Here is a 122881-nt window from a genome sequence, read left to right on the forward strand (position 1 = left end):
TCCTTCACATTCCATTCAACTCCACTCCATTCCACAACACTCCACTCCATTCAATCCCATTCCACCCCATTCGATTCCACTCCACTCCACTCCACTCCACTTCACCACATTCCATTCCATTCCTTTCCACTCCTTTCCATTCCTTTTGAATCCATTCGATTCCATTCCATTGCATTCCATTGCACTCCACTCCACTCCACTCCATTCCACTGCACTCCATTCCACTCCACTCTACTCCATTCCACTCCATTCCACTACACTCCACTACACTCCACTCCTCTCCATTCCATTCCACTCCTTACCACTCCACCCCACTCCATTCCACTCCACTCCACTCCATTCCATTCCACTCCATTCCATTCCACTCCAGTCCATTCCATTCCACTCCAGTCAATTCCACTCCACTCCAGTCCATTCCACTCCACTCCATTCCATTCCACTCCAGTCCATTCCATTCCACTCCAGTCAATTCCACTCCACTCCAGTCCATTCCACTCCACTCCATTCCATTCCACTCCTGTCCATTCCATTCCACTCCCCTTCACTCCACTCCAATCCACTCCACTCCACTCCATTCCACTCCACTCATCTCCATTCCACTCCATTCCATTCCACTCCACTCAACTCCACTCCACTCCACCTCATTCCATTCCATTCCATTCCACACCTTTCAACTCCACTCCACTCCTCTCTACTCCATTCCATTCCATTCCACACCTTTCAACTCCACTCCACTCCTCTCTACTCCATTCCATTCCATTCCATCCCATACCATTCCACTCCATTCCACTCCACTCCACCCCACCCCACTCCACTCCACTCCTTTCCATTCCATTCCATAACTATCAATACCACTCCATTCCACTCCACTCCACTCCACTCCATTCCATTACATTCCATTCTAAATCCATTGTATTCCATTCCTTTCTTTCGACGGAATCTCACTCTGTCACCCAGGCTGGAGTGCAGTGCACAATCTCAGCTCAAATTTCATTTCACCATTCCATTCCGTTTCATTCCATTCTACTTCACTCCACTCCACTCCGTTCAATTCTATTACTTCCCATTCCATTCCACTCCACTCCATTCCTCTCCACTCCACTCCATTCAATTCCATTCCACTCCATTCCATTCCACTCCATTCCACTCCACTCCACTCCACTTCACCACATTCCATTCCATTCCATTCAATTCCATTCCATTCCACTCCATTCCATTCCACTCCAATCCACTCCACTCCATTCCACTCCACTCCACACCACTCCACTGCATTCCATTGCACCCCATTCCACTCCAATCCTGTCCACTCCACTCCACTCTACTCCACTCCATTCCACTACACTCCACTCCACTCCTCTCCACTCCACTCCACTCCATTTCATTCCACTCCAAAGCACTCCGCTCCACTCCATTCCACTCCACTCCACTCCATTCCATTCCACTCCACTCTTTTCCATTCCATTCCACTCCACTCCATTCCATTCCACTCCAGTCAATTCCACTCCACTCCAGTCCATTCCACTCCACTCCATTCCATTCCACTCCACTTCACTCCACTCCACTCCATTCCACTCTACTCCACTCCATTCCACTCCATTCCATTCCACTCCACTCAACTGCAATCCACTCCACTCCATTCCTCTCACTAATTATTGAATAACTTCTCCAGATATTAGCCAACTGGTACATTGTAGAGTATGGCACTCACCTTCCTTGTGCATGACTTTATTTATATGTGTGTGTCAACTCAGCCCAAGGTTAAGATTGTATATGTTTTAGGGGCAGCCATTTCACACTTTAATTTATGTCAAGCTTTTTTTTTTGAAGTGGAGCCTTGCTGTGTTATCCAGGCTGGAGTGCAGTGGCACAGTCTTAGCTCACTGCAACCTGTGCCTCCTGGGTTCAAGTGATTCTCCTGCCTCAGCCTCCCAAGTTGCTGGGATGTCAGGCGAGTGCCCCGACGCCCAGCTAATTTTTGTATTTTTAGTAGAGGTGGGGTTTCACCATGTTGGCTAGGCTAGTCTCAAACTCCTGAGCTCAAGTGATCCACACACTTCTGCCTCCCAAAGTGTTGGGATTACAGGCATGAGCCAACATGCCTGGCCTATGTCAAGTTTTATTTGAAAAAACTCTTTAGTTCTTTTTTTAAAAATGTAATTTAAAAAATATTTTAATAGAGACAGGATTTCTCTATATCGCCTAGCTGTTCTCAAACTCCTGGGCTTAAGCAATTCTCCTGCTTTGGCTTCCCAAGGTGCTGGGATAGTTGCCTTTTTGTGTGTGTGTTTTGAGATGGAGTCTCACTTTGTCACCCAGGCTAGAGTGCAGTGGGATGATCTCGGCTCACTGCAACTAACTTCCACCTCCCGGGTTCAAGTGATTCTCCTGTCTCAGCCTCCCAAGTAGCTGGGATTACAGGCCCCTGCCTCCATGCCCAGGTAATTTTTGTATTTTTAGTAGAGATGGGGTTTCTCCATGTCAGCCAGGCTGGTCTCGAACTCCTGACCTCAGGTGATGTGCCCACCTCGTCCTCCCTCAATGCTGGGATTACAGGCATGAGCCCCCGTGCCTGGCCTGGTTGCTTTTTTATGTATACAACAGTTTTCACAATTTATATTTAGCATTCTTTTTTTAACCCAAATATAATTCTTTAAATTTTCTCTATTAAATTTTATTTGTTAAAGTTAATGTTCTGTTAAAATTGTTTTAGACCTAACTCTGCTCTTCTTTTTTTCATTATTCTTTCCAGACTCTGGTCATCCCTAGATTTTGATAAGGATGTTGGAAAAACTTTTATCCGGATCATTGGTAACACTATTGCCCAAGCCCAGTGAATATTGCAGAACTTATGAGCATTCTGAGTTTTGTTATTTACTTGGTTATGTATACGTGTTACTCAGTCTGTCTCTCTTTTCCTCTCAGAAAGAATTGGAGAGTGGAGCTTGTTAAATACCTTTCAAAGCATCACATAGATTTGTCTTATAGCTTTGCCAACAAAAGAAATAAAGTTACTTGGCAAGACTTGTTCTTCCTGAACCTACACTGATTCTCAGTGATTGCCCATCTTTGTCTATTCAGAAACTGTTTTATAATCATCTAGGATTTTCTTCAGGCTGAATGATAAACACAGAGTTAACCTTTTGCCCTGTTCATTTTCTTTTGTTATGTTTGTGTTTTTTCCTCACTCTGTCTCCTGTCTTAACCACTTTGGTCTTCCTAACTTGTTAAAGAGTTATTGTAGCACTCAGCAAAATTCTCATGCAGGCTCACAGTAGACAACTGGTCAAGTCAGATTTGCAGTGTGTCAGGGGCAGGTCTTTTATGGCCACTTCACTTGTCATGGGCATCAGTTCTTTCATCCTAACATGCACTTTTTGCTGTTATTCTCCTAGACTGAGAAGAGAGGCAGGGATTGAGTGATGGACACTGGACTGGAAGTTCTCTTTTATAAAATAGGCATCATACCTACTTCTCCAGGTAGAAATATGTAAAAGGTCTTTGTAAATTGTGAGGGGGTATTCAAGTGTAGAATTTGTAAAAAGCAAAATAGAAGTGAAGGGTTTCTTTCTCTTTTTTTTCTGACATGTATTAACTACACCATTTACCTTAACCAACATACTCAGCCTTTTGTGTATACCAGGCTGTTTGTAAACTTTCTCTTCCAGACATACATTCAAAAGTCCCTTTTGTAGACCTTAATGATTTTCTTAAGTTCAGCTAATTGTGGACATTTTACTTCCTGATACCATCCTGTGTTTCTTTTATAGACATCCATGTTATGTGTCCCTCCTTTCTTTTTCTGTGTCTTTGAAAATCTGAGTTCATTGAAGAGCTCTTTGTGCAGCCAGTCTTTTCAGAATTTTCCCATTTTCTGTCATTAATATGCTTTGCAGTTTATAGCCAGAACTCTGTTTCTTATACCAAGTTTTAATCTTTGTGTTGTGACTAGAAGAAAGAGGATAGGAGCAATACTGGTTTTATGTCAGTCTGTCCATCACTTGTTTGGTTATACAAGTCCCCCACTACCACCACCACCACTATGTTTTTCAGACATTTTCTTTCTTTGTCTCTTTTTTTCATCTTTCTTTTCTGGATTCTTCTTGTGATATAACTAGGAATTATTCTAAAGTTCACAAGTTTCAGTCTGGTACTTTATCAGATCATGTATAGATATGGAACATTTCCCTTGTTATTCTTTTAAATTCATTTTCAATTATAATTTACTTCCAATGAAAAAAATGACACTGTCTTCAGGTCAATAATCATGTTTGCCTTCCTTTGTATTTTTCTCATAACACCTAGCAAAAGGTAGGTATTTAATACAAGAGAGCATTTAGTGAAAGGGAGCCTAATAAGTGTGAATTCTTATGAGCGTAATTCAGGAGTAATCAAAAGTCCTTACTGTCTTTGCATGGTTTTACATGTTCTTGCCTGTCACCCCTCTGAACTCTTTCTTACCACTCCCCCTCACTCTCTCTGTGCCATACTGAACTCCTTGCTGTTTCTTACTGCATACCTCTGCTTCAGGGCCTTTGCACTTACCATACATGCTGTGTGGTACCCTCCTCCCTTCAGATATCTAAATCATTCTTTTTCATCTCATTCAAACCTCCTTCTCAATGAAACCTCTTCTGATGACCTTATTTAAAATTGTAATGCCTCTCCCAGCCCCTATAATTTCTTTCCATCCCCTTGCCCCACTAGAATATAAGATCCATAAGGGCTGGTATTTTGTGTCATTTGTATTTTTATAAGGTGCCAGGAACGGTATCTGGCACATAGTGGATGCTCAGTAAATATTTGTTGAATTAATTAATAAAGGCTAGTTTAACTAGACTTCTGTTCTTGAGAACTTCCTAAAACAGATGACTTATCTTTCTCTTTTGAGTCTCAGGCAGGATTTACTTTTCTTTTCTCTGAACACTTTGTAATTTTTGTTCCCTAATTGTGTCCCATGTTTCCGTTCCCAGCTATTATAACAAACTTGAAAATTCCAGGGTAAATTGCTCTCAGGTTTCCCAGTACTTCCATTTATAATCGAATTTCTTCCCAGTGGTCACATTCACATCCACAATATTTCTTTTCCTATTTGAGAGGTGGAAGGCTTAGCAAGGCATTTATCAGAGACATTGATTTTAGCTGTGGGAGAATTCTAGCAGCTATCCCAAAAGTTGAAGTCCCCATCACAGCTTATTTGTGTCAGTCTCAGTCTGTAGAATACCAGCAATTCTTTATGCTTCTACTTTCCTTGCTTTTGCCCTATTCTAGTGCAGAGTCCCATTTCATCAAATCTCAGTGATGCTTAATAGTATCATATTAACTTATTTGTAAATTGTCAGTTTTCTTTCTTTGTTTAATACCCATATTCTGGGCATGGGTTTCCACAGACCTGAGACCACTTTGTTGCTAACACCTTTCCCATTTGTTTTTCTGCAACAAATAATTGACCCAAGCATTCCCATTATTTTCAGTTTTCTTCTTCAGAGCATGCCCAGCCAGCTTCTTTTATTGTTACAGTAATATCTGAACTTTTTCTATCTCTTCTTCCATTTTCAGCTTAAGGTCTACTTGATAAGTTAACCAAAATTACATAGTGATTAGAAAAAGCTCAAGATCCATCACCATTTTGACTGTGTGACCTAAAACAAATTTCTTAAGTTCTTCTCTAAATTTGTTTTCGTATCTGTAAAATGGGGAGTGGGGAGCAGTAATGCCGGCTTTTAATCCTTGCTTTCAGAATTGAGTGATATGAAGATGATGATGATAAACTTTTATGTAGGGTTTACTATTTGCCAGATGTTGTTTTAAAAGCCTTACATATTATTAACTAATACAGTATATGTGGTATACAGTTCTGTTTATTAACATATGCGTGGCACGTGGAAGCAATCAGTAAATGTTAGTTTTTATTAGCGCAGTAGCAGCAGATCTCTGAGTAAACATTCTTTTCTTAGTTTTTGCAAGGTATACTTCCTCACCAGTGAAAAGTCTGTGACAGATTATTGTATGCTATGGTATGAATCAGACATTTGTGTACCATTTGTACCATTTTTGACACTATAAGAAACCACAGAAATCTCACGATAGTCCCTTCTCATAAAAAATTATATTTTAGGATTAGAGCCCAGACAATAATAATGCCATTATTGAGAAGCCAGCCATTACACACTGAAACTAAATACAAATTATGTCTTTAAATTTAAAGTAAAATTTCAACTTTTAAAAATAGAAATTTTCTTGAAAATTAGTTTTTATAATTTACATTTAGTAAATTCCATTTATTTTCACTGATTCAGTACAAAATGTTTAAATCAAAATACCTACTGAGAAAGCACTATAGAAACTTTGCTAGGTATTAAGGTTAAAAATCCTAAAGCATTACATTTTCCATGGCAGAAAACTGATAAAATCATTGAGTAGTCAATTTCTGAAATGTTTCTTAATTTTAGAATAATATGGGTAAACAGCAATGTGCAGTGGCTCATGCCTGTAATCCCAGTGACTCAGGAGGCTGAGGTGGGAGGATAATTCGAGGCCAGGAGTTTAAGGCTGCAGTGAGTTATGATGGCACCACTGCACTCCAGCCTGGGTGATGGAGTGGGACTGTATCTCTAATTTTAAAAAAAAAAGGAATAATATGGGTAAGTGTATTTAAAGTACGCTAAGAATAAAGCAAAATATTTGTTATATGTAGACTCCGAGATTTTTTTTTTTTTTTTGAGATAGAGTCTTACTCTGCTGCCCAGGCTGGAATGCAGTGGTGGGATCCCAGCTCACTGCAGTCTCAGCCTCCCAGGTTCAAGTGATTCTCCCATCTCGGCCTCCCGAGTAGCTGACATTACAGGCATGCACCACCATGCCTGGCTAATATTTGTATTTTTAGTAGAGATGGGGTTTCTCCACTTTGGCCAGGCTGGTCTCGAACTCTTGACCTCAGGTGACCCACCCGCCTTGGCCTCCCAAAGTGCTGGCGTGAGTCACTGTGCCCGGCCAAGACTCTGTTTTGATAGAACACTTGTGTCTCTCTCACCTTGTATTTAGAAAAGTTAGAAAGTATAGGATAATATATACAGAAAGCTTTTTGAACACTCTTAAGAAGTTCATAAATATGGGGCACTACGACTATGCATATGAAAATATTTCCTATCAGTTGGCAGTTACCATCTCTTATAGTGGCATGGAACCTCTTGAGTTAAACCAAGGCTCAGTGAGATTTGGTGATTTAGATAGTGTCATTTTATGAACAAGGAGGACCCTACTCAGGTCTTTTATTTTATTATACTTCTCTTTGACATTCACTCCAGTTAAAGAACTCTTTCAAAAGACCTCATGCCTGGTCTCACAGAGATTCAAAGGTGTTTGAGTCCTTCCTTATTATCCCCTTTGAAGATGCTTTGAGTACCCCAGTGATGAATCCCAAGAACTCTGTCTCCATTATCCCTGGTATAGGGCACCTCATCACTCTGGTGTTATCCCTGAAGGGCCTTCATAATAATGTGCTTAAAGAGTCCCCTATTATGCCCTTCAGGATGGAGCTTGACTTGCCCAAATTGCTATGTACATGTTAAAGAGAGGCTGGAACTGAAGTTGGTCATTTATCACTGGATCAGTCAACAAGATTTGAGTACTTTCTGTGTGCCCTGCATCATTCTGAGTACTCTGGGGACAGAATAAGGTGTGGCTCCTGCCTTCAAGGAGTATGGAATTTAATGTTGAAGATGACAACATACATGACTGTAAATCTATGTACATGAGAGTGCCTAATTGTGAGCTTCCTAATAAACGGCAAGATATGTTCTGAAAATGTGAAACATAAATGAGGTTGAAGAAATTGTGAAAAGTTTAGCAGAGGAGGAATAATTTGTCAGGTTCTTTAAATACAAGTAAATGGGAAAAGAAGGACCATTTTTAAGTTTAGATATTCCAAGTGTTAGTGGTGACGTTGATTATGCTATGTCTTCTCGTTGATGAGGGAGGAGACTGGCGAATAGTGGAAAATAAAGTTAAATAGCTAGGGTGGGGCCAAATTATGGGTTTTAATAAAAGCCAGGCATAGAAATTTAGATTGGGGTGGTAGAAAAAGGAAGGCTTTAAAAGTTTTTGAGCCAATGAATGACATCATACAAGTTCTATATAAAGAGCAGTGATTTCAGAATGGGAGAGAATGGCATCAGGAAGACCCACTTGAATGCTGGTAAATAATGTTACTAATAGTGCCATTAGTAACATTAATGTTACTAATAGTGCCATTAGTAACATTAATGTTACTAATAGTGCCATTAGTAACATTAATGTTACTAATAGTGCCATTAGTAACATTAATGTTACTAATAGTGCCATTAGTAACATTAATGTTACTAATAGTGCCATTAGTAACATTAATGTTACTAATAGTACTAGGGCCTGGACTGATATGCTGATGGAAGTGAGAATGAAGAATAAGGTGGGATGAAAGAGATTTTGACAAGAGTTTTTTAATGAACCTGAAACAGGAAAGGGCAAGATTAACTAAGCCTGCTTGCCATGGACAGCAATGGGGTTGCTAGAAGATTAGCTGTGGGGAAAAAGTTATGCATTTACCTTTGGGCATAATGAAATGCAATTGACTCTCCATATTCATGGGTTCTGCATCCACTGATTCAAACAACTGTGGAACAAAATTGTCAGAAAAAACAATACAACAATAAAAAATGATACAAAGAAAAAAACATGGTATACCAACTATTTACATAGCATTTACATCGTATTAAGTATTATTAAGTAATCTAGAGATGATTTAAAGTATATAGGAGGATGTGTGTAGGTTATATGCAAATACTACACTATTTTATACCAGTCACTTGAGCATCCATGGATTTTGGTATACAAGGGGGATCCTGAAACCGATTCCCCATGCATATCAAAGGATGACTGTATGAGTTATCTGTAAAATGGTTTGGTTGAAATGTTTAGAAAACAGCTAGAAATACAAGACTGGCTGTTGGATACAAAAAACATAGGACTAGGAAATTCAGGTATGCTAGTCTTTTTGAGTATTGCTTAAAGCCATGGGAAAAGAGCTCTCTGTGAGTTCCAAGACAGATGCAAGGACTGGCATTCATGCACAGCTTCTAACAGATAAATCTGAAGAGTTCTTAGTATGCATGTTGACTTAAATTACTTTAGAAGCAATTTTTCTCCTGGTGATAAAAGGCATGTAAGGCTATTTTAGGAAATTGAAAAATGCAAAAAGGTATAAAGAAAAAGAAAAGATAATCATTAATAATATGTTAGTAAACAAGATTTGACTAAAGATATGACTTTCCTCTCGCTTGTTTTCTTATGTATATAAAGGGATAGGAAATATGTATGTATGTATGTATGTATGTATGTGTGTGTATGTATAGGATCATGCACTATATATAGCTTGCTTCTTTTTCCATCATGATAATTTTCCCATGTCATGAATTACAGCTTGCAAGTGCTATTCTTAAAGGGCTGCATTATTTTTCATTATTTGGATTTATTGTTATTTAATTGGAGCTCTATTATTGAACATTTAGAGTGCTTCCAAAATTTTTTGCTCTTATTAATATAGTGTCATAAACTTCTGTGAAACACATGCTCTTCACCTGCTACTTACATATGACTTCTGTAAGCAGAGACCTCTGTATCCCCAGGACCTAGAAGGTTACCTGGACATAGTAGTTGTTTAATTAAAAAAAATTATTGATTGAATGAGAGAAAACTATTAAATATTCAGTTCTTCTTTTTTTATTCCGATTCCCTGTGTATCCAGGGGCCTCTTATTTGGCTGCATGTATGAGTTTGGCTTTAATGAAAGTATTGGCCGTATATGACCATAAACAGTCATTCCTATTTCTGTCACAGTTATGTTTGTCATTCTGTATTAATACATATATATCCTGATTTCTATTGAAGCATGGTTAATTTTGTCTGCTTCTAAGCAATGTAGCTACCCTACTGATGCTGATAAAAATAAATTTCTGAACCTACAAGACTGAGGATTGGGCCTAGGTTGTGGTAAATTGGCAAGATAATGGATGCTACCCTGTCAAGAGCCCTCTGAAGAGAAAAGTCTGCCACATTTCACCAAGTAGAAACTCCTGGCAGTGCCACATTTTCCAATTTGATGCCCTGTGATACCTTCAAAAGACAGATGTTTGACTCTTTTCAAATAATATTTTAACATATTTCAAGATGCAAAGACAGTGTCAGACTTTTTTCTTAAGAATATATTTCATTACCACTCAGAAGTTAGCTTCCAAAAGAAATAAGTGTGTGCAAAGGTTTATGATAGTGGTGTAGAGAAGTTTTTAAAATAAATGTGCATCTTTTATGGTAATAAAAGCACATTATGAAGAATTTTTTAGGTCCAATTCACAGATTCCTTGTGCCTGGGGAAATCTTTATTAGAAAATTAGGTAATTTCTAATTTGATTAGGGGAAATCTAATGGAAAAACTTTTTAACGGAGCGGTCCAATTAGAAACATGAATATCTGTGCTGGAAGCTTCTATTGAACTTTACTTAAGTCACATCTAAGACCCTCTGCCTGTCAGTCCACCATTACTCTAACAGTGGTAGAAATTCTTTATATGACACCTAGATCTTTTTTTGTTGCACTTTTAAGCTGTGTAGGAAACACATTGCCCACATGTTCATACAACACAGAGTGATTATCCACTTAGTTCCTAAAAAGATGTATTTGGTTATGGGGTTTGATCCCACTTGTCCAGGGTTTAGGTCAGCTACTGAAGATTAGGATATCTGGGTACCTCTTACTGGAGAATCCATTCCTGTTTTCATTTCATTCCTGGGGGCAATATTCAATCTGGTGCAGCCCTCTGTATTATAAAATGTTTCCCGGATTGTGTTTATCTGACAAATCCAAGAAGAACCATGGTGTTAATCGCCGTGTAAAAAAGATTCCAGAGTCAAGAGCTTGAGAAGTTCTATTCCTCCCTTCATAGGTTCAGTTGTTTAACCCAGCATTTTTCAAACATATTTTACTCCTAGAACCTGTTTTTCCTCAGACATATTTAAGAAAAAAGCATTTTGTAGAACACATTTGGACAAATGATACTTTACATCATTGCTTTGTTTTTTAAATTTTAGTTTGACTCAATTTTACAGTTTCAGGATTTTGTTTCTGTTGCAGGTTTTAAGCTTTTCTTTTATAAATAGTTATTTTCCTAGTCTGAAATCTATACATTGTTTCAGTAATGAATTTACTATGTAAATTTGCCCATCATTCATCTAAAGGGAATAAACGTTAAATTGTTTTTTTTAAATTTTGACTTGTGTCACATATGAGAATATAAAGTATATCTGTACAATAAAGCAAAATGAAACATCAAAGTATCTACCTCAGGTTAAGAAGCAGAACTTGGCCGGGCATGGTGGCTCACACCTGTAATCCCAGCACTTTGGGAGGCAGAAGTTGGAAGATCACTTGAAGCCAGGAGTTGGAGACCAGCTCATTCAATAAAAGAAGACCTCATCTCTAACAACAACCACAACAACAAAAAATTAGCCAGGCATGGTGGCACATGCTTATAGTCCCAGCTACTGGTGCAGCCTCGAACTCCTGGTCTCAAGCCATCTTCCCACCTCAGCCTCATGTTCTAGTGAACTTTGTTATGCAGTATCTCCTATTCTACATGTGCAGGAGTATTTTTACAGTATGTACCTGGAGTGGAATTGCTTGGTCATTGGGCATGTGTGTGTTCAGCTCTATTGAGTGGCATCAAACTGTTCTCCAAAGCAATTGCACCAATCTATACCCTCACCAGCAGTGAATAGCCTTCCCATTGTTCTTCCTCAATGAAACTAGATATTCACAGCCTTTTAGGTTTTTGCTAGAGTATGAAGTTGTATCTCTTTGGGGTTTTAATGTTTATTTCCCTGATTAGAATTGTAGTTGAGCATCTTTTATTATGTTTATGGGCCATTTATGTTTTCTCTTCTGTGAAATTCCTATTCAGGTTTTTTGCTCATTTTAAATGTTGTTGTTTGTGTTTTTCTTATATAGGAATTCTTCATGCATTCAAGATGCACGTATATTGTTCAGAATAGTACCTGAGACATAGAAACAACTTTGTAAGAATAGCTATCATTATATTACCGTTATATTTAATCCTTTGTTTTTATGTGTTACAATTATCTTCTGCTAGTTTGTGGCTTATTTTTCATTCTGTGATGCTAATTTTTTAACCTAGTATTCTATTATTTCAAAAATACACAATCTTGAGTAGTCTACATGTTCATAACCACGACATATTCACATTGCATACGTTCTGTGTCATAACCCAGAACTTTCTTTTTTTTTTTTTTTTTTTGAGATAGAGTTTTTCTTTTGTCACCCAGGCTGCAGTGCAATGGCGTGATCTTGGCTTACTGCAACCTCTGCCTCCTGGGTTCAAGTGATTCTCCTGCCTCAGCCTCCTGAGTAGCTGGGATTACAGGCACCTGCCACCATGCCCAGCTAATTTTTGTATTTTTAGTAGTGATGTTGTTTCGCCATGTTGGCCAGGCAGGTCTTGAAATCCTGACCTCAAGTTATCCGCCCACCTTGGCCTCCCAAAGTGTTGAGATTACAGGCATGAGCAGCTGCACCCGGCCAACCTTCAGTCTTAAGTACCATTTTTTGCTGCTGTTTCTTTTTTTGAACCCCAGGAAAAAATTAACTCATTTAATCCCCTACTCAAACCGCTACAATTTTATTTTCAGTGTTGTCACCTGGTTGTAGATGCATTTGTCTCTCCAAATGCACTGTGATTATTTAGAAGACAAAATATTTTTGGCATGTGATTTCATAAGTTTAATCTTAAGACTTTAGGAGCTACCTGAAATCTGCAACAATTGCCTATAAGAGATCCAAGTGAATCTTTTTTTTGTTTTTTTTAGTTTGGAGACACTGTCTCCATCACCCAGGCTGGAGGGCAGTTGTGTGATCACGGCTCGCTGTAACGTCTACCTCCCAGGCCCAGGCGATCCTCCCACCTCAGCCTGCCGAGTAGCTGGGTCTACCAGTGTGCCACCACACCCAGCTGATTGATTCTTATTTATTTATTTATTTATTTATTTATTGAGTCTCTCTGTGTCATCCAGGCTGGAGTGCAGTGGCGTGATCTCAACTCACTGCAACCTCCACCTCCTGGGTTTAAGGAATTATCTTGCCTCAGCCTCCCAAGTAGCAGGGATTAAAGGTGTATGCCACCACACCCAGCTAATTTTTGTATTTTTAGTAGAGATGGGGTTTCACCATGTTAGCCGGGCTGGTCTCGAACTCCTGACCTCAAGTAATCCACCTGCCTTGGGCTCCCAAAGTGCTGGGATTACAGACGTCAGCCACTGCACACAGCACTTTTAAATTTTTTTTTATAGAGACAAGGTCTCACTTTGTTGCCCAGGCTGGTCTTGAACTCCTGGGCTCAAGGGATCCTCCCACCTCCACCTCCCAAATTACTGGGATTACAGGTGTGACCCACCATGCCTGACTTGAATCTTAAACTATGATTTTAGTTGAATCTTTATGATGTTATTTGTAATATGTAACTTGCTGACCAAACTATGAATTACTTCCTTTAGCTTAGTAGAGCGATCCTAATTATCTTTTGGTAGATTTTTCCACATACTGGAGGATGACAAAAGGGACATGTTTACAATGTAATTGTAAAGGTACAGTGATGATAGCAGTGATAATGATCATTATAATTTCTTCAAATTGACCCTTATCATGAATCAGTTACTTCCCTAAGTGCATTACATATATTAACTCACAACAATCATTTTGATGTATGAGAAAACCAAGGCGAAGGCAGATTTAGTAACTTGTCTAAGATCACACAGCCAGCAGGAATGGAATTACGGATTCAAAGTCAGTCAGTCAGTCAGTCAGTCTAGTTGCAGAGTTTTAGAGGTAGATTCACAGGTATTATCAACTTGGTATCTGAATAAATACTAATTCATTTTTAGTTTTAAAAGAAGAATTCACCTAAGACTGTTTTTTAAATGTGATGATGAGAGAATGGGAAAATACATTTTCAGTGTGGTGGTGGGATCCAGTACTCTTAAGGAAGGAGCAAAACTTGGAGCTGGAGTTGCCTAATAGAAGTGTATAGTGGATCAGGCTTTCATTATGAATAGTTTTGGCTCCCCATGAGTGGATGCTGGCCTCTGAAGGATTTCAGAAAATTCATAGCTTGTAATTCAATTTCCCATATGCCATATGCAGATGTTTGGAGGGTGGTTAGTAGAAAATGGTTTTAAATATTACACAGAGGACTCCAATTGGTTTTTGAGCTTGGATAGTTACTGTGCAGTTGAGAGAGAGCCATTCTAAAAGACTACAGCTATTTGGGAGATAGCTAACCATATTTGAAATGTGTCTACTCATTAGCTTTATTTTTGTATTTTTTATTTTCAGATGGAGTTTTACTACAGCTATTTGGGAGATAGCTAACCATATTTGAAATGTGTCTACTCATTAGCTTTATTTTTGTATTTTTTATTTTCAGATGGAGTTTTGCTCTGTCACCCAGGCTGGAGTGCAGTGGCATGATCTCAGCTCACTGCATCTTCTGCCTCCTAAGTTCAAGAGATCCTCCTGCCTCAGCCTCCCAAGTAGCTGGGACTACAGGCACACACCACCATGCCTGGCTAATTTTTGTATTTTTAGTAGAGACAGGGTTTCACCATGTTGGCCAGATTGGTCTTGAACTCCTGACATCAAGTGATCCACCTGCCTTGGCCTCCCAAAGTGCTGGGATTATAGGCATGAGCTGCCATACTCATTAGCTTTAGGTTAAAAGTATTTTCCTCCTCTGAATCTTCATTTTGGATTTTAAACACTCTCATTGGTTCAAAAAGCAACTTTCATTAGGTTGCTTTTACTGCTTCGGCTCTTGGTTATTTTTAGATGGAGTTTTCACTCAGCTGTGGTTTGTTTTCTTAGCTGTAAGTAAATATAAATAATAAAATGAATTAAGGTCAATTCATTTACTCTAAAAATTATAGGGTTAAATGGCTAAGCAAAAAGAATGAGACATTATAGCTTCTTATCCATTCCGTTTTGAGTAGAATTAGCACATTGTTGGAATGACCATGTATAGGAAAGATAGTACTGAGGTGATCCACTGTAGGGTATTATGCTGATGAATTAGCTAGGGTGTGTATATTAGTGGAAAAGTTTAAGAACTTTGCCATGGGATTTAAATATTATGCTTTTTTTTTTCCTTTTGATTTCCCCTCAAGGAAGGACTGGGAAAATAGCTCTTTTCCCTCCTTTATATGGTCATAATAAAGGATTGCAAATTAATTAGCTGCATGCAAGGCATCACACAGATTGAATTCCATATTTGTCTTGGAGGGAAGTCCAGACTTCTGCCTGGGGTGACTGAATCTGCTTTGTGAGACTGGGTGCAACTTCTGTGTATTCAAGGGTGGGATCTTCTTGTCAACAGCCAAATGTCTTACAAGATGTAAGTCACTTAGAAGAAATTATCTCCCCAAATGTGGTTTGTTTTCAATGTTTCTTTCAAAACCTCTCTCCCCCAACACACACAGTACAGCAGAAAAAAGTTGCACCTGCCTGCTACTTGGCAATAGATTCTGTAATGATTGATTGTAGGCATTGTTTTCTATGTGGGTTGGGAACAGAAAAATGCTCTTTAACCTTTTGCCAGGTCTCTGATAAGTACTGAAAACTTTGGCAGTTAAATGTGGACTGTAAAAGAAACACATGAAGAAATACTGGAAAAACAAACATCGACTCATAGATTAAAAAGCTGAAGTGCATTATTTTCTAAACTAGTTCCTTTGGGGCCTTGATTGTGTCAAAAATACTTATTGATTTTTTTTCTTTTTTTTTTTAAGATCCTCATGACCTTTATGCTATGTTGACAAAGCCAGTTTGTGTTTGATATTTCTTCTTCCTTATTTTGTATGTTTATCTTTTTTATTTTAAACAAAGGTGGAGATTTGCTACTTTGTTGATCCTTGTAAGTGGCTATGATTTATTTTATGGAGAAGAATGGGAGTATTGGAGGCAGAATGGGAGGGGTCCTGGACTGGGAGCCGAATGGTGGCTCTATTTCTATATGTGTGACCCTAGACAAGGCTTGCCAACTTCCTGAGCCTCAGCTTTTTAATCTTTAACACCTGCCCACCTATACATGGCTTGGGAGAGCAGTACTGCCTAGTGTGAAGAGCCCTGGGCTAGTGAGTGTGACAGGCTTGTTTTGGTTTTATAACATTTATAACATACACATCTCTGAGCCCATTTTTTCTGTTGCAAAATGGCAGTAACATTATATATCACTGGTTAGGGCTCATGTGAGGATCAAAACCAAATGAGATAATGTATATAAAGTATTAAGCATGCTACCTACCATATAATTAATGTATAGTTAATTATGAATTACTTATTTTTATTATTTTCAGTAACATAGAGTGTTAGCATTTAATAAAGTTCTGGGTATGGAATAGAATGATCAGATTTCTAGGTTTTTATGTTTGGTACTATAGCCTCACTGCTGAGAAAATCTGGGAAGTATAAGGAGGTAGTGGTTAAAAGATAGTCTGAATTTTCTAATTTCCGAATAATAGTCATTAACAGCAGGACATTGTCTAGATAATCTACCTTTCTGTGCCTTACTTTTTATCTTTATTCAAATAAAGATAATGTGTTTTGAGGAAATAATATTGCTGTTGTTTTGTAAAAATTGAAACACAATTACGTGTGGTTTGTGGCACTGAGGACTGACTGATCACTTCTCTCTGACACTTCTTTTAGAAATGCCCTTTGTGGGCCGGGCATGGTGGCTCACGCCCATAATCCCAGCACTTTGGGAGGCTGAGGTGGGTGGATCACGAGGTCAAGAGATTGAGATCATCCTGTCCAACATGGTGAAACCCCATCTCTACTAAAAATATAAAAATTAGCTGGGCGTGGTGGTGCATACCTGTAATCCCAGTTACTCTGGAAGCTGAGGCAGGAGAATCGGTTAACCCAGGAGGCCAAGAGCGCGCCACTGCACTCCAGCCTGGCAACAGAGCAAGACTCTGTCCAAAAAAAAAAAAAAATGTCCTTTTTGGAGCTCCGATAAAAGATGCTATGTAATTTGTAAGAAAAAAAGGTGTCCTGTTGGAGTCTACATGTCAGGAGTAGTCTAAATCTTAATTAAGCAACCAGAGCTTAAGTATCCTATCCATTATTTTGAGAAATGATGGTGAGGATCATTGCTGATACGGTTTTCAGATCTGGGGGGAAAGATTACAGAATGGTGTAAAGATCACCTGAAAAAGAATTCTTTTTGTCTGTGCATTTTATCAAGTCACTATTAATCTGGCCAGCAGGGAGTTACCATCTGTACTATGTGGCAGTGACCAGAGAAAACAGGTCCAGTCCATTTGATGTGTTTAATAATCTATCACGTTCACATATAACCCACATTTATTCAGTACCTATAGGTGCTGTGCTTGAAGCACATAAGCCATTCATGATGAATACATACTATTGTTCAGTGCTGCAGTTTTTATGTTATCTTGAAAGACAGAGGGAGAAATATTAGAGTACCTACAACTTACATTTCCAAACTGGTCTCTTTTATACTTTGAAGAAGGAACTTGTTAGCTTTATTGTACATTAATGATTACATACATAACTCACTATGTTTTCTTTTCTCTACTTCCAGACCCAAGAAGGCATTCTAACAGTATCTCAGTAATCTCCACTAACCCTGCCCCAGTTCAGTCATATCCTGCTAGACCATTTTAGTTATCTTATAATTACAGTAAACCTCCCTTCCATTCCTCCCCTCTTCCTTCATTCCTCAAACATTGCCAGCAACCACCAAATCCACCTTCCTGCCCCAAAAATCTAAAATGTAAATTGGACCACATCATTCTCAGACTTAAAATCTTTTAAATGGCTTCCTTACCACTTTTCAAGGTACCATCCAAATTCCATGGCATCACATTCATGGTCCTTCTCAATCTGGTTCCTACTTTCCTGTCCTCCCTCATCTCCTGCCACTTTTTCTCTTGCCCCTTCATACAAAATTATTTACAATTCCTTGCTGTCTCACACTACTAAGGCCTTTTGGTATTTTCAGCTCCATCACCCCATTATCATACTTACTTTGTGTTGTTGTTCATTTGTTCATATGTCTGTCTTCCATGATTAGACTGCATCTTTTTTTTTTTTTTGAGATAGAGTTTCATTCTTGTTGCCTAGGCTGGAGTGCAATGGTGTGGTCTCATCTCACTGCAACCTCTGCTTCCCGGGTTCAAGTGATTCTCTTGCCTCGGCCTCCCAAGTAGCTGGGATTACAGGCACCTGCCACCACGCCTGACTAATTTTTTAGTATTTTAAGTAGAGATGGGGTTTCACCATGTTGGCCAAGCTGGTCCTGAACCCCTGACCTCAGGTGATCCGCTCACCTCGGCCTCCCAAACTGTTGGGATTACAGGCGTGAGCCACCACGCCCAGCCTGATTAGAGTGCATCTTGAAGGCAGAGATTCTGTGTCACTTAACTTTGGATTCTACCCACATGTCACACTGCCTGGCACATAGTATGCATTCCCTAAATGTTTCTCAAATAAATAAATAAATAAATGAGGGATGAAAGATACTCCCACGTACCTTCATAATGTCAGTGTACCATTATAACATTTGCAGTTCTTACTGTATTATATAATATCTGTAAGCCAGTTTTATAAATCCAATAATCATGATATGGCTAAAAGGGAGCATAGATATCTTAACCATAAACTCAAAATCAAAGAGACTGAGTAACTTAGACAAGAGCACCCAGCTGACTAGCAGTGCCTCAGGACTAACCTGGCCTGGCTCCCTGATCCCCTTGCCTAACAAATTGAAATGTGTACAAGACTTAATAGAATGATATTTAAATCATTTATTTTAGCTTTGAGATTTTTTTTAAAAACTTCGTTATGGAAAAATTTAAGTATACACAAAAGTAAATGAAAGAGTAAACTGTACCCCCCTGTATGCACATCACCAGCTTAAACAGTTCTCAAACCATGATTCATCTATACCCACACCTACTCCCTTTCGCATTATTTTGCAGTAAATCCTTGATGTTGTATGATTTAATCTGGAAATATTTTAGTATGTATAGGATAGGTTTTTAAACTTCTAAATATGAGTTTCTCTGGTATTCTGGGAAGTCATGATAATTGAAACAAAATAACGAAGCCCATTGAAGACACAACTGCAGAAATCTGGCAGCCTGTCCCTGTGCTTTCTCCTTCTCTATGAAGCTGTTCCCAGGACCACAACTTCCACGGAGCCCATCTCCTAGAAATTCCTTTGTTAACATGCCCTGGAGAGAGCTGTGCTTTGTTATTTAAATTGTGCAAGGCAGAAGTGCAAGGAAGAAAAGCAATGGTGATTATATGAATGAGAGTAGATACTAGTTGGTAAAAAGCAAGATACTGTATTTATGTATAAGGTTAAATAGTTTTAAAAAATTATCCATAAGAAACCTTTAAAATTCCTTGGAATCTTTGTCATTTCTATTTTATCAAAATTACAGTATAAACTAGTAACTGAAGTTTATATTATGAATTATTGCAAACATACACAAAGTTATGGAGAAAAATACAAAGAACATTCATGTGTCTACTGCATATCTTTACCAAGTCTCCCCCTATTACCTCAGATTTTCTTTAAGTAACAACATTGCAGGTAGAGCGAAGATGCCTTGGTAATCCTTCCCTTTCCTCTCTCCCAGAAATAACCATTATCCTGGATTTAGATTTATTTATTTTTTTTAATTTATGTATTTATTTATTATTATTATACTTTAGGTTTTAGGGTACATGTGCGCAATGTGCAGGTTAGTTACATATGTATACATGTGCCATGCTGGTGCGCTGCACCCACTAACTCGTCATCTAGCATTAGGTATATCTCCCAGTGCTATCCCTCCCCCCTCCCCTCACCCCACAACAGTCCCCACAGTGTGATGTTCCCCTTCCTGTGTCCATGTGTTCTCTATTCCATGGTGTATATGTGCCACATTTTCTTAATCCAGTCTATCATTGTTGGACATTTGGGTTGGTTCCAAATCTTTGCTATTGTGAATAATGCCGCAATAAACATACGTGTGCGTGTGTCTTTATAGCAGCATGATTTATAGTCCTTTGGGTATATACCCAGTAATGGGATGGCTGGGTCAAATGGAATTTCTAGTTCTAGATCCCTGAGGAATCGCCACACTGACTTCCACAGGGGTTGAACTAGTTTACAGTCCCACTAACAGTGTAAAAGTGTTCCTATTTCTCCACATCCTCTCCAGCACCTGTTATTTCCTGACATTTTAATGATTGCCATTCTAACTGGTGTGAGATGGTAATGGTATCTCATTGTGGTTTTGATTTGCATTTCTCACATATCTACAACTATCTGACCTTTGACAAACCTGAGAAAACCAAGCAATGGGGAAAGGATTCCCTATTTAATAAATGGTGCTGGGAAAACTGGCTCGCCATATGTAGAAAGCTGAAACTGGATCCCTTCCTTACACCTTATACAAAAATCAATTCAAGATGGATTAAAGACTTAAACGTTAGACCTAAAACCATAAAAACCCTAGAAGAAAACCTAGGCATTACCATTCAGGACATAGGCATGGGCAAGGACTTCATGTCTAAAACACCAAAAGCAATGGCAACAAAAGCCAAAATTGACAAATGGGATGTAATTAAACTCAAGAGCTTCTGCACAGCAAAAGAAACTACCATCAGAGTGAACAGGCAACCTATAAAATGGGAGAAAATTTTCGCAACCTACTCATCTGACAAAGGGCTAATATCCAGAATCTACAATGAACTCAAACAAATTTACAAGAAAAAAACAACCCCATCAAACAGTGGGCAAAGGACATGAACAGACACTTCTCAAAAGAAGACATTTATGCAGCCAAAAAACACATGAAAAAATGCTCACCATCACTGGCCATCAGAGATTTATTGTTTTAAAGCATGTATAACCTTACAATGAATAGTGTCTTGCCTTTTATAAAGCATTTTACCTCTTTCGTTTGATCTTCACCACTCTTAAAGTATTTACTTCACTTCTAAATATGTACAACCCACCAAATTATCCCAATTTCACTTAATACAAAGCTATAAAGTATGAAGTGAATTAGTGTTTCATGATTTACAGTATATCATCTCATTAGAAATAGAGTCCTGAGGCATATGTGTGAAAACTTCACACCCTGCTTTGTTCCTCTATTTAATTTAAAGTACCAGTAATTACCTTTAAAAAGTGTAAAGCACTTTGGGAAGCTGAGGTGGTAGCATCTCTTGAGCCCAGGGCTTTGAGACCAGCCTGAGCAATAGAGCAACACCTCCATCTCAAAACACACACACACGCACACACACACACACACACACAGCAGTAGGAGGACTGGAAGGAACCTCAGAGGGTTAAATAGTCTTTAACTCCCTGATTTTAGTGAAACTGCCTTAAAACCAACTCAAAGGTAAGTTTTCTGTTCATTTCAAAGGACATAATTGAGTAAGGAAGAGCTGTCTACCCTCTCTGAGTAATGTTTTCTGGAATGACAGATGAGTGAAGAAATCATGGCAATGGCTTATCTCATAATCTTTAAAAATTAAATAACCATGGAGTTTGCATATAATTTTAAAAATTTAAAGCAAATTTCCACTCCCGTTCCTCCTGACCAATTTTTCCAGCTATTTGAGCAGTATTTTTTGCTCCTTGGAAGGAGATACAGTGCTCATCCTGTTTATTCAAGTAAAATTTTTTAAAAAAGATAAAACATTCCCCCCTTAAAAAAAGTCTAGAGCTGGTAAAAATTTCTAACTCAGTAATTTTGGAAAGAATTGCCTCTTTCCACAAATAGATGAGCTTATATACTAGGTCTTCCAGGTGGACTAGTAAATTTCCATGATGTCAGGAAACTGGGTGGAGTTTTTATGGATGCAAGTCCAGTGGAGGAGGGACTTTTCAGGTCATGTATAAGGAGAGTAGGATCAGAGTCTGGTATTGAGTAACCTATAAGCCACAAAGCATGGGGATTTCCCATTGGGTTAATCTAGTGCTGGCCACAGTTTAGGCATATGATCTACAGTAGCTGCTGCAATTAAGAGATGCTTGGTTATAGGATCTTTGCCCTTTTATTGGAAGGCTGTAAGTGTAGCCCAGCCTTGATTTATAAATGAACTTGACATTATCACTATTTCTTTTCACATAGACTTCTGAATAGCTGTCACTAAATTTTGATTACCACCAGGCATTTAGTTAAGCTAGAGCTGAACAATTTGATCTATTAGTTTTTATTGGGCACTGCAGCCCACACTGATCTTCCCCTGTTCTAAAGCCCTGCTTATATCAGAAAGGTCCACCCAGGCTAATTGTTTATGGGCTAATTGTTTTTGTGGGTTAGTCTTAACTCTTTTTTCGTCAATTTTATAGGATCTTAGCATGCTCATATCATGTTTCTTACTATTTGGGTCTCTTCCTACTATCATATTGCTTGGTACATTGATAGGTGCTAGTACCTAAAGCCTTACCTAAAGCCGATGAAACTATTAGCTTAGTTGGCTTCTTCCAGGTTTGTCTTTATTTGGCCACCCTGAAAGCCTAAGTGTCTTGCAAACACTATCTACTGGGTTTGTTGAATATCTCGTTTTGTTTCCTGTAATCAATAACAGACAATGTAAGCTTGGATGCAATTTTTTAAAAGGACTTTAAAAACCTTAAATCTCAGTTTGGATACTTGTCCCCTAGCTGGCAGGAATACCTTGGCAAAGTAGCTAAAGTCAGCCCTGAAGCTGAAATGAGCTGAGGCTGGATAGTTTAAATCATGCTTTTCCTGTTCCCAAAAGATGATACCAAACCAAAATCTCAACAGTAATTTAAATTGAACTTTCCAAGCAGATTTCTAGAATTCATATAAAAAAGTATAATAATTTGGAGGATAAAAAAGGAAAAAGAGGAGGGGCCTGCCCAAATATATGTCAAAATACAGACAGTCCCTGACTTATGAATTTTCAACTTTAGGTTGGGTTTATTGGGATATAACACCATCGAGGAGGTCCTTATGATTTCTACTGAATGTGCCTCATTTTCGGACCATCATAAAGTTGAAAAATTGTTAAGTTGCGGAATGTCTGCTCTGCTGCCACTATTAAATGCACTTTCGACTTAGTGATGTTTTCAAATTAGGATTGGTTTATTGGGATGTAGCCCCATTGAAAGTCAAGGAGCATCTTTTTATTATAGAGCTGTGAAAATAAAATAGTTGGTTTAGCTGTGATAATAAATGTATAAATAGATTAAAGGAACAGAGTCTCAAAATGGACTGTTTCTGGTGCAAAAGCTCTATGCTTATATGCATGCTTCTAAGTCTTAGTACACATTTTTTCCCTTAGTTTTAAAAAAATGTTTGCTGGCTGGGCTTGGTGGCTCATGCCTGTAATCCCAGCACTTTGGGAGGCCAAGGCGGGTGGATCACCTGAGGTCAGGCATTTAAGACCACCCTGGGCAACATGGTGAAACCCTGTCTCTACAAAAAAATACAAAAATTAGCCGGGCATGGTGGTGGGCACCTGTAATCCCAACTACTCGGGAGGCTGAGGCAGGGAGAATTACTTGAACCCGGGAGGAAGAAGTTTCAGTGAGCTAAAATTTTTTTTTTTTTTTTTTTTTTTTTTTGCTACATTCTTAAGTGTGACTCTTTAGCTTTGTGAAACCTTGAGGTGGTTGTTTTTCCACATGGTTTATGATGAAAGAGATGAGAAAAATACAATTTATTATGAAGAGCTTGATGCTTTCTAGAACAACATACTCTAAAAAGGAAAGCTTACACGTTTAAAAAATAAAAGTCTGATAAGAGGCCATATAGCTGAGGGTTCTGATCTTAGGGAGACAGGTTCCAATTACTGGCTGTAGGTCTTTGGGATGATGACTTAACTAAGCCTACTTCCTTATTTGTAAATGTGGGAAGCACCTACTTTATAGAACTGTACAGATGAAAGAACATCATGCATGCCAAACTTTTAGTACTGTACCTAACAGAGAAGTGTTTGATAAAAGTTACCCATGGTTATTATTTTTACTAAAAAGACCTTTAAAAGTACTATGAAGGGTTTCTGTTTCTGAATTCTAAGATATATAGTAGTCACAAACATTTCAGAAAGGCAATGTTATTTTCAAATCAGTTTCACCATTTTCTTGAGGGGGATAAGCAGTTCTTCTCTTAGCAAAATAAGAACTTTTGATTATGCAATGAAAAAGAATCAAAGTCAGTACTGATTCCAGCTAACTTTTCTTTATTTTCTGTGAGAAATTGAACAAGTTACCTGCTACAGTGATGTTTTTCATTTTTATAGAGAATAAAAAATAAATGAATTAGGTTTGAATTTCAGTGGGAAATAAGTAGGTTAGATGTAAGAACACTCTGATTGTAAGGCTGCCAAGCAGATGAGAGGGACTCCTTTGTCACCATTAGGAGACTGTGCCAGAGGAGCTTTTTATTTTGGGCCTCTTGAGGCTACTTCAGGCGTCCTGGGAACCCATCTAGATGCACCTTAAACCTGGACTTCAACCCTGACTCCTGTGATGACATCTTCGCCAGGATGACATGGTAAGGTGGTGGTAAGAACGGAGATAAAACTGGCTGCCATTCAACGTTGGTTACTCTTCCTGTTCATGTAGAAAGCATTCTGATACTTTTTTCCTATTTAGATAAGTAAATGAACTTATCTAAACTGTTTGAACTGACTACACAGAATTTCGGATGAAGAAGTGGGGTTCTGATGTTACAATTATTTCAACACTGTGAAAGTACCTTGGACTTGGGTTATGTGTAAAAGGCTGGATAGTTTTGACATGCATAAAAAAATTTATATATTAAGGGTTATTCTGATAGACTAAAATGAGTAGAGTGCTACTGGAAACTGGATAAATGGTGATCTTTGTTATAAAGTGACAAAAAAACTTGTCTAGACTATGTTGTGATATTTAGTAAAAGAGAACTTTGAGCAGCGAATTTGAATATTTAGCTGAGAACTCTTCTAAGTAAAATGTTGAAAGTTTAGTTTGGTTTCTCCTGGGCATTTTTAATAAGAAAGAGATGAATTGAAAATGAAATTATAAGGGAGAAAGTATCCAAAACTTAAAGGCTTGGAAAATTCTCAATCTATCTGTGTTGCAAAAATCAGAAAGTGTGTTCTGAAGAGAACAGTGAGTGTGAGGCTGTGATATCACTTGATAAATAATTTATGGTATTAAAAGAGAATAAATGCAGGTTTAAAGAACAAGAATGGAGATGGGACAAAATGGATGAATACTGTCAGATTCTTCAGATTTAACAGGATGGAGCTACTTGGTTGCAAATGTGCACTATTCTTCCAGAAGAAAGAAAAATAAACCTTGAATTTATTTAGAAGTAATCATGACCACTACCTTGGTTTCAACAGACCAGACCGTCCATGCTTAAAACCTTGAGGAAAAGACTCCTACCACTGCCTGGAACTTAGGAACTCCTGGCGAGCCTTGTGTGTAGGGCTGCATGGGGTCTTTGGCATGGGACCTTAACTCAGCAGTTACCTATTGGTGCCTCTACCTAAAGCATTGGAATTAATTCTGCTGCTGCAATGAGCTGGGAAAGAAGAAGAAGCTTGGCCCAGAGAAGATTCCACTTGAGCCTTAAGGCCTATGGTAATTTGTTTTGTTATGCGTTGTAGTTGCTGGGGACACATCACCCCTCTTTTCTTTCCTATTTTTCTCTTTGGGGGAGAAAATGTCTATTTTATGCCTAACTCACCACTGTGTTTTGAAATCAAATAACTTGTCCAGTGCTATGGACTGAATGTGTATGCAACTCCAAAATTAATATTGTGGAATCCTAATCCCCAATGTGGTGTAATTGGGGTGTGGGCCATTTAAGGGGTGATTAGGTGAAAAGGGTGAAGCCATCATAAATGAGATTAGCGCTCTAATAAAAAGTCATGGGAGAGCTTTTCTCTCTTGCTTCCCCGTCATGAGATGATACAATAAAATTATGGCCATCTGCAAATCAGGAAGGAAACATTTACATACACGTGATTGGCTGTCTTGGGCTTCCCAGCATTTGGCACTGCACGGAATAAATATGTCTTGTTAAAGTCATGCACTTTATGACACTTTGTTAAAGCAGCCCCAATAAAATAAGATATCTGGTTTTACTGGTTCAGAGTTAGAGAGAAATTTGTTTCAGAAATAATTGTACCTCAAATTGTACCTGTGTATGGTTTAGTTAATATTTAAATTATGTTTTAAACTTTAGAGTTTAGAGTTGATGATGAAATGAGTTAAGAGTTTGGGGACTGTTATGATCAAATGAATGAACTGCAGATGTGTAAATGCCATGCATTTGGGGGATGGTCTTTTCTATTCTGGGTCTTTCATGCCTATGTGTGAATTGTAGGATTGCTTTTCTTATTTCTGTGAAGAAGGCCATTATTATTTTAATAGACAATTTATCTAATCTGTAAATAACTTTGGGTAGTATGAAAATTTTAATCCTATTAATTCTTCCAATCCATAAATGTGGAGTATCTGGGGTATATGTCCTATTTATGTACGTCCATTTCATTTTCTATTACCAATAATTTATAGTTTTCTTCCAGAAATCTTTCTCTTATTTGGTAACATTTATTCCTAGGTATATTTTGCAGCTATTGTAAAAGGAAATGTTTCATGGATTTCATTCTCAGATGTTTTGCTGTCACCATATAGAAATGCCACCAATTATTGTATGTAGATGGTGAATCTTACAACTTTACTTAATTTGCTTATGAATTCTAATAGTTTTTGAGAAGGCTTTAGTTTTCTTTTTTTAATATAAGATCTTTTTGTCTGCACACAGGAAATCTGACTTCCACAATTCCAAATTTGAGGTCATTTCCTTTTACTGTTAACTAAATACTCTGGCTAGCATTTCAGTACTATTCTGAATAAAAGTGATAAAAATGGGCATTTTTGTCTTCTTCCACTTCTTAGAGGAAAATTTCCCAGTTTTTCCATTCTTCGTGTGATGAAAGCTGTGTTTTTCTCATATATGCACTTTATTTTTTGAGATATCCTTCTTGTATACCTAATTTTTGATCATTTCTATCAGGAATGAATGTTGAATTTTATTCTATGATTTTCTAAAATATCTTGACTACACAATAACACAGTAATATGCAGGTCAATACATCTCCACTGAATTTCACTTAATATCATCCCAACTTCTAATATTCATTTTTTAGTATTAGAACATGCCTATTTCCGTATTATATTTGCTCACAGGTATCGGTACACATTTTAGCTAATTTGTCATTATTTTACTCTAAGAAATAACTCAAAAAATCATTTTTATTATGAATTGATAGTAACATTGGCAAAATTTAGCCCAACCTTAATCTTTCCCAGACTTCGAAACATTATTGAAGACAATGAAAGGAGAAAGTCAGCTTTAGTTGAGCTTCTAAGAGGTAAGTGAGGTAAAAACCCAGGGCTTATTGGCTACGACTTTGAATGTTACTGTCTTCTTTTCCATGAGCCACATCCAGGCCATTTTCTAAATCTAAGAAAACTAATTTTATCTCACTGCCTCTTAGTCTTGTTTCCTGCAGCTGACAACCAAAACTCTCAGCAATAGAGCCCAGTGTAAATCACCAGGCTTTAATTATTGCAGAACTATGATTTTACAACAACATTGTGAGTTACATAATGATCCTACTTTATGGCTGCAGTGCAAATGCTTAACTTCCACTAAATCACAGAGCTCAGAATGGCTAGCATGGAGGTGTGTATGTATATGTGCATTGTTCTAGAAATTTCCAATTACTGTACATTATTGTTTGCAGTAATTAGGTCAATCTGAACTGACAAAAATCTCCATGGCCTTATGAGCACAGAGACCACCTCCAGGGCAGGTGGAAATCAAGGCTGGGAACAGTCTGCCAGCTGCTCCCCTGGGATTCCTCCAATTACCCGGTTTAAAGCCTCTGCTCACTCATGCGCTGGAAGAGGGATGCCAGAGATGCAGTCTACTCTTCCTAAAGGGCTGACAGGGCATAAAGACAAGATTGATTATCCATGGAACATTCCTATAGGAATGCACCTATGTGCAGACACACTAACAAGCAGTGTGTCTTGCAGTGTGTAAATGGCTGAGATGCCATTTACACTTCTTTACACAATACATTTTTAAATGTTTTGTTGACGTATTCTCTATCATTTAAAAAAATCATCACTTTCCCCCTAAACAAAGAGGATTTTTATCAGAAACTTATGAGAAGCCCCTTGCTCTACCAGATTCCCACCCTCACTTCTCCTGAAGGAAGAAAGAAAACTATCTCTATTGATTTCTACTCTCCTCCTCTAGGACTAAAACCAGAAGGCTGCATGCTCCCTGGGTGAGCCTTAAAGAAGACTCTGTCTGTAGGAGCAGGAATCTCAGAGCCTTGGCTGAGAGGCATGGTCCTGAAATGAGATGGAGTCCTCCATGGAGAGCACACGTGGATGCCCACACCTTAGGGCTCACTGCTCCTCACCACAGATGCACTCCCCTACTGAGTCCTGAGACCTGAGTGCACCCCATAGAGTAGGACTCAGATGAGGGGATGCAAATCTCCACCAGCTCCACCCTCCTCTGGGTTCAAAAGCCGAGAATGGGGCTTCGCTCAGTGACTCCTGTGCCCCAGTATGGACACGCTTTGCTCCACACTCCTGCTGCTGACCAACCCTTCCTGTGAGTATTGTGGTCAGGGAAACATCAGTTCTCTCCTTTGTGGGCTTCATCTTCTTATGTCTTCTCCACAGGGGTCTTGTCCCAGGTCACCTTGAAGGAGTCTGGTCCTGCGCTGGTGAAACCCACAGAGACCCTCATGCTGACCTGCACTGTCTCTGGGCTCTCACTCAGCACTTCTGGAATGGGTATGAGCTGGATCCGTCAGCCCCCAGGGAAGGCCCTGGAGTGGCCTGCACACATTTTTTTGAATGACAAAAAATCCTACAGCACGTCTCTGAAGAACAGGCTCACCATCTCCAAGGACACCTCCAAAAGCCAGGTGGTCCTTACCATGACCAACATGGATCCTGTGGACACAGCCACGTATTACTGCGCATGGAGAGCACAGAGACACAGCCCAGGATGCCTCCTGTACAAGAACCCAGGCTGCGTCTCAGTGGTGCTCCCTCCCTACCTCTGCAGAACAGGCAAGTGTGGCTGAGATGCCATTTCCTGCCAGGGCTTGTGTTTCCTATACCAACCAGACTCAGAGCCCTGTCTGTTTTCCTATTCTGTACTATTAAATGGCATGTTCCCTGTTAGTGATTCATGTAAGCAGAGGCTGTATCCTGTTTGACAAAGATTGAGCATCTAAGATTCCCGTTACCTCGGCCACATGCATCACTGATATGTGGCCACTTATTTCTTGAGCTCATATCTTTCCAAGGGGCTGAATACAAATATCTATAACATATGACATTCTTAAACTGCAGGAAATAGTGTTGGAGAAGAATGTGGAGATAAAAGAGCAGGATGATTAATTAGAATCCAGATACCACCTTTTTTGCAGAGAAAAATTTACACTAATAAAGTAATTTTATGAAACAACAAGAAAGATGGAATGTGTCCTCATCATGGAGTGTCTTGCTTGCAGTGTACAAATAAATTTCTAAAAATTTTATAGGGAAGGTGTGATAGATGAGGCTGATTTCCACACAGGGAGTGATTTAATACCCAGGTAAGTATAAAATCCAACACTTGGAAAGGAAAATGCCTCAGCTTGACATCAGAAACCCATCTCAGTAAGTCTGAGGAGCAATGTGGAAAAGAAATGAAAAATTCGACAACACTTTTCTTATGAAATCCCTAGCTGATGTTTGAACAGGACTATAAATCATGCTGCTATAAAGACACATGCACACGTATGTTTATTGCGGCACTATTCACGATAGCAAAGACTTGGAACCAACCCAAATGTCCAACAATGATAGACTGGATTAAGAAAATGTGGCACATATACACCATGGAATACTATGCAGCCATAAAAAAATGATGAGTTCATGTCCTTTGTAGAGACATGGATGAAACTGGAAACCATCATTCTCAGTAAACTATCGCAAAGACAAAAAACAGAACACCGCATGTTCTCACTCATAGGTGGGAATTGAACAATGAGAACACATGGACACAGGAAGGGGATCACACTCTGGGGACTGTTGTGGGGTGGGGGAGGTGGAAGGGACAGCATTAGGAGATATACCTAATGCTAAATGATGAGTTAATGGGTGCAGCACCCCAACATGGCACATGGATACATATGTAACAAACCTGCACATTGTGCACATGTACCCTAAAACTTAAAGTATAATAATAATAATAATAAAAGAAAACAGAATTGTCCACAATTTTAGGAAAGCCATCACATGACAACAAACCACTACAATGATAGGAGCATCACTGAGTCAACAGAGTTCAAGCAGTGAGCAGATCAGTACTGAGGCCCCAGGAGAATCAAGGCTCTTGGGTACATTTTACAGAACCCAGAATTGAGCCACATAATCTATGGCCAAGTGATCTTTGACAAAGTTAACAAAAATTAATCAACCTATACACCAGGGAAAGGACACCCCATTCAATAAAGGGTGCTGGGGAAATTGGATAGCAATATGCACATGAATGAAACTGGACCCCCACCCTCAACATGTAAATAATTAACACAAAATAGATTAAACGTTTAAATATAAGACCTCAAACTGTAAATGTATTCAAATAAAACACCAGGACAACTCTTCTGGACATTGGCCTAGGTAAATAATTTACGACTAGGAACTCAAAAGCACAAGCTAAAAACGAAAAGACAAAAAGCAAACAATAGACAAATGGGACTTAATGAATCTAACAAGTTTCTTCACAGCAATAGAGTGAACAAAGTGCAGAATGATAGAAAATATTTGCACACTGTGCATCTGACAGAGTACTAATATGCAGAATTAACAAGAAACTCGACAACAACAAAAGAAAACAAGAACCAAATAACTCCATTAAAATGAGCAAAGAACATGAGTAGACATTTTTGCAAATAACACATAAAAATGGACAATAGATATAGAAAAAAATGCTCAGCATCACTAATCATCAGGGAAATGCAAATTGAAACTGTAGTGAGATATCATACCATTCACAATGGCTATTATTAAAAAGTCAAAAATAACAGATGTTGGAGAGGATGAAATGTAAAGTGAACTCTTAGACACTGTTGATAAGAATGTGGACGAGTACGACCTCTATAGAAAACAGTATGGATTCAGTATGATATTGACTGTGCGTTTGTCATAAACAGCTCTTATTATTTTGAGATACATTCCATCAATACCTAGTTTAATGAGAGTTTTTAGTATGAAGGGGTGTTGAATTTTATTTAAGACCTTTTCTGCATCTATTGAGATAATCATGTGTTTTTTTTCCATTGGTTCTGTTTATGTGATGGATTATGTTTATTGATTTGCATATGTTGAACCAGCCTTGCATCCCAGGTATGAAGCCAACTTGATCATGGTGGATTTGAAAACCAGCACAAGACAAGGATGCCCTGTTTCACCACTCCCATTCAACATAGTATTGGAAGTTCTGGCCAGGAAAATCAGGCAAGAGAAATAAATAAAGGGTATTCAAATAGAAAAAGAGGAAGTCAAACTGTCTCTGTTTGCAGATGACATGATTGTATATTTAGAAAACCCTATCATCTCAGCCCCAAATCTCCTTAAGCTGATAAGCAACTTCAGCAAAGTCTAAGGATACAAAATCAATGTGGAAAAATCACAAACATTCCTATACACCAATAATAGAAAAACAGAGAGCCAAATCATGAGTGAACTCTCATTTACAACTGCTACAAAGAGAATAAAATACCTAGGAATACAACTTACAAAGGATGTGAAGGACCTCTTCAAGAGAACTACAAACCACTGCCCAAGGAAATAAAAGAGGGCACAAACAAATGGAAAAACATTCCATGTTCATAGATAGGAAGAATCAATATCGTGAAAATGGCCATATTGCCCGAAGTAATTTATAGATTCAATGCTATCCCCATCAAGCTACCACTGACTTTCTTCACAGAATTAGAAAAAAAAACTACCTTAAATTTCATATGGAACCAAAAAAGAGCCCATATAGCCTAGACAATCCTAAGGAAAAAGAACAAAGCTGGAGGCATCATGCTACCTGACTTCAAACTATACTACAAGGCTACAGTAACCAAAACAGCATGGTACTGGTACCAAAACAGATATATAGACCAATGGAACAGAACAGAGGTCCCAGAAATAATGCCACACATCTACACCCATCTGACCTTTGAAAAACCTGACAGAAGCAATGGGGAAAATGATCCCCTATTTAATAAATGGTGTTGGGAAAACTAGCTAGCCATATTCAGAAAACTGAAACTAGATCCCTTCCTTACACCTTATACAAAAATTAACACATAATGGGTTAAAGACTTAAATGTGAGACCTGAAACCATAAAAACCCTAGAAGAAAACCTAGGCAATACCATTCAGTACATAGACATGTGCAAAGACTTCATGACTAAAACACCAAAAGCAATGGCAACAAAAGTCAAACTTGACAAATGAGATCTAAGTAAACTAAAGAGCTCCTGCACAGTAAAAGAAACTATCATCAGAGTGAATGGGCAGCCTACAGAATGGGAGCAATTGTTTGCAATCTATCCATCTGACAAAGGGCCAATATCTAGAATCTACAAGGAACTTAAACAAACTTACAATAAAAAAACAACCCCATCAAAAATTGGGGGAAAGTTATGAACAGACACTTCTCAAAAGAAGACATTTATTCAGCCAACAAACATATAAAATAAAGTTCATCATCATTGGTCATTCGAGAAATGCAAATCAAAACCACAAAGAGATGCCATTTCACGCCAGTTAGAATGGCGATGATTAAAAAGTCAGGAAACAAAAGCTGCTGGAGAAGATGTGGAGAAATAGGAACGTTTTTACACTGTGGTTAGTAGTGTAAATTACTTCAACCATTGTGGAAGACAGTGTGGTGATTATTCAAGGATCTAGATAGAACTAGAAATACCATTTGTCCCAGCAATCTCATTATTTGGTATATACCCAAGGGATTATAAATCATTCTGCTATAAAGACACATGCACACATATTTTTATTGCAGCACTGTTGACAATAGCAAAGACTTGGAACCAACCCAAATGCCCATCAATGATAGACTGGATAAAGAAAATGTGGCACATATACACCATGGAATACTATGCAGCCATAAAAAGGATGAGTTCATGTGCTTTGCATGGACATGGATGAAGCTGGAAACCATCATTCTCAGCAAACTATCACAAGAACATAAAACCAAACACCACATGTTCTCACTCACAAGTGGGAGTTGAACAATGAGAACACAAGGACACAGGGAGGGGAACAAACATCACACACCGGAAACTGTTGGGGAGTGGGCGACTGGAGGGGATAGCATTAGGAGAAATACCTATTGTAGATGATGGATGCAGCAAACCACTATGGCCTATGTATACCTATACGACAAACCTGCACATTCTGCACATGTATCCCAGAACTTAAAGTATAGTTAAAAAAAAAAAGAGAGAGAGAGAGAGAGGAAACAGTATGGAGACTTTCCAAAAAATGAGAAACAGTACTGGCCTTTATTCTACCAATCCCACTACTGGGTAACTACCCAAAGACAAAGAAATCATTATTTCAAAAAGATACCCACACTTCTATGTTTACCACAAATCTATTCTCCATAGCACATATGACAACCTGAGTGTCCACCAACAGATGATTTTATAAAAGAGTATAGCATATATGCACAATTTAATACTAGTCAGCCACAATAAGGAATGAAATTGTGTCTTTTGTAGCAAGATGCCTAGAACTGGGGGACATTATAAATAGTGAACTAACTCACAAACAGAAAGGCACATATCACACATTATTACTTATAAGTGGGAGGAAAACAGTGTGTACACAAGGATATGGAGAGAGGGATTATGGACATTGGAGACTTAGCAGAATGGGAGGGTAGGAGTTGGGAGCATGATGAAAAATCACCTAATGGGTACAATGTACGTTACTTGGGTGTTGGGTACACTAAAGCCAATACCACTGTGTAATATTTCCATGTAACAAAGTTGCACCCATAGCCCTTAAATTTATACAAATAAAGATAAAAGCAATTACAATTGAAAATATAAAATTATTAATGGTTGACCAAAGATCTTGAAAATTAAAGTTTAAATCATGATCAATAAATGAAATTAATATCAGTTGAACTTCATTTAACTTAAAATCCTTTTGTACTCAACTGATTTTAAGAAAATGAATGTCAAGTTTTAGATGAGAAGATTTGCAAATCATATCACCACCTATGTAATTATAGTAAGAACCCTCAAAACTCAACAGTGAATAAAAGAAGAGGCAACCCATGGATAAAATAGGCAAAGGTTTGTGCAGGCATTTCATTAAAGAAGATGTACAGATTACACATAGGCATATAAACAGGATCTCAACAGGATTTTTCATCCGAGAAATTCAAATCAAGACCACAATAAGATACCAAAACACCCTTTTTAGAATGGCTGAAATTAAGAAGAAAGGTGGATCATACCAATGCTGGTGAGCATACCAGGTTTCTAGAGTCTAAAACATTGCTAATGGGAATGCAAAAAGAAACAGCTACACAGGAAAATAATTTTTAGTTTCTTGTAAAATTATATATGCCCTTAACACATTACCTAAAAATCCCCCTCCCGAATACTTGCTTCAGAGAAATACAATTTTATATTCAAACAAAACCTCTATGCAAATATTCAACATAGTGCGTGTGTGTGTGTGTGTGTGTGCGCGCGCGTGCGCATGTTAGAAACTAAAAATAACATGAATGTATGAAAATTCAAATGGGCAAAGAAGGTAGGCACCATCTATACATTGAATACCATCAGCACAAAAACTAACAAATGACCGATACACAAACTATTACAAGTGAACTCCAGACATTACGCTAATTGAGAGAAGCCAGTGTCAAAGACCAAAGGGACACAGTTGTAAGAAACACTGCCATTCTCAGATATCAGTTGTATGGGCTGAGCTTTCTCTGTCTCTTTCCTGACCAGGCCCAGATGTCGAATTCCACCACTTGCAGATTGAAAATTCTCTTCTTTTCAACAATGCACTAAGGTTTGAATTGCATCACAGACTAATACAGACAAAATTGGGCTCATTTGAAGAGTGTCTGATATTTGTTCTAACCCCAGAAGAACTCCTCCAGGTCTCTCTCTCCTTGGTTTTCTCCAGCCAGCCAGCCAGCAGGCCTGCAGTTTAGCCATCGTCTCCCATGCATCCACCCATTTCTTTCCAAGGGCCTTTCTTTCACCACAGCCTCCAATATTTTGGAGAGCACACTCAAGCTTTGAACTTTTCCACACTCTATTGTAAATGAATGTAGGTAGTTTAGGACCAGATTCAAGATTCTATATTGTGGCTAAATTCCAGCAGCCTCTCTTTCCTGGGACAGAGCTCCTAAGTAAGTTTCTGCAGGTGGAGACAGATGAGCTTTTTCCTCCCTCAGCATAGGCGCTGAGTGCTCAGTGGAGGGTTGAGGAGAAGCTTCCCACTTTATCAGCATGCAGCTCTTGCTGGGGTGGACTCTCTGCCACAGGAGTAGGGCTGGGAGCCAGGGACCCAATGTCCTCCGTGGTGCTGCACCCAGGGAAGAGCCTCCAGCCATGAGTGGGGCTGTGTGGAGGAAGTGAGTCTCTTATCAGTAGCTCTTGTCCAGAACTGAGCCTCAGCAGCTAGTTCTGTTGGCAGGGTCAGAGGGCCAATGTCCTGGTTCCTAGGGAGCAGCATCCTAAAATGGGAGCTGGCACATTTGAGAATAACAAAACCTACAAATTCAGAAGCCCTTTGGTTTTCTTTCCAGAAAATATAATTTCATTTTTTTGTGTGTGTATGAGAACACCCTAGCAAACCGTATACACACCCACATTGATGTGTACAGGTCTATGACACTTTTATCTCTGTAAGTAAAAATTATTGGTCACTGTGGTCTTTTCTGCAACTTTGCCATTTCCTTGAAGGCGAGGACAGTTCCTTCTGCATGGGTTCAAACAAAAGGCCCAGAGACCACCTGGTAAGTGAGGAGCTCACCTGGTTCTGGATGTTTGGTCTGTCTCTTCCCCTCTGTTGCCCCACAGAAGGTCAGCCCACTCTTTCCAGGTACTAAGAAGAGAGCCCAGGTTTGTCCTGATTATATGGCTCACCCAGCTTCTGATGACTCTCCTGTTACCAACATCCATGGATGCATATTTATTATGTAATTCACTAAACTAATATCAAATACCGAAGTTGCAATGCCCCACACCAGAAGGTATGTTCATGCAATTCAGTGGAGGAGAGGGCCTTTCAGAGACAGAAGGATCAAGCTAGATTGGTCAATAGATGAATGAGGACAATGGACTTGAGTCTTGTTGTCCTCAAGTACCCGTGTCACAGGTGTGATCTGTCAGGGCAGGACCAGAGTTCTTTGTGTACTCAGATGGGAGGGCTCACGGAGGTTCTCCCTGGTTCCCAGGAAAGTAAGTGAAGTAATCTTGGTGATGAGACTGTTCTCCAGTTATGACCTATTATAGAGTTTACATATGAAATTGTCACTGCAGTCCCCCATCTACATCTTTTAACATGAAAGTGTACAGAAGTCAGGCCACATCCTCAGGATCACACGTTGAGGAGAATGCAGATAGGCCCCACTGCTTTCTCCGAAGATCTTCAATAGATCCCAGGATTCAAAACTGCTCAGAACGGCAGCTCTCAGGTGCTTCAGTTAAAATCACCCACTTCCTGGGACTGGAAGTTTCCCTCTAACCAGGATGGATAAAAATAAATCACACTCTTGATCTTGTCCACACATTCAAAAATTCCTAAAGGCAGAGCTGATTGATGTCCTCACAGATGGACTACTGCCTTTCAGAGGTGACCTTGGTATTCAAGTTCTAGAAATTCTGAGAATTCAAGGACACCTCCATCTCCCCAGTGCTTTGCACCTCACATAAAAACAGCTTTCTCATTGGAGTGTCTTGTGTTTCCTGATATAAATATGTCACAATATTATTTTAAATAGAATGAGAAATAAAACCCAAACTTACTCAAAACACCAATTCCTTGGAAATTATTTTGAGAGCTGGGAGTTCATGAAGAACTCCTAATTGTTATTCCAACACCTCATTGCCATTGTCAGTCTATGAGAAAATCAGCACCAATCACACATCACAGGCCAAATCAGTAAACCAAGAGTCTTCTATTGAAGATCTTAGGATCTCAGGCAGATGCTGAAGACACTGTCTCAGTAGCACCTAGCAGATCTCAGAGCTTGTCCATGGGGCCTGCTGGACACTCACATGGGACATCCAGCAGTCACTTCATCAGAGCCACCAGTGGGCTGTGCTAGTGCCTGATGAAACCGGGATGAGGCAAAGGCATCTGCTCAGTGTCATAGACAGTAATGGTCCCAGAAATGATCCCGATTGTCTCCATGCTAATCAAATGTGGGTTCACTGTGAGGAGCATGTCCTGTGGGTGCTTGTTCTTCAGTGAAAGAACCTCTGTCCACAAAGTGTTTGGAAGTGGAGCAGGGCATGCATTTCCTCAAGTGAGATTAGGACTCGGACCATTAGCATCTCACTCTTGGATGGCTGATGTGTCATTTATCCTCCCTTTCTTGTCCGGGATCAGGTCTTGAGTTATGAAATTCTATGTCTCATGAATATGCAAATAATTTGAGGTCCACTGAGGTGAATATGGATATGACGGTACCCTGAGAGCATCACCTGACAACTACATCCCTCCTCTAGAGAAGCTGCTGAGAACACAGCTCCTCACCATGGACTGGACCTGGAGGATGCTTTTTTGGGGGCAGCAACTACAGATAAAGACCACCTAGTCCCAGGAATGAGGAGGGGACTCTTTTCAGTCAAAAAGAATTTCATCCACTCCTGTGTCCTCTCCACAGGTACCCACTCCCAGGTCCAGCTGGTGCAGTCTGGGGCTGACGTGAAGAAACCTTCGGCCTCGGTGAAGGTTTCCTGCAAGGCTTCTGGATACACCTTCATCAGCTGCAATATTCATTGGGTGACAGGCCCCTGGACAAGGGCTTGAGTGGATGGGCGGGATCTACCCTGGCAATGGTAACACAGGCTATGCACAGCGGTTCAAGGGCAGAGTCACCATGACCAGGGACACGTCCATGAGCACAGCCTACGTGTTGCTGAGCAGCCTAAGATCTGAGGACATGGCCGTGTATTACTGTGAAAGAGGCATAGTGTGAAAACCCACATCTTGAAACTCTGAGGGAGAAGGCAGCTATGCTGTGGCTGAGGAGATTACAGGAATTATTTGATTAAAGACTTTTTTAGAAAGTGAGGTTAAGTCAGCCGGGCATGGTGGTTCATACCTGTAATCCCAGCACTTTGGGAGGCCGAGGTCGGCGGATCACGAAGTCAGGAATTTGAGACCAGTCTGGCCAACATGGTTAAACTCCATCTCTACTAAAAGTACAAAAAATTAGCCGGATGTGGTGGTGTACACCTGTAATCCCAGCTACTCTGGGGGCTGAGGTAGGAGAATCTCATGAACCGGGGAGGCTGAGGTTACAGTGAGCCGAAATCGACCCACTGTACCCCAGCTTGGGTGACAGCGCAAGACTCCATCTCAAAAAAAACAACAACAAAAAAAAAAAAAGAAAGCAAGGTTAAGTCATTGAAAAAAAGGAAAATATAAATGTGTGTGCACTCTAATTATTTGGGAAATTTTCCACAACTTGTATTCTGTAAACAAAATTCAGGGAGTAGAAAACAAATCAAATTAATAAAACTGATATAAGAATTTCTCTGAAGGTATTAGTGTGAGCACTAACACACATTTTTGAATGGGTGTTGTAAATATTTTGGAACACAGCTGTTAGATCACATTTTAATTCTACATTTATGTAAATTATATAAAATATCAAAATTTTTTAATGTCTCCATTTTTTGCAGTTGTAATTTTGGTTTCATGCCAGCAATGCATGATAGATTCCGTTCTTCCACATCCTCGTTGCCATTTGGCACTATACGTATTGTGTATTTTAACCATTCTAATATATTGGTAGTGATAGCGCATTGTCGTTTAAATGCACATGTCTCTAAAATTTTATATTTAATTATTTTATATAATTGTGATGAAGTGTCTGTTATGGTATTTGGCTCATTTTTGATAGCATTGTTTATTTTTGATCAGTTGTAAGTTTCTTTACATACCCATTATATAAGTCACTTAAAAAAGTACTTAGCTGGTCATGAACCCCCGGATGAAATGCAGACTGTATAGAAATCTCTAGCAATGTTACTCAGTGTGGGCAGGGATGGCATGAGATACGGGGAATAAAGAATAAAGTAACTTTGAAAGATGTGTCCATTTACTAGAGAGCTTTCTTTCAGCAGTTTCCCGTGTGAGCCAGTTTCCTTCCTGACAAGGAAATCACCCAGAGGATTCTCATCATCTCTTAATTGAGAAAAGTTTTCCTCAAACTCCAGTTGAGTCTAGCTCACACTGTCTCTAAATGGGCAATTACTTTCAGACACGTACACACATCTGTCCCAACGTGGACTCCCCCCGCAGACAAGCACACACATTGCAATGTGGACTCTTCCCTCAGAAAACCACACATGCCCCACAATGACTCTTACTTCACATAAGCATATATGCCTGATGCTGAACTGCTGTGTGGCAAAATTAGCTCAGAATACAAGCGCTTATGGACTCTAGCCATAACAATGTGTAGATCTGCATTTTATTTTAAATTCTAAATGAACATTTTGACTTCTTGTTAAGAACAGTGGTTTACAGCTCTACATGTAGAGACTACAGGCAGATATATGTTTCCTCTGGGAAAAGTTTATTTTCATGTATTTACTGGGTTATTTTGTTGATAAACATTCATCTATAAAGACACTTGAAAAGCGCCCTCATTAGAGAAAAACAAAGTGTAGTTTGCAGATTAACTCTGAGCATCCAATCCCAGGAACCCTTTGATCTGCCCTCCCTGAAATCCACAGGCAGAGGGGGGATGATCGCTGCTGTGTAGCAAACACATGTCCACAGGGAGGGAGACATGGAAATGTGGTCACTCCCACACTCAGAGGAGCAGCTAATCCCCTGTCCCTAGTGGTCCTGGTGAGGAGCCCCCCCTTACCTGTGCCTTCCTCAGTATCCACACCATGGGGTCTGTGCTGATTTGGGCTTCCCTTCCCATCACTCTCAATATTAGTGTCCTTGTGGATCAGGCTCAGCTGTGGCTGCTCCAGATGAGGCTGTTCTCAGTCTGTTCCCTCTGTGTTTGCAGAAGTCCTGTGTGAAGTTCACTGGGGGAGACAGAGGAAATAATGGTACAGCTGGGGGCTATCTGAGTCTCTCCTGCAAAGACTCTGGATTCACCTTCACTGACTGCAGCATAAGCTTGGTCCAGCAGGCTCCAGGACCAGGGTTGATGTGGGCAGCAACGGGGAGAAATTGAAGAGGAAGTTCTCAGTGGTACCCTCCATGAATACAAAGAATCTTCACAGTCCCCACGACACCCTTAAGTGCATGGTCTCACCGACATCTTTACTTCCTTTATCACTTTTGTTCTGTAAATCACAATGAATAGTGCATTCTTCATCTACTATACATTTGTTAAGTCTTTTTTGGTGTCTTTAAAAAAAACTAATAACTTTATAGTATGTAATATCCTTGTTAAGTTCTAAAAGTGTTTTTCGATGTCTACCTTGTCTTAAATTTATACAGCTACTATAACTTTTCTTGGTTCATGTTTTTATAATCCATGTTTTCTCATATTTATCTTTTCTATTTGTGAATATGTAGAGTAACTTTCTTGTACATAGCTAATAGTCATGTATTGCTTTTTTTGGCAGTCCTTAAATATTCGAATTTTTTTTATTATACTTTTAAGTTTTAGGGTACATGTGCACAACGTGCAGGTTTAAACAAACAACCCCATCAAAAAGTGGGTGAAGGATATGAACAGACACTTCTCAAAAGAAGATATTTATGCAGCCAAAAAACACATGAAAAAATGCTCATCATCACTGGCCATCAGAGAAATGCAAATCAAAACCACAATGAGATACCATCTCACACCAGTTAGAATGGTGATCATTCAAAAGTCAGGAAACAGCAGGTGCTGGAGAGGATGTGGAGAAATAGGAACGCTTTTACACTGTTGGTGGGACTGTAAACTAGTTCAACCCCTGTGGAAGTCAGTGTGGCGATTCCTCAGGGATCTAGAACTAGAAATACCATTTGACCCAGCCATCCCATTACTGGGTATATACCCAAAGGATTATAAATCATGCTGCTATAAAGACACATGCACACGTATGTTTATAGCAGCACTATTCACAATAGCAAAGACATGGAACCAACCTAAATGTTCAACAACGATAGACTGGATTAAGAAAATGTGGCACATATACACCATGGAATACTATGAGTTCATGTCCTTTGTAGGGACATGGATGAAACTGTGTATTTCTTTTTTAAATCAACTATAATAAATTCTATTTTTTTTTTTGAGAAGGAGTCTCACTCTGTCGCCCAGGCTGGAGTGTAGTGGTGCCATCAGGGCTCACTGCAAGCTCTGCCTCCCGGGTTTATGCCATTCTCCTGCCTCAGCCTCCCGAGTAGCCGCTACCACACCCGGCTAATTTTTTGTATTTTTAATAGAGACGGGGTTTCACCGTGTTAGCCAGGATGCTCTCAATCTCCTGACCTTGTGATCCACCTGCCTCAGCTTCCCAAAGTGCTGGGATTACAGGCACGAGCAATAATTCTATTTTTAAACCAACACTATTTTTTCCATTAATTTTTGTTTAAATTAACATTTTATAATGATGTTTATTTCTCTATTAACATGGTATTTAATTCCCTTTTTATAAATATTGTATAGTTACCATAAGATTTACAATAAAAATTGTATGTAATTAGATTCTAATGTAAATCCTGTGATGGCCTTGATATGAAGAACAGTGTAACTGTGCTTTGAATTCCTCCTTCTTGCCACTTTTTCTTGTTTATTCTGTTTGCACTTACATATGCTGTAAAATACAATATGTAATTTTTTATTGCTTTATACAGTTATATCTTATAGCAATTACAAATGTTAAAAACTACAATTCATCTTGATTTTTCCATTTTTACAACCTTTATTTCTTTGTAGAGATTTCTATTTTGAGTGTATATCACATGGCTACTTGCAGAGAATCTTTGTAAAATGTGCCCTGAAACATGAGTGTGCTGACAACACATTTTCTCCAGATCTTTTTTCCTGACAGAATTTTATTTGCCATTCACCTTTAATGAAATTGTAATGCATGTAGAATTTCAGTTTGCATTTCACCTGTAATTTATTTTCTTGTAATTATTATTATTTTTTCCTGGAGATGATAACACATTACATTCTGCTGAGCCTTTATTAACCACGTTTCTGCGAACCTAGTCAGGCTTGGGTTTCAAGTGTATGGTTGCCATGGCTATCAGAGTTGAAATCAGCTTCTCCTGTTCACAAAAAACTTCAGGTTCCTCCAGTGATACCTGTGTTTGTGTCCCTGTTTGGCTTTGGGTCTTCACATTTCATTCTCCCCAGAGAAAGGCTGTCTCTTTCAGCTGCGGCAGGTGCATCCTGCTGACACATTTACTTGGTGATTGTTTGTGGGGTGAAGGGGCTCGGACACAGGGGCACATTTTCCAACCTTCTGACTGAGCCTCCTTCTTAGCTATGGGTGGTGACACTGGCTCTGATGCATGATCTTCCAAGCGTTCCTGTTCCTTCCCTTCTCCAGTGTCACAGTGTCTCTTCCTAGTCATGCTGTTTTTTCATCAGTGTCCTCAGCTTCTGACCCACTGTCCTTACCCCACAGATTCCGGATTTCATTCCTCAGGAAACAGACGGGAGGTGATTCTGGGTAGAGTTTCCTTGATGTCCTCTGATTCGTTGTATTGCAGTTGATTCTACCAGTGCCCACAGGACACAAGATTTAATAAATGTCTCCCACATATAATGAAGGGGGATGCAGCATTGAACGGAGCTACTGTTTTTCTCCCCAGTCAACACCACAGGCCAGCAGGTGGGTGAGTTGTCTGGGGATTTCCCCAATTCTGTAGGAAAAGCCTGCAAGTGCCAGGAGTTTCACACTCTCACACCATTAGCACATACATCCTCAAGCAACGCATTAAACATTTCCAGGTTAGCTTTTTCCTATCTTCAATACCATGCCATGAGCGGCACCTGCCCCAGGTACTCTAATAAATGGGCCCTAGTTCTCTCTGCAGGACCCTATTTTCTCAGATTTCAGATATTTTTTTTCTCTGTGACATCAACTCAGATATGGTGAGGGGTTTTTTTTTTGTAGTTCTTCATGTTTTTTGTTAACGAGGTCAGAATAATATCATTTTCTCAATTTTTACATTCTAACACTTAGTATCTGATTTCTAAATAAAATTCAGAAACTAAGACAACAAATGAAGTATCCATTATTTGGTGCATTGTTAAACAATTTGAGAAATATTCATGTACTGAAATACAATGAACCACTGAAATCAAGGCATGCCTCATTCACATAAGAACATGAGGACATTATCAAATAATTTTGCTGAGTGGAGGAAGCTAAAGAATTCACCGTCAATTTCATGTGATTTCATTTGTATAAATTGTAGAATATGCAATATTCTAAATTAACATAGAGAAGATCTGAATTTCTCTGAAAATAGGGTGGGGAGAGTAACAATGTGGTGAAATAAAATTACAGACAAGTGAGATAAAAAAATTAGAGGCTAACTTAATTGCTAAAACATGATTGAAGTGCTGATTCAATGACTGCACACATATATCAACATTTTCCAAATGCTGCACTATTAATTTGATTTCATTATTGACTTTTTTTAATAAGGCAGTAACAGAAATGAATATATTGGCTGAGAAAGAGCAAGAAATGGATAAATATTGACACTTGAATAATCAAGGACTCCTGAAAATACACACATGTGAACACTGATTGTAGACTTCAGGTAAACACTAGAAAAGGCAAAATTACATAAAGTTGTTATGACAGGAGGCACATCCTGAAAACCTCACTAAACATGTCCCACACCACCCTGGAGTTGTCTCAGAGGAGCAGTCTCCTCCAGTGTTTACAGGCACAGGCACAGATAATAGGGCTAAGTCTGGCCAGATGTGTGATATTGGACACATTGCACAACTGCTCTGTTCTGTATGTAATTTATCTTCTCTACAAATGTAACATTGATGGTTGCATTAAATATATTCTGCAAATATGTAAAAGTTAAATAAGCTGATGTCTGCTAAATGATTACCAAGGCACAATCACATAATCTGAAGTGATATTTTCCAGAGTGATAGGATTACCTCCAGTGTTTTCCAGGACACTCTCATCTGCTCCGGGCACTGCCTTCTCCTCAGCCGTCCCACCCCTGAGCTTGCTGTATAGTAGGAGACATGGAAATAAGGCCCACCCTTTGCTGATAAAAACCAGCCCAGCCCTGACCCTGCAGCTCTGGGAGTGGAGCCCAGCCCCCGAATTCCCAGGTGTTTTCACTCGGTGATCAGCACCGAACACAGAGGACTCACCATGGAGTTTGTGCTGAGCTGGGTTTTCCTTGTTGCTATTTTAAAAGGTGATCTATAGAGAACTAGAGATATTGAGTGTGAGTGGACATGAGTGAGAGAAACAGTGGATATGTGTGGCAGTTTCTGACCCGGGTGTCTCTGTGTTTGCAGGTATCCAGTGTGAGATGCAGCTGGTGGAGTCTGGGGGAGGTTTGGCAAACCCTGCGCGGTCCCTGAGACTCTCCTGTGCAGCCTCTCGATTCACCTTCAGTAGCTACTACATGAACTGTGTCCGCCAGGCTCCAGGGAATAGGCTGGAGTTGGTTGGACAAGTTAATCCTAGTGGGGGAAGCACATACCTCATAGACTCCGGGAAGGGCCGATTCACTACCTCCAGAGATAACGCCAAGAACACACTTTGTCTGCAAATGAACAGCCTGAAAACCGAGGACACGGCCCTGTATTAGTGTACCAGAGACAGTGAGGGGAGGTCAGTGTGAGCCCAGACACAAACCTCCCTGCAGGGCCATGCGGGTGGTTTCCTTTCTCAGCTGCAGGAGGCGGGCTCATTGTTGCAGGACTCTGGAGACTTATTAGGTTGTGATATTTTACTATGGTTATTTATCATGAACTTTTTTATTGGGAATTGTGTTTTATTAATTCTTATTTTATATGTAAGGTTATTTTTTTAAAATACATACCTTCAAGAAATAATTCTTCCTAATAATTTGCACTTGTTCTTTTTAGAGTTTTGTTAACATCTGTTGATATCAGCTACTACATAGCTATAGGGACATTAATTTACATCTATAGACATATGTGTAAATACACAAACTTATACATATATGTGGTCTTGTATATTTAATAATAAAATTATAATATATAACAATTATAAAATATATCCTAAAGAATGAAACAAATAAATTATAGTAATCCATAATTCCTTTCAATCATTGCCTATAGTTTACATAAATTGATGTCTATTTGTAACCTTAAACATAGTGTACTGGTCATTTTCAAACAGCCAAGAACAAATTTCGAATGTCGTTGTCACACACACAAAAATAAAAATTTGAGGATTTGAGGTGATATACATGTCAATCAGCTTGATTCAATTATTCCATATTGCATTCATAAATCATAACATAGCTTTATTCACTATAAATACATACAACCAAAATTTCTCAATTTTCAATGAAATTTTAATTATACATATTTTATCTGTCCTAGATCATGAATGTTTTTCTGTCAGGATGTGATTAGATTGTCCTGAGAAACAAATTCAGCCTCCTGCCTCCTGAAGACTTCAGGAAGCAGCTCCTAGATGGGGAGAAGCAGGCAACCCGTGTGTGTCCACAGGACCCGGAGCCTCTCTGTCCTTGGATTAGGCCCCCTCCTCAGGATTACAGGGCTCTTCAGTTTTCTCAACATGCTGTTATACCAGAGAAGCACAAAACACTTAATTTCATTATACTTTGCTTCAATTTTTCAAAACAACACAAAGGTAATAATTTTAACAATAAACATATTACAACCTACTATACATGAGACCCTTCCTGTGCTTCAAGGTTTCTTCCCAGGACTTTGTATGTATTACATATTTTCAGTTTTTTTCTGTGATGGAATGTTGACGTCTCCTTATTACAGATTATTCTTTTAATTTGTCTCTTAGAATGATTTTTTCCAGAGCCCCCACCCGCCCGCGCCTGGCGGAATGGAGCAGCGCCAGGGATGAGCCAGGCGCGCAGGGGCCGCTGCATGTGACGTGCGAGGAGCGAAGCCCAGCAGGTCGAGAGCCAGCGCGAGAGGCCGGGTCGGAAGCAGCCGCCAGAGCAGCATCAGAGATGGGAGAACAGCCCATCTTCACCACCCGAGCGCGGGTCTTCCAGATTGACCCCAACACCAAGAACTGGATGCCTGCAAGCAACAAGCGGTCACCATTTCCTGCTTCTATGACGTTGCAAGTAACAGCTATGGGATCATCAGTGTGGACAGAGCCAAGGTGACTATAAACAGCACAGTCACACTGAATATGACCTTCACCAACACGTCACAGCCGTCTGGGCAGTGGGCCGACAGCGAGCCAACACGGTGTTTGGTTTGGGGTTTTCCTCTGAGCAGCTGCTGACAATGTTTGCAGAGAAATTCCAGGAGGTGGAAGAAGCGGCCAATACAGCCAAAGACAAGACCCAGGAGAACATGGAGCCCTCGAGTAATCATCCTGAGAATCAGGGCGTGGAGCCCCATCTTCTACTCCGGCATCCAGTGTCAACGGGACAGACGATGAAAGGCTTCTCAGGCCACTGCAGCCGACACGCACCTGCAGTCTGGGAACCACAAGCTGAAGGCAGCCTCAACGCAGAGTGCTGCCGACGGGAAGAAGTGGGAGATGGAGCTGCAGACCCGGCGGGAGAGCGACGCCCGGCTGACCACGGCGCTGCTGGGGTCAGAGGCCAGTGTGGAGCAGAGGAAGAGGCCGTGAGACCCACAGAGAGAAGGACAAGAATACGCAGCTGAGGAGGAGGATCGAGGAGCTGGAGGTCAAGCTCCGAGAAAAGGAGGCAGAGCTGGAAGATCTCCGAAAACAAAGTGAAACCACACCTCAGCTCAGGTCAGAGGGCGACTGTCTCTGAGAAGATGGAGGCGGCAGAGAGAGGATCAAAACCTCGAAGACAAAGTGCGTTCCATAAAGACAGACACTGAGAAGAGCAAATCCCGACAGCGCCACCTGGAGGTGGAGGTGAAGAGCTTCCTGGAGGCGCTGGACGGGAAGATCCACTACCTGCAGGACTTCTGCCCAGGCCTCCCAAGCTGGGCACCAACAACTAGGGTTGGCCGAGGCCTGGGACCCCCACCGTGAGTCCCAAGCGTGTGTGGGAGACTAGATGGCGCTAGAACGTTCCCTGTGTGCGTTGCTTCTGTAAATGCAGGCGCAGTGTGTCGTGTTTTCAAACCAGTTGTGCCATCCACTCACTCCTTTCCAGAATAGAAATCTCCTCTCGCTTCTCTGGCCTTGTGAGGGTGTGGACAACTGGAAGATTCTGACTCAGGAATCCAGAACTAGGTCTACCTTCAACATTTACATAGTCAGGGCAGGGATGTTTGTATCTTTCATAAGGGTTGTTGGAACCATATGAACTGAAAAAAAGCATTTTCTCATTCAAATATTGATATTCTTTACACCAGACCATCGGGCTCCTTTTATCCAATAGCATTCAGAGTATTTGAAGGTCCTCCAGGCGCCAGCTTTGGGGCGCACAGAGAGAACAACATTCCCCTCCGACAACATTGGGAAGCTTTAAAATAACTGTCTAGTGGAGACTTACCCAGAGATGGAAAACAGGTTTCTGGTGAGTACATTTTCTGGCTTGGGAATCACCTGTATCCCTGATCCTGCCCCCTGCCCCCCAGTTTGTATGGTTGCGACAGTGTTCCATTTCTTGGTTTTAATTTCTGAGCAGATGATTGTGGTGTGAGAACAGCACACAGTGAGGGTGCCTAGCACAACGCCTGGCACAAAGTAGGTGCTTATTAAATATTTGTTCAATTAAAAAAAAGAGGGAGGCTGAGGCAGGAGAATCGCTTGAACCTGGGAGGCGGAGGTTGTGGTGAGCCGAGATGGCGCCACTTCACTCCAGCCTGGCGACAGAGCAAGACTCCGTTTCGAAAAAATACAATAAATAAATAAATAAATAAAATACAAAAACATTTTTTCCAAGCCCCATTCAAAATCATGGTATTGCTAGAGGTGTAATAGTTGGACCAACATTGAAAATACATTCCATTTAGTTCATGTGCGTGCAAATATCCTTTTTTCTTTAAGAATTGTTCTCAGTTGTAATATTACAAAAAATATTGGTAATTTATACTATTCTACATGTTTTATTTATATAAGAAAAAAATTACACATAAGAAAAAATGCATAGACCTGAAATGTATCACCAGAGAGTTTCTGTCAAATGTGAATGCCCTTGTTCCCAACACCTAAGGTAGCCTGAAGAGCAAGTCCTTCCCCTCTCAACCTGCATCTTTTTCTGTGCTTGCAGTCAACTCCTGCATGGGGAAATGTTTTGATTTCTGACACTATAGATCCATTTTTTTTCTGTTTTGAACTTTATATAAATGCAATCAAACATTGTAGACCTTAATTTGGTAAGGGGCTACATTGCTATATTTGAGGTTATTTCATGCTATTTAATGTATTAAATTAGATCAAGATATTATCATTTATTCAAGTAATGGGCTGACTCTGATATGAAACCTCAAAGTTTTCACATATATATGGAGAGAGAGAGAGAGAGAGAGAGAGATGAGGGAGAGAGGTTTTATATCTGAGTCAGTCTGTTAAATAAGTAAGTGACAATATTTTGATTTATTTTCCTGTAAATCAACTTTAAATTTGTTTCCAGTTTATGAATGTCATAAACAAAGCTGTTACAAATGTTTTAGTGTAAGTTTTCCTATGTTGTCTTCTTTTTATTGAGAAAATATGAAGTATGCATTTCTTTATTATAAGTTTAATTTTTTTCAGTTTTATTGAGGTATAATTGAAATATTTTAATAATGTATAGGTTTAAGGTGCCCCACTTGATGTTTTGATGTTGTATTAGTCCATCTCACACTGCTATAAAAAATGCCTGAGACTGAGGGATTTGAGAAAAAAGTATGTTTAATTGGCTCACAGTTCTGCAGGCTGTACAGGAAGTGTAGTGGCTTCTCCTTCTGGGGAGACTCAGGGAAGTTAGGATCATGGCAGAAGACAAAGGGGAGCAGGCACATCACATGGCCAGAGCAGGAGCCACAGGAAGCGGGGAAGGTCTACACACTGTTAGGCAACTAGATCTTATGAGAACTCACACACTGTCATGAGAACAGCACCAGGAGTTTGTTCTAAACCATTCATGAAGGACCCACCCCATGTCCCAGTCATCTCCCACCAGGTCCCACCTTCACAATTGAGGATTATAATACAACATAAGATTTGGGCCAGGACACAGATCTAAACCACATCAGATACAGATTGTGAAATGCTCATCATGGCCAAGGTAATTTGTATATCCATTTTCTCATGGAGCTCCCATTTTATTCTTTTGAAATGTACTACGTGTGTGTGTATGTGTGTGTGTCTCATGAGAACACCTAAGATCTACCCGTTTAGCAAAAATCACTTTTACAGTACAGTATTAAATACAAAAACATTGCTGTACATTAGATCTGCAGAACTCATTCACCCTGCACAACTGAAACTCTGTACCCTTTGACCAACATCGCCCTATTTCCCTCTCCTCACAGGCCTGTGACCCACTATCCTACTCTCTGCTTTCAAGAGCTTGAATATTTTAGATCCCACACGTAAATGAGATCATTAAGTCTGTCTGCATCTGGCTTATTCCACTTAGCATCATGTCCTTTAGCCCCATACGTGTTGTTGCAAATGTCAGAATTTCCTTCTTTTCAAACCCTAATAAAATTCAGTTTTATGTATACACATTATCTTTATACATTCATGAATCTATGGTCATTAAATTATTTTACAAATCTACACTATTATAAATAATCTTGTAGTGAACATATGTTTGACATAATAATTTTATTTCTTTTGAATATATAACAAGAAGTGGGATCACCAGAGCATATGATAGCTTTATTTTTCAATATAATGAATAACCTAACCTACCACACCATGCTTTTGAAATCTTAGTCATATTTTATTTGCCTAGGCCAGTGTCCCAAAAAATTTCTCCTACATTTTCTTCAGTTTGTACCTTTAAATATTGAATCTATATTCAATTAATTTTTGTCTATGGTGAAAAACTAGAAATCTAGTTTTATTCTTCTACGTGTGGCTGTCCAATTTTTTCAGCACCACTTACTGAGTAGAGGGTTGTTTCTCCATTGTATATTTTTGTCAGTTTTGTCAAAGAACACATGGTTGTAGATACATGTCTTTGTTTCTTGGCTGTCTATTCTGTTACATTATTATTATTATTATTTTTAGTAGCAGTACCATGCTGTCTTTCTTACTATATCTGTGTAGTATAATTTGAAACGAGGGAATGTGGTGCTTTCAGCTTTGGTCTTTTTCCTTAGGATTGCTGTTGCTATTCAGGCTGTTTTTTGATTCCATATATATTTAAGGATTTTTTTAAAACATGTAATCAATTATATTGGTTACTTGATAAAAATTGCATTGAATACGTATCTTGCTTTGGATAGTGTATTAGTCTACTTTGCATTACTATAAATTAATGCCCAAGGCCAAGGGATTTACAAAGAAAAGAGGCTTATTTGACTTCCAATTTTGCAGGCTGTGTGAGAAGCATGGCACCAGCATCTGCTTCTTGTGAGGGCCTCAGGAAGCTTACAGTCACGGTGGAAGGCAAAGGGGAAGCAGACGGTGTCCTATGGTGAGAGGGGGCACAGGAGAGGGAAGGAGGGTCGCTAGACTGTTTTTAACAATCAGATTTCAAATTAGCTAATAAAGAAATAATTCACTAATTACCATGGGGTTGATACCAAGCCGTACCTGAAGGATCTTTCCCCATGATCCAAAAACTCCTGGTAGGACCCACCTCAAATATTTTGGATCATATTTCACCATGAGATTTGGAAGGGACAATCATCTAAAGTATATCATTTCACTCTGGTGTCCCCTGGTCTCAAATAGTTCTAAGATTGCAAAATCATCTGTTTTTTAAATAGTTGCCAAAAGTGTTAATTTGATCAACCTCCAACTGAAAATTACAAAGCCTTGTCGGGGTCTTAAGGCAATTTCCCTCCAGCTGCATGCTGGCAAAATGTTTTAAAGAGTTATGTACTTCCAAGGTGCAATATTGCTACAGGCATTGGGTAAATATTGTCAATACAAAAGGAATAAATTGGCCAAAGGCTCCCCACACACCTAAAGCCTAGTAGGACAGATATTAAATCTTAAAGCTACAAAATAATCTATCTTGACTTTATGTTCTTAGTCAGGGTATACCAGGACAAAGTGGGTCCCAAAATCCTCAGGCATCTCATCCTGATGGCTGGGCACATCCCATGGGGCTAATATCACAGGCCAGAGTCAAGTGCCAGAAGTATTTCCAAGTTGGGAGTTCAAGCTGCTTTTGGATCTGCCATTCTGGGATCTCGAGGGTTGTGGCTGCATTTCCATAGCTCCACTATGAAGTGCCCTAGTGGGGACTCTGAACGGGGCTCCAACCCCATCTTTCCCTATCTTGGGCACTGCCTTAGTAGAGGTTGTTTGTGGTAGGTCCATCCCTGTAGCAGGCTTTCTCCTGGGCACATAGGGTTCTCTGCACATCTTCTGAAATCTAGGTAGAAACTGCCCAGCCTCCTTCACTCTTGTATTCTGCATATCTGCCAGAACCCAGTTATCTCAGCACCATTTACTGAACACAGTGTTTTTTTCCACATTGTTTGTTTTTGTCAGCCTTATCAAGTATCAGATGGTTTAGGTGTGCAGCTTTATTTCTGTTTTCTATTTTGTTCCATTTCTTCTGCATATCTGCTCTGTACCAGTACCAAGCAGTTTTTGTTACCATGTCATTATGGTGTAGCTTAAAGTTGGGTATCATGATGCCTGGCGTTGTTCTTTTTGCTTAGCATTGCTTTGGCTATTCAGGGTCTTTTTTGGTTCCATATAAATTTTAGAATAGATTATTTTTTCTAATTCTGTGACGAATGATGCTGATGGTTTTATGTAAATAGTATTGAATCTGTAAATTGCTTTAGACAGTATGATAATTTTTACAATATTCGTTCTTCTAATCCATGAACATGAAATGTTTTCCCATTTATTTGTGTTGTGTATGATTTATTTCTGCTGTGTTTTGTATTCTCCTTGTAGAGATCTTTCACCTTGTTTGTTACCTGTATTTCCAGGCATTTCATTTGTGTGTGTGTGACTATTGTAAGTGGGTTAGGATTGTGTTCTTGATTTCACTCTCAGCTTGGATATAGTTGGGTATAGAAATGTTAGTGATTTTTGAACATTAAGTTTGTATCCTGAGACTTTACCAAAGTTGTTTATCTATTTTAGAATTATTTTGGCAGCGTCTTTAGAATTTTCTAGGTATAGAATTATATCATCAGTTTGGACAGACACATCCACTTCTTTTCCCATTTGGATGTTGTATTAGTCTATTCACACACTATAAAGAAACACCCAAGACTGAGTAATTTATAAAGATTTTTAATTGTCTCATGGTTCTGCAGGCTGTACAGGAAGTATGGCTGGGGAGGCCTCAGGAACCCAACAATCATGACAGAAAGGGAAGCATCATGTCTTACCTGGCTGGAGCAGGAAGAGAGAGGAGGGAGTTGACACATACTTTGAAACCAGATATCCTGAGGGCTTTATCAAGGGAACAGCACAAAAGAGGGCGAAGCATCCCCATGATCTAATCATCTCTCACCAGTCCCCATCTCCAACACTGGGAATAACAATTTGACATGAAATTTGGGTGGGGATGCAAATACAAACCATATCAGCTCCGTTTTATTTTTTCTATTGCCTGGTTGCTCTGACTAGGATTTCCAGTGGTATGCTCAGTAGGAGTGGTGAGAGAGGGGATCCTTGTCTTATTTCGGTTCTCAAGGGGTTTGAGCTTTTGCTCACTCAGTATAATGTTGACTGTAGTTTTGTCATAGATGGCTGTTATTATTTTGAGGTATTTTTTGATGCCTAGTCTTTTGAGAGTTTTTATTATGAGTGAGTGTTGAATCCTATCAAAAGCTTTCTCAGCATCTATTGAGATAATCATATTTTTTTTGGCTTTTATTCTGCTTATATGGTGAATCACAGTTACTGAATTGTGGATGTTGAATGAACCTTGCCTTCCAGGGGTAAAGCCTACTTGATCATGATGTATCACATTTTAAAGTGCTTCTGGATTCTATTTGTTAGTATCTTGTTGAGAACCTTTAGGTCTGTGTTCATCAGGAATATTCATCTGATGTTTTCTTTTTAAATTAAATGTCTTCCTGATTTTGTATCCCAAGAACACACAGTGAAGGATGGACAGTCTCCTCAACAAATGATGTAAAAACTGGACATCCATATGCAAAATAAATAAAATTAGACCTTCTCTAACACCATATGCAAAAATCAACAAAAAATAAACATAATACGAAACCAGAAACTCATAGAGAACATGGAAAAATAATTCATGTCATTGATTCAGAAATGATTTATTTGAAGTTAATCCCAAAAGCAAGCCCAGGAAAAAACTATGTGCAGTTATATATCTGACAAGAAGTTCTATTGAAATGTATAAATAATCCATACAACTCAATAGCAAATATCAAATGACCTCATGAAAAGAGCAAAAACTTGAACATATTTTTTTCAGAAGACACAAACATGAAAAGCAGAGCATAAAAATATTCTCAAGATTACTAATTGTCAGAGGAATTCGAATCAAAAGCACAATGACATGTCACCTCACACCACTTAAAATGGCTATTATCAGCAAGACAAAAGATAACAAATGTTGGCAAGAATGATCCACAGCCATAAAGAGAGCTTTGATTGGCCAAGAGACTGATCTCAGTAACTTTCTCCTGTGAAGAGACCACTGACCATGGACTCGTCCTGGCTAATTTCTGGAGGCTGTGCACTGTGTGTCTTTCTGCCCCTGCACAAAGCCCTTTTGATATGCGGGACCCAACTGCAATTCATTTCATTCTTAATTCCTCACCCCAAAGCAAACCTGAAATGCATGTATCATGTGTGTTTGCTTATTAGACATGAGAGCCTCCACTCCATGTGAATATCCATAGCTCCTTTTATAGCCTGCTGAGTGTGTACACTTGGCCAATCCATTTGCACAAATTCATTTCTTCTCGTTCCCCCTCTTGAAGTGCCTGCTCACAGTCTCTGTGGGAGGCTTTCCTTCCCAGCCTGTTAAGATGGCCTTCCTGCAGCTTCAACCCTTTCTGAGAAATAAAGTCTCCTTTCTAAATTTATAAACTGGGTGATTCTTCCGTTGAAAGCACAAGCTGTTGGGAAGAGTTATATGGCAATTCCATAAATGCCTGGAAGACAAGTGTGGATAAGGTAGGGTAAGAAGTCCTGGGGGCCACACACCCCCCTCTGATGGAATTTCCCTCCAGAAACTTCTGGGTTCTCAAGATGAGAATCCAAACAGATTCCCTCATGACTCCGTCATCAGGAGAACTATACTCTGATAAATATGCCCAGAACTTCCTCCAGACAGACCCTACAGGGAAAAAATACTTTTCAAGATCTTTATTCTATGTGAGGGGAAGGGATTCTTTTCCATCCCAGACAGCTTCATCTTAGCCTTCCTGAGTCACGAAAAGGGGTATAATTAATAAAACATCTGGGGTCAGATTCAAGAAAATAATCTGTGGATGCTGCAGCCTGGAGGGGGAGTGGAGGACGGAGGAAAATCAGCTGTACCACTGGAGACTCCTTGTAAATGGTGCAGCCTAGAGAAAGAACGGCAAGAAATCATTGGAATTAAATTTCCAGAACATATACTGCTTCCCTCCCCACCACGTCACCTCACCACCAATATGATTAATCGGGATTAAAGAGAAAAGTGTGGAAAGGCACAGACTCCATCTAAGGACTAGAATTTAGGGAAACCAAAGGTGGTGGGAGAGAGCAAGTCAAGGACAGTGAAGTGACTTAAAACCTCTTAGACCAACAGCTTCAGGATAAAGGTCACATCCCCTCCCTCAATGACATTAGATTTACCTCTCATGGGGCATCTGCAGGGTGCGCAGGGGAGAACTGGCAAAGAGAACATGAAGGCACTTTCCAAATCTCCATTAGTACCGAGCTTGCTTTAGCTCTATTTGGAAAAAACAAAACAACAACAAACATAACCAGGACTAGGATCAGTGTTGGAAGCACTTTTCACTGGCAAGACACTAGGAAGGAGCGCAAATTCCAGGCCAGTTACTATGCAAATATGCCACTGTGAGTGTGTGTGTTGGTGAGCTTTGAGACATAGGGTCTGTGCGTAAAGTTATAATCGATATAATATTCAACCACAGAATCCTAAAAAAAAAATTAGCCTCCCTCAAAGTCCCCATCAGTTCCTGGACTCGCTATGTGTCTGGACCGTATCAGTGGATCCAGGGAAGGGGCTCCCTGATGGCTTTTGTGATTCCTTGCTTGCAGTGCTGAGGTCTCCCTGTAGATTATGTTGGGTTTTCTAAGGCCTATTTTCTATTGTAAGAGGTGGTGGGAGAAGCAATTTCTGTCACTGAAAGAGCATTCTGAGCCAGGGCACAGCCCCTTCCTACTGGGCTTGAGATTCTGGGAGGAAAAATTTCTCTGATAGGAGGAAAAAGTTCCCAGACAGGAGCTTCCCTGCAGAGCAGGAGCTGAGCGACAGTGGGCGCTCAGGGAGCACCCAGCACAGGATACAGCTCTGGAGCAGGTGCACAGGAGGCTGGGGCAGGGTTTTCTCTCAGGAATTGAATGTTCCTTATCTCAAAGCAATAATGACCTAACATTTAAATAAGAATTTAGCAAGTACTGATGTGCCTTTAAGTATTTTATTGTATACGCAGCCTATACCTAACCCAATAATTTAATGCAAACCGGATTTAAAAGGAGAAATGTCTAGGTGTTTCAAATGTATTTGTAGTTAGGAATTGAGGGGTGGTTTTACTAATTCAATGGGTGTTACTGTCCGGAGACACACTCATCCCAGAAGTTAGATGTGCAGAGGGCAAGGCTCAGGAAAAGTTCAGGTAGACGGTGAGCCATATGAACAGGGAATCACGTTGAGGACCATGTCCTGGGAGATTCTGGGTTTCTGTGAGAGGAGTTCTGTCTTCATGGACTTCTGGGCATGTCAGAGGACAAATATCATTAAACAAAGTTCAGGGCAGGGAGCTCAGCACCCCACTGTGGCGTGGTCCACGTGTCACCTATCTTCTTCCTCAGGGTGGCGCGGCCTGAGTTATGAAAAACCTGCGTCATGAATATGCAAATGCAGTCGTGTCTACCGAGGTAAATACAGATTTGTCCTTTCCCAGAAAGCATCACACAACAACCACATCCCTCCCCTACAGAAGCCCCCAGAGCATAGCACCTCACCATGGACTGGACCTGGAGGCTCCTCCTCTTGGTGACAGCAGCTACAGGCAAGAGAATCCTCAGTCCCAGGGCTGATGAGGGGACTGGGTTCAGTTAAGTGGGGTCTCATCCACTCCTCTGTCCTCTCCACAGGCGCCCACGCCAAGGTCCAGCTGGTACAGTCCGGGGCTGAGGTGAAGAAACCTGGGGCCTCAGTGAAGGTCTCCTGCAAGGTTTCTGGATACACCCTCACCAGATTATCCATGCACTGGGTGCGACAGGCTCCTAGAAAAGGGCTTGAGTGGATGGGAGGTTTTTATCCTGTAGATGGTGAAACAATATACGCACAGAAATTCCAGGGCAGAGTCACCATGACTGAGGACACGTCTACAGACACAGCCTACATGGAGATTAGCAGCCTGAGATCTGAGGACACAGCCGTGTATTACTGTGCAACAGACACAGTGTGAAAACCCACATCCTGAGAAAGTCAGAAACCCTGAGGAAGGAAGCAGCTGTGCTGGGGCTGAGGAGATGACGGGATTTATGAGGTTTAAAAGTATTTAGAAAATGGGTTAAGTAATTGAGTAAAACAGCAATGGAAAGATGTGTACACTGTCATTATGTAGGAAATAGTATTTTCAACTGTCACCCTATAAGTAACACTCACACAGTGGGAAAGGCAACAATCAATCAAGCTGATGCAAACATTCCCATGGAGGCTTTGTGGGGACATAAATTTTAAAATTGGATGTATAAATCATTAGAAACAGGAATGCTTGATCTCATGGTAAGACTAAATATAATTTCCAAGAAGTGGCTGAAATTTCTTCCAAAATACCTTTGCCCTTCCTTTTACATTGAATTTATTTTAAAGGAGTTTTAGGATCACAGCAAGTTTGAGTAGAAGAAACAGAGTTCCCATGCACTCCTGCTCCCCCACGCTCAGCCTTCTCTGCTATCAACACCCTGCACCAGTGTCATAAATCGGTTACAGCAGATGAATCTCCACAGACACATTAGTTGTTTCCTTTTCTGGTGGTCCCTAGTATAACAAGCCTCAACTATCTTGAAGCACCCCAGTTTCAAGTGGATTCTTCAAGTGGGTTACTGGGAATGATGCCAGGTAGAGGGAAAGTGGGTGGGGCCATTCCTCTTTGCACTCTTTCCTCAAGGATCCATAAAATGTACATTTACATGGAGCTCCTCTTTCTCCTGGTTTTATATGCCCCTTCCCCAAGGGTAAGGTTTCCCAATGTTTACAGCAGGGGTCCCCAGTCCCCAAGCTGTGGATCCGTTAAGGTGTGCAGTGTGTTAGGAACTGGGCCACACAGCTGAAGATGAGTGGGGGTGAGCCAGCATGGCTGCCTGAGCTCCGTCTCCTGTTGGATCAGCTGTGCATTAGATTCTCCTATGAGCTGAATTCATTTTTTTATGTATATACTTTAATTCTAGGGTACATGTGCATAACGTACAGGTTGGTTACATAGGTATACATGTGCCATGCTGATTTGCTGCACTCATCAAATTCTATTGTGAACTGTGCATGTAAGGGACCTAGGTTGAGCGATCCCTATGAGAATCTAATGCCTGATGACTGCAGGTGGAACAGGTTCATCCCAAAACCACCTGCTGCCATCATCCATGGAAAAATTCTCTTCCACCAAACTGTTCCCTGGTGCCAAAAAGGTTGGGGACACTGGTGTAGAGGCAGGTCTGTTCCTCGGAAAGCCAGCAGCTTCTAGGGAATCCCCTAATTAATGTCCTTTAATGAGAAGTGGAGACTGTGGTCATGAGGGCCTTTGTGAATAATGCCCTGCAGTTGGATTCAAAACAGTATAAGCTCTTGGGGGCTGTTTCTGGATAAAGCCCTTTGTGCAGAAAATGCAGACACATCCATGGGATCCATGCAGGAAAAAAGCTTCCTTTACAAAGTGGTTTGGCACCTGGAAGGAGCTCTCAGGGTTGAGCACTGTACCCTTTGCTGGCTGCACTTTAGCCAGAGGCCTGAGCCTGATTGGTCTTGCAGTGGGAGAGCCTTCCTGGGGTAAAAAGTTACAAAAATGCCTGTCATCTTCCAGCTGAGAAAGCCCATCTGTGTGCTTGTCAGTGTCAAACCCCATGAGGGGTGCACTCTAGAAGATGACAAGATGCACACAAACCTCCTCCCACTGATTATCCACTACCACACACTCAACTGCAACCCATGCTTCAGAAAGGGACAGGGGCCTGCAGGGATAAACAGAATGGAAGTATTTTCTTAACTGGGAAAGACACTGCCAAATGCCACATGTTTCAGGAAGGTTAACTCATAAGTGTTCAGGAAGTGACTGAAGGGCAGTGGTGGGTGAGGTGACGGGACAGCCTCAGGGCTGCACATGAGGAGAGCTCCATCCCCCATGCAGGCTTTTCCTCCAGGAGCTGCACCAGGAACTCGTAGAGGATCAGGAAGGATTCTGAGAACATTCTTCTGTGGTGCTGCCTAGAGGGGGAAAATAAATTATAAAAAATAAATCAATTCTAAATAAAGTATGATATTTGTTATTAGAAACTATTTCTGGAATCTGTGGGAACCCTGACATAAGCCACCATTCTCTGTGAACAAATATATAAACCCTCCTTCCATGGGGAACTCAACGAAGTTGGATCGGTTCTTTCACGGATAATATCCCCCAAACTCCTCTCCATTCCCTGCGTATCCCCGGGTCTGTCAGTGACAAGTTCTCCTCAGTGGAATGTGATTGATGTAGTGAGATCTTCAATTTTCCCGTTTTCTGTGTTCTCATGTTCTCCCCTCATCTGAGATTAAGAAACGTGCCTGCATGTAGTACATTACAGTCTAATATCTCTCATGGACAAAATAGTGGCCACACCAACCAACCCTGTGGCTGACAGCAACCACCGGTGTCCACCATCCCCTCCACAGCCTGTGTTGGAACATCATCTGAGAGATTGTATTAGCAACTTTCCTTCAGAATCATCTTAAAAACTTTGTGTCCCATTTCACATGGAGATGTCATCTATCCATTTTGTCTTCACAGAGAAATAGAAGGAGAAGAATACCAAATACACTTCCTATCTCCAGATTATTCAAATATAATTGTCCCTTTATCACCTCCTGATTTCTGGTCTTCACAGAATACTCTACGATTTTTCTCACTAGTGTTATACCAAAAGTTGTGAAGCCCCAGATACTGGGATTAATTTAACCAACATTATTATTCTAATAATTCTTAGAATTTAGAATTACAATTATCCTCTTTTCATATATGAATAAACTAACCTATGCCTTTGAAAATAAGCGCTTACATGAGAGTGAAAAGATAAGCCATAGATTTGGAGAATTTCCTTGCAAATCCAATATCTGGGAAAGGGATTTTATCACAAATATACAAATTAACTTACAATTGAATAACAAAATCACAAAATTTATTTTAAAATGGGCAGAGACCTGAATAGAAACCATATCCAAAAAACAAACATAAAAAGTGATCAACTTGATTTTCATTAGGTGTACTTATGTTTAATATTAAAAAAGTTCTACTAAACTATGAGAATGGGTAAAAATTACAAGGTAGACAATATCAGATGGTGATGAGGAAGTTGAAAAACAGGAACTTTAACTCCTTGCTGGTGGGAATGCTGCAATGGCACATAGAAGACTACAGTTAATAATTTATTGTACATTTCAGAATAGCTACAAGATAAGATTTGGAATGTTCGTAACACTAATAAATAATCAGTGACAGAGATGAAGGATATCCTACTTATCCAGATTTGATCACTGCACATAAAATGCTTTTATGAAAATATCACTTGTACCACCTAAATATTTTGAAATGTTGTGTATCTATATAAATCAAACATTAAAAAACATCAATGTCGTGGAATCCAGATAATTGCAGATTCCCATTAGATGGGATGTTCTGCATAATCTGTAAATAGATGGGATGTTCTGCATAATCTGTAAACTAATCAGAATCTGTGGGTTTGTAAAGGACTTTAGAAATCAACTAGGCTGCTTGTTTCTAAAGATAAGTCTCCCAAGTTTAAGTATTTTCCTAATGGTTGGCAATTTTGGACATAGAAGAAATGTTAATATTTGTGTCTGGTAAGTTTTCTTCTTCTCGTGTCATGAGAAGAGGTTTGCAGGGAGGAATCTGGGACCATCTTTCAAGTCTCAACTTCAATGTGATTACCTCAGTAAATATTTTCTGATACCCCGACTAAGAAAAGCATCATATCTGTCCTAGAAACTAAAAGTAGAATTCTAATCTTCTACCTGACCAGATGGACACTTCCTCTTCACCAAGGAGTTCCAGAGACACTTGAAAACCTACCTCAGGCCGTGTTAGAAATAGAGGATCAGAAATGCCACATTATACCCTCCTCACTTTGGAATTCAAGCACAACTAACCAGCATTTTTATTAAAACAGAGCTTAAGGCTCAGAAAACAGATTATTTGTAGCAGTAAGATATCAAATTCTAACCTTACTCAAGAATATCATCACATGACATAGAGCAGGCATTGAAAGGAATCAAAGGCTTTTACCCTAAACTATATTCCTTTGACATATTTTAAAATAGCCCGGCACAGTTATCTATTGTGAGAGAAATTTACATTCTGTAGAGAATCTCCTTCCCTTTCCAGGTCTTTTTCTTATACCGAGGAGATGAGCTGAGAGTCTAGCTTCTTTTAAAGGTCTTAGGAGAAAACATTTCCCATCTATTGCCTCTAAAAGTGGTCACATAAGAGACTTCATCTACATAGTAAGAATCTTGTTCTCCAAAACCCGTTATCTTAACCTAGAAACATTTTTCTACCGGTTTCAGGTCTTTAGAAAAAAGCTTAAATCTTTCAATCAATTGTCAATCAGAAAATATTTGAACTCACTATAAGTTGTAATCCCCGCCCCACACTGCCTCACTTCTAGCTGTTTTGTCTTTATGGACCAAATCAACATATATCTCGCATGTATTTGTTGGTGACTGTCTCTCTAGTACATTAAATATAAGCTGCCATCAAGCCACTTTGGGCACATGTTCTCAAGATCTTCTGGGGCTGTTCACAGTTCATGGTCCTCACATTTGCCTCAGAATAAATCTCTCTAAATATTTTGCAAGGTTGCTTTTTTATCAATAGTTCTAACAGAACCTACTCTGTGGCTTTTGTTAAAAGCATGATATTAATATAGTATTAGTAATATTAGTATTAGTTATAACACATGTTGGCAAATTCTTTTGAAGTTATACGTAGACTAACAATGGGATCAAGTGTAAATGTTTCAAAGTATTTATGCAAGTTATTTCAAAATTTATCTTCTGCAGATACTTCTATGAGATTCATTATATCAGCTAATTACTTGCTTTATGATTTTTGCATTTTATTGTAGATGATCACACCCTATATTTTCTTGGCCTTTATTGTAGAAAATTGTGTGAAACTAGTCAGGGCTACATTTGAAAGTCATTGTTGCAGTGGCTGCCAGAGTCAAAGTGTGTTTCCTCTGCAGCCACCAGACACTCAGATTACTCCAAAGACACCTTAATTTTGTTTCCTGCTTGGCTTTGGGCCTTAGTCTTGTCCTATCCAGACAGACTCTGTCTTTCATCTCCCCCAGGTCAGGCCAGAGCGACGTGGACCTGATGATTGTCAATGTGGTGGGAAGGATTGCACTGAACAGACACTCTCTGTCCTTCTGAGGGAGCCAAACTGCAGGCAGACATCACAGTCCTGACTCAGGACATGTCCTTCCAAGTATCCCTGCCCCTCCTGCAGGTGTGATGCTGATCCATGCGTCTTCCTCCCATTCCTGGGTAGAGGGTCTCCTTGTTCTTTCCCCCATCTTCTTCCAGCAGCCACTATGTCTTCCCACTGATGTCTTCAGCTTCCTCTTTTCTGCCCTTCCCAGTAGGATGAGACTGTTATTCCTGAAGGAAGAGAGAGGAGGTGGGAGATGAGGCTGTTATTCCTAAGAGAATGGACAGAGCTTTGGAGCTTTTCTTTCTTCTACCCCAGTTTCTATGAATTCCTCCAGTGCCAGTAACACAGAGATGTTAGTGGCTTTGCCCCTGCATGTTAATTCTTTGGTAATGTAGTGGTGGTGAGGGAGGTGGGTCTGGATGCATTTCAGCCACAGCTGCTGTTCCGCTTCCCCACACAGAACCATCTCTGGAGGAAGAGGGTGGAGATTTTTGTGATGTGTCCTCAATCCTGGGAGAAAAGTTTTCAATAGCAATAGGAATCTCTCAGTTGGATGTCCGCTGAGAATTTAAACAATAACTTCTCTATTATACTCAATTTTAAACAATCCAATAAATATGTCTAATTTAATTTTACATTAGCTTATATGACATTTGCTGGCCTCTCCCCCAGATAAGGTCGTATTCTCTTCCTGTTTGTTCCTTCAAGTCACTGACTTTCACAAGATGTAAGGTCTCTTGATTTTACTATAACATCAATAATCTGGTGTACTAAAGAAAATGTGCTAATTTGCAGCTTACTAAAGTTAGTTGTTTTAGTAAAAATAATATATTTTTATGGCATGCCTACATCTCCAGGCTGAGTAGAAGCTTTATTTGTAATACTCAGAAACTGCAAATAACACAAATATTAAGGAGCTTTCTAAATAAATACTGTGGGTGCATTCTTTAACTGGAATACTGTTCCTCATTAGAATCAACACATTCTTTATACACAACCAAATTACTGACTCACAAGTAATTATGCTGAGCAAGAAGCCACACAAATGAAATTGAAAATATAAGATTCCACTTTAACAAAATCTTGAAAAATAGATCTGAATTAACAAAGATGAGAGGTTGACTCAGTATGGTAAGAGGGAAATAATAGGGAGGCAGGAATGAGAGGAACACGGGGAGGCTTTTAACTGTAATCATCGTTATCTCGATTGTTATTTTGGATGCACAGGTGATCACATGAGAAATTACATTCTTTTTCTTCCTTTGGAGACAGGTTCTTGGTTTGTTATCCAGGCTGGAGCTCAGTGGTGATATCATAGCTCTCTGCAGCCTCAGACCCTGGGTCTCCAGCAATCCCTCTCCCTCTGCCCTATGTAGCTGGGACTACAGGTGTGCACCACCATGCTCGGCTTCAGTGCTTATTCAACTGCACACTTTAATTATGCAATATTTATTACACAGCAATAATGCCTCAATAAGGGCATTGTAAATAAGTGGATAGATGATTTGTTAAAGATTGATGGAAAGATAGATACCAACATGAGAAATGTATGACACTCAAGAAAATAAAACTGTAGGAAACTTGCTTTTCTTTATATTTGTTAGGTAATCACAACAGTGCACACACATCACACCATGTTCCCATTACAGAGAAAAAGTTCTGCAAACCTCACTAGCTGCGACCCCTGTGTGCTGGTCTTAGTTCAGGGAGAAGTCAGGTCCAGTGGTGAGAAGCACAGGTTCAGATAATCAGGCTCACTCTGACCAAATGTGAGCTCTGGGGACATTATAAAACCCACCTGTGCTTTTGCTGATAATTTTTCATCTTTAACATGGAAATAATATTGATACTACATACCATGGTTTCTCTGCATATGTAAAAATAAAAGATGATTGATGCTAACTTTAAAAATATGCAGTTTATGTAGATCTATTGTACCTCAATAAAACTGTTTTAAAATAAAAATTACAAAATTATAAGATTTTTAGGTTTTAAGGTTAAAGTTTATCACAAAACAAACTGACAATAAGAAACCAGAATTTCCAAATGCTATCAATGTCACAAATCTCCCCCAGGACACTCTCACATGCTCTGAGCCGCATTCTCTCCTCAGACCTCTCACCCCAGAACTTCCTATATAGTAGGAGACATGCAAATAGAGCCCTCCCTCTGCTGATGAAAACCAGCCCAGCCCTGACCCTGCATCTCTGGGAGAGGAGCCCCAGCCCTGGGATTTTCAGGTGTTTTCATTTGGTGATCAGGGCTGAACATAGAGGACTCACCATGGAGCCATGGCTGAGCTGGGTTTTTCTTGTTGCTATTTTAAAAGGTAATTCATGAAGAAATAGAAAAATTGAGTGTGAATGGATAAGAGTGAGATAAACAGTGGATATGTGTGGCAGTTTCTGACCAGGGTTTCTTTGTGTTTGCAGGTGTCCAGTGTGAAGTGCAGCTGGTGGAGTCTGGAGGAGGCTTGGTACAGCCTGGGGGATCCATGAGACTCTCCTGTGCAGCCTCTGGACAGGCTTCACCTTCAGTGACTACTACACCTTCAGTGACTACTACATGAGCTGGGTCCGCCAGGCTCCAGGGAAGGAGCTGGAGTGGGTCTCACGTATTAGTAGTGGTAGTGGTAGTAGCACATGGTACCCAGACTCTGTGAAGGGCCGATTCACCATCTCCAGAGACAACGCTGAGAACACACTGTATCTGCAAATGAACAGCCTGAGAGCCGAGGACACAGCTGTGTAGTACTGTGCCAGAGACACAGTGAGGGGAAGTCTGTGTGAGCCTCCCTGCAGAAATGTTCAGGGGAAATCAGCTAGCTGCAGGGGGCGCTCAGGAGCCACTGACTGGAGTCATCCCCAGAGGCAGGTGCAGATGGAGTCTATTTCCTGGCAGGATGTGGGACTTCATCTTCTTCTGACAGTTTCTCTAGTGAACCTCTCTAAGCTCAGAATTCTGTGCGTACTAATGTCATCTCTACGTATTTTTTTAAAGATCATTTTAATACGAGGACCTATTCTCACATGCACCAAATGCAGATTGACACAGAGATGAAAAGTTCTCAACCATGGTCACCAGCATCAGAGTCCTGAGGAAACTCAGAGGTGCCTGGTAAGTTTTCTGCAATCAGTCCTGGAACAGAAACCTCAGGGAGATTCCCTGACTAGAACAGTTTTTAGGAATTCTGATCGCAGCCAACAGAGAGGCTGGGCCAGGGCCATGTCATGTAGAACCTCACAGGTTTCACATCTGACCCTTCTCCTGACACTAAAGCCAATCAGCATCAGCACTGACCTGGTGCTCCTTTGGCTCCCAGTCCGTGTTCTGTCTTTAGAGTGTTCTCCCTTTTTTATTTGCTTTTCCTGCTTCCTGAAAAAGAAACAGATGGTCTCCGTAGTCTACATTCCAGGGCTCAAGGCATTTTCCTGGAGCTCAGGTGGGGCTCAGGCTGTGGCTCCTGCAGCCACGTGGGAGAGGCTGATGGGACTTCCTTCTCTCCCCATTTTCTCAGGATGCTCCACTGTGTTGTGTGTAGGCTCCTCTGGGAATGCAATGGGCAATTAATAGTGAAAAGGATAAACTTATTTGATCAAAATGGCATGTAGATGTGGAATTAACCCTGTTCCGTGCACAGTCAGAGTCATCTGTTCAGAAGTAGTGTTAGAAAGAGCTGGTGAAATTTATCAGAATCAAGATGGAGCCCCTTGTGTTAAAACCCTAATGAATGAAACTGGGTAAGGCCATGAAGGAGGGTTCTAACACACATATTCCTGATAGCAAGAATTATCATAAAGAGACTCTGCACAACCATAACCTTGCACAAAGGCTACCACAACATTAAAAGAATTACTTCTCCCAGTGTATCTGCCCAGGAACTGCCTGTCCCCTCTGTTATTGATCCTTCTAGCCCAGGACAATTGTCTTAAACAGCTGACGTTACCCTCCTCATTTTTCCTTTATTCTTTATCTTCCTATACCAACCTGAATGCACCCATACACATTTCAATTGCAATACACATCCTAGAATACATATTTTTATATTTTAGAGTCTCTCTCTGTCTGTTATTCAGGGTTGACAAGCTACAGATGGACATGCCACTTTTCCGTGAGATGTGGAGGATGACAGTTTTTGGAGATGTCTAGGAATATCCGGTGTCCAGAAGATCATCCATCAATAAGTGCAGGCTGGAGGTCCCAGAGAGAGGCGAAGCTGCTGAAACACCATGGAATTTCATTTTCTCCAGTTCTGCTCTGATGGAATCAGGCCCACCCATTTTGCTTGTCTTAAGTAAATTCACAGCACCACATATATTAGTGTTGGAGTAAATAACTACAAAGTCTACCCTAACCAAGTGTACCATAAAATTTACCATTATCCAGAGAGAAGAATCTTTAACATGAGATCTATGTTCATAATTTTTTTAAGGTGAAAAACTGATCACTATCCAATCAGGCAAATATGATTTTGCTAATGAGTTGTGGATGTTGCATGTATTTTTGGATGTCAACCCTTTTTCAGATGCGTGGCTTGCAATTATATTTTCCCATTCTGTAGGTTGGAATTCTTTCAACACTTTGTAGAATCTTTTTGTTTTGATGCAGTTCCACCTGTTTAATTCTGCTTTTGTTTTATGTGCCTTTAATGTGAAATATAGGAAATCATTGTTAATATTATTTTCTGGGTGGGGGAAATTTTACAATTGCAGGCCATATGTTTAAATATTTAGCCCATTCAGAGTGATTTTTGTGTTTGTTCTAACCTAAAATTCTTAATTCTTTGCATGTGTAGATCCAGTTTTTCTAACACATTCACAGGGAGAGACTTGGTTTATCTGTTTTATATTGTCGGTTCTCATGCTGAAAATCAGTTTGCCATTGATATATCCATTTATTTCTGAGCTCTTTCTACATGTTTATGCCAACTCCATCCTGTTTTTATTGTTCTACTTTTGTTATTACTTTTGAAATATGGGAGTAAGATGTCATCAAGTTTATTTTTGCCTTTTTACAGATACTATAGCAAAATATTTTTACCTTTCACTCTTCCATATTATAAAAATATGTCCTTAAATAATGACTTTTATTATATACAGGTTATATTCTTGTATTCCTACTTTTTAGAGGTTTTATTATGAAATCTTGAATTTTTTAAACGTTATTTTCTGTGTCTGGTGAGAAGTTAATTGATTCTTTTCCTTTATTCTCTTAATTTAGCACATGAAATTTATGGATTTGAAGGTGATGAATCATCAGTGCATCTCAAAAATAATTTTGAGCTTGTCACGGTGTATAATCCTTTTTAAGTCTTATACAACTTAGTTGACTATGAATTGGGAGTAGTTTATTTATATATACTAAGAACATTTGTCAGAAGTTTGATTTTCTTCTTTTGCCTTTGTCTATTACTGGTAATACAATGATTAGAGCCTCTTAGAAAGAGTTTAGAAGGTGGGCACCGCATGAATTTTTTAAAAAGTTAGAGAATGGTTGTCACTACTTTTTTAAATGCTGAGAGTCATTTTTTATCTAATATATAACCCATCATGAAGAATATTTATACTGTGCTTGGGAAGCATGCATATTATGCTGCTGTTGGTTGGAATGTTCTGTAGATGTCTATTAGGGCAGTTTGTTCAACAGCGGTTAAGTCCACAGATTTCCTAAGAATTTTTCTGTGGATGGTCTGTACATTATTGAGGGCGAGGTTTTGAAGTCTCCTCATTTTTTTATTGTTTTCTATTTCTCCTTTTATACATCTTAAAGTTTCATAAATGTAGTTATATTTCTATTTTTTCAAATACGTAAAAGAGAAATAAAAACTATTTGCTTAGTAATTTTAATGAGAAAATCACATAACAAGAAATTATATTTTCCAAATGCTGCCAACAACACTAAACTCCTCCAGGAGTCTCACATCTGCCCTGGGCTCTGCTCTCTCCTCAGGCATCCCACCTCAGCGTTTGCTACAGAGGAGGGGACATGAAAATAGGGCCCTCCCTCTCCTGATGAAAACCAGCCCAGCACTGACCCTATAGCTCTGGGAGAAGAGCCCCAGTCCAGAATTAACAGGAGTTTTGATTTGATGATCAGCTCTGAAAACACATGGCTCACCACAGAGTTAGGGCTGAGCTGGGTTTTCTTGTTGCTATTTTAAAAGGCAAATAATGGAGAACTAGAGATATTGAGTGTGAGTGGATGTGAGTGAAAATACAGTGATTATGTGTGGCAGTTTCTGACCAAAATGTCCCTATGTTTGTAGGTGTCTAGTGTGAGGTGCAGGTGGTGGAGTGTAGGGGAGAGGCAAGAGGCAGAAAAGTGCGCAGGAGGCCGGGTGAGGCTGTAGACACTGTCAGCCCACTGTGCCAATCTCACAACGAGTGCTGGAGAGGGTGGGAGTCTGATGGAGCTTCCTAACAACCCTGTGGTCCAAACTAATTCCATCAAGGCCATTGGTTCTTCCCGGAGCATAGCTGTCCATCAGGAATCCCCCATGTGCCCAGCAGCAGCCACGCATTAGCATCTTCACTGTGCACAGTCATTGTTTGGGAGGAGCTCCAGGATGTGTCTCTGTCAAAACCTGGGTGATGATGTCAGAGAGCTGTGCCGGGTGCCTGGTCCAGGTGCTCCCTGACGTTGGAGGTATAGGAGGTGCGTTCTCAGGGTGGGAACACCTTTTATGGAAATGTACGTAAGAAAACATGATTTTCCTTGGTTCTCTTAGATGATATGGAGAAGCACACACGCAGCCTGCAAACAATTGTAATTTCCTGCTTTACCCCAAGTTTGTGATTTCTTGTAAACTTTGGTTTCTGTCCAAGTACAGAGATATTGATTAAAGTGAGTTTGGTTCTTTCCACACACTAACCCTCACCTCCCCCAGATAAAGAGCACACTGTACTCACTCTTGAGTCTGAGGGAGGAGCTATTCCTGTACAACTAAGGCCTGCAGAGACCCCCGTGTACAGCTTTGCAGAGTCAGATGTTTCCTCATGTGAGGCGACCTCCACTGCCCATGATTGCTGCTCAGGTCTAATTGTGGATTCAGGATTACGACACCCTTTAGGCTATCACAGGTCAATCTTATTCTGAAAATCACCCTTATCATAGATAGAGGTAATAACCTAGTACCCATTCTTCTGTCAGCAGTTTGTCTTTCTTATTTCGTTGAAAGTTGGAAGAAAAAATGTGACCATGTATTTGTCTAATTCTAACTTCTGAATCTGCTATTTGTTCTCGGGGACCTACAAATTGCAAAACAGTGAGTTCTTCGTTTTCATCAAAATGTGCATATTTGTGAACTTCAACATGTTGTTCAGAACCTGTGCATGCCAACAACTGTGATTCTCGGTGCACTCCTGGCCTGGTGAAGCCCTCACAGATCCTGCCCCTCGCCTGTGCCATCTCTGCTTCTCCATTACAACCAGTGCTTCCTGCTGGAGCTGGATCCATCAGCCCCCCAGGGAAGGGACGGGAGTGAAACAGGTGCACAAGACATGAGGGAGTGCACAGTCCAACCCACTCCTCAAGAGTCCAGTCACCATCTCCAGATCCACATCCAAAAAACTGTTTTTCCTACAGCTGAGCTAACTGAGCAATGAGTACACACCATGAATTTTTACACAAAAGACACAGTAAGGGGAACACATTGTGAGCCCAGACACAAACCTCCCTGCAGGGGACTCAGGAGCAGCAGGAGACTCTCAGGACACCAGGGGGCGCTCAGGACACCCATTAAGGCAGGTGCAAGGGGAAAAGGTGCTGGAGATGGGGTTTTGCATCACCATCATATTTCACCACTGGACACCCGCCACTATGTTTATTCTCATGTACGTGATTCTTTGTATTATTAGAAAATGGCATTTATATAAATATATAACCAAATGTAGGTGCATCAAGTCGTCCTCTCCATCTTATGTGGACCTTTGCCATTAAGAATCTGAGTCCCTGTGTTTATTTGAGCTCCTCATAAATGATGGTCAATTATGTAGGATCTCTTTCTCTTCTTTCTCCCTTTTTCTCTCCTTCTCTCTCACTCACAAACTCACTCACACACACAGATTTCTAGAACTTCAATTACCTGATGTGTTGAAGACAATTGATTAAACTGCAGCTTTTCCAGTTTAGCTGCTATTCATATTGCTGCAAGAATAAGAACGTTGTGTTTCTCAGCTGTGTACTCCTCTAAGATGAGTAGTAGCTTTTTAAATAATACCCAGACACTGAAATCAATCCAAATATCAATCAACAGCTTAATCAGTAAACAAATTGTGGTAAATTCATTCACTTGAAAAACACCCAGTGTTACAATCAGGTACTGCTGGATACGCTCAACAGCAAGGGTACATTCACAAGTATGTATGATGAATAAAAGAAGGGCAAACAAATACAAGTCCATACATACTATTCCACTTTTATAAATTCTATAAAATGAATACTAAGGTAATGTTACATAAAGAAAACCAGTAGTTGACTCTGGATGTGGTGTGAGAAGGGAAGGTGGAGGAAGCAGGAGTTACAGGAAAACAAGAGGAAATTTTGAGGATGGTTGATTTTTTTTTTCTATATTGAGAAAAGTAATGGTTGTGTCACTATTTGTCAAACTGTACACGATACGGTGGCTATTATTTGCTACTTTCACCTCATTAAAATATTACAAATTTAAACGCATACAATTTGATAGAAAATGAATTAGAGATGAATAAAACATAAGAGAAATAAAAAGGAAAATCACAGAACAATGGCATAAGGACTTCACTCACCAAACTGAAGAAATTTTAAATTTCTCAACACAGAATTAAAGATTTAATTATATATATATGAAATCAGAGAATCTGGAATACACCTGTGAATCAACCCTACACCTATCTATGTTTTTAGGGAAACACTAGAATACAACTAAGTAATCTCATGATTTCATTACATAAAAGGGGTTAATCAACCACACCAGGCATGTCCAGTTCTATCCTGGAGTTGGTTCAGGGAACAGGTGCATCCTGTGGTTAGGAATCGTGGCACCAAGCTCGCAGCATCAGTTCTAGTCCAAACAATGCAAAGGCCAAGAGATCTCAACTAAAATATAGTGTGGATGTCACATCTGTGGGTGCCGCACACTCCCCCGTGTGACTATAGAAAGGTTAATTACCTCAGGAGGTGTCTGCGGAGATTAGTGCTGATCTCTCATGAATGTCCAAAATGGCTCAATAGAGCAAGAAAGGAGACTGGCTCAGGGTTTCTATAGTGGTTTGGTGGTGGAGGCAGAGTGAGGGTTCTCACTCAGGAAAGGAGTCTGTGGGGCTTGAACCTCAAAATGGTATCAAATGGGCGAGTTCCTGCGATTCCTAACTAGAGTACTCACCTCGTGTGGGAAAGAAAGAAGAAGATGGAGGAAGCGGCCTTAAGTAATCAGCAGTCAGACTCAAAATAATAGTCTGATGACTTATTCTATACGGCAACTATAAAAATCATGAACAAAAAAAGATCAGTGTCTAATATGGGTCGACAACAACCAGGTCTACAAAAATGAGAAGACTGCTTATAAGAATAAGCAATTAGTAATGAAAAGAATGAGGAAAATCAGGAGAAAAGGGTGAAAGGCACGGGGCAGGGAATTACACAAGGGTCCTTGTTCCCTTGTGTGGAGACTTTTCACTATCTAAAATCATCTGCTTATTCTGAATGTCTTAGGTCTGCTCCAAAACATCAGAAGCACCAGAGGATTCCAGAGAATATTTAGTTTAATATGTTCTATTTGAGGTGCCTTACAATTGTGTAACATTCTTAGTTATTATTATTATATAATTAGAGATAGGCTCTCACTCTGTTGCACAGGTTGGAGTGCAGTGGCACAATCAAGCTCACTGTAACATTGAAATCCTGGCTCACAAAATCCTTCTGTTTCAGCTTTCTGAGTAGCTAGGACTAGAGGGCTGCACCACCACACCCAGCTGATTTTTTTAAAAAAATTCTTTCATAGAAATGGGGTCTCCCTATGTTGCTCAGGCTGGTCTCGATCTCCTGGTCTCATGTGATTCCCCTGATTTTTCTTCTCAAAGTGGTGGAATTATAGGCATGAGCCACCACATCTGGTTGATCTGATTCTTTAATTGCAAAATATCACACAATAATTGATTCCCTGAATTTTTTTCTGCAGTGTTTTGGCCAATAGTGCCTGATAATATTTATTCCAATAGGTTTCAACAGCATAATTTTTTTCCTGATGTTTCTTCCAGCATATATAATGCCATGATTGAAGATTACAAAACCCTGGTAAAAGATGACATAAAAAGGCAACCTTAAACTTTTGGTGATTGGAGTGAGTATAATACAAAAATTATTTTCAATATTGTGTAACACATGCATGCAATAGGATGGAGGTGAGCAAAGAGGGTAATATTTTTGAATGTATAAATCCTACAGATTCCAAGTCATAGGATAGTAACTGATGTGTCCTGAGGGAGGGACCATAATGCCATAGTGCTAGTGGGATAACTCTTGACCAAGAGAGTCTTCATATTTCATTAGAAGTTTTATATTTTTTATTTAAAGATGTCATTTTTCAACATACCGATTTTGCTAATCTAGATTAAATAGATGGGAACACACTCTTAGTATCCAGCCATGTCTCCTGTCTACCACATTATTAACCACACAGTAACTGACATCACTTGGGGCTTATTCTAATCATCCAATTAATTACTGATGTACTTCAATGCCTCTGGATTATCATGTGTGACTACTTTAGCAGAGAGTGAAGAAAGACAACCTAGGCTGACCAAACAATGAGGAAAATCACAACCTAATGCAACAAGAAGCCTGGATGTGAGTGACTCCAGGATCGAAAGATTTGACAGCTCATGTGCCCAGGCAGTTTCTTTTCTCAATTTTCCACACTGATACATCCAGAAAGTCAGCTTTACTCCCCAGGTGACTCCCATCATGCAGTGACATGGTGACAATATTCCCATGGTCACATACATGTATTAAATATTGGTTGGAAAAGGGGCAGAGATAGTTCTGCAATTCTCCTCTGAAGGACCAGGAACAACTCAACAGACCACCTCCCCTGCCCCCATAACTAGAACTGCACCCCATGCCCACATGGACACTCATCCCTGATGGGGATAATAAGACTCCATTGATGAGGCCGACCATTTTATCACATAAATTGCTAAAGACTGATAGAAAGGTTTCAAAAACTAATTGAAGTCCATCCTTCTATGCCCACCAGAGACTACAGATCCTCCAATGGTACCTTCTTTGTCTTTTCTGCTTGACTTTGTCTCTTCCCCTTGTTCCATCCTCCAGAGAATCTCCTTCAGCTCCCTCAGGTGCATTCCTGTGTTTTATTTACTGACAAATTCTGACTTAGACTAAAGGGTCCATATTCCTAGGTCCATATTCCTTGGTCCATATTCCTAGGAAGGCATTGTGACCCGGAGTCTGGGTGTGACCTTCTAAGTGTTCCTGACCCTCCTCCAGAGGAGATGCTGGTCTGCATGTTCTTGCCCCTTCCCCTGGGGTAGAGTCCTCCTGTTTTCCACACATGTTCCGTCCCACAGCTCCAGTGTTCTCCATCGGTGTCATCACCTTTCAGTTCTGCTGCCCTGCCCTGCAGACTAAGGCTGGGATTCCATAAGAAAAAGAGGGGAGCTTCTTCTCAATAGATCTTTGGTGGCGACCTCTGTTCCCATCTCAATTCCTGTGGGGTTGAACCAATGGCCCTAGCATTCTGGTTTCAGTGGCTTGCTTTTGCAGAATAAATTCTTAGTTCTGTAGTGGAAATAAGGGCATTGGGTCTGAATACATTTTAGAAGTGTGGGCTCTTCTTTTCTCCCAGACAGACACTTCGAGAAAGGAAGATTTTTGTGACTGACCCCTTTCTTGGGGAAAGGATTTCAAGAGGATAGGTTAGCTTTTCAGTATGTGGTCCCTTAAAATTTCACACTACAAAACACTTACCACACTATATTTCAAGCAATCCAATACATATTTTTATTTTTTTATTGGAATAGCCTATATTCCTATATATACTCTGCCTTAGATAATTTCATACCCTGGCTTTGTTACTTTCTACAAGAACTTGCTTCTTCCTAAACTTCAGATTTATTGTTTTTTTTGAAACTGTACTTATCAGAAGTATTAAAGAAAATTTGCAAAATTCCATCTTCCATGTTTATCTGTTACTGTTGATGCAGTTTTAAAAATTATGAAAAATATGTTCATTTTGTAAGTACATTTCCAAGCTTAATAGCAGATTTTTAAGACCCAGAATAATACAAAATTCAAATGTTGTTCAGCTGCTTAATAAAAAACAAATTATGATAAATTTTGTTTGCTAGAATACTACCCAGCATTTATAATAAGTGAATGTCTGATATACACAACTACAAGGTAAAATATCTAATTATTTGTGCTAACTAAAATAAGCCAAACAAATAAGAATATATACTATGTTAGTTCATTTTTATGAATTACGATAAAATGAATCTGCAGCAATATAAAGATTAGTAGTTGCCAGGGAAATGGTAGAAGAAAGAAAGGGAAAAGAGGAAGAATATAGAAGAACAAAAGGAAATGCTGAGAATTCTCTTGTCCACCTTGATAACGATGGCGGTTACATCATGTTTATCAACTGTAGACTTTAAATACGTGAAAGTTTATTATCTCCAAATGGAAACTTACAAAATTTCTTACAAGCAACAAATGGAAGCTTAGACAAGGAAAGAGTGACAGAAACACAGAAAAAATGTATATTAAATTTCAGAAATACTTAAGAATTTCTCTACCTGAACCGTAGTTCTCACCATATTTTAGGTGAATGCTAGAATGCAGCAAAATCACACATGTTCTCAATACAGGAAATGGGTTCCACAAACCACACTAGGCACGTCCAGCTCTGTCCTGGGGTTGGTTTAGGGAGTAATTGGGGCAGTGATGAGGAGCACAGGCCCAGGTACCAGGACTTACCCATCCCAGACATGAGCTCTTAGACACACACTTAGCAACTGTATATGGAGAAACCATTGGCTCTGACAAAACATAATTTACACAAATGTGTACAAATAAAATAGGGTGATCATTTCATAGTGTTTATCACAGTATAATTTTATAATAAGACAGCATATTTCCCAAATACCATCATTGTCACCAAACTCTTGCAAGGCACAATCATCTTGTATGGGCCTGTCCTCTCCTCAGGCGTCCCACCCCAGAGCTTGCTATATAGTAGGAGACATGCAAATAGGGTCCTCCCTCTACTGATGAAAACCAGCCCAGCCCTGACTCTGCAGCTCTGGGAGAGGAGCCCCAGCCCTGGGATTCCCAGGAGTTTCCACTTGGTGATCAGCACTGAACACAGACCACCAACCATGGAGTTTGGGCTGAGCTGGGTTTTCCTTGTTGCTATTTTAAAAGGTAATTCATGGAGAAGTAGAGACACTGAGTGTGAGCGGACATGAGTGAGAGAAACAGTGGATATGTGTGGCAGTTTCTGACCTTGGTGTCTCCGTGTTTGCAGGTGTCCAGTGTGAGGTGCAGCTGGTGGAGTCTGGGGGAGGCTTGGTACAGCCAGGGGGGTCCCTGAGACTCTCCTGTGCAGCCTCTGGATTCACATTCAGTGACTACTACATGAGCTGGGTCCACCAGCCTCCAGGGAAGGGGCTGGAGTGGGTAGGTTTAATTAGAAACAAAGCTAATGGTGGGACAACAGAATACGCCGCGTCTGTGAAAGGCAGATTCACCATCTCAAGAGATGATTCCAAAAGCATCGCCTATCTGCAAATGAACAGCCTGAAAACCGAGGACACGGCTGTGTACTACTGTACTAGAGACACAGTGAGTGAAGGTCAGTGTGAGCCCAGACACAAACCTCCCTGCAGGGGCGCCCGGATCCACCAGGGGGCGCTCGGGACCCACTGAGGACGGGACAGGTCCCAGGAGCAGGTGCTGGGGGAGGTTTCCTTTCTCATCAGCTGGAGAAGTCAGGTTTGTGTTTGCAGGACTCTGGAGCATTCTAGGCTGTGACGTTTTATTACTTGTGTTTATTCTTAATTTATTATCATTGGTATTTAAATTTTAGTAATTTAAAAATTATATATATATTTACAGTTTAATGAAATAAACATTCCTATTTGCATCGATTCTTCCAGAGTTTTATTAACATTTGTTGACATCAGCAGCTACAAAGCTATAGGGACATAAATTTATAACCATAGAACGATGTATAGGCCAGGCGCGGTGGCTCACGCATGTAATCCCAGCACCTTGGAAGCCCTAGGTGGGCTGTACACTTGAGGCCAGGAGTTCGAGACCAGCCTGGGCAAAATAGTGAAACTCCATCTCTACTAAAAACGCAAAAATCAGCTGTGCGTATTGGCGCGTGCCTTTAATCCCAGCTACTCGGTAGGCTGAAGCAGGAGAATCACTTGAACACAGAAGGCAGAGATTGCAGTGAGCTAAATGGCGCCACTGCACTCCAGCCTGGGCAGCAGACCAAGATTTGATCTCAAAAACAACAACAAAAAAAAAAAAAGAAAAAATATATAAATACATAGACATACGCATATATGTGTAGGAATTCATAGTAAACATTACAATAAAGTAATTCTAAAAATATGTCCTAAAGAATCAAACTTAATGATGAGCTAAAGGTAAATTATTTGAGTATTTCACAATTGATTTTGGTTATTTTTAATTCTTTACATCAAGTGATTTATATTTGTTCATTTAACCACTGTTAAATAATGGTTATTTCAAATGTGGTTGTCACAATAAATAATAAGAATTTGAAGTGATAAATGATAATTATCTTAATCATTTCTTAATTATCTTAGTTATTCCATATGGTATTCACAAATCATAGCATTGCTTCTTACCTTGTAAATATAAACAACCGTAATTTGTGAATTTAAAATAAAATTTTTTATTTTAATTTTTTAAAATGTATCCCAGATCATTATCTTTTTCTTCAGTTCCAGCTCTCATCTGATCGTCTCAAGGGCCCATCCGCACCCCTGTCTCCCAAAGGCTTCTGGGAGTGGCTGCGGGATGGGCAGAAGCAGGCACCCTGTGTGAGTCCACACGACCTGGAGCCTCCCTCTCCTTGGATTAGGCCATCACCTCGGGATCACAGGGCTCTTCATTATACTCACCCCACCATTGTACCAAACAAGCAACATCACACTTCAATTCATCACGCTTTGCTTTAATTTTCTAAAACATCGTGAAGGTGATAATGTTAACAGTAAATGTATCACTAACAAATAAGATAAGCCCTTTTCCATGGGACAGGGTTTCTTACAAGGACTTGACAGGTATTATGTATTTTCCATTTCTTTATAGATGAGATACTAATATCTTCATATTGGAGACAATTCCTTTAAGTCATTTCTTAAAATTAATTTTTCCTAGGACTCCAAACAAATCCATGATATAGTTGAAAATTTCAGGTGTAAGAGCTGGGCCAACATTGAGAATATATTAACATTTATAACATGTGCTTGCAAATATTGTTATTTTTCTGTTGGCTGTCCCCAGTTATGGTTTGACACAAAATGTTAGTAATTTATCCTAATAAAACAGTTTACAATATTGTATCAAGTTTGTTAACTTTGTATAACTAATAATGTAAAATGTTCAACATATTTTAGCCATGTTTTACTTATTTGTGAAATGTGTGCTTATTAATTTTTCATTTTAAGAAGTCACCTTTATCTGTCTTATTTCTGGGGTTTTATTCTAGTAGATATAACTAAATGTCTTTAAATAATTATTGTAATAATCACATTTACATTTTCTATTTGAATTTTCACATACATGTTATTAAGATTTTAATTTCAATAAAAATATTTTCCTACAATTGTCTATTTCCTGTTTTTATGAGATAAAATTAACATATACAAAAATGCATAGATCTTCAATGTACAGTTTGAAGATTTCTGGCAAATATGCACGTTTGTCTCCAGCACCTAAGTTAGGGTGAAGAGCAAGTCCATCTCCACAACAAATGTCCTCTCAGTGCTTCCAGTCAGCTCTCACGTAAGGATTTTTTTTTTTATTTCAACTTTTAATTTAGATACAGAGGGGACATGTGTGGACGTTGTCACATGGGATTATTGAGTGAGGCTGAGGTTTGGAATCCAGATTCCATCACCCCCTCCCTCCACTCTCCGGCAGTCCACAGTGTCTATTGTTCTTCTATTTATGTCCATGTGTGCTCAATGCTGAGCTTCCACATAGGAGAATATGTGGTATTCAGTTTTCTGTTCCTGCATTAATTTGTTTATGATTAAAACCGACAGCTCCATTAATTTTGCCATAAGGGACATGATTTCATTCTTTTTCATGGCTGTGTAGTATTATATAGTGTAGATGTACCACATTTTGTATATTCAGTCTACCGATGATGTGCATCTGCGTTGAACCATGTCTTTGCCACTGTTAATAGCACAGCAATGAATATGCCTGTGTAGGTGTCTCTTTGGTAGAATTATTTGCTTACTTTTTAATGTACACCCAGTAGTGTAATTGCTGGGTAAAATGATATGTCTGTTTTAAGTTCTTTGAGAAATCTCCAGTCTGCTTTCCAAAGTGGCAAGACTAATTTATATTCTCATCCACAGTGTATGAGTGTTCTCTTTTCTCCAAAGTCCCACGAGCATCCGATGTTTTTTGACTTTTTCGTGATACCATTCTAAGTGGTGTGTTGCTGCTCACCTACAATCATCTCATATTGACGAAAACAAGCAATGAGGAAAGGACTCTCTGTTCAATAAATGATGCTGGGACAACTGGCTAGCCAGGTGATGAAGATTGAAGCTGGCCCTGTACTGTCAACATATATAAAATTAACTCAAAATTGATTAAAGCTAAGACCTCAAACCATAAAACTCCTTGAAGACAACCTTGAAAACACTCTTATAGACACGAGTTTTGACAAAAAATTTTTGGCTAAGTATCCAAGGCAAATTGCAACAAAAAGAAAAATAGACAAGTGGGACCTAATTAATTAAGGAGTTTCTGTACAGTAAGACAAACAAACAGACAAACAAACAAAACTATCAGCAGTGTAAGCAGACAAGCTACAGAATGTGAGAAGATATTCACAAGCATTGCATCCCACAAAGCCCTAGTATCCAGAGTCTATGGAGAACTCAAACAAATCAGAAAGCAAACAACAAATAACTCCTTTAAAAAATGGGCTGATATGGTTTGGCTATGTCCCCACCCAAATTTCAACTTGAATTGTATCTCCCAGAATTCCCACGTGTTTTGAGAGGGACCCAGGGGGAGGTAATTGAATCACGGGGGCTGGTATTTCCTGTGCTATTCTCTTGATAGTGAATGTCTCAACGAGATCTCATGGGTTTATCAGGGGTTTCCACTTGCGCTTCTTCCTCATTTTCTCTTGCCACCCACCAGGTAAGGAGTGCCTTTTTCCTCCCACCATGTTTCTGAGGCCTCCCAAGCCATGTGGAACTGTAAGTCCAATTAAACCTCTTTTTCTTCTCAGTTTTGGGTATGTCTCTATCAGCAGTTTGAAAATGGACTAATACATAGGCAGATGACACAGACACTTCTCAAAAGAATACATACAAGTGCCCAGCAAATATATTGTAAAAATGTTAAACATCACTAATCATCAGAGAAATGCAAATAGAAAAATGCTCTCATTTCTGTCACTATAGGAGGTCCCTTTTTCTTGTTTTGAACTTCATATACATGGAATAAAACACTATAGATCATTTTTGTAAGGGGCAACTTTTACTATTTGTGGGGTTCATTCATGTAATAGCATCCATCAAGGTTTTGTCATCATATGTATAAATATGTATGTACTCATACACATACAGATATTTCATACCTAAATCAATTACATTAATAAATGACAGATTATTAAATAAATAAATCAGTTTATGAAATAAATAAGTGACAATATGTATATCTATTTTCCTGTTGATGGGATTTAAATTTGTTTCCAAAATAAACACCATAAACAAAACTATTATATTTGTACAAGTTATTCTGTTTATATTCACACATTTTATTGATAAAATATGTAGAAATATAATTATGCATTATAACTTTTCAGCTTTATGGAGCTATCACCGACAAATAAAATTGTATATATTTAGGGTACACCACTTGATGTATTGATGTACCTGGGGAGACACTCATCACAATCAAGGTAAGTGGCATGTCCATCATCTCAGAGAGTTATCATTTTATGCCTTTCATTTACTCGTGTATGTGTGTGTGTGTGTGTGTGTGTGTGTGTGATAAAAACACCTAATATCTACTCTTCTGGCAAAAGATACTTTTACAATCCAATATTCATTAGTATAGTCACATTGCTGTACATTTGATCTCCAGAACTATTTCAACCTGTGTTTTAGTCCATTCTCACCCTAATGTAAGGAACTACCTGAAACTGGGAAATTTATGAAGAAAAGTGGTTTAGTTGACTCACGGTTCTGCAGTCTTAATAGGAAGCGTTACTGGGAGGCATCAGGAAACTTACAGACATCATGGAAAGTGAAGGGGAAGCAAGGACCTTCTTCACATGCTGGCAGGGGAAAGAGACAGAAAAAGTAAGGAGAGATGAGCCACACTTTTAAACCATGAGATCTTGTGAGATCTTGTGAGAATCGCAAAGGGGAAGGTCGCCCCCATTATTCAATAACTCCCTGTAAGACCCCTCCCACAACACTTGGGGATTAAAATTTAACATGAGATTTGGGTAAAATGCAGAGACAAACCATGGTCCATGACAAATCTCATGTCCTGGTCCATGACAAATCTCATGTCCTTCTCACATTGCAAAATGTATTTATCCCTTCTCAACGGTCTCCCAGTCTTAACTCATTTCAGCATAATCATAAAAATCTATAGTCTAAAGTCTCCTCTGACAAGGTCAGTTTCTTCCCCCTATAAATCTGTAAAATTAAAAACAAGTTACTTATTTCCAAGATACAATGGGGGTGCATGTACTGTGTAAATGCTCCCATTCCAAATAGGAGAAATTGGCCACAGAAAAGGGATTACAGGTCCCATGCAAGTCCAAACACCAGCAGGGCAGTCATTAAATGTTAAAGCTCCAAAGTAATTTTTCTTTTACCCCATGTCTCACATCCAGGACACACTGATCAAGAGGTGGGCTCCCAAGGCCTTGGGAAGCTCCACCCTTGTGGCTCTGTAGGGTGCAGTCCCCATGGCTGTTTCATAGGCTGGCATTGAGTTCCTATGGCTTTTCTAGGCACACCATGCAAACTGTTGGTGGGTCTACCATCCTGGGGTCTAGAGGATGGTGGCCCTCTTCTCACAGATCCACTAAGCAGTGCCCCAATGGGGACTCTGTGTGGGGAATCCAACATCACATTTTCCTTCTACACTGGCCTAGTAGAGGTACTCCATTAGGGATCAGCCCCTTCATCAGACTTCTGCCTGAATATCCAGGCATTTTCGTACATCATCTGAAATGTAGGAGGAGGTTCCCAAACCTCAGCTCTTGGCTTATGTGCACCAGCAGGCTCAACACCACGTGGAAGCAACCAAAGCTTAGGGCTCACACCCTCTGAAGCAATGGCCTGAGCTGGACCTTGGTTCCTTTTAGCTATGGCTGGCACACGACAGACAGGGGTGTAAGGTGCCATGTCTCGAGGCTGTATAGAGCAGTCAGGTCCTCGGCCTGGACCAGGAAATCGTCTTTGTCTCCTGGGCTTCTGGGCCTGTAATGGGAGGGGCTGCCACAAAGATCTCTGAAATGCCCTGGGAACATCTTTCCCACTGGGCTTCTCATTGCTTATTCAAATTTCTGCTGCCAGCTTGAATTTCTCCCCAGGAAACGGGTTCTTCTTCTCTACCAGATGGTCAGGCTGCAATTTTTTTTCCAACCTTTCATGCTCTGCTTCCCTTTTAAATATGAGTTTCAATTTCAGACCATCTTTTAGTGAATGCATATGACTTATGTTTTCAGAAACAGCCAGAGAAAATCTTGAATGTTTGCTGGTTAGAAATTTATTCTGCCAGATACCTTAAATCATCTCTCCTTTGTCCAACGTAGCACAGATCTCCAGGGCAGGGGCAAAATGCCACTAGTCTTTTTGCTAAAGCATAGCAAGTGTGAGCTTTACTCCAGTTCGCAAGAAGTTCCTCATCTTCATCTGAGACCATCTCAGCCTGGACTTTATTGTCCATATAACTATCAGCACTTTGGTCAAAACCATTCAGTAAGCCTCTAGGAAGTTTCAAACTTTTCCACATCTTCTTGTCTTCTTGTGAGCCCTCTAGGCTTTCCCAACAACTGTCCATTACAAAGTCACTTTCACATTTTCAGGTATCGTAATAGCAGTACCCCACTCCTGGTGCAAATTTTCTGTATTAGTCCATTTTCCCACTGCTATAAAGAACTACTTGAGACTGGGTAATTTATGAAGAAAAGAGGTTTGGTTGGCTCACAGTTCTGCAGGCTAAACAGGAAGTGTTACTGGGAGGCATCAGGACACACAATGATGGTGGAAGGTGAAGGGGAAGCAGGAACCTTCTTCACACGGTGGCAGGAGAAAGACAGCAAGTGAGTGGGGAGGTGCCACACTTTTAAACCATCAGATATCTTGAGAATTTTATCATGAGAACAGCAAAGAGGAAGATCACCTCATGATTCAATCACTTTATATTAGGCCCTTCCTTCAACATGTAGGGATTAAAATTTGACATGAGATTTGAGTGGGAACACAAAGCCAAACCATATCAACCTGCATAACTGAAATTTGTACCTTTTGACCCACATCACCCAATATTTTCCTCCTCCTAGGCCCTGGGAGCTACTATTCTACTCCGCTTCCAAAACCTGGAATATTTTAGATTCTACATATAAATGAGATCATGCAGCATTTGTCTTTCTGTGTCTGGTTTATTCTACTTAGCATAATGTTCTCTATGATACTGAAAATGTAAGAATTTCCTTCTTTTAAAGGCTGAATAATATTCAATTTCCTGTATGTATATGTCACATTTTATCTGTTCATTCATAAATGGACATTTACTTATTTTCCATATCTAGGCTATTATGAATAACCTCACAATGAACATATATTTGATACGCTCACTTTATTTCCCCTAGATGTATACTTAGAAGTGGGTATACTTACTGTATGTTCAATTCATTCAGTAATCTTCATGTTATTTTTATAATGGCTGTACTAATTTACATTTTCTTCCAAACCATACATGGACACCTTTGTACCAAATTTTCAGATCTATGTTGAAGTCTTAAATCCATTTTTAGTTGATTTCTGTGTATTTTGTGAGGTAAGGTCCTTTTTTTTTTTCTTTGAGATAGAATCTTTCTCTGTTGCCCAGGCTGGAATGCAACGGCATGATCTTGGGGCACTGCAACTTTTGCCTCCCGGGTTCAAGCAATTCTTCTGCCTCAGGCTCCTGAGTAGCTGGAACTACAGGTATGCAACAGCATGCCTGGCTAATTTTTGTATTTTTAGTAGAGACGGGGCTTCACCATATTAGCCAGGCTGGTCTCAAACGCTTGACCTTGTGATCCACCTGCCTCAGACTCCCAGAGTGCTGGGATTACACACGTGAGCCATCATGCCCAACCAGTCCATTTAATTTCTTCTGCATATGGATACCCAGTTTTCACACCACTTGTTGTAGATACTGTCCTTTGTCTATTGTGTGATCTTGGCAACTTGTCAAAGATCAGTTTATTGGGAAGAAGTGGGTTGATTACCAGATGTCTATAATGTTCAATTGGAGTATATGTCTGTTTAAATGTCAGCATTATACTGTTTTGATTTATATAGATTTGATTTTGAAATTATAGAATATGATATATTCAGCTTTGTTATACTTTCCCCAAAATTACTTTGGCTATTGGAAGGCTTTTGTATTTTTATATAAATTGGAGCATTTAAAAAATATTTTTGTAATAACATGCCATGGAGATTATTTATTTATTTTATTGGCACATAATAGATATACCTAATTTATGGGAACATGCAATATATTGACACATTTACAAATGTGTAAAGATCAGATCAGGATTGGTATAGCTATCACATTAAGCAGGTATATTTTCTTTATGCTAGGCACATTGGAATGACTCTCTTCTAGTTATTTTAATGTGTACATTAGATTATTGTTAATTATTGTCACCTTACTGATCTATCAGACATTTAGGTTTTATTTCTCCTATATAACTATATATCTGAATTCAGTAATCAACCTTTCTTTATCCCCTTCTCTCTTGTATCCACCCAGGCTTCTGGTAACAAAAAATCTACTCTCTGTCTTCAGGAAATCCAATTTTTTGTTTTGATGTAAAAGTAAGAAGATGCAATATTTGTCTTTCTTTGCTTGGCTTATTTAACTTAACATAATGGCTTCCAGTTCCATTCATATTGCTGCAAATGACAAGATATCGTATTTTATGGCTGAATAATATTCTATTGCATACATAGGTTACATTTTCTCTATCCATTTGTCCACCTGCAGACACTGAGGTGCTTTCATATCTGGGCTATTGTGAATAGAGCTGCAAAGAACATGGAGTGCACATGCCTTTATGAGGCAGTGATTTTATCTTCTTTAGAACATGCCCAGAAGAGGATTTGCCACGTCGTCAGGTATTTCTATTTTTAATTTATTTTGGAGTCTTCATATTACTTTGTACAATAGTGGAAATGCAATAGGAATGACCATTATAAAAAGGAGTTTCAGTTTTGAGGTATGATCCATAAACAAATAATGTTTGACCATGATTCTCACTGGGAGTCCCTAATGAATCTGGTGGAAATACAGGAAGTTTTCTAACCTTGTTAAGAAAATTATGAATTTGTACCTTTTTCTTTTTAAGGCTGGTAATTGGCATGATTCCAGATGCATACTGTTGGCAGGTTTCAGAATGACACAGAAAATCGTTATGAGAAGGCAAGAAAGAGAATGACAGAGAGAGAGAGAAAGAGAGGGAGAGAGAGAGAGAGTCATGCCAACAATAAGAAAAAATAAATTTCACAAGAGGAGAAAGTGCTGGATATTAGTGTTGGGTTTTGGTCATAGACACATCTGTACTGAGTGAGAAACTATGAAGTCAAGGGAGGGCTCTAGCACTTGTTCAAGTGAAGCATCAGCATATTTCTCCGAGGCACATATTGTCACCCCATCATAAGGGTGATGAATTTTTGAATGCCATGAAATATGAGTTCCCAGTAATTAATCATGTTTCCATGAAATTCAGTTAAAATGCCAAGAGTGTGTCCAGATCTCTCATGCACAAATACACAAAATTTGCCTTTGCATTTATGGCTATCTAGAGAAAAAGTGCATTGAGACATCAGCAGGTTACAGAGATCTGTCTAAGTTTGGGATCCCATAGGAGAGTGCCTCTTAGTGAAGGTTGGTCTATTAATTAAGTAAGAACTCTCAATGGGAGTAGCTTCCAATTGTGTGGCAATTTCAATTCCTTATTGAGTTTCTAAAAAATATCTCAGGGACTGATTCCATGGAGTTTTACTGCTGTGTTGATAAAAATTATCATCAATGACCAAAGGTAGATAAAACCACAAAGATGGGGAGAAACCAGAGCAGAAAAGCAGAAAATTCTAAAAACCAGAGCACCTCTTCTCCTCCAAATGAACGCAGCTCCTCGCCAGCAACAGAACAAAGCTGGATGGAGAATGACTTTGACGAATTGAGAGAAGAAGGCTTCAGAAGATTGGTAATAACAAACTTCTCTGAGCTAAAGGAGGATGTTCGAACCCATTGCAAAGAAGCTAAAAACCTTGAAAAAAGATTAGACAAATGGCTAACTAGAAGAAACAGCATAGAGAAGACCTTAAATAACCTGATGGAGCTGAAAACCAAGGCTCAAGAACTACGTGAAGAATGCAGAAGCCTCAGGAGCTGATGCATTCAACTGGAAGAAAGGGTTTCAGTGATGGAAGATGAAATGAATGAAATGCAAGAAGGGAAGTTTAGAGAAAAAAGGATAAAAAGAAAGGAACAAATCCTCCCAGAAATATGGGACTATGTGAAAAGACCAAATCTACATCTGATTGGTGTACGTGAAAGTGATGGGAAGAATGGAACCAAGTTGGAAAACACTCTGCAGGATATTATCCAGGAGAACTTCCCCAATCTAGCAAGGCAGGCCAACATTCAGATTCAGGAAATACAGAGAACACCACAAAGATACTCCTCGAGAAGAGCAACTCCAAGACACATAATTGTCAGATTCACCAAAGTTGAAATGAAGGAAAAAATGTTAAGGGCAGCCAGAGAGAAAGGTCAGGTTACCCACAAAGGGAAGCCCATCAGACTAACAGCGGATCTCTTGGCAGAAACTCTACAAGCCAGAAGAGAGTGGGGGCCAATATTCAACATTCTTCAAGAAAAGAATTTTCAACTCAGAATTTCATATCCAGCCAAACTAAGCTTCATAAGTGAAGGAAAAATAAAATCCTTTACAAACAAGCGCATGCTGAGATATTTTGTCACCACCAGGCCTGCCTTACAAGTGCTCCTGAAGGAGGCACTAAACATGGAAAGGAACAACTGGTACCAGCCACTGCAAAAACATGCCAAATTGTAAAGACCATCGATGCTGGGAAGAAACTGCATCAACTAATGTGCAAAATAATCAACTAACATAATAATGACAGGATCAGATTCACACATAACAATATTAACCTTAAATGTAAATGGGCTAAATGCTCCAATTAAAAGACCCAGACTGGCAAATCAGATAAAGAGTCAAGACTCATCAGTGTGCTGTATTCAGGAGACCCATCTCACGTGCAGAGACACACATAGGCTCAAAATAAAGAGATGGAGGAAGATCTACCAAGCAAATAGAAAACAAACAAACAAAAAAAGCAGGGGTTGAAATCCCAGTCTCTGATAAAACAGACTTTAAACCAACAAATATCAGAAGAGACAAAGAAGGCCATTACATAATGGTAAAGGGATCAATTCAACAAGAAGATCTAACTATCTTAAATATATATGCACCAATACAGGAGCATCCAGATTCATAAAGCCAGTCCTTAGAGACCTGCAAAGAGACTTAGACTCCCACACAATAATAATGGGAGACTTTAACACCCCACTGTCAACATTAGACAGATCAATGAGACAGAAAGTTAACAAGAATACCCAGGAATTGAACTCAGTTCTGCATCAAGAGGACCTAATAGACATCTGCAGAACTCTCCATCCGAAATCAACAGAATATACATTCTTTTCCGCACCACATCACACTCATTCCAAAATTGACCACATAGTTGGAAGTAAAACACTCCTCAGCAAATGTAAAAGAACAGAAATTATAACAAACTCTCTCTCTCTCAGACCACAGTGCAATCAAACTAGAACTCAGGATTAAGAAACTCACTCAAAACTGCTCAATTACATGGAAACTGAACAACCTGCTCCTGAATGACTACTTGGTACGTAACGAAATGAAGGCAGAAATAAAGATGTTCTTTGAAACCAATGAGAAAAAAAACACAACACACCAGAATCTCTGGGACACATTTAAAGCAGTGTGTAGAGGGAAATTTACAGCACTAAATGCCCACAAGAGAAAGCAGGAAAGATCTAAAATTGACGCTCTAACATCACAATTAAAAGAACTAGAGAAGCAAGTGCAAACACATTCAAAAGCTAGCAGAATGCAAGAAATTACTAAGATCAGAGCAGAACTGAAGGAGATAGAGACACAAAAAACCCTTCAAAAAAAATCAATGAATCCAGGAGCTGGTCTTTGGAAAATATCAACAAAATTGATAGACCGCTAGCAAGACCAATAAAGAAGAAAAGAGAGAAGAATCAAATAGACGCAATAAAAAATGATAAGAGGATATCACCACCGATCCCACAGAAATACCATCAGAGAATGCTATAAACACCGCTCTGCAAATAAACTAGAAAATCTAGAAGAAATGGATAAATTCCTGGACACATACACCCTCCCAAGACCAAACCAGGAAAAAGTTGAATCCCTAAATAGACTAATAACAGGCTCTGAAATTGAGGCAATAATAGCCTACCAACCAAAAAAAATCCAGGAGCAGACAGATTCACAGCCGAATTCTACCAGAGGTACAATGAGGAGCTGGTACCATTCCTTTTGAAACTATTCCAGTCAATAGAAAAAGAGGGAATCCTCCCTAACTCATTTCATGAGGCCAGCATCATCCTGATACCAAAGCCTGACAGAGACACAACAAAAAGTAGAGAATTTTAGACCAATATCCCTGATGAACATCGATGCAAAAATCCTCAATAAAATACTGGCAAACCAAATCCAGCAGCACATCAAAAAGCTTATCCACCACGATCAAGTTTGTATCATCCCTGGGATGCTAGGCTGATTCAACGTATGCATATCAAAAATTGTAATCCATCATATAAACAGAACCAAAGACCACAACCACATGATTATCTCAATAGATGCAGAAAAGGCCTTTGACAAAATTCCACAGCCCTTCATGCTAAACACTCTCAATAAACTGGGTATTGATGGGATGTATCTCAAAATAATTAGAGCTTTTTACAACAAACCCACAGCCAATATCATACTGAATGGGCAAAAACTGGAAGCATTCCCTTTGAAATCTGGCACAAGACAGGGATGCCCTTTCTCACCACTCCTGGAAGTTCTGGCCAGGGAAATCAGGCAGGAGAAAGAAATAAAGGGTATTCAATTAGGAAAAGAGGAAGTCAAATTGTCCCTGTTTGCAGATGACAAGATTGTATATTTAGAAAACCCCATAGTCTCAGCCCAAAATCTCCTCAAGCTGATAAGCAACTTCAGCAAAGTCTCAGGGTACAAAATCAATGTGCAAAAATCACAAACATTCCTATACACCAATAACAGACAAACAGAGAGCCAAATCATGAGTGAACTCCCATTCACAATTGGTTCAAAGAGAATAAAATACCTAGGAATCCAACTTACAAGGGATGTGAAGGACCTCTTCAAGGAGAACTACAAACCACTGCTCAAGGAAATAAAAGAGGATACAAACAAATGGAAGAACATTCCATGCTCATGGATAGGAAGAATCAATATCATGAAAATGACCATACTGCCCAAGGTAATTTATGGATTCAATGTAATCCCCATCAAGCTACCAATGACTTTCTTCACAGAATTGGAAAAAAACTACTTTAAAGTTCATATGGAACCAAAAAAGAGCCCACATTGCCAAGACAATGCCAAGTCAAAAGAACAAAGGTGGAAGCATCACGCTACCTGACTTCAAACTATACTACAAGGCTACAGTAACCAAAACAGCATGGTACTGGTACCACAACAGAGATATAGATCAATGGAACAGAACAGAGCCCTCAGAAATAATACCACACATCTACAACCATCTGATCTTTGACAAACCTGATGAAAACAAGAAATGAGGAAAGGATTCCCTATTTAATAAATGGTGCTGGGAAAACTGGCTAGCCATATGTAAAAAGCTGAAATTGGATCCCTTCCTTACACCTTATACAAAAATTAATTCAAGATGGATTAAAGACTTAAATGTTAGACCCAAAACCATAAAAACCCTAGAAGAAAACCTAGGCAATACCATTCAGGACATAGGCTTGGGCAAGGACTTCATGTCTAAAACACCAAAAGCAATGGCAACAAAAGCCAAAATTGACAAATGGGATGTAATTAAACTCAAGAGCTTCTGCACAGCAAAAGAAACTACCGTCAGAGTGAACAGGCAGCCTACAGAATGGGAGAAAATTTTTGCAAGCTACCCATCTGACAAAGAGTTAATATCCAGAATCTACAAAGAACTTAAATGAATTTACAAGAAAAAAATCAAACAACCCCATCAAAAAGTGGGCGAAAGGTATGAACAGACACTTCTCAAAAGAAGACATTTATGCAGCCAACAGACACATGTAAAAATGGTCATCATCACTGCTCATCAGAGAAATTCAAATCAAAACTACAATGAGATACCATCTCACACCAGTTAGAATGGTGATCATTAAAAAGTCAGGAAACAACAGGTGCTGGAGAGGATGTGGAGAAATAGGAACACTTTTACATGTTGGTGGGACTGTAAACTAGTTCAACCATTGTGGAAGACAGTGTGGTGATTCCTCAAGGATCTAGAACTAGAAATACCATTTGACCCAGCCATCCCATTACTGGGTATATACCCAAAGGATTATTAATCACGCTGCTATAAAGACACATGCACACGTGTGTTTATTGCAGCACAATTCACAATAGCAAAGACTTGGAGCCAACCCAAATGTCCATCAATGATAGACTGGATTAAGAAAATGCGGCACATATACACCATGGAATACTATGCAGCCATAAAAAAGGATGAGTTCATGTCCTTTGTAGGGACGTGGATGAAGCTGGAAACCATCATTCTGAGCGAACTACCACAAGGACAGAAAACCAAACACCACTTGTTCTCACTCGTAAGTGGGAATTGAACAATGAAAACACTTGGACACAGGATGGGGAACATCACACACTGGGGCCTGTTGTGGGGTGGGGGTAGTGGGGAGGGATAGCATTAGGATATATGCCTAATGTAAATGACGAGTTAATGGGTGCAGCACACCAACGTGGCACATGTATACATATATAACAATCCTGTACATCTGTCACATGTACCCTAGAACTTAAAAGTACAATAAAAAAATTATTTAATAGGATTCCTTCCAGTGTTTCGAGGAAACTTTTTCTCCAAAATTTTTCCAATGTTTAAATTTTCCTGGCTGAATATTATAAAAGGCTATTGCAAAAAAGACATACCAGAATGGCAGCTTTAATCTGTTAGTGATAGGAGTGAGCATAATACATGAATCTCTTTGAATGTTCTGCCTCATTGAAATACAGTATGGCAAAGGCTAGTATTGGAGGTAAAACCTGTAAATGTATTTTTTCCAGCTACCAAGTCACAGGACAATAACAGATACGTCCTTGAGGTAGAGGACCATAATGCCACAGTGTTCGTAGCAGTACATTTGTCCAAGGGAGTTCTAGGGTTTATTAAAATTGTGATAATTTTAATGTAAGAATACCATTCTTTTAAACTTACGTGGAAGATTGTAGGAGGTTTTCACAATGTCATACTTTAGTATCAGCCATACCTCACATAATCACTTTATAATACTTTCACGGGTGTGCTTCACTCAGTTCATGCAAACCCTGGCAGGTTACAGGCTAAAAACACAAAATACAGAAGCTTTTAATCAACTGAAAGGGCTGTAGCCTTTTCTCAAGGAATTATTTCAAGACACGGGGAACACAGATAGATGATAAATAAAATACATTCACATCCCCTTAAAGGTAGAAATTGAGGAAAATTTACCTAAACTTGTCCAAAGGGCCCTGTGGCTTGGTTTCTGTCTAGGTCCCAGTGTTAGGGTTCTCCCAGGATTTTGTGGCTGGCTTGTCACTCCTCATCAAGAATTAACCTCTGCTGTTTCCTCGAAGTGTTTATTTAATCTGATAACCAGTTTGTCTATAAATTATAGAGTTGAAATGCAACAAATTTCATTTGAAATAATCTGGCACAAATTATCTAAGCAAAGTTGAAAAATGATGTTTTTTCATTCATTTGTATTTAAGATCAGTGGCTAAGCATTGATATTTTTGATAACATCCGTGGCTGTCTCAGCAGTTTTGTCTTCTGAGGATACGATCTGGTGTGGCAGTTTTCTTAGCTTCAGTGTTACCTTTTTTGCGTTGACTTCCACCTTCATATTTGCCTGGAATCTGGGATATAAGAGTGCCTCTAAGAGTCCCCTAACTTGCCCATTTTGGTGGGTGTTCCGGAACCTATGAGATGCTCTTTTGTTTACAAAGCACTCCAAAGCCATGTACTGTGCCAAAAGGTGTTCATTTCCTAGTTTGACAAATTAGAAAGTTCTAATAAATACAATCACTTCTGCCATCTGGGTTGATTTTTTATCAGATAAGAGGACTGTGTTGTAAAGGAAATTGTAAGAGCAATTTTAGTCATTAACCTAGAGTTGTACTATTGAGGTGCGAGTCATAAGAAATAATATTAGGTCGAGGTTCTCAGTGGGAGTGTCTAAATCTCTTGTGCGTACGGGCTCTTCTCTATTAACATGAAGCAGTTTTGAGCACAGTCATAGTTTCCAGCCATGCTTCTCCCTGTCTCACTATCACCACAAACTAACTATGACCCCACCTGGAACCTAGGTTAATAAGTCATTCTTTAATCTTTGTGCCTCTAGATTGTTATGTGAGTCAATTTCAGTAGAAAGTTAAACAGAACATTTGAACAGATTAAACCACACAGAAAATCACTAATAAAATGCAAAGCCTAGATGTCAGAGGCTCCAGGCCTGGATAATGGAACAGTTCATGCATGCAGGTAGTTTCTTTTCCCAGTTCAACACTGATACACCCAGCATATCAGCTTCATGCCCCATTTGACTCCTATTATGTAGAGATATGGCAATGACATTCTCAAGGGCCACACACACATATGAAAATTGGTAGGACTAGGGGAGGAGATGAGTCTGCACTTCTCCTCTGAAGGACCAGGAAAGCCTGGACAGACCATCTCCCCAGCCTCCATGACTGCACCTCCTGCCCACATGGACACTCATCCCTGATAGGATAAGAGGACTCCATTGATGAGGCTGAGTATTTTATGATATAAGTTACTAGAGAGTGACATTCAGATTTCAAAAACTAATATTTATAACTTAAATTTAATTACCCCCAAATTGTTACCTCTTCCTTCAGTGAAAAATTGCTTGCCATGATTGAGATTTAGGTAGATTCCAAATGTTCACAACTGAGCTTCCAAGAGCGTATTGGGAGCAAAAACTGAATGAGGGCAGAGAAACCCGTCATCACTGTATTCACCACTAAATTCAAGTGGACTCAGCACTGCCTTTGATCACTGCTGCTTCTCTGCAGAGTTCAGGTTTCTACTTCTCACAATTCCAACACAGACGCTCTCTCTCGCAAATGTTTGGCCTCCACTTGATGTAAGGTCACACTCTGTTCTTAGTTTGTTCTCTGAACCATTTTATGAGGGTGGTGACGAGCCATTAAATGGAAATTTTATACCTTCTCAACATGAGTCCCACTGGCGATCATGAATTATTCTTCTGGTTATAGTAATTGATTTTTCTTGGTGTGTTCATTACTAGTAATATTCAAAGTCATTTCATTTAAATCTTTGATGCTTCATTTTTTGTTGCTATACCATTCTTTCTTCTATTGAATCTTCCCACTAGCATTATCACATGATCTAGTATCCAGGCTCAGTTGTCATCAATAATAACCACTTATGTCAAAAGCTATGTCTTCTTTTCACAGGAGACATATTTTTCTCTTTTCAGGGGATGAACACACACTGCTGAGCGACACCCACTCACAAGTACATATACACAATTATAAGATTTTCATTTATTTGACTAATAAGATGTATCATTCTCCCTTAAAATTCTTCACCCCCCAGAAGGCCGTGACAAACTCTTCTGCATCTGTTCACAGCATAAACTGAGAAAACAAACCAGATGGTGACTAAAAGCTCACATGGTCTGGATATTGGGTCTATCTCTTCCCCTCCAATGTCCCGCAGCACCTCAGCCCACCTGCCCTGGTTCTATCAAGGAAGTTTACCTCCAGCACAGTAAAGAAAACAATTGAAGGAGGAGAGAACCTGCAGATGATAGACAATATTGAAAACTACTCACATGACAAGGGATTACTATCAAGCACATAAACTCAACTGAACTGCAAATAACAATATGGTTAATAATGGGCGAATAACATGGATAAACATCTCTCAGAGGAAGACATGCAAAAGATAGATAGATGGATCGATAGGGATATATACGTACATATATCACTAGAAATAACTAATATCAGCAAAATGCAAATTCACAATGAGCTATCTTTTCCTTAATCTTTGCTGGAAAGTCTGTTATTAGAAAGACAAAATAAGGAAAACAAAAGCTGGCCAGGCTGCGTAGAAATGAACACTTTTATAGACCACTTGTGGAAATGTAAATTAGTACAGCCATCATGGGAAAAAAGAGACAACTACCATATAAATCAGCAATGCAACTGCTGAGTGTATACATATATATATATATATATATATATATTTAAATAATTAAAAGAAAAAAACTAATTTTGAAGAGATACCTGTCAACCCATGTTTATTGCAGCCCTAAACACAATTATGATATGAAATTAATGTATGTGTCCATCAACACATGAATGGGTAAATAAAACGGGGTATGTTTATACAATGGAATATTATTCAGCCTTAAAAATGAAATTCTGCTGTTTGAAACAACATGGATGGAACTGGGCACCATTGTGTCGAGTGAAACAAGCCAGACACAGAAAAATAAATACCTCATTTTCTCAATGCTATGTGGAAGTTTAAGAAAGTTCATCTTCTAGAAGGAAATAGTAGAGTAGTGGTTATGAAATATCGTAAATGGGTGGAGACTGACAGATAAAAAGTGGTTTGTTAACAAATGCACAATTACAGGTAGACAGGTGGGATATGCTTTAGTGTCCTACAGTGCAGAAGGGTGACTACAGTTAACAATATATTGTACACTTTGTGTTCACAAGTAGCCAGAAGAGAGAATTTTGTATGCTACCAAGCAAAGAAATGTTAATGTCTGAGCTGATGAATTAGCTCATTGTTCTGATTTGGTAAAACCACAATGCACAGATGTATTGAAATATCACACTCTACCCCATAAATATAAACAATAATTATCTGCCAACTTAAAAAATCCTGTAATTAAAAAAGATTTTATTTGCATACATTACAAATGATTCAACACAGAGCCAGGAAAATATAACATTTTTATTTGAAATAGTGAACTTCCTAACAAAATAGTTACATTCTTTTGCAGCAAACTGTGTATTTGATCATGGTAAGTATAGACAGACTTATGCAAAGAATAATATATTTTAAATTTAGACTTCTCCTTAATACTATAAATAAAAATAATTTTAAAACAGCTAAGTAAAAGGAATAAAGTTGAGGAAATGTGTGTGTGGTGTGTGATGTGTAAGCTTTTTCTTGTAACCACGCTGTCCATGGTGGATGTATGGTGTGTGTGTCTGTGTCTGTTTGTGTTTCCTCTGCTAGGGGTTCTCTGTGATTCTAGGATCTGTACTTCAGTGTGTTTCAAAAAATTGGGAACATTCTTAGCTGTAACTTTTTCAAATACTTTCTCTGTATCTGTAATTTCTCCTTTTCAGAATTAAAATATACATACACTACACTTTTTGATATTAATGTTTAGTTTCTTCACTCTCCGTTCCTTTGCAGTTTACATTGTGAATTTTCTAGAGACAATTTAAGTGCATGGTTTCATTTAAAAGCTAAGCCAGCTCTACTGAGGGGTGTGCCCAAAGCTTGCTCAATGTTTATACTGCATTGCTTTTGGTTTCTTATGCACTTCCATTTGATTCTTTCTTAATATTTATATCTCTCAGTTCCCTATCTAGTCCTGCATTATGTCCACAGTTCCTTTAAGAGATTTTTACATATGAATTATAGTTACTTTACATATCTTGTTTAATCAGATATTTCTAATATCTGTATCATTTACAAATCTCATTCTGAACGTTTATTATGACTTTAGTATTTCTCATTAATATAGGTAATAATTGTTGTTGATAACCAGACAAGTTGGGTCAGACAGTTGATATTGTCTTATTATTTCATTTTATCCATTTTCTGCTTGTATTTGACCACACTTTATCATTGCCAGGCCTTTATTGTGGAAATGTCTGAATATTCTCACAGCCACATTTGACATTTACTTTTGCAGTGGACTTCAGAGTTGAAGTCTGTTCTTCTGTGCCCACCAGAGACTTCAGATCCTCCAGTGATACCTTGCTTTTCTTTCCTCCTTGGCTTTGTCTCTTCACCTGTTCCCTCCTCCAGAGAATCTCCTTCAGTATCTTCAGGGGGGTTAAGATGTTATATTCAACTGACAATTGTGAAATTGTCATATAATAAAGGGATATTTAGAATAAAGGGATTTTTAGAATAAAGGGATAATAAAATAAAGGGATATTTTCTGACCTTTCATGGGTTCATATTGTGAACATGAGTCGAGGTGTGAGCTTTCCATTGTTTCTGAACTTCCTCCAGATGAGATGTTGGTCTGCGTGTTCTTGCTGTTTTCCCTGTGTGAGAGTCGTCTTGTTTTCCCCAGTTGTTCCTTCCCACAGCTCCAATGTTCTATTTTGGTGTTATCATCTTCCAGATTTGCTGACCTGACCCATAGATTAAGGCTCTGATTCAATAAGAAAGGGGGAGGTACTTCTCAATGGAACTTAGGTAAAGACCTCTTTTCCCATCTCAGTTTCTAAGGGATTGTCCCAGTGCCCCTAAGATCCTGGTTTTTGTGGCTTGCCCCTGCAGAGTAATTTCTTAGTTCTGCAATGGGGATAAAGGAGGTGAGTCTGAATGCATTTCAGAGTGTGGGTTCTTTTTCTCTCACAGACAGACACATTGGCATGGAAAGATTTTTGTGACTCTCCACATTATTGGGAAAAGTGATTCAAGAGGATAGGAAAGCTCTTCAGTATGTGGTCCCTGAGAAATTCATACAACACCTTTACCACACTTGACTTCAAGCAATCCAATATATATATGTGTGTTTTTCTCTTGTAGTAGCCTACATTTTATAGGCCAGACTCTGCCCCAGTTCAGCTCATATCCTGGCCCTATTACTGCCTACAAGAACTTGCCTCTCCCTGGATTTCAGATTTGATGTTTTTCTTAAAATTTCAAGTATTTAAAGTATTTTTTTTTAATTTTCAAAATCCCGTCTTCTCTGTTTATCTGTTATTGTTGATGTTGTTATTGTAAAAAAAAGTAAAATATATTCTTCATCTATGTACATTTCAAAACTGAGTTGCAGATTTTTTTGGTAAGACCCAGAGTAATAAAAGAATGCAAATACTGTTAAGCTGCTTAATAGAAAAACAAATTACGGTAAATGTGTTCACTAAAATACTACCCATCATTTATAATAAATAAATGTCTGATACACAGAACTACAACGTAAAATATCTAAGTATTTATACTGAGTAAAATAAGCCAAACAAAAAAGAATATATACTATGTTATTTCATTTTTATCAATTCTGATGAATTAAAAATGCATCTAAAGTAAAATAATGAAGATCAGTAGTTGCCGGGGGAAATGGTAGAAGGGAAGGGGAGAGGAGGAGGAATACAGCAGAACAAGAGGAAGTGTTGAGAAGAATTCACTTGTCCACTTTCTTGATAATGATGACAGTTACATCACGTTTATTAATTGTACATTTTAAATATGTGAAGTTTATTATCTTTCAATTAAGCCGCATAAATTGTATTACAAGCAAATGGAAATTTAGACAAGCACGGAGTAGTAGCAAGATACAAACATAGGTTAAATGTCAGAAGTCTCTGAAAATTAGTGTGTCTGGACCCTAGTTCTCTCCATATTTTCAGGTGAGTGCTGGAGTGTGGCAACATCACACATGCTCTTATTACAGAAAGTGGGTTCTGAAAACCACACCGGGCACGTCCGGCTTTATCCTGTAGTTGGTTTAGGGGGATGTCAGAGCCAGTGACGAGGAGCACAGGGCCAGATACCAGCGTTCACTCATCCCAGACATGAGCTCCTAGATGCATACAGAGCCCCCACCATGTGTGGTTTCACTTCCACATCTGTAAAAGGAGAAAATATTGACTCCTACGGAACGTAATTTACACAAATATTTAAAGATGAAATAGGGTGATCAGGGCAAAGTGTTTATCACAGCACAATTTCATAGTAAGACAGCATATTTTCCAAATACCATCATCATCAGCAAACATCTGCAGGGCACCGTCTTATTATCTGGGTAGAGCCTATTCCTCAAGCGTCCCACCCTAGAGCTTGCTATGTAGTAGGAAATATGCAAATAGGGCCCTCCCTCTACTGATTAAAACCAACATGACCCTGACCCTGCAACTCTGAGAGAGGAGCCTTAGCCCTGGGATCAAGGCATTTCCACGTGGGGATCAGAACTCAACACAGAGGACTCACCATGGAGTTAGGGCTCAGGTGGGTTTTCCTTGTTGCTATTTTAGAAGGTGAGTCATGGAAAAGTAGAGAGATTGAGTGTGTGTGGATACGAGTGAGAGAAACAGTGGCTGTATATGGCAGTTTCTGACCAGGATGTCTCTGCGTTTGTAGGTGTTCAGTGTGAGGTGCAGCTGGTGGAGTCTGGAGGAGGCTTGGTACAGGCTGGGGAGTCCTTGAGACTCTCCTGTGCAGCCTCTGGATTCACCTTCAGTAGCTATCGCATGAACTGGGTCCGCCAGGCTCCAGGGAAGGGGCTGGAGTGGGTCTCATACATTAGTAGTGATAGTAGTTACATATACTATGCAGACTCCGTGAAAGTCAGATTCACCATCTCCGGAGACAACGCCAAGAACTCGATGTATCTGCAAATGAACAACTTGAGAGCCAAGGACACGCCTGTGTATTACTGTGTGAAAGACACAGTGAGGAGAAGTCAGTGAGAGCCCAGACACAAACCTTCCTGCAGGGGTCCCCGAGACCACCAGGGGGCGCCTGGGACACTGTGCACGGGGCTGTCTCCAGGGCAGGTACAGGCACTGCTGAGGGCTGGCTTCCTGTCATGGTCTGGGGCTGCTTCATTGTCAAATTTCACCAAGGCACTTCTCCAGATTTACAATTCTGTACTAACATTTCATGTCTCTAAATGCAAAACTTTTTTGTCCTTTTTGTTTCTTTGTTTTTGTAACAGGAGGACACACCCTCACCTCCACAGAAACCAGTGTCACTTTGGGGGCAGATAATCCTTCTGTGGTCAGCAGAATGAAAGTTCCGAGGAATCTCAGGGGAACCCGGAGAGTGTTTGCCAGTTAGACTCAGGCCAGAGACCTCCACGGAAATCTCTGATTAGAACAGGCTTTGAGTTCTGATGGGAGCCAAGAGAGAGGCCTGATGGTTTTCACAGCTATCCCCCCTTGTCTTGTAAAACTGTGTACATCTGACTCAGACTGATTCAATTGACCCTCTTCTGCTAATCCATTTTCCTTCTCTGCAGGCTTGATTCTCACAATTGCCTTTCTTCTCTCCCCTGAAAACTGAGGATGTGTTTTCTGTAGTCTAAATTCCAGGGCTCGGGTCTGCAGGACCTGGGTAGGCTGAGGGCGCTTTCTCACTCACCGTTGCCTGGACTCTTCTGTTGTCTTCTGTGAACAGAGACGTTTGGAAAATGAAGTGTACATTAGTCATGAAGGGAAGAATACTAGTTTTCTCCAATGGGATACTGATGTAGAACTGATCTTGTGCTTCTCACACTGTCACAGAGTTTGGACTCTCACCTGTGACTTTGAGGAGAGCTGAGGATGGACACTCCATTGTGCTGTGAGCTCTGGTAACAGTAATTGTAGGGTCTGGCCAGGCAGCCTAAGGTCAACGCTGCTGGCCTTCAGGAAAGACAGGCTGGAATTCCTGAGAAAACCTGCGTCTGCCATCCAGCATGGAGTCCCATCGTCTTCTACTATGCCCTGATTGAATCAGCCCCACCTTGATTATCTAGAACACTCTTCGTGACTTAGGAAAAAAAATGGGAGGCTCTCCTAACACCTGTATTATGCCATGGGAGCAACACCTAGGTTAGTTTGTGATTGAATAGATGAGACTATGGTCTAGTCAAAGTGACACGTAAAATTGATTGTTGCCATTATAATATTTTATTATATATTTGGCAAGATAGTCGTGCTCATATTATAAATATTTTTGCTACATTGTTTTTACGTCAGAAGCTTTTGAATAAGAGCAGCTTCATCTTGAATTGGGGCTAGGGAAAATAAGACTGAGACCTGCTGGGCTACATTCCCAGTAAGCTAAGGCGTTCTTAGTTACAGGATGAGATAGGAGGTCTGCACAACATCCAGGTCATAAATACCTTACTGATGAAGGTTACAGTAAAGATGCTGGCCAAAGCCCGCCAAAACCAAGACAGTGACAAAAGTGACCACTGTTCATCCTCACTGCTCATTATATGCTTAGTATAATGCCTTAACATGCTAAAAGACGTTCCCCCCAGCGCCATGACAGTTTACACATGTCATGATAACATCAGGAAGTTTCCCTGTATGGTCTAAAAAGGAGGGGAGGAACCATTATCTTAGGGAATTGCCTAGAGTACTCATGAATAATCCATCCATTGTAAGAAGTACATCCATCCCTTTGAGAGAAAATACACAGGGGGTGGAATGACGCTGGGAAGCTGATGGCATGTGATGGATGCCTTTCCCTGAGTGAAGGAGAGAGGGAGGGTGGATTGGGTGAAACGTTCCTATATTTCTGTGCTGTGCAAGGAAGGTGCAAAATATAATTGAGCCTGGTGCAATGAGTGCTACCTCTCAAGGGATCCCCATGACTCCCAGAAACGGCTCTGATTACAAATCCCTGCGGAGTCACTCCTTTCATTAGAGTAGACCACAGGACACGGGCCTCAGCACACGCCATGCCACAGATGTCAGAAAGTAGCTGCTGGAAACCTGATCCACCTGCATTTTGCTGCCTGTATGAGGAGGCAGGGAGGTGCATTCTCAGGGTCAACACACTGTGGATTTTTATAGAAAACACCTGCTTTTACTTTATTTTATTGGAAAATCTATTAACAAATGTGCACCTGATAACAATTGTAATGTTCACATTTATTTTAATTGCATTCATTTATGATTCTGCATGATGTCCTGGCACAGAGTTGCGTTTTTCATAAGTATTGTTCAAAGGATCAAGAACATGCATTTTTCACTTTCACTGGTTTTTCTCCATGTGCAGAGACCTTGAGTAGAACACGTCTGGCCCTTATCCACACTATCTCTTGTGTCCCCCTGGAAAGAGGAGAGATTTGTCTGACTGCAGAATCTGGGGTAGGAGTCTGCACACTTCAGAACCTGAAGAGAAGCCCAACGAAGTTTTATGGAGTCAGAGAGCTAACCCGTGTGGGGGAACCTCCAGCTTCCCCACTGCCAGAGATTGCTGGTCAGCTGTAATTGACTGGTTCAGAATTAGAGCACCTGGGAGCCCATCTCAACACAGCTCCATTATGCAACTCAGCACCATCAGACTGCAGGTAACAACTCCATCTTGATTTTTCTGTTCTCGTTTTCTCATCTTATTCATTTGTAAGTTTGGTTACAGAAAATGTTATCTTCTATTTTATGGTTAAAACCTCAGAATTTTATGAACTCATCTGGAATAGTAAAAAATGTGTCCAGTTTATGGGAAATGTAAATCAATGCCATACAGTTTATGTGTGTGTGTGTGCAGTGTGTGTGTGTATGTCAGTCACTTACACCCAAATGAACACGATTTCTTAATTATATAGTCGAAATACAATTAGATTTGCTGAAAATCGCCTGCAGTAATGTCTGTGAAGCTGACCCTGTCACCTTGTTGTGAGGAGGCTCAGTGCACAGGCTAGGTGGCACAGGAGAAATCCAAGGTTCAGCCCCCGGGACTGGCTGAGCTCCTGAACTGGAGCCAGACATAGGACTGGGCATCTCAGAAGCAGATCCCCCAGCCCTCGTTTATGTGCTGCATGGTCTGCAGAGGATCAACAGGAGAAGCTCAGAACTCAGCCAAGACAGAGCCCCATTTAGTAGCAGATGAATCAAGGAACCAGCCAGAGAATCTCTGACTACAATCTAGGGTTATCTTCTTCTGCTTCGCAGCATCCAACACTAAGGAGAAAATCCACTATTTCATCTGTAACTCATAACTTTCCTGTTCCAAAGAAAAACACAAGTGAATATGACTCCGCAGTTAACTCCTTGAACCTGGGTCATTTGTCTGAGAATGCCATCATCTGTGACATGATGATTCTCGTGTTAAAATCAACACGCATTAAGACTGCTTTATCTTATGGTAAAAATGTTCATTTAATTAAAAATTACATTTTATGGGAAAAAGTCTGTATTAGTCTGTTCTAACACTGCCATAAAGATATCACCCGAGACTGGGTAATTTATAAATGAAGGAGGTTAATTGACTCACAGTTCTGCATGACTGGGGAGCCTCAGGAAACTTACAATCATGATGGAAGGCAAAGGGGAAGCAAGTGCCTTCTTCACAAGGCAGCAGGATAGAGAGAGAGAAGGAGAAGAAGAAGGAGGAGAAACAGCCACAAACTTTTCAATCAGACCTCCTGAGAACTCTATCAAGAGAACAATATGGAGGAAACCACTCCCAAGATCTAATCACCTCCCACCAGACCCCTCATCTGACACTTGGGGTTTACAATTCAAGAAGAACTTTGGGGGAAAACATAGACCCAAACCATATCAGAATTTATAGGTGAGAATTGGTCAATTCATAAGTTATTAGTGAAGTGTCAGAAAAATAAGTGGCACCAGTGTTGTTGTTATCCAGTTAATCTATAAATCATCTCAATATTCATTTTATGAGAGGTCTAGGAAAAGTGTGAGATAGATGATAGATAGATAATTAATTATATACTATATATATTACTATATATACAATATATAGTACAATATATACTATATATACTATATATACTATATATAGTATATATAGTACAATATATACAATATATACTATATATAGTATATATAGTACAATATATACTATATATACAATATATAGTATAGAAATAGAAATAGTATTTTACATAGTATTTGATAGAATTGATATTACAACTAATATTATATATATACATATACACATATGAACTATTTGGTAGAATTAATATCATAAATATATACTATATGTCACATACACTTACATATATATAAAATTCATGACGTCTACAAAAATGTCTCTGGGGATTTACTGTTGAATTTTTGAATATCTATATATATTCCAGGGTAAATATTGGTGACATCATAAAAATAGATTCTAATATTTATGTGCAAGATGATCACTTTCAAACAACAGAAACCAGATGTAACTTTCTACCAGAAATTACTGGAAAACCCAGTGAAATTACTTAACCATGATTTTAAGATGCTTGACACCAGGCAACAAAGACAGCGATTACTGAGAGAGGAAATGAGCAAAATTAAGCAAAACAAGCCTGGTGAATGCAGACTCAGATACTTCCTTAAGGGAGTTGCCAGGCTACAGTGCTGGAGTGGAACCATGTGGATTTAGAATTAATAAAAGGAGCTGCAAACCCAGATAGGCCAAGAACTGTGGATACCACAGGATAGCAAGTGGATTGCAGAATACTGTCAGTGCATGAACCCTATAGATGGCAGGAGGAACACGCAGACGTGACAGAGTGCAGAACAGTGTGTGGGAAGCAGGGAAAGTGGTACGTGAGAACACACCCTACTATGGGGAGGTCTCCTTAAAATCTAAAACCATGGTAAATATATGAATATATACTTACAAACTTTAAAATATACAGAAAGGCACCATAATAAAGTCAAATAAAGGAAAGGTGAGTTGGCTACACTAAAATATAGAAAGGTGTATTTCTGAGCAAATAATAATACTTATGAGGGGGACAATTTTGTTCTACCAAGGCAAATGATTTTAGAGAACAACATTCAAAGTGCTTATGGCCCTAATGAGGAAGCTTCAAACAAGTATATGAATAGAATTATTACCAGAGTGGCAGTACCAGAGCCCTCAGCTTTCTGATGAAAGTTTATTATTATTATGAAAGCTTATTATTGTAAGCTTATTATTATTAATACTAATTATGATTATTAATTATAATAAAATGTAATTATTATATTATTATTATGAAAGCTTATTATTATTATGAAAGTGATATTACTAGAGCCCTACGCTAAGTGACTTAGTGCTCTTATTACCAGAGTCCTAAGCTTTCCGATGAAACAACAACGTCTGATAAAAATTGTAATAACCAAAACATATAAAATCAATTCAAATTCTTCTAAGGATGCACAGTAAATAAAAATCATTGATTGATAAAGTGTGTTGCTATAGACTGAATGTTTATTTCCTGCCTCTGGCATGTGTTGGAATTCTAATCCCAATGTCATGGTGTTAGGAGGTGGGACCGTTGGTAACTGAATGGGTCGCCTTTGGAAGATGATTAGGCTCCACCCTCACGAATGAATCAGTGCCCTTGTTGAGACTCCAGAGAGCTCCCTCTCCTCTTCCACCAGGTGAGGAAAAATTAAAAAGTTAGTCACCTACGAAGGAGGAATCAGGTTCTTACCAGTTACCAGTTTCAAAGCATGTTGGCCTTGCACTTGCTCACCTTGAGAATTGTGGCAAATACGTTTATGTTTTATCTGAACCACTCAGACTCTTACGGCAGCTAAAACATCAAGTCTCAGCAAGGGCAGTGAGGGCCCACAATACTTGAGAGACGAGCACCACCCTCTCCTTTCCAGCTCAGGATGACAGAAGCTTGATCTTGGGCTGAACTGACAAGCAGAGGGTCCTTCCCCTCCCTCAGATCGCAGTTGAGGCCATGGTGTCAGATCTCTGTGGTTGAGAGCGAATTCCAGTCTGTGATTTCATGGATGTCTTTCTTCACTCAGCTCCACTTACGAGACAGAGATTCCATGCTATGTGCTATAGGCCAAGAATAGAGGAACCCTAATTATTCTCACCAAGCTCACCTGTAAGGCAGAGGATCTGGAGAGCTTTCTGGGTGAGGCACAAAGAGGCTGTATGAGTCCACCCCTCCCATGGAGTTTCCTGTACTTAAAGCTGGAGTGTCCCTCTGACATATATGAACCCTTTCTTCCGCACCAAGTCAGAGGCTGTTATATTTTTATAGCGGCAGAGGGAGCGCATAAAAACAGAGAGGCAGAGCTCTCTTTAGTGGATGTGACTTTATTTGCAGTAAAAGGAGAATAATTTAAACCCTAGGTTTTTTCTAAAATATTATAAATATTTATGGTAAGTTATTAATAGAAAGCTGGTGGCTTCATGAGAGCAATACATTAAACAAGAATCCACTCATTTCAGCAGACAGAATGAGAAAAACTACAATTTAAGAATAATGAGCCGGGCACTGTGGCACTGCCTGTGGTTCCATCCACTTGGGAGTCTCAGGGGAAAATAACACTTGAGCCCAGAATTTCAAGGCCAACCTGAAAATGTAGCTAGACCCCATTTAGTAAAATAAATAACATTTTGGGGTCAGGACAAAATTCAAACACTGCCCCTGAAATGAGGCACAAATTTAATTGTGTAATACCGTAGATTAATGGATGACACAACAGTGTCACCATGCCTGCCGTGAGTGCAGTGTAACATCTGGATGACATATGAAGAGATACAGACACCCAAACAGAGACATCAGATAGCGAAGCTATCAAAGGCTGCACTGCTGAGCGTCAGGTTTTTTATGGAAACTGTGTGTACGTCTGGAACTGCACTGGGGAATGACGACATCAAGCCTTGAACAGGGTCGGGGAAAGAGACATCACTGAAACAGACAAAGCAAGGGACTTAAGAAATAAATATGGTGATTGTTTTCACCAACACATCAGAGCGTTTTGGGTGATCACTATTCAGAGTTTCTGAATTATGTTACCTAACTTGTCATTCAGAAAATAATTATAAGATACACAAAGAAAAAAATAATGTCACGAATGTACAGGAAAATTTCCAGAAAACCCAAACTGTCTTTGAGTTGGTACAGATTTTGGACTTAACAGATGAGACTTCAAAACAATTATTATAAAAATGCACAAATCACAAAGGAATATTATGCCTAGAAAAGTTAAGGAAGGTATGATGACAGTATCTCACCAAAGAGTTAATATCAATAATGAGAGAGCGTTTTTGAAAGAAAGTTATAGACACTCTAAAGTTAAAAATACAGTAATTTAAAACTATATGTCAAAGGTGATAAGCAGTATATTTGAACCTAAAAGGAAAAAAAATAACACACTTAGATATATATTAGTAGATATGCTATATTCAAAGAACAGTGAAAATTGCAGTAAAGTGAAAGAAGCTTAACATAAAAGGTGGACCCTGCTAGATGAATCAACATATGCTTGGTGTGAATACTAGCATGAGAAGACAGAAGGAAATATGTCACAAAAATATGTCATTATATAATGGTAGATAATTCCATGATTGTTATGATAAATATTAATATACACATTGAAGTATGAATAGCTCAACAAACTCAAGGTAAAATAAGTGATAAGAGATCCTCAATAAAACACATTATAATACAATATTTTACAAAAAAACTACTGAGAAAATCTTGAAGGCAGTGAGAGAAAAACAACTTCTCATATACAAGATAATTCTATCAACAGCTGATTTCTCATCAATAACAACTAATGCCAAAAGGCAGCAGGATGACGTATTTTTCCCTTTGTATCCCATTTTATCCTCAAAGGCCACCTGCATGCAAAGTAGACCAGTCTTGCAAGAACATCACAGCCCTAGTGTTCTTCTCTCAAGGACCCTGGCTATGGACCTAATGGTGCCCTCCCCAAAGTCATATGTATAATTCCCCACCTGCAATGTTAACGGTATTTGGAAATGAGACTTTTGAAAGTGATGTAGTTTGAATATTTGTCCTCTCCCAATGTCATGTTGAAATGTAATCACCAATGCTGGAGGTGGGGCCTGGTGGGAGGTATTGGATAATAGAGGCAGATCACTCAAGAATGGCCTCTGCAATCCATGTGGTGATGCGTGAATTTTCTGTTAGTTCACATGAAATCTGGTTGTTTAGAAGAGTCTGGAGCCTCCCCCATCTCTTCTCTTGCCTCTCTTGCCCCTTCTCTTGTCATGTAACGCACCTGTGTGCCTGCTGCCCCTTTGCCTTCCACAACGGTTATAAACTTTCTGAGGCTCTCACAAAGCAGATGCTGGCACCATGCTTATTGTAAGGCTTAGCAAACAGAGAGCCAAAATGAAACCTGTTTTATTTATAAATTACCCAGCCTCAGGTCCTCTTTCCTAGCAATGCAAGGACACGGTAACGCAGAAAATTGGTATCAAGAAGTGGAGCATTGCTATAAAAAATACATGAAAATATGGAAGCAGCTTTGGAAGAGGATAACCGGCAGGGATTTGGAGGGTTTGGAGGGCTCAGAAAAAGGCAGGAAGATAAAGAAAAGTTGGGAAAGTTTTAGAGACTGGTTAAATGGTTTGACCAAAATGATGAAATAAATATGGACAGTGAAGTCAAGGCAGAGAATGCCTCAAATGTAAATGAGAAAGTTATAGGGAAGTGAAGTAAAGATTGCCTGTCAAGCAAATCACTTGACTGCATTATGTTCATGTCCCGGGGATCTGTGCAAGTTTGAACTTAAGAATGACGACTTAGGGTATCTGACAGAAAAAAAAAAAATTGTAAGTAGCAAAGCATTCAAGATGGAGTCTGCCTGCTTCTAACAGTCTAAAATCAGGTACAGAAGTAAATAAATGACTTAAAGTTGGAACTTCTATTTAAAAGAGAAGTGGAACACGGAAGTTTAGAAAATGTACAGCCTGGTTCTCTGGTAAAGAAATAATCCAGCTACACTGTGAAGCAACTGCTTGCTAGAAAGATTAGCTTGACTAAAAAGGAGCTGAATGCAGTAATCTGAAACAATGGGAAAATAGCCTTGAAGTCAATTCAGAAATCTTTGAGGCCATTTCTCTCATCACAGGCTTAGGTATAGGAGGACACAATGTTTTTGGGGGTGAGACCCAGGGTGTAAATGTGCTGCATCACCTCAGGAGGCTGCTCAGCACATCCCCACTGCTCCATATCCAGCCAGTGCTCAAAGGTACAGCTCGGTTCACCACATCTGATGGTGAAAGCTGTAATCCTTGGTGGCTTTCATGTGGCATAAAGCCTGGATTTTCACAGTATGAAAGAGTCAACATGGCTCGGGTGGCTGGCCTCCTGATTTCAGAGGATGTGTGAGAAAAGCTAGGTGCCAGAAATGAGTCTACCTCAGGGTCAGAGTACACACAGAGTAATTTTTTAAGGGCAATGCTGAGGTGAAATGAAGAGCTAAATCCCCTAAAAAAGATCCCCACCAGAACACTGTGTAGTGGAGCTGTGGAAAGAAGGCCACTGGCCTCTAGAACCCAGAATGGAAGATCCAATAGCAGCTTGTGCCTCAAGCCTAGAAACGATGAAGTCACTCAACTCTAAACTGTGACAGCAGCCACGTTGGCTGCACTGAGAAAAGCCACATAAGTGGTTTTGCTCTCAGCCTTGCAAGCCCATAACTTGCACTGGCTGCAAGATGTGGAGTCACTGGTCACTTTGGAGGTTTAAGATTGAGTGCCTGTCCTGCTAGATTTTAGACTTGCATAGAGCCTGTTACTCATTCATTTGGCAAATTTCTCTCTTTTAAAATGGAGATGTTTACCCAATGTCTGCACCAACATTGTACCTTTGAAGTAAATAAGTTGTTTCTAATTTTACAGGCTCATAGATGGAAGAAATGTGGGCATGAATCTCAGACAAGACTTTGGACTTTAAGTTAGTGGTGAAACAAGTTCAGATTTAAGGGGTATATTTGAAAGGGTGGGTATTGGGAAGAAAATGATTCCATTTTGCAGTTGAGAAAGATGTAAGATTTTGGGTGATAAGAATTATGTGGCTTATATGTATGTCCATTCAAAATCTCATGTTTGACTGTTATTCCCAATGTTGGTTGGGGTTTTGCATTATGGGGGTGGATTCCTCACGAATGGCTTAGTGCCATCCACTTGGTAATGAGTGAGTTCTCACATAGTCAGATCACTCAGGATCTGATTGTTTAAGAGAGCCTTGGATCTCCCCCTTTCCTTCTTCCCCCTGCTCACCATGTACCACTCCTGCTTCCCCTGTGCCTTTTACCATAAATATAAGGTTTTTGAAGCCCTCACCAGAAGCAGATAGCAGAACCACACTTCCTGTACAGCCCTCAAAACCATCAGCCAAATTAGAATTTATTTTTTATAAATTACTCATCCCCAGGAATACTTTTATAGCAATTAAGGAATTTCTTTTTTTATTTTATGAATGTTTCATTGCCACTTAAAAAAGAATGAGTTGTTATGTTCAGACATACACACACATATTTCTACCTTATCAATTACAATATTTAGGTATTTTTTAGTCTTGCTTAATTTTGGTCCTCTTGATGTTTAATGAACTAAAACACATGAATTAAATAATTAAGATGCTGTGTTTTCTATATTTTTTCTTGTTTGCCCTATAGCTCTTCTCTGTGTATGCTGATGCTCTGTTATCTGGTGCACAGTTATTCATAACTTTTTTTTTTGAGACAGACTCTCACTCTGTCACCCTGGCTGGAGTGCAGTGGCACAATTTCAGCTCACCGCAACCTCCGCCTCCCAGGTTCAAGCGCTTCTCATACCTCAGCCTCTCTATATATAGACAGTTATGTATCTATTGTATTATCAAGGTTTACAACTCCAACATTTAATTTTCAAATCATAATCCCTATATTAGTCTTGGCCTCCTATAGGTAATTAGATTCAATGCTTACTGCCATTTTTTATTGTTTTTTTTTCATTAATCTCCTAGTTATCTAAGTTTATCTTCTAACAGTATTCAGAAGTAATCACTATGCTAACTTTTGACACTGGTCTTGATTGCTGTTTTTGAAATTTTGAAATGGAATGTACAACCTCTGCTTTGAGTCTTTCATTCAACATTGTTTGTGAGATTCATATAGGTAATACATGTCAGTGGTTAATTGATTTTCATTACTGAAAATCAGTAATATGTTTAGATAAATAGTAATATGTTTAGATGTTTTTCTAGTCTTTATTCTGTTCAATTGTTCTGTCTATATCTTTATATTAATATTAAACTACTGTAGCTGTAGAGCAGGGTGTCCAATCTTTTGGCTTCCCTGGGCTACATTGAAAGAACAATTGTCTTGGGCCACACATAAAATACACTAACACTAACAATAGCTGATGAGCTAAAAAATAATAATAATAAAAGTCACCACAAAAAACCTCATAATGTTTTAAGGAAGTTTGCAAATTTCTGTCGGGCTGCTTTCTGTAAGAAAGAAAGTACTGAATTTTAAAGGAGATGATGAGGGTGAAACATCAGAAGGAAACTACTGACCTCATAAGTAAAGACACCAGACAGCCTCTCTCTCTCTATTTCTCTCTCTCTCACACACACACACACACACACACACACAGACGCACACACACATGCCCTACAATGAAATGATCATATGAAAAAGTAACAGTATGATGGCTGGCATCTTGATCTTGGAGTTCACAGCACTGATAAATGAAATAAAATTAATGTTGCATGAGTCACCAAATATGATAGTTTGTAATGGCAGTTTAAACAGACAAAAGAAAATTTGGGGTTAGGAAGTGGAAATCTGATGTTACAATTATTCGAACGTTGTGAAAGTAGCTTGGAATTGGGTTATGTGTGAAAAGATGGGTACCTTTGACATATATGAAGAAATTTGTATATTGAGGGTCATGCTGATAGACAGAAATGAGTAGAGTGGCTTTGGAAAATGGAGCAATAGTCATCCTTATTATAAAGTTTTTAAAAAAATCTTGGCTGGACAGTGATATAATATTTAGTGAAAGAGAACTTGTGACTAGTGAGAACTTGTGAGTAGCTGAGAATAGTTCTAAGTAAAGTGTTGAAGATATTTTGCTTGGTTCCCCCTGAGTGCTTATAACAAGTGAGGTAGATAAATTAAAATCAGAAAAAAATATAAATGAAAAAGAATACAAAAGCTGAGCGCTTAGAAAATTCTCAACCTATACATATTGCCAAAATCAGAAACTGTATTCTACAAAGAACACTGAGTATATGGCTGAAATATCACTCAGTAAGAAGCTTAAGATACTCTATGAAAAGAAATATTTCAGGTTTTAAAGAATGAGAATTGACCTGAGACAAATTTGATGAAAACTGTTAGATTTTTCAGATTTAATGGCCTGGATTAATAGAGCTACTTGGCTGCAAATGTACACGATTCTTCTAGAAGGGAGAAAAAATAAGCTTTAAATTTATTTAGAAACCATCAGACCACTGCCTTTATTTCAACAGACCAGAAAGCCAGTTTCTAAAATCTTGAGGAAGAAACCACCCAACAGGGGCTTGGGCTTGGGAGCAACCAGCAAGCCCTGTGTACTGTAGGGCTGCGTGAGGCCTTTGACATGGGAGCTGGGCCTAGCGGTGCTTCAGGAGCGGTGCCTCTGCCTGCAGCCTTGGAGCTGACTCTGCCACCCAGATAAGCTGAGAAGGAAAAAGATTGTTTCAGAGAAGACTGCAGCGGAGGCTTAAAGCATATGGCAATTTGTTTTCCTATGCATTGTATTTGCTGGAGACATACCACCCATTTTACCCCCTATTTTTTTCTTTGGCAATGAAGCTGTTTATTCTATGCCTAATTCAACAGGACACAGCCAAGGCTGTATCCAGTTTGACAAGATTCAGCATGAAAGGTTCCTATTACCTGAGCCAGATGCATCACTGATAGGCGGCCACCAGTTTCTTAGGTTCATATCACTTTAAGGGACCAAATACAAATGTCAATAGCGTATGTCATTCTTAAACTGCAGATATGGTGTCGAAGAAGAATGTGGAGATAAGAGAGCAGGAGGAATTATGAAAATCCAGATAGCATCTTCTCTTCTACAGTGGAAGGTACACTAGTAATTTTATGAAACAATAAAATAAATGAAATGTGTCATCATCATGGAGTGTCTCACAGTGGCAGTGCACAAATAAATTTCTAAAAATTCCATAAGGTAAATGTGATGGATGAGGCTTATTTCCACACAGGGAGCCCATAAATACCCAGATAGGTAAAAAATCCAACACCTGGAAAGAAAAACGCCTCATCTTGACATCACAAACACATCTCAGTAATTCCGAGGAGTAATGTGGAAATGAAATGGAAAATTCTCAAACACATTTATTGTGAAAGTTTTAGCACAGTTAGAACATTAAAACAGAATAGTCCACAATTTTAGGAAAACCACCCCATGACAACGAATCACTACACTCATAGAAACACCACTGAGTCAACAGAGTTCTAACTGTGAGCAGGTCAGTACTGAGGCCTCAGGAGAATCAAGGCTCTCGGGTACATTTTACAGAACCCAGAATTGAGCCACACAATCTACAGCCAAATGATCTTTGACAAACTTAACAAAAATTAACAAAAATATACACCAGGAAAAGGACACCCCATTCAATAAATGGTGCCAGGGAAATTGGAAATGAACATGCAGAAGAACAAAATTAGACCCCTACCCTCAACACATACATACTCAACACAAAATGAATTAAAGACTTAGATATAAGACCTCAAACTATAAATGTACTCAAATAAAATACCAGGACAACTCTTCTGGGCACTGGCCGAGGTGAAGAATTTATGACTAACACCACAAAAGCACACTCAAGAAAAAAATAGACAAATGAGAATTAAACTATAGAGATATTTCACATCAACAGAGTGAACAGGCAAGTTGCAGAATGACAGAAAATTTTTGCACACCTTGCCTGTAACAAGGAACTAACATGAAGAATTTACAAGGAATTAAACTATACAACAACAGGAAGAAGAACCAAATAACCCTGTTAAAATGAGCAAAGGACATGAGTAGACATTTCCAAAGAACACATACAAATGGATAATAAATATATAAGCAATGCTCAACATCACTAACCATCAGGGAAATGCAAATTAAAACTACAATAAGATATTATCTTACAAAAGCCACAGTGACTATTATTAAAAACTCAAAAGTATCAGATGTTGGTGAGGATGGAAAGTAACAGGAACTCACCGACACTGTAGATGAGGATGTGGACGAGGACAGCCTCTATGGAAAATGGTATGGAGTCTTCCCAAAACACTGGAAATAGAACTGCCATTTGATCCAGCAATCCCACTACTGGGTAACTACCCAAAGGAAAATAAATCATTACTTTAAAAAGATATCCATGCTTCTATGTTTACCACAAAACTATTCTTAATAGCACACATGTCAACCTGAGTGTCCACCAACAGATGATTTTATAAAAGAACATAGCACATATGCACAATTCAATACTAGTCAACAACAATAAGAAATGAAACTGTGTCTTTTGCAGCAAGACGCCTAGAACTGGGGACAATATAATTAGTGAACTAACTCACAAACAGAAAGTCACATGTCACACATTATTATTTATAAGTGGGAGGTAACAATGTGTCCACAAGGGTATGGAGAGAGAAATGACGGACACCGGAGACTTAGAAGGATTGGAGGTGGAAGATGGGAGCATGAGGAGACATTACCTAGTGGGTATAATGTACATTATTTGGGTGATAGTACACTAAAAGCCAAGACCACTATGGAATATATCCATGTGCAAAAGTTGCACTCATAGCCCTTAAATTTATACAAATAAATGTACAAACAAAAAAGTTAAAAATATAAAATAATTAACAGTTGACCAATGATCTTAAAATTAAAATTTAGACCAGGCATAGTGGCTCACGCTTGTAATCCCAGCACTTTGGGAGGTCGAAGCAGGTGGATCATGAGGTCAGGAGTTTGAGACCAGCCTGGCCCACATGGTGAAACCCCATCTACTAAAAATACAAAAATTAACCAGACGTGGTGGCAGGCACCTGTAATCCCAGCTACTCGGGAGGCTGAGGCAGGAGAATTGCTTGAACCCAGGAGGCAGAGGTTGCAATGAGCCAAGATCGTGCCACTGCACTCTAGTCTGGGTGACAGAGCAAGACACCATCTCAAATAAAATAAAATAAAATAAAATAAAATAAAACGTAAAAAATGATCAATAAATGAAATTACTATCAGTTGAAACTCATTAGATTTAAAGACGTTTTCTACTCAAGTAACTATAAGAACATGAATGTCAAGTTTCAGATGGGAAACTATTTTCAAATCACATAACCACCAATTTAATTACAATAAGAATTTTCAGGACTCAACTGTAAAAAAAAAAATAAGAAAGAAACAACCCATGGATAAAATAGGCAAAGGTTTGTGCAGACATTTCATCAAATAAGATGTGCAGATGACACATAAGCATATAAATAGGCTCTTAACAGGATTTTCCATTAAAGGAATTCAAATCAAGCCCACAATGAGACACCACTATACACTTTTTAGAATGGCTGAAATTAAGAAGAAATACAGGTAATACCAATGCTGATGAGCATACCAAGTTCCTAGTGTCTATGACATTGTTAATGGGAATGCAAAATGAAACAGCTACTCGGGAAAATAATTTTTAGTTTTTTCTACAATCAAACATGCCCTTAACACATGACCTAAATATCCCACTCTTGAATTTTGCTTCAGAAAAATACAGTCTTATATTCACACAAAACCTCTATTCAAATATTCAAGATATTGCATGTGTGTGTGTTAGAAACAAAAAATAACATAAATGTCTCAAAATTTGAGTAGGTGAAAAAACTAGGAAGCATCTATAAATTGAATCCATCAGCAATAAAAAATATCAAATGATTGATTCACAAACCTTTACAGTTGAACTCCAGGCATTATGCTAAGTGAGAGAAGCCAGTCTCAAAGGTCAAAGGAACACATCTGTAAGCAGCACTGTCAACCCCAGGTGACAGTGGTTTGGGCTGGGCTCTCTCTGTCTCTCTCCTGATCAGGCCCAGATGTTGAGCTCTGCCACTTGCAGATGGAAAATTCTACTATTTTCAATCATGCACTGAGGTTTGAATTACTTCACAGACTGAACCAAACAAACATGGGCTCCATTGAAGAGTGTCTGGCATTTCTTTCAACCACAAGAGAACTTTCCCCAGCTCTCCCTCATCCTCAGTTCTCTCCTGCAAGTCAGCAGCCCTGCAATGTAGCCTGCATCTCCCATGCATCCACCCATCTCCTTCCAAGGGCCTTCCACCACACCATCCACTGTTTTTGAGAGCACTGGCAGGCTTTCAATTTGTCCACATTCTGTTGTTACTGAAGTTAGGATTTTTAGGACTAATTAAGGATCATATTTTATGACTGAATTCCATTGCCCCCTGTCTCCTGGGACAGAGCTCCTATACAAGGTTCTGCAGGTGTAGACAAAGTTGAGCTGTTTTATTCCTCAGCCTAGGAGCTGAGCGCTCAGTGGAGGGTCGGGCAGGAGCTTCCCACCTTCTCAGCACTTCGGTTATTGTGGGGTGGAACCTCTGCCATAGAACAGAGCTAGAAACCAGAGACCCAATGTTCCCAGTGGCACTGGACCCAGAGCAGAGCCTCCATCCGTGAGTGGGTCTCCATGGAAGAAGTGAGTCTCTGGCTCTCAGTAGATCTTGTCCAGCACTGAATCTCAGCATCATGTGCTGTGTGCAGGGTCAGAGGGCCAACATACTGTTCCCTGGGGAAGAGTTTCCTCTGGTGGAGTTGGTAGAAGGTGTCCTGTCTTCTTGGCTGCATCTGTCTGCAGTGGGGTTTACATCATGCTGAGCTGGGATGTGGAAGGAAGGAAGAGCATCTTAGATCACATATGATGACTGGCCTTACTGAGTTTTCTAGATTTTCTTGAATAAATATTTCTTCACTTGCTTTATGCTGTTAGAGCCTTTCCAAACCCTGTAATTTTTCAAAATAATTTTCGCTGGTCTCATGAGGGCATGGATTCACTGAAACCCTCATGCTGTCAAAGAGAAATAGAATATTTTTTTCACTTTTTAGAGAACATCCATGCATTATAAAATAATGGGTTGACTTTTCATCCGACACTTTACAGATACCATCAACTTTCCTCTTGCTTGTAAGGTTTTAACCAGAAGAATGTTGTCATCATCTTTTCTGTTCTTTTGGAAGGAATGCCCCCTCTACTCACCTCCACTTGCCTGCATATATTTCTATTTGTCTTTCCTTTTCAGCAGTTTTAATAAGATTTACCTAAATGTGTGTGGGGGGAGCAGGGGGTGTAATTCTGCTGTTCTGTGTTCTCTGAGATGCATGGATTCACGGTTTACTCTGTCTCCATTTTGGGGAACACAATTAGAAAAATGTCAGTATGAGCCCAGAAACAAGCCTCCCTGAAGAGGGAATAGGACCACCTGGGGGTGCTCAGGACCCACTGAGCACAAGAGCCAGCCCCAGGGCAGGTGCAGAGGGAGGTTAAAGTCTGGTTTCCTGTCAGCCCTGTGGCTTCCTCTCCATAAAACAGTTTCCTCTGGGGCACTTCTCTGGATTCCTTATCCTGTTCTTCCTGAAGAAGACACATTTGTGGTAACAAGAGAAGAATTTTCTCACATGCACCAAAGGCAGAGTCACCTACAGTCACTCCTGTTTCTCAATGTGAATAAATTATCAATGCTTCTGAATTCAATCAGCTAAATCTATAAAAGGTGTGGTGTTTAACTCAACACCGCAGCCCAGCTCAACAGAACTACAAGGGTCAGTGAGCAGCAGGCAGGATAAAGTGCATGCTGGGCACTGGGGCAGAGGGAGTTAGCATCCAGTGCAAAAGAAGAAAGGCCCCGTGGCGGTCGCTGTCAGGACTCCAAGCCCATAGTTCCAATTGTAGGTGACCCCATGCAAAAGAAGAGAGACCCCACCAATGGTTAGTGTGGATGTCAGGTCTGATAGTGCCACACCTCATAACACCTCAGGTGGTTATGAAAAGATTTACCAACTCTATTATTGTCTGCTGAGAGCAGCACAGGCCTCTCAAGAAATTCCAAACTGGAATTTCCTCAATGGAACAGGAAAGGAGGCTGGCTCAGGGCTTTATAATGATTTGGTGGTGGGGTTGGTGGTGGGGGCACGTTTCTACTCAGGAGAAGGAGCTTGTGTGATTTAAACCTCACACTGGCATCAGATAAGGGAGCTTCTACGATTTCTTACTAGATTTCCCATATGTAGGGGACAAGGGAGAAGAAGAATAAACCTTAATTCATCAGCAGTGAGCACCAAAATAGGACCTGACACTTTATTCTCCCTAGCAGCTTAAGAAAATGAGTGAAAAAGAGAGATGAGTCCACTATGTGTGAAAAGCAAACAGATCTAAAGACAATAAAGATTTTTATTATGGTAAGCACATAATAAAAAGAAAGAGAAGAAGGAATGAGACAGGCAAGGGTGCTGAATCAATGTCCTGGGTGGGGCCTTTTCATTATCCACAGTCATCAGTTTATTCTGAAGGTCTCAGGTCAGCTTCCTGCTTCAAGATATCACAGGCCCTTATAGGGTATATGAAAATCCTTATAGGATATCCACAGTTTGTCATACTTTACTAAAGTAGTCTAATAATTAGATGAAGTTCTGAATGTAATATTCAGTTGTATTAAATATTTAAAAATACCACAATCTACAAATTAGGAAACTGAGACTATATTTTTATCAAGGGTCACAGCCATCCCATATGCTGGAAAGCATAGATTTGATAAAGATGAGAGACAGGCACTCCCAAGAAGAAGGGGTTGGGCAGAAGCTTTATGCTGAACTGTTTGGCTAAACAGACTTAATCAACAAGTTACAAGAGGGGCTATGGATGTTCATGGAGGTCGTCCTGACACATGCATACTGAACAAACATGCCTGTAACGTATGAGCCCTGTTCACTTACCAGTGGTGACTTACCATTTAAATCCATTACAGTCAGGCCCTATGTGCAAATAGCAGAAGCAGAGACACAAAGGCACTCAGGGTGCAGCCTCTGTAAACGGCCAGAGCCAGGCCATGGTCAGTGGCCTCTGATCAGGAGAAAGTTCCTGATATCAAATGTTCAATCAAAGCTGGGGTTATGGCTTGTGGAACAGGGGGTCAGTTCATCAGGGGATGGGCTGCAATTGTCTTCATAGTGCTTGTCTCAGTGCCGGTGCTTACTGAGACACTAGAGAAAAGGAATAACCTATTGGCAGTTAAAACATAGTTTATCTTTTAAGTGTAGAAGTGAGTGGCAAAATCCTTGCCTGGCAAGGCCTTAGGTCTTGTTTATAATTTGACATCTTACTGCCACTGTTCTGTCAGTCTTATGATATCTATTTTAACACGAGTGTTGGTCATTGTTGTGTCTAAACCACAAAGGGGAGTAGGTATAACGAGGCGTGTCCGATCTCTTGTTTAGTCATGGCTGGAAACAGTTTTTAGATTTTTAGGGGGTTCCCTAGGCCAAGAGATGGACTATTTAATCAGTTGTGGGTTTTAGGGATTTATTTTTAGATTACAGTTTATAAATATGAACCCAACTATTGACTTTCTGCAATTTCACTGCTGTGTTGTGGTTAAAAGCACCTGGTAAAATTCCTTCCAAAGTAGTTCAAGAGCAATATTCTACCCTGATATTTCTTCCAATAGATATAATTTCCTGCTTTAATGTTATTAGAGGTTACTGAAAAGATGTAGGGAAACGATGGTTTAATCTGTTGATGAATAGTGTGGGTAAAATGCAGTCATCACTTTTAATACTTTGTCATGCATGCATGTAATAGGACAGAGGTGAGCACTGGGGGAAAATCTCTAAATGTACGGGCCTTCCAGCTACCAAATAATAGGCTAACAACTGATGTCTCCCTGAGGGTGTTAACTATAAGGCTCCATTGCTAGGGAGAGGACCTTTGGCCAAGGAAGTTCAAGATGTTCTTAAAGTTTGGACAGTTTTAGTTTAAGGATGACGATTTTCTTCAACATTTTTAGAAGATTGTGGATGGGACGGATGCTGTGTTGTATACATAATGCTAATGCCTTCCATATTTAGATAATATTATAAACCCCCGACTGATAAGACTGCTTGCTTGGTGTGATGACCCACTACAATATGTATACTTTTAGTTGGTATGCTATGTCATTTTCCTTTAGGTTTTTACTTTCCAAGTTATATTAGTCAGGTCTCTAAAATGTAGGAGTGCATTTAAAATTTGTTATTTTGTTGTGCATTTTTACGTGTTCCAGAAGATGTGAGAAATTTCTTTGTGTGAAGAGCATCCCAAAGTCAGGCACTCCTCTAGAACATGTGTTTAATCCTTGTCTTTGGCTTATTGATGAGCTCTGTTGACTGCAATAACTTCTGCCATCTGGGCTGACTTTACATCAGGTAGAGGAACAAGTTCTGAGTGAAAGTTTGCACTACTCAGTTGAGTGCATAACCTCATTTCATCACTGATGTATAATGCATCAGAGATGATATTAGATCAAGGATTTCAATGGGAATCTAATCTAAAAGATGTAAACAAATTTTCATAATTTAGATAAAATTACTGTGAGCACACTACTAGTATTCAGCCATGTCTCCTGTCTATCACACTGAATCCACAATAACTTTGACCTAAAAGTTAGCATTTGTTCTAATGTTCAGATGTGTTATTTTTATTGTAATGTCTCTAGATGATTATGTGTGGCTATCTTGGCCAAGAGTGAAGGAAAGCAATTGTAACTGAGAAAAAAATGAGAGAAAGCACAACCTAATGAAATGGAAGTCAGGACATGAGTGTCTCCAGGCTTTTGTATTTCAAGTATTCATGCACCTGGGGATTTCTTTTCTTAATTGTACACAGAGCAACACCCAAAATGTTCATTTCCTCTCTGATTGACTCTTATCATCTGTTTCTATGTCAGTTAGCTTCAAATTTTTGATCCCAGCTGCATCCAAGTAGCTGCAAATAAGCATGATTTCATTCTTTTTTATAGCTGCATAGTATTCCACTGTGTATAAGAACCATGATTTCTTTATCCAGTCTATAACTGATGGACACTTAGGTTGATTCCATGTCTATGGTACTGTGAATTGCACAGTGATACACACGGGAGTGGATGTGTTTTTTTGTTACAATAATTTGTTTTCTTTTGGGCATATACCCAGTAATTGGATTGCTGAGGGGAATTGTAGGTCTGTTTTAAGTTATTTGAGAAATCTCTAGATTGATTTCCACAGTGCTTTGGCCAGGTTACGTTTTCACCAGACATATGTAAGTGGCGCTTTTCTCTATAGCCTTGCCTGCATCTGTTAATTTTTGATCTTTTAGTGATAGCAATTCTGACATGTGTTAGATAGTATCTCATTTGGTTTTGATTTGCACTTATTTGATGATTGAGGATGCTGAGCATTTTTGTATGTTAGTTGGCCACTTCTATGTCTGTATTTGAGAAGTTTCTGTGCACATCCCTTCCCCGTTTTTAAAGGGGTTATTTGATTTATGCTGCTGATTTAAGTTCCATATAGATTACTGCCTTGCACACACTGAGAAAACAAGTATTCAAAACTAAATAGAAACACATAATCACTTGTAGGTAAAAACATACTGAATTTGGAATGGCTGTGGATTGCCAGTTGGTATTGAAATGGGACAGCAACTTTGGAAAATGGTCTTCACTGAAAACCTCATACACAAGTGTACCTAGTGTCACCACTCACAGTAGTCGAATGGAGAATACAACTCAAGTGCCCATCGACTGCCACATGGATGAAGAGGCTGCGGTGCGTCTGTGGGTCTGTAACCCACAGGGATGAAGATGCTGTGGTGTGTCTGAGTGTCTGTAACCCAAGGGATGAAGACGCCGTGGTGTGTCTGTGTGTCTGTAACCCAAGGGATGAAGACGCCGCGGTGTGTCTGCGTGTCTGTAACCCACAAGGATGAAGACGCCGTGGTGTGTCTGTGTGTCTGTAACCCACAGGGATGAAGAGGCTGCGGTGTGTCTGTGTGTCTTTAACCCAGCTTTAAAGAGGAGTGAAGCACTGACATAGGCTGCAACTTGGATGAGCCTTGAAAACATTGGGTGAGTGAACTGAGGGAGACACGGAAGTCCACACCCTGAATTGTCCCATTGACATGAAGTATGCAGAAGAGGAAAATCCCTAGAGACAGATCCCAGGAGGTGAGTGGAGGGGAAACGGAGAGTGACGCTTAATGGAGCTGAGGTTTCCTTTGAGGAGATGAAAATATTCCCAAACCAAACAGTGGTGATGGTTGCACAGCATTGCGAATGTGTAAAGTATCACTGACCAATACACTTAATGAGGGCTACAATGGTAAATTTTATGTTTTGTGTATCTCAACACAATAAAAACGAGTGCCACATTTTGTTTAGTGAATCAACAACAATAACATTTAGGTTGAAATGCTGGATTCCCCAAAAGAACCAGTGCTTCCTGCTGGAGCTGGATCTATCAGCCCCAGGGAAGGGACTGGAGTGGGTCTGGTGCACAGTCATGAAGGGAGCACAAATTCCGACCCACTCCTCAAGAGTCCAGTCACCACCTCCAGATCTATGTCCAAAAAACAGTTTTTCCTACAGCTGAGCTACAAGCGCACAACCATGTATGTATGTATTTATTTATTTTTGAGAAGGAGTTTCACTCTTGTTGCTCAGGCTGGAGAGCAATGGCACAATCTCTGCTCACTGCAACTCCCACCTCCTGGGTTCAAGCGATTCTCCTGTCTCAGCCTCTGAGTAGCTGGGATTACAGGTGCCCACCACTATGCCTGGCTAATTTTTGGTATTTTTAGTAGAGACGGGTTTCATTATGTTGCTCAGGCTGGTCTCAAACTCCTGACCTCAGATGATCCGCCTGCCTTGGCCTCCCAAAGTGCTGGGATTACAGGTGGAAGCCACCTCACCTGGCCACAACCATGTATTTTTGTTTGTTTGTTTGTTTGATGTGGAGTCTTGCTCTGTCGCCCAGGCTGGAGTGCAGTGGCACGATCTCGGCTCACTGCCAGCTCTGCCTCCCAGGTTCACGCCATTCTCCTGCCTCAGCCTCCCGAGTAGCTGGGACTACAGGCACCTGCCACCACGCCCGGCTAATTTTTTGTATTTTTAGTAGAGTTGGTGTTTCACCGTGTTAGCCAGGATGGTCTCGATCTCCTGACCTCCTGATCTGCCCGCCTTGGCCTCCCAAAGTGCTGGGATTACAGGCGTGAGCCACCGCACATGTATTTTTAAGCAAAAAACAGTGAGGGGACATCAGTGTGAGCCCACACACAAACCTCCCTGTGGGGGTTCACAGGACAGCTGAGGGTGCTGAGGACAGAAGCAAGTACTCAAGAACCAGCAGGGAGAACCAGGGGGCACTTGGCACCGCAGGAGCATTGTGGGGCTCGGTGGTCAGGCAGGCTCAAGGCTCAGCATCAGGGCACGTACAGCAGGTGGGGAAAGGCCCTGGAGACGGGGTTTTGTGCCACATTCTCATTGCACCACTAGACACCCTCCACTATATCTAGTCTCATGTGTATGAGTGTTTATATGTTTAGAGAATAATATTTATATTATAAATATATAGCCATATGTTAGGCTCTTCAGCTTCAACTTATGTGGACGCCATTCATTAGGAATAAGTCCCTGTATTTGAAGACTTCATAAATTAAAATTTTTGTAGAATCAC

General features: G+C 39.7%; 2 pseudogenes and 3 gene segments (V, D, J or C); all 5 read left to right on the plus strand.

The window, feature by feature from the left end:
* Positions 1-28741: 28741 nt before the first annotated feature.
* On the plus strand, positions 28742-29268 carry LOC134761225 (immunoglobulin heavy variable 2-26-like). The segment is given in 2 exon segments: positions 28742-28787; positions 28859-29268. Coding segments are annotated over 2 exon segments (456 nt in total).
* Positions 29269-37985: 8717 nt separating this feature from the next.
* LOC134761226 (immunoglobulin heavy variable 1-3-like) lies at positions 37986-45229 on the plus strand (annotated as a pseudogene).
* A 1377-nt stretch (positions 45230-46606) lies between these two features.
* LOC134761192 (homer protein homolog 2-like) lies at positions 46607-47591 on the plus strand (annotated as a pseudogene).
* Positions 47592-47682: 91 nt separating this feature from the next.
* On the plus strand, positions 47683-57422 carry LOC129052484 (immunoglobulin heavy variable 1-24-like). The segment is given in 3 exon segments: positions 47683-48112; positions 56695-56894; positions 56980-57422. Coding segments are annotated over 2 exon segments (363 nt in total).
* Positions 57423-75904: 18482 nt separating this feature from the next.
* Positions 75905-76454, plus strand: LOC129052776 (immunoglobulin heavy variable 3-49-like). The segment is given in 2 exon segments: positions 75905-75950; positions 76054-76454. Coding segments are annotated over 2 exon segments (447 nt in total).
* Positions 76455-122881: the final 46427 nt, after the last annotated feature.

Source organism: Pongo abelii, chromosome 23 (assembly GCF_028885655.2).
Source record: "Pongo abelii isolate AG06213 chromosome 23, NHGRI_mPonAbe1-v2.0_pri, whole genome shotgun sequence".
In the NCBI taxonomy this organism is placed as follows: Eukaryota; Metazoa; Chordata; class Mammalia; order Primates; family Hominidae; genus Pongo; species Pongo abelii.